Raw genomic sequence first — 108,602 nt, 5'->3', positions numbered from 1 at the left:
TGATCTCGAGTGGGAGAGAGTTCCAGAGTCAAGGGGCCACCACCGAGAAGGCCCTGTCCCTCGTCCCCACCAGACACGCCTGAGAGGCCAGTGGGACCGAGAGCAGGGCCCCTCCAGACGATCTTAACAACCTAGATGGTTCATAGGGGAGAATACGTTCGGACAGGTAAACCGGGTCGGAGCTGTTTAGGGCTTTATAGGTTAACACCAGCACTTTGAATTGTGCAGCCAGTGGAGCTGGCGCAACAGAGGAGTAGTATGCTCCCTGTACCCTGCTCGTGTTAGCATTCTGGCTGCCGCACGTTGGACTAGTTGGAGCTTCCGGGCAGTCTTGATAGGCAACCCCACGTAGAGCGCGTTGCAGTAATCTAAACGGGATGTAACCAAAGCGTGGACCACCGTGGCCAAGTCAGACTTCCCAAGGTACACTTCCATCTAATCAGTTTCAACTGTATTATGTGAGTCCACACTGCCATCTAATGCGGTTCATGCGTTTCAACTGTTTTATATGAGTCTATACTGTCATCTAATGGAAGTGTACACTGCCACCTAATGCAGTTCAACTGCACTATGAGTCCACACTGCCATCTAATGCGTTCAACTGTATTATAGGAATCTACACTGTCATCTAATGCAAGTGTATGAGGACGGGCTCGCAGGCCCCTGCTTTCAATCTGATTTGAACCGCAGCAGGGAGTTCTGCAGTTCCTGAACACTTGGATTAAATGAAGAAAAAAGGGACTGTGGCTCCAGCAGCAGCTCTAACAGCAAGGACCAGCAACAACCCTTAATAAAGAAGTATCCTTTTACTAACTTTTTCCTCTTCATAGTGATACATTGTGTCCCTTTACTAACTCAAATGGTAACTAACATGAACCTCTCCCTTCCCGAGCCGCAGATCCCTGCTGGCTCACCCGGGATGTTCTTACAGTGTCCCAAGGAGGCCGAAACTGCATTCCTCTGAACCGCGGATACGAAGACCCATGGGGCCCCCATATCCGCGGGTCAACAGATCGGCTCTACATCGGTGCCATCTTTTTCTTAGACTAATTTTAAGACTAACTGCTATCTTACTTTTTGTATAACGGACCCCTGTGCCCCAGGAAAACCATTTCTGTTCCAAAAACCTCATGTGGGGACCAGCTGGCTTCAATCCATGGCTCCACGCTGCAACGATGTTCTGCTTCCATTTTATGTGCGTCCAGAAGCCTGTTAGCCCCGGGAGAACCCCCTGAGGTCACCCCTTGGGACCCCTGGACCTCTGGCAGTCCACTCTGCCCTTCTATGAATTGGATCTGCAGTTTTTCTTTCTTTTTAATGAGTGGATTCCAACCACTAGTGCTCCCAGAGACTCTCATGGACTTTTGGGAAGTCTTATGATCTGTTACCAATTTCCAAGGAACTTTCATAAATTTTCTTCAACTCTCATGAACTTTCCAAGGATTTTTATGAACTTTTGCCAACTTTTGCCAACTTTTATCAACTTTTGACAACTTTGAGTACTTTTATCAACTTTTGGGAACCCTGAGATCCTCTTTTGTCATACCCCTATGGCTTATGGGCTCTCGTGGACCCTTTTTATCAATTTCCCCAAACTTTTAATGAACTTCTGGGGGGCTGGTATGATTTCCCTTGGGACCCCGTATGGTTTCCCCTCTCCTTATAAATTTATTGTATGTCCCCTTACCCCATTCCCATCCCTTATATGTATGAAATATAAAGGAAAAGCCACTGTTTTCATAAAACCAGCATCTCTCATGACTCTAGAAGCCCCTCCACACTGCCTGAGCTGATAATCCCCTAACAACTCAGTGGCTTTCCTTCAACTTGGTGAGATTTATTGGGAAAATTTAGGGAAAAAAATTCTGGGTGTCTTCTGTCTCGCCAGGTGTCCAGATCCTTCTTTTTCGGGTCTGGCCTGCCCCTGCCTTGGCAGGGCCTTCCAAATTCATATTCAACATCATCTACATTGCTATCTAATGCAGTTCAACTGCACCATATGAATCTACATTGCCATCTAATGCAGTTTAGTTGCATTAAACTGCACTACACTATACTACTCTGGCCTATAAGGGACCGCCTCACCCCCTACCAACCCCAGAGATCCCTCCGTTATGAGGACCAAGATCTATTGGAAATTCCCAGTGTCAAGACCTTGCGTCTAACAGCAACCAGACACAGAGCCTTTACAGCAGTGGCACCATCACTCTGGAATACTCTGCCACCTGAAGTCCGAGCGATGCGGGACTTATCAGCTTTCCGCAGGGCATGTAAGACATATCTGTTTCGACGGGCTTTTGATCTCTGATATTGCTGTTTTTAAATTGTTTTAAATTGTTTTAAAATTGTGTTCAATTTTAGCCTGTTCTTGTAAGCCGCTCTGAGCCCCAGGGGAGTGGCGGCATATAAGTTCGAATAATAAATAAATAAATAAATAATGCAATTCAACGCAGTTAAACGGCATTCTGAAACTGCATTGAATGGCAGTATAGATGGGACTCAGTTATCCTGATATGTGTGTTCAGTGGAAGGCAGGTGAGGCATAGGCTTCCATTGTTGTTGTTGTTATGTATATTTATCAACAAAAAGTGTTACACTTTTGGTTTTTTGGCAGGGGGGGGGGAGGAACCCTTTTAACTTACATATTGCAATGTGTTGATGAGGAAAATGGAAAACCTGCATATGCAAGTCAGTGGATCAATAATTGTTCACAGCAGGTTGCTGTAAGTTTTTCGGGCTGTATGGCCATGTTCAAGAAGCATTCTCTTCTGACGTTTCACCTGCATTTATGGCAGGCATCCTCAGAGATTGTGAGGCCTAGCAGTTTTCAAGGTGTGCCTTCTTATTGCCTGGGGGCATCCTTTGTTGAGAGGTGATTAGCTGTCCCTGATTGTTTCTTGTCTAGAGCTCCCCTGTCTTTATTTACTGTTATGGTTTTAGAGTTCACAAAGTTACTCGGAAGGTGTTGGTAACACAAATAACTCCAGCACATCTGTTTGTATGCAGTATTTAATTTATTCTGATCACAAAACATGAAATGTATGTCATTTATTATTATCCCTCCCTCCCTCCCTCCTTCCTTCCTTCCTTCCTTCCTTCCTTCCTTCCTTCCTTCCTTCCTTCCTCAGCCATTCTGGAGAAAAGCAAGTCTTTGAGAGGGTAGAGTGGTTAGTCACAGCTAGAGGATTTAGTATATTATTATTATTATTATTAAAGTCCCTTCTACAATGCCATATAGAATTCAGATTATCTGCTTTGAACCGGATTATATGGCAGTGTAGAAGGGGGCCTTATTATTATGAGTCTACACTGCCATATAAGCCAGTTCAAAGCAGATAATCTGGATTTTATATGGCAGCTTAGAAGGAGCCTCCATTAGAAGTGTTAAATCATGTTTATATTTCAGAGGCTCCCTCCTTTGTATTACCGGGAAGCATTGTGGGGTTAATACTCCCAAAGTTCTCCCTAATACAAGTTAGGGCCTTTCTACCCAGCCATATAACCCAGAATATCAAGGCAGATAATCCACAATATCTGCTCTGAACTGGGTTGTCTGAGTCCACACTGTCATATAATCCAGTTCAGTGTGGATTTTATACAGCTTTGTAGAAGGGCCCTTAATGAGTTTGAAATGGGAGACTTTCACAAAATATGTGAAACACCACAAATCAAATTGTAGATCATTTGACATATTTGCCCCATTATGCCAGAATTGGGTAGGAGGCAGTGGTTGCTACCCCACAGTTGTTCTCTTCCATGGACATGAGGATGTAGCCATCGTTGCCCCAGTAGGTGGACCAGGAGTTCTTGATGAGCCAATAGTTTTCTCCCAGAAGGTTTCCATATCCGACTGCTAGCACTGCATGGTCTAATTCCATACTTCTGTTTCCTAAAAGAAAAAGATATGACATACCTCAAAGTAATGTGAGAGCAAGTATGGAATGATGGGAGAATCAATATGACGAGAGAGGATCAACCACATGCGTTGTATGCAGATGATGGTGGGAATGAAGACACATTTTCATCCTAGTTCTGAGGAACATTTTGTGGCAGATTCAATACCAATCTAAACCAATCAGGTAGTCATACTGCTCCATTATCACCTGCACTTTTGCATATGGCTCTCCACATTTCAACCATTTGTTATGCCTATTTCTAGGTCCATCAGCATGATTCTGTGGTCAACTTGCACTGCAGAAGTCCCACCTGCGAGTCCAATCAAACCTGCAAATATCAAACCCACAAATGTGGAAGCCTGGCTGGAGTGTTAAACTAACAGCAGAGTTGCATTTACAATGTTACCCTATTTACTTGAATCTAACGCCAGGGGCGGCTCAACCCATTACGTAAAGTAAGCATTCGTAGTATAGTTGATTTTGCCCAGGGGCGCTCTTGAGGCGCTCTTGGGGGAAAATAGACCTTGACATATGTGAGTTGTAGTTACTGGGATGTATAGTTCACCTAAAATCAAAGAGCATTCTGAATTCCACCAATGATGGAATTGAACCAAATATGGCACACAGAACTCCCACGATGAACAGAAAATATATATCAGTGATTGGTTGGGGGGGGGGGGGAGCAAAATACTGTTTGCTTACCATTGAAAATTACCTAGGGCCACCTCTGTCTAACGCTCACCTTTTTTGACTAAATTGCCTTGCCAAAATTAGGGTGCGCATTCGATTTGTGTAATATGGTAATCTTAGAGCGGATCTAGACAACCCCTTTATTGTGGAAACTATTGGGGTGCGGAAACTATTGGGGTGTGGTTACAGTGTCCCAGGGTTATACCGGGAAGCCATTTTAAATTTCTCATAAAAGGACATTATGTGAGTCGATTGCATGATTGTAAATATGTTGTTCTGAACTTCAAAGAGTAAACTGGGTTGCTGTATGGCAATGTTCCAGAAGCATTTTCTCCCTGGGAGAATCCTTTGTTGAGAGGTGATTAGCTGACCCTGATTGCTTCTTGTCTGGAAGTTCCCCTGTTTTTGAATGTTTATCTTTATTTACTGTTATGATTTTAGAGTTTTTTTTAATACTGGTAGCCAGATTTTTGTTCATTTTCATGGTTTCTTCTTGTTCTTTACTGTTCATCTGCGTGGCATATTTTCTCTCTGGCAAGGCAGTGTGTGGGCTGATCAAACATGAACTATGCATGATTTTCATTTTGTCACTTATCTTATATTGTATTTAATAATCTGGTTTTCATGTATTTATTTGTTTGCCTTATATCTGAAAGAGCTATGGTCTAAGCAACAAATAAACTTGACTTGTGTGCATAAGACTCGGTGGTGCATCGAGTGAATACAGGTATATTTGAAATCCCGTCCCAACAAAACCAGGAACAATAACAACCAGAAAAAAATGTACAATTAGCAGATCTATTGACCACCCCCTATTGGGATACCTTTTTATATGTGAATCAATAGACCATAATGCAGACATTGGCAAACGTTGGCCCTCCAGGTGTTTTGGACTTCAGCTTCCACAATTCCTAAAAGCCTCAGACCCTTTCCTTTTCCTCCTCAGCCGCTTAAGCAGAAAAGGAAAGGGAAAAGGAAAACGAAGGAGGCTGAGGCTGTTAGGAATGGTGGGAGTTAAAGTCCAAAACACCTGGAGGGCCCAAGTGTGCCCATGTCTGCCATACTAGCTCACAAACGCACCAAAAATAACCTGTGCTATTCTTTTTGTTTCCTTTAAAGTGAAGAAATATTTGCTAGATGATGTCACAAGTACCACCTGCCAGTAGTAAATAACTGGTAGGATCATAAACCTGCAAAGGTAATGGAAAATGAATATGCAAAAATACCGTGGGACTTTTGAATTCAGACTGACAAAGTTTTGGAACACAATACATTGGACATCACGATTGTGGAAAAGAAAAAAGTTTGGATTATTGACAATAACAACAGGAAAAACTCAGCCGTTACCAGGATCTCAAAATTGAACTGCAAAGGCTCTGGCCTAAACCACTACAGGTGGTCCCAGTGGTCATCGGCACACTGGGTGCAGTGCCAAAAGATCTCAGCCAGCATTTGAAAACAATAAGCATTGACAAAATCACAATTTGTCAACTGCAAAAGACCTCCTGACTTGGATCTGTGCGCATCATTTGAAAATACATCACACAGTCCTAAACACTTGGGAAGTGTTAAACTTGTGATTTTGGATACGAAATCCAGTACATACTGTATTTTTTTGTCAATAATAGTAATAACCTATATCTGCAATACATTGGAGGAAGTGTATTGCAGATATAGCTCAAAGTTTGCAGAACTGTAAAATCTTAGTGCCAGCGAATTAGTGCTTCAGAATGCACCAGTACGCTACTGCTGTATTCCCATCCCACTACGGAGGCTTTAAACCACCAAACGAGAAATCTTAACATACCACAATTTGGTTCATAGTAGATGCCACTGGAGTAGAATGCAAAGGACTTGTGGGAGGCATCGATGTTCACAGCCACTGGGCCATGTTTGTAGAGAGCAGCCTGCAGAGCCGTGGTGTTTTCAGAAGGTACCATGACAAAACCGGAGACTCTTGCCAACAGCTCAGTTTGGTTGTAGTGACAATAGCCATTCTGGAAGGCAGAAAGCACACACTTATCCGTTCACTGCAAGAAAGCTACTTGACAGTTTGTGATATATGTTTGTAAGCATGTAACCCCACTCCGTAGGTTCATTTGCAAGGCACATTTTTAGATTAGCCCTCATATACCAGGATGGGACTTAAAATGGTTAGAATCCTCAATATATTGAGGATGAAGACTTGTTGTAACAATGATAATACTGGGTTGCTGTGAGTTTTCCGAGTTTCTGTGAGTTTGCCCACATCAGGAGAGAATGCTTCTGGAACATGGTCATACAGCCAGGAAAACTCACAGCAACCCAGTGATTCCAGCCATGAAAGCCTTTGATAACACAATGATAATACTGTAATAGAACCTCTAATTCCTCAGCAACCTTCACCCTCTTTGTTTTCTCCACACGACATACCAGGCATCTGTAAAGATGCAACTAACCAATAATTAATCTGTTATCCCAATTTTTTTTCTTTTTCCTTCCCTTGTCCCCCCATTCCCTACTTTCCTAGTAAATCTATATAAATTAAAATATAATGTTCATTTGTGGGATTAACATAACTCAAAAACCACTGGACAAATGGACACCAAATTTGGACACAATACATCTACCAGGCCAATGAGTGACCATCACTCATAAAACACAGAAAAACACAGCAGAAGAGACCTAAAAAGCCAAAAATTAAAAAATACATTACAACGCATGCGCAAAACCACATATATACACTAACATATATACAAATACACACACACACACACATATTAGCCTGAAGAAGAGAAGGCTGAGAGGAGATATGATAGCCATGTATAAATATGTGAGAGGAAGCCACAGGGAGGAGGGAGCAAGCTTGTTTTCTGCTTCCCTGGAGTCTAGGATGCAAAACAATGCCTTCAAACTACAAGAAAGGAGATTCCATCTGAACATGAGGAGGAACTTCCTGACTGTGAGAGCCGTTCAGCAGTGGAACTCTCTGCCCCGGAGTGTGGTAGAGGCTCCTTCTTTGGAAGCTTTTAAACAGAGGCTGGATGGCCATCTGTCAGGGGTGATTTGAATGCAATATTCCTGTTTCTTGGCAGGGGGTTGGACTGGATGGCCCATGAGGTCTCTTCCAACTCTTTGATTCTTTGATTCTATTTGCATATATACAGACACAAAACACATATACACAGACTGGGCCGCAGCAACATGTGGCAGGGGACAGCTAGTGTTTAATAAAAAATAGTCGGAAAAATTCAGGTGCACATTCCGTTCAATAATAATAATAATAATAATTATTATTATTATTATTATTATTATTATTATCTTTATTTGTACCCCGCTAACATCTCCCAAAGGACTCGGTGCGGCTCACAAAGGCCAAAGCCCACAATAAAACAACAGCATAACAAATACAACAATAAAACTCATAAAACAAATTAATAAACATTAAAGCAATAACAGTAAAACATCAAAAACAATACCAAAAACATCAAAAACAATATATCATGACACATTTAAAACTAGGGGCAGTGCATTAGACTCGAGGGTCTAATGCATGGCTCTGTAAACTACTGACAACTGATGAAAGCTATTATGTACATGATTGTTCTAAATATGAGCGGCTATTTCCTCACTTTCCTTCCTGATATAGGCTCCAAACTCACCTGCCCAAGGTACGGCCCATAAGACTCTGTGCTGGGAAGTCCGCCATGCTTCATAATCCATTCGTAGGCAAGCCACTCCTCACCACCATCGCAAGCGTGGTTCCCAAAGCCCCAGGAGCAATCAATCAAGACTTGCTGAGACAGTGGAGTGAGCACTCCAGTCTGCAGAGAAAGAAGGAAAGACGGGTGCCTCTGCTAGTATTAATTGTGCTGCTATATAGTGAGTCACAGTGTTGATCCATATAGCTCAAGCATGGGCCAACTTCAGCCTCCCTAGTTGTTTTGGACTTTAACTCCCACAATTCCTAACAACCTGGTGGGACAGGGACTCATGCAACCTTTCAAATGGTTTGCATGTCCCAAAGGCAAGAATTGATTGAATTTAGGACATTCTGCAGGCAAGGCTAAATACCTAAGAAATTTTCATCCATCTGATCTCTTCCTTGACTTTAAAGTTCCACATATTGTTATAACTCTGCAGATTGCCACAGGCATCGCTTTCTTCTCCCCATCCAGAATTATCTCGTAATAGGTAGAATTGGCACTTCATTTCTAATCATGAAAGAAAATACTGTTTGATGAAGATGTGGAATATTGAAAGCACTTGGGTATTGACTGTGAATGTCATGTTGCAATACCTTAGGGGGTGCGGTAATGTCTGAATCATAACAATGTGAGGGTTATTGCATCAGCCAGTGTGCCTTACTGATGACCTATCAGCAGGTGGCTATATATGTAAGGAGGATGAAAGAATCCATCTTTCTCTCTCCTCTGTGACTCAGTTTGAGTATCTGCCTGTGTTCTGTATGTGACTATCTGATTTTTCTTTCTTCCGTGTCAGGAGCGACTTGAGAAACTGCAAGTTGCTTCTGGTGTGAAAGAATTGGCCGTCTGCAAGGATGTTGCCCAGGGGATGCCTGGATGTTTTTGATGTTTTACCATCCTTGTGGGAGGCTTCTCTCATGTCCCCGCATGGGGAGCTGGAGCTGACAGAGGAACCTCATCCGCACTCTCTCTGGATTTGAACCTGTGACCTGTCGGTCTTCAGTCCTGACGGTACAAGGGTTTAACCCACTGTGCCACCAGGGGCTCCATGACTATCTGATGATTCTGATTGTTTGCAAGTACAAGGAAAGTGGTTCTGCGAATCCTGTTTGTATTAAAGATATTTTGGATGAAAACCTGAATAAGTGAGTTTACTAAACAGTGTGTAGATAAGGTTAGATGCTGGCAGCTAGACTCGATAGATGGACTGAAGCGTGTTTTTTCTGTGAAAGGACTCAGCTGTATTTTTGCTTGCTTCTGGGACACTTACTATCCAGCTTGCAGCAGTTCAGGGAGATTGTGATTTGTTAACTATACAGCACTTCACAACCAGCATCCCATGACACCTCTGTCAATGCAACTCTTCTTTTTTTGTAAATCTATGACTATGTTAATGACAGACAGTCTTCTATCATTTTTGAGGAGCTTTACTTTTGCGATATGTAGGTTCTCACCTTCAGAAAAAGTGCACCCTCCAGCGTCCCAGTTGTAGCAAAGCTCCAGCAGGACCCACACACGGCCTGGTCTTTGACTGGGGTCACAGCACCTTCATTGGGGAGCAATGGGGACAAGGTGTATAGATATGCTGGTGGGATCAGTACTCTCCAAACCAGTGGTACTCTCCAAACCTTTTTTGATCAGGGACCACTTTGACCAGGGACCACTCTCCAACATTAGTACCAAAAGGGTTACAAATCAGGTTTTGCTCAACTGGTAATTTGGGGTGCGGATTCAGAAATTTGCATTAGATAGACCACATCAGCTCTAGTTTCTGATACAAAACATATGACATGCAGTAGTCATCATCTACTTGCCCACAGAAAACCATACTTAATAATGTAGAGCTGAGTGGTCTATCCAATGTAATTTTCTGAATCAGCACCCCAAATAACCCCAGGAGCAGGCCTAAAAACAAAGACACCAAGGCACCCCTGGAAACGCTCCATGTGGCACCTGGAAGCAGGGGTGCCTTGGTGTCTTTGTTTTTAGGCCTGCTCCTGGGGTTATTTGGGGTGCTGATTCAGGGAAGGGGGCTACTGTATTTGATCTTAACTTTTTCACTGTGTGTATTTTTATTGTAACTTTCTGCTACCTTGAATCCCAATGTGGGAAAAGGGGGGGGAGTATAAATAAAATGACAACGATGATAATAATGATGATAACAATGTTCACTCGATTACTATCCTTGACCTTCCTCAAAAGGCTGCTGTGAAGATGAAATGGGAAACAGGGGAGACCTGTACACTGCCTTGAGTTCATTGGAGGAAAGGAGGTACATTAAGGTCCCTATGATATAAACAAAATAATTACCAAATATAGCACTTACCATAAAGCCTCCAATCCAGGCTGTCTGGCAAAGTGAGATCCTCATAGTGATGTGATGGGAAGGGCAGCCCCTTCCTAGGTTGCCCATTCGTTAACCTCCCCCTCCTCACTGCTATCTCTTCCATGGTTTGGTCGGCCAAGTGGTTTACTGCCAGCTTGTAGGAGAGATTGGCCCGGTTCTTGGAATGGATGTATCTAGAACCAAACAGAGGCAGGAAAGAAGACTTAAGTATCCTGGACCCAAACAGTTTACGGCTTTATAGGTAATAATCTGCACTTTGCATTTAGCCCGTAAGGGGATCGGCGGCCAGTAGAGCTGCCGTAACATGGGAGTTGTCCGCTCCCTGTACAGCACTCCAGTTAGCAACCTGGCTGCTGATCTTTGGACTATTGGAGCTTCCAAACTATCTTAAAAGGCAGACATATGCAGAGAGCATTGCAGTAGTCTAAATGGGATGTGACTAAGGCATGGAGTACTATGGCCAAGTCGAACGTCTCAAGGTACGGGCGCAGCTGGCGCACAGGTTTCAACTGCGCAAAGGCACTCATGGTCACCACTGACACCTGAGGTTACAGAGTCAGCAGCGAGTCCAGGATCACCCCCAAGTTGCAGACCTGCATCTCCAAGGGGAGTGGGACCCCATCCAACACAGGCTGTAACCATATACTCCGTTCTGCCTTCTGATTGACCAGGAGTACCTCTGTTTTGTCTGGATTTAATTTCAACTTGTTTGCCCTCATCCAGTCCATCACAGGCACTGGTTTAGGACCAGGACAGCATCCTTGGCTTTCGGTGGAAAGGAATAATAGAGTTGGGTGTCATTGGCATATATTTGCCATGAGCTCCAAAACTCTGGATGATCTCTCCCAGTGGTTTCATGTAAATGTTAAATAGCAGAGGGGGGGGGGGGGGCAGAATTGAACTCTGAGGGACCCCAAAGGCCACCAGCCAGGGAGTCGAACAGGAGCCCCCCAGCACCACCATCTGAGAACACAGATAGACATTTTACTTAATGCTCAGGCCATAGGTCTTTCACATATAGGACAGACAAATAAATTCATAAAAATCAGATCATAAAATACAATACAAAGTACAAAATAAAACACAGAAAATTGTAGATGCATTGGCTACTGTGCTCAGATTCAGCCAGATCTGCGTTTTCCTGCCATTCCTCTCTGCTATCTGCCATATCACACGTTGTGGATGAAATTGTGCTTTGGACTTCAATAGCATCTGCAATTTCCTATGTTCTAGCTAGCATATATCGCTTGGATCTGTCAGTTGACAATTTATGGACAAAATAATAATAATAATAATAATAATAATAATAATAATGACTTTATTCATACCCCGCCACCATCACCCCAAGGGGACTCGGGGCAGCTTACATGAGGCCAAGCCCAACAATACAGCAATACAATTATACACATAGGAACACAACAGTAAAATATAAAGAAAAAAATAAATAAAATACAAGAAACTATATAAATAAGCACAACAAACAATATAAAATCACAATAATTGAACACAAAAAAATTGATCACAGTGGGCAGGGCTGGTTGCAAAAATTAAAAGTTTAAAAACACTGGATGAGAGAGCAATGTAATGTATCTGGACATGGGATCCGGGGGACGAAAATAGGGTTTAATTGCACTAGCAGGTAAAATAAAGTGCTTCTGAGGGCATTTTTGCAGGGTTTGATCAGGTCAGGGATTATTGTTCATTCAGTCATTGAAGGCACACTGGAACAACCAAGTTTTCAAGCTCTTCCTAAAGACTGCCAGGGTGGGAGCTTGCCTAATTTCTCTGGGGAGCAAGTTCCAGAGCTGAGGGACCACCACAGAGAAGACTCTCTCCCTCATCTCCACAAGTTGCACTTGCAATGGGAGTGGGAGCGAGAGAAGGGCCTCTCCGGAAGATCGAAGGGATCATGTAGGTTTGTAAAAGGAAATGCAGTCACGAAATTAGGCAGGTCCCAAACCGTTCAGGGCTTTGTAGGTAAGAACCTGCACCTTGAATTGGGACCGGAAAATAAACGGCAGCCAATAGAGCGCCTTAAACAGTGAGGTTGGCCGCTCCCTATAATTCGCACCTGTTAGTAATCTGGCTGCCGCTTGTTGGACCAGTTGAAATTTCTGGGCAGTCTTCAAGGGCAGCCCCACATAGAGCGCAAAAATCTTTTCCAGGTCTACATGTGTCAACAAGACAGATCCAAGCAATATATGCTAGCTGCACCTCGACTTTAGTGTATTGTAGATGCTATTGGCTGCTGTGTCTCAGATTCAGCCATCTCTGCATTTTCCTGCCTTTCCTTTCTGCTATCTGCCATACCTTATGTTGTGGATGAAATTGCGCTTCCGGTGTGCCACCTCCTCCTCGCTTTTGTAGGTCTTTTGGAACTTTTCCTTGTAATGATGGAACAGGTGATCATGGACTCTTCCGATGTCCCCAGTGGCACCAACAAATTCCTGCATGGGATTGGCCAGGATTCTGTGCTCTGGTCCTCCCTCCGGCCAATGGGAACACTGCACACCTGCGATATGAGGAGGGGAAGTAATGGTCATTGCCAAAGGTATGTCAGCTGCAGGTTATTATGCCTCTTCAGGTCTATGGTCTCAGCCACACATGCAAAAAATTCATATCATGCATTCCGGTGCAGGTGGAATACATGATACTTGGCTGTTTTAACAACGAAAGCAATTCTTTTTGGCTCTAATGCAATTTTCAAAAACTCACTTGATACCCTGAAGTTTCCAGGAAACACAGGTTGGGTGTTTGTTGGTTGGTCGGTTAGTTGGTTATATATGTGTCCTATCTAGAACTGGGGTGTGGTGATGGAGTGATTGGGGTGGATGGTGGGTGGGATAGACTGGTGGGGGTTTCCGTATCCGCGGTTTGGAGGAGCGCAGATTTGGCAAGGAAGGCATCCCGGGCAGACCTGCAGTCTCTCACGGCCCGGAAAAGGTTAGTTTCATGTGTTTAGATAGTTTCAGGCAAGAAAGAAACACAAAGTATCAAGTTAAAAAGTTGGAATTTGATTATCCTTTATTTGGGGATTGGTTACATAGTTGGGGCTAGCAAAGGAGTGAAAGGAAAGAGCACACGGCTGTGTAGAGTCCCTGGTTGAGGCTGCTGCTGGGGCACATTTCATCAGTTTGGCCCAACTTGGCAATCAGGAACTGTGGAACTCCCTGCTGCTGGTCACACCAGCTTGAAGGCAAGGGTTTGGGATGTTCTCAATGACAGGGGGACAGTCTGGATTTTATATGGCAGTGTAGAAGGGGCCTCAGATAATCCAGTTCAAAGCAGATAATGTGGATTATATGCCTTGATATTCTGGATTATATGGCAGTGTATAAGTGCTCCCAAATTATTTTATTATCCCAGATTGTTTGGAAGTGTAGACTTATATAATCCAGTCTTCCCCCTCAACTCCTTCTGAGGCTGGAGTTACACCGCCCTATATCCCAGGATCTGATCCCAGATTACCTGCTTTGAACTGGATTATGTGAGTCTACACTGTGATATAATCCAGGTCAAATCAGATAATCTGGATTTTATATGGCAGTGCAGAAGGGCCCTCATATAATCCAGATCAACACATATATTATGGATGACTTGCCTTGATATTCAGGGTTATGTGGCTGTGTGGAAGAACCCTCAGAAACAAGGGAATTCCAGACACCAAACAATCAAGGGCCAGTAAACAACTCCAGGCAACAGAGGCCAGGCTACCTCTATGTAGATAACTTCCCTGATTGATTTTGCAGCTGTAAGGCTACTCAATGCTATTCAAGCTTGCTAATTACAACATTCAAACTTGCTTCAAACAGACAAGTCACTGCCACTGCAAACCAGAGGCGGCCCTAGGTAATTTTCAACGGTAAGTATTTTGGTGCCCCCCCCCCCCCCCCCACCAACCAATCACTGATATATATTTTCTGTTCGTCGTGGGAGTTTGTGTGCCATATTTGGTTCAATTCCATCATTGGTGGAGTTCAGAATGCTCTTTGATTGTAGGTGAACTATACATTCCAGTAACTACAACTTGCATATGTCAGGATCTATTTTCCCCCAAGAGCGCCTCAAGAGCGCCCCTGGGCAAAATCAACTATACTGCAAATGCTTACCTTGCATAATGGGTTGAGCCCTCCCTGCTGCCAACAGAACCTCTGAAGATGCCCTGAGTCACAGATGCAGGTAAAGTGTCAGGAGAGGATGCTGCTAGAACACGGCTATACAGCCTGGATAACTCACAGCAACCCAGTGATTCCAGCCATGAAATCCTTCAACAATACATCAGCCATGGGACAGCTATGGCCCTCCAGGTGTTTTGGACTACAACTCCTTACAGCCGGTGTGGGAGTTGTGGTCCAAACTACCTGGAGTGCCGAAGTTGGCCAATGCCTGCTCCAGATACTTTAAGTTCAATATCTAGTAATTCTGGGACTTGGATGCAATTGATCCCCAGGATGGGACCATACCTGGAAAGCCCTTGAAGGGAAACAGGTATCTGCACGTACCGTGAGGAAGATCGAAGATGCTAGACGGGAAGCTGCGGGAAATGCTGGTGTAGTCGATCTCATACTTGTCATAATGGGAGCTCAAGAGTGTGTTGTATCCCCACATCTCATAATGGACCGGCACAGGGTCAGTGGAAGCATTGGACACCCACAACTTGTAGGTATTTTTCTTCTTGCCCCAATAGGACACGCTCTCTAGGACTGTGCAGTGCTGTCCCTTGTAGTAATCCAGCCCTACAACCTGGGATTTGGAGTATGAGGGAACACCATTGAGTTGGTTGGTGAGATGTTGAAAAAGGAAAATCATAAATACAGTTTGTATGCAACAATGATTCGTAGGATCATGGACAAATGTCCACCATCAGACAGATCAGTAATATTCCTAATACAATCCTATTATATGGCAGCGTAGGGCCCTTCCACACAGTCATATAACCTAGAATATCAAGGCAGAAAATCCCACAACATCTGCTTTCAACAGGGTCATCTGAAGCCCCTTCCACACAACTGAATAAAATCCCACATTCTCTGTTTTGGACTGGAATATATGGCAGTGTGGACTCAGATAATCCAACTCAAAGCAGATAATCTGGATTTTATATGGCAGTGTAGATGGGGCCATGTTCAACTGGAGTTCCTTCGACACTGCTATATAAATTACACATTATCTGCTTTGAACTAGATTATGTGGCAGTGTAGATTCATATAATCCAGTTCAACGAAAATAATCTGGATTATCTGCGTTGATAATCTGGATGATATGGCAGTGTAGAAGAGGCCTGAGTTTAATGTTAACGGATAAGAATTCGTTTCAAAGGTTCAGTTATGGCAACCAGCAAAAGAAGCCACAAAAACTACAGAAATAATTTTTTGAAAATCAATGTGATTTACAAACAGAATCTCAAGATTTCTGTGCCTCGCTCAAGTGTAACTTTTATGTCAAATTGTAGCACAAAACTATGTCTGAACTGATATGATATGGGCAAACTTGAGCCCTCCAGGTATTTTGGACTTCAACTCCCACAATTCCTGACGGCTGTTAGCAGGACCGTAGCCAGGATTTCGTTTCGGGGGGGGGGGGGGCTGAATTTTTTGGGGGGGGTTGGGGGGGGCTGAGTTTCAGGGGGGGGGGCTGAGTCTGAGTGAAAGAGGGTCTAGCCTAGCAAACCTTTTGTATCATTACCCCAATACCCCCATGCATATGGGATATATTGAGTATGGTGATCAGATCATGATATGAATAAACATAACAGTTTAAATAATGCACCAGTAAGGCCTTTTCGTGAACCACCATGAGAATTTCGGGGGGGGGGGGCTGAAGCCCCTCGAGCCCCCCCCCCCACCCCGGCTACATGCCTGGCTATTAGGAATTGTGGGAGTTGAAGTCCAAAACACCCGTAGGGCCCAAGTTTGCCCATGCCTTTGATAGATGATAGGAAGAAGGAGTTGGAAGGACTCACCTTGAAGTCTGTCAAGTTGGGAAAGACACTTTGAGGCCCAACTGGTTTGTCAGATGTTCCATTGACCCGAAAACATTCTTTGAAGTTGGTCTTGTTTTCTGTAGTTTCGGGGGTCACCTTGAAGCTGGCCCCAAAAGGTTTTTCAAAAGCAAACTGATATGTCATCACTTGACCTGGAGCAAGAAGAAAAGTATTAGGCCACCAAGTATTACATTTTAAGCTAACGGGTTTATTTGGCTGCGTTTTTATGAACAGCCCACTTATAAACAACCCATTATGATACAAATGCTTAGGAGGATGGAGGATGATAAACAACAGCATCACGTGGAACCCATGGCAGTCCTGAACCAACCGTAGTTTGGTGGCAACAAAGATGAGTTTGAATTGCGAATTTTAAAATACTGTTTATATTCAATCCTATTTTCCTATTTGCATATTTGTATATTTTAAATTGTATACTGATGCTTTTATGACAAGCTGCTTTGAGTCTCCTTCAGGAGAGATAAAGCAGGATATAAATAAATATAGTAAATATAATAAATATAATTGCATATTTTAAATTGCACCGGGATTGTGGCACAGCTGGCTGAGTGTCAGCTGCATTAAGATCACTCTGACCAAAAAGGTCATGAGTTCGAAGCCAGCCCGGGTTGGAGTGGGTTTCCAACCAATTGTGTGTAGCCTGTTGTCGACCTTTGCAGTTGCATCTGTCAAGTAGGAAAATAATGTACCACCTTAAAAGTGTGGGGAGGCTAAATTAACTGATTTATGAGGCCATAAAGAAGACTCCAGCAAAGAATTCCAGCGGGGAAGCATGCGGGGAATGCGGAAGTGCTTCATCAGCGTCACAGATGGACAATGAAAGCGACAGCTCCCCTGGCAGCCAAAAAAAAAAAAAAAAGTTAAATAGCCTCTGTGTATGTTTGTATAGCAAAAATTGGCATTGAATGTTTGCCATATATGTGTACACTGTAATCCACCCTGAGTCCCCTGCGGGGTGAGAAGGGCGGAATATAAAAGCTGTAAATAAATAAAATAAAATAATTAATTAAATTGTATACTGATGCCTAGCTTGTTAAGCTGCTCCTCATAGGGCTTGTTATCAAGGGTCTGGAAAACAAGCCCTCTGTGGAGTGGCTGAAAGACCTGGGAATGTTTAGCCTGCAGAAAGGAATCTGAGAGTAGACATAATGAGGCCCATGGATCAAGATGTGATCAAGATGTGAGGGGAAGTCATAGGGAGGAAGGAGCAAGCTTGTTTTCTGCTGCCCTGGAGACTAGGACACAATGGAGCAATGACTTCAAACCAAGGAAAGAAAGGAGATTCCACAGAACTTCCTAACTGTGAGAGGGAGCTGTTCAGCAGTGGAACTCTCTCTCTGCCCCAGAGGGAGTGTGGTGGAGGGTCCTTCTTTGGAGGCTTTGAAGCAGAGGCTGGATGGCCATCTGTTGGGGGTGCTTTGAATGCAATTTTCCTGATTTTTGGCAGAATGGGGTTGGACTGGATGGTCCACCAGGTCTCTTCCAACGCTAGGATTCTATGATGCTTTTAAGTCAAGCCGCTTTGAGCCTCCTTTGGGAGAGATAAAGTGAGGTATATATAAACATAATAGCCCCCCTAGTGACTCAGTGGTTAAACCGCTGAGCTGCTGAACTTGCTGACCGGAAGGTAGGCAGTTTGAAATCAGGGAGTGGAGTGAGCTCCTGTTCTTAGGCCCAGCTTCTGCCAACCTAGCAGTTCAAAAACATGCAGATGTGAGTAGATCAAAATCAGCAGCACAAACAGCACTGCCTTTGGAGATTGCAGGACGGTGACCACATGGACAAAGGCTAAAGAAAAGATGGATGGACACCATCAATGAAGACATGCGTGCTGCCAACCTGAGACCTGAGGGTGCCCAAAACGAAACCCTGTGGAAATAACAGTCACAATGCTCACTCTATTGGGAAGATAGCTTAGAAAGAAGATGGATGGATAGGTGGATGGATGAATAAGGCTGGATGGATAAGTAAATAGATGAATGGATGGATGGAAGGAGGGATAGATAGATAGATAGATAGATAGATACTACAATTTTGAAATGGTAGGACATTGACCATATGAACAAAGGCCAAACAAAAGATGGATGGACACCATCTACGACAGCGGTTCTCAACCTGGGGGTTGCGACCCCCTGAGGGGTTGCCTGGCCATTTCAGAGGGGTCGTGAGGTTGCCTCCTTTGGCCCCGCCCCCTCCGACTCCGGAAATAGTGGCCAGGCCCCAGGACCACCCTCTTCTCGCCCCTTCAAGGCCTCTGCTGCTGGTGGAAGCCCCGAAAAGGGCGAGAGGAGTGTGGGGCAGCAGGATCAGCGAGGCTTGCACTCGCCCTTCTCCTCTGGGCTCTTGTTCCTCCTCCTCCTCTCTGTTTGGGGACCTCCAGTATTTTCTGTTGGTCATGTGGGTTCTCTGTGCCAAGTTTGGTGCAGTTCTGTAATTTGTGGAGGGTCTCAGTGGTCTGTGGAAGTCAGAGCTGAATCAGTTGAAGGTACTGCAAATCCCATCATCCATGCTCCCCCAAACGTATTGTTTTTGTGATTAATCACTATGCTTTAATTAGGTTCAATTTGTAACAATTAAAATACATCCTGCATATCAGATATTTACGTTATGATTCGTAACAGTTGTGAAATTACAGTTCTAAAATAGCAATGAAAATAATGAAAATAATTTTATGGTTGGGGGTAACCATAACATGAGGAACTGTATTTAGGGGTCACGGCTTTAGAAAGGTTGAGAACCACTGATCTACGAAGACATGCATGCTGTCAACATGAGACCTAAGGATGCCCAAAACAAAGCCCTGTGGAAACAACAGTCACAATGCTCACCTCTCCATTGGGAAAATAGCTGTAGTAGGCATAAGGCATTCAGATGGTGGAAAGACTAAATAGAAATGTCCATGAAAGACAACAGCAACACAGCGGTTAATGGGAACGATCCCTTCTTGAGAATGTTGCTACAAGCCTTAGACAATGTGCAGCTTATGGACAAATAGTCTTTACCTAGTATAAAGAAGTTTCCAGCTTCTCCAAAATAGATTTCTATATGTATGAGGGAAATAGGCAAGGCCTATCATTGGCCTATCACTAACATCTCTGCACTTGCCCTGCTTACCTTGATAATACTGGATCCGACTTCTTCCTGCAGACTCGTTGAACCATGCTTCAAAAGGCTCCACTATTTCAGCATAAGGTAGTTTGAGGATCCCTGAAAGAAGCAATTTGGTGATGGCGACTTCAAGGGAACAAAGAAAACTGCAATGCAATAAGCAGACAAACCTGAAAACCACTTCTTGGATATTGAATATTAGAAACGGAGAGATAAGTTTGAAATAGTATAATTTGTTGCATTTGGTGACTTTGTTGCATAATCAATTGGTTTCCAAAACCATGACACTTGAGCTATCAATGAACATAGTATTCCCTTTCTCCTAAGAGTGAACATTTTTTCTCAGCTGAGAAAATGTTGTCGGACTACAGTTCCCATTATCATTTGCCGTTGTCTCAGGTGATGAGAACTGGGTTGCTGTGAATTTTCCAGGCTGTCTGGCCATGTTCCAGAAGCATTCTCTCCTGACGTTTCGCCCACATCTATGGCAGGCATCCTCAGAGGTTGTGAGGTCTGTTGGAAATGAGGCAAGTGAGGTTTGTGTATCTGTGGAATGCCTGATGTCCTTGGGAAGTGAGTTCCAGAGTCGAGGGGCCACCACTGAGAAGGCCCTCTCCCAAAGCAGTTGCTCTACTCCGAATTCAAGAATGGAAAACGGAATTTTGGAGGACGGGAAAAGAGATTTAAAGATGGGCTCAAAGCGAACCTTAAAAACTCTGGCATAGACACTGAGAACTGGGAAACCCTGGCCCTTGAGCGCTCCTGCTGGAGGTCAGCTGTGACCAGCAGTGCTGTAGAATTTGAAGAGGCACGAATGGAGGGCGAAAGAGAGAAACGTGCCAAGAGGAAGGCGCATCATGCCAACCCCGACCAGGACCGCCTTCCACCTGGAAACCAATGCCTTCACTGCAGGAGCATATGCAGATCAAGAATAGGGCTCCACAGTCACCTACGGACCCACCGCCAGTACACTGATCTTGGAAGACTATCCTACTCGGACAACGAAGAATCACCTAAGTAAGTGAGTAGGTTTTTTTTGTCGTGTCAGGAGCGACTTGAGAAACTGCAAGTTGCTTCTGGTGTGAGAGAATTGGCCATCTGCAAGGACGTTGCCCAGGGGACGCCCGGATGATTTTGATGTTTTTATCATCCTTGTGGGAGGCTTCTCTCATGTCCCCGCATGAGGAGCTGGAGCTGATAGAGGGAGCTCATCCGTCTCTCCCCGGATTCGAACCTGCGACCTGTCGGTCTTCAGTCCTGCCGGCACAGGGGTTTAACCCACTGCGTCACTGGGGGCTCCAGTAAGTAAGTAATAACACTAATATAACCAAAATCCTAACTGAGAATCATGTAGCTATTCCCGTCTCCTATATCTTTGTCCCAAGAGTTCCAATTAGCGCAGTAAATGGTAAGTGCTTTACAAAACATATGGTTGATCAAAGAATCCCAAACATGATTTACTCATTTCCTACAAACCATATATTCTTGGAGAATCAAAGAAAACCATATTACCTGTAATGTGATAGACATCCCAAAACTTGTGAAGTACCTGCAGAGGGGTGTGCAGAGTGGTACAGTCCGCTACTGAAATGCCTATAGAGGAAGACAACCAAACCGGATTCAATTAGACAACTTTAATATAATGTATGTACTATGTATTGTCAAAGTCAATATACAATCTTCCCCAGAAGAAATTAGGTTGGAGGTACTCACCATTTGTTTCCAAATCTACAGAGAAAACTTTTGATAACACATAATGTAATTAGTGTAAAACGATTCGTTAGGAAATTCCCTTAATATGGGTATACGGATAATTCCAATGCTCCTCAAGCTATCTGATATGAGGAACAGGCAATGATATTTTTCAGTGTGCCAAGGACTGGCACCATATTGATGCCCACAGATACAACTGTTTCTTTTTTTTTTACATGAGACCAACAGTCAGTCCTTCAAGAATAAACACCAATCCACGTTCCACCGCTTTGAATAGCCCTGTTCTGGCTCACAATTGCGCTGTGTTGCTCTAACCAGGGAGAATCTCTGCACATTCTGTTCCAGATTCAAAGCTTTTATTGGTCTGTTGTTTGTAGCTCTGCTTAGTTATCCTGCGGCATTCTCCAACCACATTAGCCTTGAAAAAATGTGAAAAATCAACATCTATCCTGCACTTTATTTATTACTATTCCGCCCATGATCTAAAAGATAGGAAGATAGAGAGACTCACCGAGAAAACATGTCCATGTTAATAAGATCAGCATCCCCATTCCGGACATAGGCACGGGCCAGGCAAATCTCTAGTGAGAGACAATTTCAGAAAGAGCAGTTTTATTAAGTCATGGTGTGCAAACGGTTAAATGAGGGCCCTCCCAAAAGGTAGGTGTGGAAGTGGTGTAGAATGTAAGCGTGGGTCTAGAAGAGGTCTTATTGGTTGATTAAAACTCCCAACAAAGAATCACAAGAGCAGGTTACAAGGCCGTGCGTTGGCTTGTTTCTCTTTAGAAGGGGTCTTCAAACTTATAAAGTGGGCAGCCAGTTCACGGTTCTGCAGACTGTTGGGGGCCAAACTATAATTTGGAAAAAAGGAACTGATTCCTATACACACTGCACATATCTATAATGCAAATAATAATAATAATAATAATAATAATAATAATAATAAATCACCAAAGACAAAACATTATTTAAAATGAAGAATCATTTTCACCAACATGGACTTACCCATCTTACCGGTGGCACAGTGGGTTAAACCCCTGTGCCGGCAGGACTGAAGACTGACAGGTCGCAGGTTCGAATCTGTGAGAGGTGGATGATCTACGTGGGGCTGCCCTTGAAGACGGCTCGGAAACTTCAATTGGTCCAGCGGGCAGCAGCCAGGATGCTAACCGGGGCTCATTATCAAGAGAGGTCTACCCCTCTGTTTAAGGAGCTCCACTGGCTGCCATTTATTTTCCGAGCCCAATTCAAGGTGCAGGTGCTCACCTACAAAGCCCTAAACGGTTTGGGACCACCCTACCTGCGTGACCACATCTCCATCTACGAACCCACACGCTCGCTTCGATCATCTGGGGAGGCCCTGCTCGTGATCCTGCCTACGTCACAAGCGCGCTTGGCGGGGACACGGGACAGGGCTTTCTCTGTGGCGGCCCCCCGACTTTGGAACGCCCTTCCAAAAGATCTCCGACAGGCCCCTACTCTAGCCATTTTCAGAAGGAATTTAAAAACTTGGCTGTTCCGTTGTGCCTTCTCAGACTAGGAATCCCCACCCCAAGTCCTAGTAGCACCTTAGCATAACTAATCGTCGCTGCACACCGCACTTTTAATCCTACGTGCCTCCTGCCACTTCAGCACTTTTAACCCTCGTACCCCATTATGCCGGCCGAACCAGTTTTAATAATGTCTTGATGTACTGCCATTGTCGTTATTTTGCTTATTGTTTTGATTTGCCTTGTTATTGTTGTGTTATGTTTTCTACTGTATTGTGTTTGAGGCTTCGGCCTGTGTAAGCCGCATCGAGTCCTGCGGGAGATGCTAGCGGGGTACAAATAAAGTTAATTAATAATTAATAATAATAATAATAATAATAATAATAATCTCCCTCTGTCAGCTCCAGCTCCCCAAGCGGAGACATGAGAGAAGCCTTCCACAAGGATGATAAAAACATCAAATCATTCGGGCGTCCCCTGCGCAATGTCCTTGCAGACGGCCAATTCTCTCACACCAGAAGTGACTTGCAGTTTCTCAAGTTGCTCCTGACATGACAGACAAAACAACAAAAAACATCCTTGTGGGAGGCTTCTCCCATGTCCCCACATGGGGAACTGGGGCTGATAGAGGGAGCTCATCAGTGCTATCTTCAGATTCAAACCTCCGACCTGTCAGTCTTCAGTCCTGCTGGCACAAGGGTTTAACCCACTGCGCCATCGGAGGCTCCTATCTTTGGGATGGAAACATCATTATGCTGTTAAACCCCTGTGCCGGCAGGACTGAAGACTGACAGGTTGCAGGTTCGAATCCGGGGAGAGGTGGATGAGCTCCCCCTGTCAGCTCCAGCTTCCCAAGCAGGGACATGAGAGAAGCCTCCCACAAGGATGATAAAAACATCAAATCATTCAGGCGTCCCCTGGGCAACGTCCTTGCAGACGGCCAATTCTCTCACACCAGAAGTGACTTGCAGTTTCTCAAGTTGCTCCTGACATGACCAAAAAAACAAAAAAACAAAAAACATCCTTGTGGGAGGCTTCTCCCATGTCCCCGCATGGGGAACTGGGGCTGATAGAGGGAGCTCATCAGTGCTATCTTCAGATTCAAACCTCCGACCTGTCAGTCTTCAGTCCTGCTGGCACAAGAGTTTAACCCATTGCACCATTGGAGGCTCCTATCTTTGGGATGGAAACATCACTATGTTGTGCCCAGTCAATAGGAGAACAGACATCAGTGGCTCGCAACAGTTGCTGCTTGGTAAAACAGGACTTCTAACCTTATGGTGATAGTGCCATGATCTTGAATTCATAGTAGGGCTGTGCAATGAAGAAAAAAATGTTTCATAAATCATTACAAAATTAGGAGGCGCTGGCGTTTTGTTTCTAAAGTGTTTCAAAAGTATAGTTAGTAAAACTTTTGTTACTATAATGAGAAGTGGGGAAACTTCAGAGGCTCCTTTCCCCCTCATTTGACACCTATTGGGGTGAAACTGGCTACAGTGGTAGAACATATTTACCACTGTTAGACCATCAAGTTTCAGAACATTTCACTTATCCACGGATTTTTGGGGAATTTTCAAAAAAATTATAAACAACATTTTTAAAACTACAAGAGCGATCTCCTTGAATTTTCTATACAATGACACAAGATAACAGGGGATCATTCTGCCCAACTTTCAGAAATATTCATACATCTACTGATTTTAAGGATTTTTTAAAAAGGGAAGTGTGGCCCTACTTTTGGATGATGAAATACGGTTCTGGCCCAGACTACCTGTCTGAATGTATCTCCTGTTATGAACCATCATGAAGTGTAAGATCTTCAGGAGAGGCCCAGCTCTTGATCCCACCACCATCGCAAACATGGTTGGTGAGGACGAGAGACGGCCTTCTCGCCAGTGCCCCCCCCCCCCCATCTGTGGAACTCTCTCCCCAGGGACATCAGGTTGGCCACTTCCCTCCTGTTCTTTAGAAGAAAATTGAAGACTTGGCTTTGGGACCAGGCATTCAATTAGTGGACAGCGGCAATTGGAAAGAAGACTTGGATACTGCGACATTGAATTAACCCCAGACTTGGATTTGGTTTTAACTGACGTGACTAATCTATTGTTTTAATGAATTGTTTTTAATGTTTTAACGTATTTATTGACTATTTATATGATGATAGCATTTGGTCTTTTCGGTGGTGGCCCCACAATTCTGGAACCCATTCCCTAAAGACATCAGACAGGTCCCAAACTTGGCAGTCTTTAAGAGGAGCTTGAAGACGTGGTTGTTCCAGTGTGCCTTCCCGGAATAATGATCCCATAGCACTTTGTCCTCCAAAGCACTTTACATTTTTTAGATCTGCTCGTATGCCCTTCCACAAATGCCACTATCACCTTTCGTCCATGTCCCAGCATTATTTCCATTTTAACTTTACATTTGGCCTTCCCACTGTTTTTAATTGTGTGTTGTCTTATTGATAATGCTGTATATTTTATTGTCTATGTTTTTATTTTAATTGCTTGTACTGTTGTTATTTTGCTTGTATTGTTGTATTCGGGCTCGGCCTCATGTAAGCCGCACCGAGTCCCTTGGGGAGATGGTAGCAGGGTACAAATAAATTATTATTATTATTATTATTATTACAATGCTTAAGTGAGGCCGCCCTGAGTCCCCACTTGGGGGGAGAAGGGGAGGGTAAAAGTGTATGAAATAAATAAATAGTCAAGTTAATTAGGAGTGTTGTTGTGTGCCTTCAAGTAATTTCAGACTTAGGGCAAACCGAAGTCTAAAGTTCAGGGCAGGGGCCAGATAAATGACCTTGGAGGGCCGCATCCGGCCCACGGGCCTTACTTTGGGTACCCCTACTCTTTAGTATTAAAGTGAATCTTGAACCAAAATCAATATTTTATCCCTAGAGAGCAGGAGTCAAGACTGACCTGGTCAAGGAACTGAGACAGTTTTGGTTGTCTTGGTGGATGACTTCCACAGGGAACTAGCCAGGAGGAGTATATCAGTGTTGGTTCTCTGGGATCTCTTGGCAGCTTTCAATACCATCGACCACGCTATCCTTCTGGGTCGGTTCTCTGGAATGGGTCTTGGAGTCTTAGCACTGCAGTGGCTCTGCTCCTTCTTGGAGAATCATACCCAGGTGGTTATTTATTTATCGTGTCAGGAGCGAACCAAAAGAGTTGTATTGCATTAAAAACAAACAAACAAACAAACAAGACACAAAGTTTGCAGACATGGTATTCTATTAAATGTCCTTTGACCAGTAGCTGGCCACTTGGACTGCCTCTGCTGTTGCTGCAAGAAGGTCCTCCATTGTGCATGTGGCAGGGCTCAGGTTGCATTGCAGTGGGTGGTCTGTGGTTTGCTCTTCTCCACACTCGCATGTTGTGGATTCCACTTTGTAGCCCCATTTCTTAAGGTTGGTTCTGCATCTTGTGGTGCCAGAGCGCAGTCTGTTCAGTGCCTTCCAAGTCACTCAGTTTTCTGTGTGCCCAGGAGGGAGTCTCTCATTTGGTACCAGCCATTGATTGAGGTTCTGGGTTAGAGCCTGCTACTTTTGGACTCTCGCTTGCTGAGGTGTTCCAGCAAGTGTCTCTGTAGCTCTTAGAAAACTATTTCGTGATTTAAGTTGTTGGCATGCTGGCTGATAGTCAGACAGGGGGTGGGCCGGATATGTCACTGCCTTGGTCCTTTCACTACTGGTTGCTACTCCCCAGTGGATGTCAGGTGGTGCAATACCGGCTAAACAGTGTAATTTCTCCAGTGGTGTTGGGCGCAGACATCCCGGGATAATGCGGAATGTCTCATTAAGAGCCACATCCACTGTTTCAGCGTGGTGAGATGTGTTCCACACTGGGCGTGCATACTCAGCAGCAGAGTAGCATAGCACAAGGGCAGATGTCTTCACTGTGTCTGGTTGTGATCCCCAGGTTGTACCAGTCAGCTTTCGTATGATATTGTTTCTAGCGCCCACTTTTTGCTTGATATTCATGCAGTGCTTCTTGAAGGTCAGCGCACGGTCCAGGGCGATTCCCAGGTATTTGGGTGTGCTGCAATGCTCCAGTGGGATTTCTTCCCAGCATCACCCAGTTGGTGATGCTGGGGGATACCTGCTCAGACCCCTGGCCATTGTCTGTGGGGTCCCCCATGCTTTTTAACATCTTCATGAAACTGCTGGGTGAGGTCATCCAGAGTTTTGGAGTTGGGTGCCATCTGTACTTGCCACCCCATTCCAAGGAAGCTCCCTGTATTCTAGACCAGTGACTGGAAGCTGTGATGGATGAGGGTTAACTAACAAGTTGAAGCTTAATCACAACAAGACAGAGATCCTCCTGGTCAGTTGTGGGGTTGATCAGGGTATAGAGTGGCAACCTATGCTCGATAGGATTACACTCCCCCTGAGGACACAGGTCTGCAGTCTGGGGGTCCTCCTGTACTGATGGTTGACGCTTGAAGCTCAGGTGTTAGCGGTGGCTGGGAGGACCTTTGCACTAGGGCTGGGCGGTTTCGTTCGTTAATTTCGTAATTCGTTATTTTTTTAATAACGATGCGATATTGAACCATTCAGGAGCAACTAAAAATCGAAACGAATTTTTAAAATTTATTTCGTAATTGTTTCGTAATTGTTTCGAAATTGTTTCGTTATTATTTCATTATTATTTCCGTATGTCTGGTGCAAGTTTTATAGTTGTTGTTTGTTTTATCAGTGATAAAAAAATAAATTATCACACCAACAGTCAACAACAGAGGGAGAGGGAAGCTTCAGAAGTTCCCCCTGTCCCATTTGGAGGGTTTTTTAGCGTATTGCGCAATCGCGTCCGCCATTAACGAATCGATTCGTTATTGTTTCGAAATTGCTTCGTAATTTCTGAAATTTCGTAAATATCGAACTTTTTTAAAGAAAAATTTCGGAATTCTTTTAAAAAACGAAACTCAAAAACCCCCTAAAAACGAATCGAGTTTAGAAACAAATTTTTCCGTGGTTGCCCAGCCCTACTTTGCACAGTTAAAACTGGGTTGCTCTAAGTTCCAGAAGCATTCTCTCCTGACATATTTTCTTTCTCTGGCAAGGCAGTTTATGGGCTGGTCAAACATGAATTACGCATGATTTTTCATTTAGTCACATACATAGCTAGATTAATCCAGTTCAAATCAAATAATCTGGATTTTATATGGCAGTGTAGAAGGGGCCATAGACTCCTATCACTCACGGCTGAGTGTGATTGTCTTCCAAGGGTAGAGTCTTGGCGGTGGATCTGTAAGGGACTGTCGGTAGATATAGAAAAGCATAAAATAATGCAAATTTTCACGGCATCTTTCTGTTTTTTCATTTAAAGAAGGGAGATTTCCAGGGAGTTGCTGAGTAATTGTTTTTTCCTGGAAAGTGGGTGGAAGGCCAGATATGTTTGGGAACCTCTGATCTTATAAGTGCTGTTTTACATTTTCCTTGTGGGTTGAACCAGAACATCTCCAGATGGCCCTGACTCAAAATAGGCTATTGGAGTAGCTGCAACCTTGGTCAGATTCAGCACATCTCCAATGTTCTTAAACAAAAGATAGGATATTGAAAAGCTGGCTTTTGTTCAAGGTTGAAAACAATTTGTCCTTTGCTTGCTTTCATCAGTAGGTTCCTTCTGAAGCCACAACACGACCAGAAGAGACGCCAAGCCATACAACCTAATTCTATATAAACACGTAATATTAATTCAGAACAGTTTTATTTTCTTTTGTGGGGGGCTGTTACTTTTAAAATGGTCAGAATAGTCTTTTCCTTTCTCTTGATCAATGATACTTCAGTAAAATAAGGATTAAAGCCATAGCTAGAAGACCAGGAGTTATTTATTTATTTTGTTGAAGGCTTTCATGGCTGGAATCACTGGGTTGTTGTAAGGTTTTCGGGCTGTATGGCATTCAGAAGCATTCTCTCCTGATGTTTCACCTGCATCTATGGCAGGCATCATCAGAGGTTGTGAGGTCTGTTGGAAACCGGGAAAATTGGGTTTATATTATACAACTGTTAAAATATATACATACCAATTAAAATAGTATTTCAAATGGTTAAAACATATCTAACATATCAAAAGTCTAGCACCAACTTACCTTTGTAAACATTGAACCAATTGCTTTGCCGTTCTTCATATTAATCCCCAAAGGCTAAGGATGCTTGCCATAGATGCAGGCGAAACGTCAGGAGAAATGCCTCTAGAACATGGCCATATAGCCCGAAAAAACCCACAATAACTTAGCTTGCTTAAATAGTCATATCTTAATATTTTTCCTAAAGCTTAAGAGCAAGGGGGCTGTTCTGATGTCACTGGGGAGGGAGTTCCACAGCTGTGGGACCACCACTGAGAAGGCTCTGTCTCTTGTCCCCACCAACCGCACCTGTGATGTGGGTGGGACCAAGAGCAGGGCCTCCCCAGAAGATCTTAACAGTCGCACCAGATCATAAAGGGAGATGCGTTCGGAATGGTAAGCTGGACTAGATCTGTTTAGGGATTTATAGGCCAAAGCCAGCACTTTGAATTGTGCTTGGAAGCAAAGTGGCAACCAGTGGAGCGGATGTAACAGGGGTGTTGTACGTTTCCTAAACGCTGCTCCGATTAGCAATCTGTCTGCCACCCGTTGGACTATTTGAAGCTTTTGAACAGTCTTCCGAGGCAACCCTACATAGAGTGCATTGCAGTAGTCTATACGGGATGTAACCAGAATGTGGACCACCATGGCCAAGTCAGACTTCTCAAGGTATGGGTGCAACTGGCGCACGAGTTTTAAGTGTGCGAAAGCTTCCCTGGCCATCGCTGAGACCTGGGGTTCCAGGCGCAGCAATGAGTCCAGAAGAACTCCCAAGCTGCAAACCTGCACCTTTGGGGGAGTGTGACCTCATCCAGCACAGTCCATAACCCTATGCCCTGTTCGGACATGAGACTGACCAGGAGGACCTCTGTCTTGTCTGGTTCAGGATCTGAACGGTTCAGTGTCTTTCACATTACATGGAACTCTAGGGCAGCGTTTCTCAACCTTGGGGTCAGGACCAGAGGGGTCGCCAAAGACCATCAGAAAACAAAGCATTTCCTATTGGTCATGGGGGTTCTGTGTGGGAAGTTTGGCCCAATTCTATTGTCGGTGAGTTCCAGAATGCTATTTGATTGTAGGTGAACTATAAATCCCAAGAATTACAACTCCCAAATGTCAAGGTCAAATTTCCCCAAACTCCATCAGTGTTCACATCTGGGCATATTGAGTATTCGTACCAAGTTTGGACCAGATCCATCGTTGTTTGAGTCCACAGTGCTGTTTGGATGTTGTTGAACTAGAATTCCAAAACTCAAGGTCAATGCCCACCAAACCCTTCCAGTATTTTCTGTTGGACATGGGAGTTCTGTGTGCCAAGTTTGGTTCAATTTCATTTTTAGTGGAGTTCAGAATACATTTTGACTGTAGGTGGAATCTCAGCAACTACAACTCCCAAATGACAAAATCAATCCCACCCCACCAGTATTCCCATTTGGGCTTATTGGGTATTTCTGCCAAATTTGGTCCAGTGAATGAAAATACACCCTGCATATCAGATATTTACATTGCGATTCATAACAGTAGCAAAATGACAGCTGTGAAGTAGCAACAAAAATAATTTTATGGTTAGGGTCACGAAAACATGAGGAACTCTATTGAGGGGTTGCGGCATGATATTTCTTCCCCGTTATCAGTTCTGAGTTGTAAATTGGCACGTAACCTATAGAGACTTATACCATTACACATGTGCAGTTTCAACATCCTGTGATAAATCGAAGTGGGTCAGGGAAAACCTTTAATGAAGGCCCCTGTAATACCCATAACCTGCTGATTGCTCGAATCAGTGGTTCTCAACCTTCCTAATGCCTAGACCCCTAATACCGTTCCTCATGTTGTGGTGACCCCCAATCATAACATTATTTTTGTTGCTACCTCATAACTGTAACTTCACTACTGTTACAAGTCATAATGTAGATATCTGATATGCAGGATGTATTTTCATCCACTGGACCAAATTTGGCATTTGGGATTTGTAGTTGATTTTTGTAGTTGCTGGGATTTATAGTCCACCTACAATCAATGAGCATTCTGAACTCCACCAACGACGCAATGGAAACAATTTTAGCATACAGATCACCCATGACCAACAGAAAATACTAGAAGACTTTGGTGGGCGCTGACCTTGAGTTTTAGAGTTGTAGTTCACCTACAACTCCAGAGAGCAGTGTGGATTCAAACAATGATGGATCTGGACCAAATTTGGCATGAATACTCAATATGCCCAAATGTGAACACTAATGGGGTTAGAGGAAAATAGACCTTGACATTTGGGCGTTGTAGTTGCTGGGATTTATAGTTCACCTACAATCAAAGAGCTTTTGGAACCCCACCAAAAATGGAATTGGACCAAACTTCCCACACAGAACCCCCATGACCAACAGAAAACACTAGAAGGGTTTTGTGGGCATTGACCTTGAGTTTGGGAGTTGTAGTTCACCTACATCCAGAGAGCACTGTGGACTCAATGATGGATCTAGACCAAACTTGGCATGAATACTCAATATGCCGAAATGTAAACACTGGTGCAGTTTGAGGAAAATAGACCTTGACATTTGGGAGTTGTAGTGACTGGTATTTATAGTAGCAACGAAAATATGGCTCGTAGGAGCCCCTGGTGGCATAGTGGGTTAAACCACTGAGCTGCTAAGCTTGTTAACCAAAAGGTCACAGGTTCTAATCCGGGGAGCGGCGTGAGCTTCCACTGTCAGCCCCAGCTCCTGCCAACCTAGCAGTTCGAAAACATGTAAATGTGAGTAGATCAATAGGAACCGCTCTGGCGGGAAGGTAACGGCACTCCATGCAGTCATGCTGGCCACTTGACCTTGGAGGTGTCTATGGACAACACCGGCTCTTTGACTTAGAAATGGAGATGAGCACCACACCCCAGATTCGGACACGACTGGACTTAATGTCAGGGGGAAACCTTTACCTTTACCTATGAATCGTAATGTAAATATCTGATATGCAGGATGTATTTTCATTCACTGGACCAAATTTGGCACAAATACCCGATATGCCCAAATTTGAATACTGATGGGGTTGGGGGGGATTGATTCTGTCATTTGGGAGTTGTAGTTGCTGGGATTTATAGTTCATCTACAATCAAAGAGCATTCTGAACTCCACCAATGACGGAATTGAACCAAACTTGACACACAGAACTCCCATGACCAACAGAAAATACTGGAAGGGTTTGGTGGGCATTTTGGAGTTGTAGTTCACCTACCTCCAGAGAGCACTGGGGACTCAAACAGTGATGGATCTGTACTAAACTTGGCATGAATATTCAATATGCCCAAATGTGAACACTGTTGGAGTTTGGGGAAAACAGACCTTGACATTTGGGAGTTGTAGTTGTTGGGTTTTGTAGTTTACCAACAATCAAAGAGCATTATGAACTCCACCAACGACAGACTTGGGCCTAACTTCCCACACAGAACCCCCATGACCAACAGAACATATTGTGTTTTCTGATGGTCTTTGGCAACCCCTCTGACACTCCCTGGCGACCCCTCCAGGGGTCCCGACCCCCAGGTTGAGAAATGCTGGCTCAAATGAACACAAAAGGAGGGCAAGAGGGACGGACAGGAGGAACATTGCTGTTGGTTCCAATTAGTCTTTCTCCTTTACAACATGTTATCATCCGTACTGGGTGATAACATGTTGTAAACCAAGTTTTCCTCACTGCCATAAAACAAAAAATCTAATTTATAAAATAAGAGATAACTATTTTCTTACAGGGCATTGCACCAAATGACAAAGAAAACATCTCTGATGCATTTTGCAGAATTTGGAAAACATTCACATAACATGATGTAGATAAGGACCTGACCTCAGCTCTATGTTCAGTTCACTTTCTAGCCATCATCATGCAGAATAGATGATGTTATGACTATGAAATAAGATCCTGGCAGTGGGTGGTTCTGTTCTTTAGATGATATTACCTTCACTTTTGCCCTGACTTATCTTAAGCACTATCTATTTTGGAAGCAATAGACTCTTCTCTTTAGATAAACCATCTGCACTTTGCTGCATTTCACAAATATAGTCGATGTAGGAAGACAAATGGAAAATCTGCATTGTTTTTAAAGCCCTTAGAATCAAAGAGTTGGAAGAGACCTCATGGGCCATCCAGTCCAACCCCCTGCCAAGAAGCAGGAATATTGCATTCAAATCACCCCTAACAGATGGCCATCCAGCCTCTGTTTAAAAGCTTCCAAAGAAGGAGCCTCCACCACACTCCAGGGCAGAGAGTTCCACTGCTGAACTACTCTCACCGTCAGGAAGTTCTTCCTTATGTTCAGATGGAATCTCCTCTCTTGTAGTTTGAAGACATTGTTCCGCATCCTAATCTCCAAGGAAGCAGAAAACAAGCTTGCTCCCTCCTCCCTGTGGCTTCCTCTCACATATTTATACATGGCTATCATATCTCCTCTCAGCCTTCTCTTCTTCAGGCTAAACATGTCCACCTTCTTAAGCCGCTCCTCATAGGGCTTGTTCTCCAGACCCTTGATCATTTTAGTCACCCTCCTCTGGACACATTCCAGCTTGCTTAACTATCTTTTCTGGTTATCAACTGAACGCTATATCTTCAATACCGAAGTGAAGGTTGGGGTTGTGTCACATAGTTAGAAATATCTCTGATGAAGTGGTGGACAACTATAATTCTGTATATGTTTTGGACTGGAACTCTCATCATCCTTCCCAGTGGTTATGCTCGCTAAATCTGATGGGATAATAACATGAAACAAGGGAGGGTTTCAAAACAAGAAAACACCAACTGGGAATCTGATGATATCCCAAGCAGAATGCCAAAGAAATATGAAAAATGGGGCTGTGGTGATGCAATGGGTAAACCGCTGAGCTGCTAAACTTGCTGACCAGAAGGTTGGCAGTTCGAATCTGCGAGACTGGGTGAGCTTCTGCTGTTAGCCCCAGCTTCTGACAACCTAGCAGTTCGAAAACACGCAAATGTCTACCATAAACCATGTAGCTGTGGACAAGTCTATATAGGGACCTCCAAATGCAGCAGCATTTACCAGGCATGAATCAAGGAACATGAAAGACACTGCAGACTGATTCAACCAGAGAAGTCAGCCATAGCAGAGCCCCTGATGAACCAACCTGGACACAGCATATTATTTGAGAACACAGAAATGCTGGACCACTCTCACAACCACCATGACGGACTACACAGAGAAGCCATTGAAATCCACAAGAAGCAGGTGGACAATTTCAACATTTCAACAAAAAGGAGGAAACCATGAAAAAGAACAAAATCTGGCTACCAGTATTTAAAAAACTCTAAAATCCAGACAGTAAATAAAGAATAAAGAGGAGCACTCAAAAAAAGGGAAATTCCAGACAGGAAACAATCAGGAACAGATAACGCCTCTCAACAAAGGATTCCCCCAGGCAGCAACTAGCCAGGCTTTGAAGGTACAAGGCTATTCAATGCCAATCAAGGTGGCCAATTGCAACACTCACACTTGCCTCAAGCAGACAAGAGTTCTTTCTCCCACCCTGGATGTTATTCTGAAAGGGTCTTTGAGTGAAATTTGCAAATGATAAGCAAGGGGCTTTGAATAAAATTAACAGCAAAAGAGAAATATGCCCTTTCTCTGTAGAAAAGGAGCAACAGGGAAGAAAATGTTTTTTAAGAAACAAGATGTGACATGTAGAGGTCATACAAAGTTCAAGCCTATACAGGAAGTAGTTGTGTTGTGGTTAAGTTCAAAGGTTGTTGTTAAGCGCAGAGTCTGTAGGTACAAGAAGGTACTTTCCATCAAAAGGTCAAGGGAGAGGGGCTGGAAAGAGAGTACTTTCCATCACCTATTACTTGAGTATAAAAGTCAGAAGAAAAAGAGGAGGGGCGCAGCAGTCACTTGAAGGGTAGCATCTGCGTATGCTGCCAGGCTGTCCGTCTTCTTCATGAAGAAACTAAAATAAACCTTGTTTTTTGATCTGTTTTGGGACTGTCTCCTTCCTTACGTGTTCCTGTGATGTGGACCTGTTGTTGTTCATTCGTTCAGTCGTCTCCGACTCTTCGTGACCTCATGGACCAGCCCATGCCAGAGCTCCCTGTCGGCCGTCACCACCCCCAGCTCCTTCAAGGTCAGTCCAGTGACTTCAAGGATGCCATCCATCCATCTTGCCCTTGGTCGGCCCCTCTTCCTTTTACCTTCCACTTTCCCCAGCATAATTGTCTTCTCTAGGCTTTGCTGTCTCCTCATGATGTGGCCAAAGTACCTAAGAAGACCCAATTTAGGGTCTCTAACAATTCCACAAATATATAAAACCGGGTAGGCTGGTATGCCACTTGATACAGCTCCTATCCAGATGTAGCATCCTCACAGTTATCTCTGTGTTGGGTAAATGTACTCTAGGGGTGATATATATACATACTGCACGTTGTATAGCCATACACGTGCAGTATGTAGGTTCTGGCTTTGAAGATAGTTCGTAAATTCCAGTTGCCTTCAAATAACACTGCCAAGAAGCCTGGGATTCATCAGAGGCAACAACTTTCACTAATACTGAGAGAATTCACAGACTGCTTTATTTGTGAACACATTCCAAAATGCCAAAGTTTATCTTTAAAGGAATGTATAGCTTACTAGGATCGAACATATCTGCTCCCATCCTAACCCGCCTAAAGACTGAAGTTGTGTTCTGGCTCTTCTCAATGTCTTTCCAAGACACTGGTGAAACCAGGCACTCTGTAACATCCCATCCCATTGATGGGGCCCTCTGGGATAGGATAACTATTCTCTATCAACAGGCATATGATATTTGTAGTCTCCACAATAATGTTATTTTGATGCATATATTTTATGTATTTGATCTTATTCCAACCTAGAATAATACAACATCAATCCACGTGCTGCAGAAGGCAGCACTTCTCAGAACTGCACACATTCTATGAAAATACCTCTAATATCCCAGACGGTTGGGAAGAGCCCAATATTCAGAGACGAATCCCAGACACTTGGACCTCATGTGCATGTGTGCTGGGTTGTTATTTACATGTCAAATATAATAATAATAATAATAATAATAATAATAATAATATAGTATAGTATCATTGTAAGATAGTATAATATAGAATAATATTGTAATAATAATTGTAACATAGTATAATATAATAATCTATATATATAAAATGCACTGTGCATAATGAGTACCTTAAAAACAAAAGAACCAATGAACGAAATCACACCAAATTTGGCAACAAAACGTCTCATAGAATCATAGAATCAAAGAGTTGGAAGAGACCTCATGGGCCATCCAGTCCAACCCCCTGCCAAGAAGCAGGAACATTGCATTCAAATCACCCCTGACAAATGGCCATCCAGCCTCTGCTTAAAAGCTTCCAAAGAAGGAGCCTCCACCACACCTCTCACTACACAAGGAGTGACCATCACTCACAAAATTATGATTTTGTCATTTGGGAGTTGTAGTTGCTGGGATTTATTGTTCACCTACAATCAAAGAGCATTCTTTACTCCATCAATGATGGAATTGAACCAAACTTGGCACACAGAACTCCCATGACCAACAGAAAATACTGGAAGGGTTTGGTGGGCATTGATCTTGAGTTTGGAAGTTGTAGGTTCACCTACATCCAGAGAGCACTGTGGACTCAAACAATGATGGATCTGGACCAAACTTGGCACAAGCACTCATTACACCCAAATATACACAGATGGAGTTTGGGGAAAATAGACCTTGACATTTGGGAGTTGTAGTCACTGGGATTCACAGTTCACCTACAATCAAAGAGCATTCTGAACCCCACGAACGACAGAATCGGAGCAAACTTCCCACACAGAACCCCCATAACCAACAGAAAATACTTAAGGCCATCCAGTCCAAATCCCTTCATCAGGGCAAGAAAACATGATCAAAGTCCTCCTGATAAAGAGCCATCCAGCCATAGGGATAGATAGATAGATAGATACATAGATAGATATGATTCTCACACACACAGCTATAGTATCATAGATTTGAAAGGGACCCTTAAAGAAGGACAATGATATCTTGCATGTTCCAGGGTGGGCAAACTAGACACTTTCCACATCAACACTGACAAAGAAACAACAAGAAACACTGTTTACCCACAAGCATAAAGACAATATATATATTAGAAACCAACACTTTCTCTTTAATTTATTTTCCAGATCAACAGACTGGGCCACAGCAATGCATGGCAGGGGATAGCTAGTATAGTATAAAGATCAAACTGCAAAGACTCTGGCACAAGTCAGTCAAGATGATCCCAGTGGTGATCGGCACACTGGGTGCAGTGCCTAAAGACCTTGGCCTGCACTTAAACACAATCAGCACAAACAAAATTACCATCTGTCAGCTGCAAAGGCCACCCTACTGGGATCTGCACGCATTATTTGCCAATACATCACATAGTCCTAGACACTTGGGAATTGACCAATGTGTGATCCAATACAACAGCCAGCATAGTGATCTTGTTTGCTGTGTACCAATCTTGTTGTGTTTCAAATAACAGTAATATAGTATAATAATAATAATAATAATAATAATAATAATAATAATCTAATAATAATAATAATAATAATAATAATAACAACTCTAATCTCCTATGCACTTGGAAAGAGCCAGATATTCAGAGGCAAATCCCAGACACTTGGACCTAATGAGCATGTGTTCTGGGTTGTTATGTACATGTAAATAATAATAATAAGAATTCTTATTATTTATTTATTTATTATTATTTATTATTTGCACTTGTTAACCGCCACTCTCAGCCCGAGGGCGACTCGTGGCGGTGTACAGAACATAGAACATAGAAAGACAACAGTTTACAGTAGATTAAGACCATAACACAACATCTTACTAATACACAACTAATTAAACTAAAAATCCGCTTCGTCTTGTTTGGGGTCATAGTCAATCTCATAGTCATAGTCCATTCCGGTGGTCATTCCAAAAACATAGCACTTAGTTGAAGGCCTTTTCGAAGAGCCAGGTTTTCAGGCCCTTGCGGAAGGCCATGAGGGAAGGCGCCTGTCTGATTTCAGCAGGGAGGGAGTTCCATAGCCGGGGGGCCACCACCGAGAAGGCCCGCTCTCTTGTCCCCGCCCTCCCCAGATCCCAGTAGGGTGGCCTTTGCAGCTGACAGATGGTAATTTTGTTTGTGCTGATTGTGTTTAAGTGCAGGCCAAGGTCTTTAGGCACTGCACCCAGTGTGCCGATCACCACTGGGATCATCTTGACTGACTTGTGCCAGAGTCTTTGCAGTTTGATCTTTATTTGAAACACATTCTTGCCCTCCCCTCCTCACAGCTTGAGGTGAGTTACGGCATTGTAAAAAACACATTCACCTAAAAACATTATTTAAAATAAGCATATTAAAACATAACCGCTTTGAGTCCCCCTAAAGGGTGCGAAAAGCGGTATAGAAATACTGTAAACAAATAAATAAATTTGTGAAGAACAGCAAAAACATCATTTAAATCAAACAAACTCGGGACATAGAACAGAATCATAGAACCATAGAGTTTGAAGAAACCTCGTGGACCATCCAGTCCAACCCCATTCTGCCAAGAAGCAGGAAAATCGCATTCAAAGCATCCCCACCAGATGGCCATGCAGCCTCTGGTTAAAAGCTTCCAAAGAAGGAGCCTCCACCACACTCAGAAGCAAAGAGAGAGTTCCACTGCTGAACAGCTCTCACCGTCAGGAAGTTCTTCCTAATGTTCAGGAGGAATCTCCTTTCTTTCCCATAGTTTGACGCCATTATTCCATTGCGTCCTAGTCTCCAGGGCAGCAGAAAACAAGCTTGCTCCCTCCTCCCTAGGACTGCCTCTCACCTCTTGGTCCATGGCTCTCATCATGTTCCCCCCCTCCCCGCCCCAGCCTTCTCTTCTTCAGGCTAAACTTGCTGAGCTCTTTCAGCCACTCTGTCCTCATAGGGCTTGTTCTCCAGACCCTTGATCATTTTAGTCGACCTCCTCTGGACACATTCCAGCTTAGAATCAACATCTCCCTTCAATTGTGGTGTCCAGGATTGTACACAGTGTGATTCCAGGTAAACTGGTCTGACCAAGGCAGAAGAAAGGGAGACCATGACTTCCCTGGATCTAGGCACTAGATTCCTATTGATCCAAGCCAAAATCCCAATGGCTTTTTTTGCTGCCAAATGACATTCCTGGCTCATGTTCCCCATCCTCCCCACGAGGACGCCCAAGATTTTCCCCCCATGTCCTGCTCTCGAGCCAGGAATCGTCCCCCATTCTGTCTCTTTGCATTTCTTTTTTTTTCCTATCTAAATGGAGCATCTTGCATTTGTCCCTCTTGAACTTCATTGTGTTCGTTTTGGCCTATCATCCCTCTAATCTGTTAAGATGGTTTTGAATTCTGTTCCTGTCTTCTGGAGTATTGGCTCTCCCTCCCAATGTGGTCGCGTCTGCAAACTTGATGATCCTGCCTTCTCACCCTTCATCTAAGTCAGTGTTTCTCAACCTTCCTAATGCTGTGACCCTTTAATCCACTTCCTCATGTTGTGGTGACCCCCAACCATAACATTATTTTCATTGCTACTTCATAACTGTAATTTTGCTACTGTTATGAATCGTAATGTAAATATCTGACGTGCAGGATGTATTTTCATCCACTGGACCCAATTTGGCACAAATGATATGCCCAAATTTCAATACTGGTGGAGTTGGTGGGATTGATTTTGTCATTTGGGAATTATAGTTGCTGAGATTTATAGTTAAACTACAATCAAAGGGCATTCTGAACTCCGCCAACTATGGAACTGAACCAAATTTGGCACACAAAACTCCTATGACCAAGAGAAAATATTGGAAGGGTTTGGTGGGCATTGATTTCAGTTTTAGAGTTGTAGTTCACCTACCTCCGAGAGCACTGTGGACTCAAACATTAATGGATCTGGACAGTCATGTAGCGGGGGGGGGGGGGGGGGGAGGCCTTGGGGGGCTTCAGCCCCCCCCCCCGAAATTCTCATGGTGGTCTGCGAAAAGGCCTTACTGGTACATTATTTAAACTGCTATGTTTATTCATATCATGATCTGATCACCATGCTCAATATATCTCATATGCCTGGGGGTATTGGGGTAACAATACAAACGGTTTTCTAGGGTAGACCCTCTTTCACGCAGACTCAGCCCCTCCTGAATCAAACTCAGCCCCCCCCCCCCAAAAAAAAATCAAAATCCTGGCTACGGGCCTGGATCTGGACCAAACTTGGCATGAATACTCAGTATGCCCAAAGTTTGGGAAAATAGACCTTGACATTTGGGAGTTGAAGTTGCTGGGATTTATAGTTAATCTACAATCAAAGAGCATTCTGAATCCAGCCCATAAGGGATCTGTACTAAACTCGACATGCTACCTACATGGCCAACATTGATTACTAGTGGGGTCGGGGAGGGGCTGTTTTTGAATTCTGGTAGTTGTAGTTCACCAACACCAAAAAGAAAGAGAAGGACAGGCAGAGAGATATTCTGCCTTCTCTGCCAAAAGGGTTCCTAAGACCATCAGAAATATGTGTTTTCTGATGGTCTTTGGCCACCCCCCTGAAACCCTCTCACTGATCTAAGTCATTAATAAAGATGTTGAACTCAAACAATGATGGATCTAGACCTAACTTGGCACAAATCCTCAATATGTCCAAATGTGAACACTAGTGGAATTTGGGGGAAAACAGACCTTGACATTTAGGAGCTGTGGTTCCTGAAATTTATAGTTCACCTGCAATCATAGAGCATTTGAACCCCACCAACGATAGAATTGGGCCAAACTTCCCACACAGAACCCCCATATCCAATAGAAAATACTGTGTTTTCTGATGGTCTTTATCGACCCCTGTGACACCCCCCTCGTGGCTCCCCCAGGGGTCCCAACCCCCAGGTTGAGAGACACTGATCTAAAAGAAGTGCTTTCTCTGCTAAGAGGGTTGTCAGGGTCAAGACAGATGTGAAATGAATATTATTCTCTTTTCTAGGTTGACAGACCCCTAGTCTGAGATTAATACATGGAATGGAAAGCTTGCATTTCCCCAGATGTTCTTGGAATGTGCTAGAAACAATATCATACGAAAGCTGACTGGCACCACCTGGGGATCACAACCAGATACAGTGAAGACATCTGCCCTTGCGCTGTGCTACTCTGCTGCTGAGTATGCATGCCCAGTGTGGAACACATCTCACCACACTAAAACAGTGGATGTGGCTCGTAATGAGACATGCTGCATTATCACGGGGTGTCTGCGCCCTACACCACTGGAGAAATTACACTGCTTATCCGTAATTACACCACCTGACATCTGCCGGGAAGTAGCAACCAATAGTGAAAAGACCAAGGCAGAGACATCTCCAGCTCATCCCCTGTTTGGGTATCAGCCAGCACGTCAATGACTTAAATCTAGAAATAGTTTTCTAAGATCTACAGAGGCACTCACTGGAACACCTCAGCAAGCAAGAGTCCAAAAGTGGCAGGCTCAAACCCAGAACCTCAACCAATGGCTGACACTAAATGAGAGACTCCCCCCTGGGCACACAAAGGACTGGGAGACTTGGAAGGCGTTGAACAGACTGCGCTCTGGCACCACGAGATGCAGAGCCAACCTTCAGAAATGGGGCTACAAAATGGAATCCTCGACATGCGAGTGTGGAGAGGAGCAAACCACTGACCACCTGCTGCAATGCAACCTGAGCCCTGCCACATGCACAAGGGAGGACCTTCTTGCAGCAACACCAGAAGCACTCCAAGTGGCCAGATACTGGTCAAAGGACATTTAATCAACTACCAAACTCACAAAATCTGTATTTTGTCTGTTTGTTTGCTTTGTTCTGTTAGAAATGTAATATAATTTGACTGGTTGTCCTGACACGACAAATAAATAAATAAATAACCCAGCAGATCTCAACAGCTGGGCCAGTAATTGGAGACAATAGGAACTCACTTGCAGGTCTTCAATATACTGTGCCTGTGCTGTCCATATCAAAACCTGTGTTGCAGTGGCACACCGTCCCTTCCGTTTCAGAAGAAGGAAAACTCTGCATCGCCATGTTAAGCTTTCACTGCTAGTAAAAGCCAAAGAGCTTTAGCTCAGAACTTTCTCCTACTTCAAGCCATGCATATTTTAAATGCCTGTAACATCTAAACAAGCTGTGTGTGGTGTGTGGGGGTTAATCCACCAAAAGGTCAACTGAAAATGGGCTATAGCATCTTGCTCCTGCTCCCTTCCCATTCCAACCAGGCAAGACGAAAGCGCTGTACTGCCCCCCAAATCTGGTGATTTTCATTGGATGGACAAATCCCTTTTTACCTACATTGTGCTGCTGTTATTCTTAAGTTCCTCTCAAGTTGGTTCAGGAGGTGAGGCTTGGCACCTTCGATGGTGGATAATGGGGCCTCTGAGATGGATGCTCATGACCCTTGCCTTATGTTCTTCTCTTGCAGGTAAATAAGGATTTTTGATTTTTTCCCTCCATTTGGATGGAAGAAGAATAGAAATTCTGTTGTTTGCAAATTTTGTTGTTTATACACCACTAAGGCAGCAAAATAACATCAATTCATCCTATGAATTGTCTACTGCTTTGTTTATTTTAGCTAGTTCTTTACCTTTTTAAAAAAAAAAATATAGGGGGGGGGGGGTAGAAAAGGAAGACCTACATTAGGATTCTAAGTTGGTGTCTTGTTCAAAAAAGGCACTTGTTTTCTTTCGAGATATTTTTTTTGTCATGTCAGGAGTGAATCCTCGTGTGAGAGAATTGGCTGTCTGCAAGGACGTTGCCCAGGGGACGCCTGGATGATTTGATGTTTTTATCATCCTTGTGGGAGGCTTCTCTCATGTCCCCACATGAGGAGCTGGAGCTCGTAGAGGGAGCTCATCCGCCTCTCCCCGGATTCGAACCTGCGACCTGTCAGTCTTCAGTCCTGCTGGCACAGGGGTTTAACCCACTGCGCCACCGGGGGCTCCTTCTTTCGAGATGTATTTATGTTTACTAGGGATGTCCACATCAAAATTTGAGTCTATTGATTTGGGTATGAACTGGGACATTGGTTTCTATAGTCCAGTGTTTCTCAACCTGGGGGTCGCGAAGGGGTGTCAGAGGGGTCACCAAAGACCATCAGAAAACACAGTATTTTCTGTTGGTCATGGGGGTTCTGTGTGGGAAGTTTGGCCCAATTCTATCATTGGTGGGGTTCAGAATGCCCCTTGATTGTAGGTGAACTATAAATCCCAGTATCTACAACTCTCAAATGTCAAAGTCTATTTTCCCCAAACCCCATCAGTGTTCACATTTGGGCATATTGAGTATCCATGGTCCAGATCCCTCATTGTTTGAGCCCACAGTGCTCTCTAGATGTAGGCGAACTGCAACTCCCAAACTCAAGGCCAATGCCCACCAAACCGTTCCAGTATTTTCTGTTGATCATGGGAGTTCTCTGTGCCAACTTTGGTTCAATTCCATTGTTGGTGGGGTTCAGAATGCTCTTTGTTTACATGTTAACTATAAATCCCAGCAACTACAACTCCCAAATGACAAAATCAATCCCCCCTGCCAACCCCACCAGTATTCAAATTTGTGCATACCGTGTATTTGTGCCAAATTTGCTCCAGTGAATGAAAATACATCCTGCAGATCATTATTTACATGGTGATTCATAATGTTAGGGTTATGGTTGGGGGTCACCATAACATGAGGAACTGTATTAAGGGGTCGCGGCATTAGGAAGGTCTATCACAAATGTTAATCAGCTTAGCAATGTTAGGATGATTGTGTTTTTTTTAAAAAAAAAAATATATTGTTATGAATTGTCACTCTGCTTATTTTGCATACATTTAAGAATACACTGAAGAATTCCACAGGCTGTATGTACTCTTTGTGCATTATAGCAGTTGGTCCTGCTCTGAGTATTTTCCCCCAGGTGCATCAATATTATTGAAAAGGCAACCCCGTCCTCTACAGTATATATATAAAAACGTAATGTCTGTTTGTGGGATTAACATAACTCAAAAACCACTGGACGAATTGACACAAAATTTGGGCACAAGACATCTACTAACCCAAGGAGTGACCATCACTCAAAAAATGATTTTGTCATTTGGGAGTTGTAGTTGCTGGGATTTATAGTTCATCTACAATCAAAGAGCATTCTGAATTCCACCAAGGATGGAATTGAACCAAATCTGGCACACAGAACTCCCATGACCAACAGAAAACACCAGAACAGTGTTTCTCAACCTGGGGGTCGGGACCCCTGGAGGAGTTGCAAGGGGGTGTCAGAGGGGTCACCAAAGACCCCCAGAAAACACAGTATTTTCTGTTGGTCATGGAAGTTCTGTGTGGGAAGTTTGGCCCAATTCAATAGTTGGTAGGGTTCAGAATGCTCTTTGATTATAGGTGAACTGTAAATCCCAGCAACTACAACTACCAAATGTCAAGGTCTATTTTCCCCTAACTCCACCAGTGTTCACATTTGGGCATATTGAGAATTCATGCCAAGGTTGGTCCAGATCCATCATTGTTTGAGTCCACAGTGCTCTCTGGATGTAGGCGAACTACAACTTCCAAAACTCAAGGTTCAAAGCAGAAAATGTGGGGTTTTATACAACTGTGTGGAAAGGGCCTAAGACACATATAGCTTGTTTGAATCTATCCTGGTATTATTGACAAAATGCTGTTCCTAAGGCCCGATCTATACTGTGATATAATCCTGTTTCTGAATTCAGAATATCTGCTTTGAACTGGATTGTATGGTAGTGTAGGCTCATATAATCTAGTTCAAAGCAGATGATCTAGATTCAGGAACTGGATTATATGACAGTGTCAGACTTGGTGGTCTGGTTACATCCCAAATAGATTACTGCAACGCACTCTACGTGGGGTTGCCTTTGAAGACTGCTTGGAAGCTTCAACTAGTTCAAAGAGTCAGCTGGAGTAGCAAACAGAGAGCATACAACCCCTCTGCTACGCCAGCTACACTGGCTGCCGATCTGCTACTGAGCACAATTCAAAGTGATGGTCTTAACCTTTAAAGCCCTAAATGGTTCCGGCCCAGTCCGAACGTATCTCCAATTATGAACCATCACGAAGTTTAAGATCAGCTAAAGAGGCCCTGCTCTCAAACCCACCACCATCGCAAACGTGACTGGTGGGGATGAGAAACAGGGCCTTCTCAGTGGTGGCCCCTCACCTGTGGAACTCTCCCCAGTGACATCAGATTGGCTACCTCCCTCCTGTCCTTTAGAAAGAAATTCAAAACCTGTTTATGGGACCAAGCGTTTGAACGATAGAGGCAGCAATCGAGAATAAGACTCAGGTGATATGAAGGACAATGAACTGCCACGGATTTTGATTTGAAACCTGCATGATTTTAAACACATGCTTTATTAATGTAATGTTTAAATTAATGGTTTTAAATGTATTTTTTATGAATGTGGTTGGCACTGAATGAGTGCATGTTGTGAAGCCGCCCTGAGTCATCCTCCCCCCTTCCCCGGGGTGGTGGTGGTGGTGAGAAGAAAGGGGTACAAATGTGCGAAATAAATAGATAAAATAAACCCAGTCTGAGTCCATTAGAAGGAATCACCATACTTTGGCGCCTAATTTTGGTTACAAGAGCAAAAGTATTATAGTTGTTTGTTTGAACTTCCTCATTTCTCAGGCAGGAGAGTTTGAACGTGTGTCTCTTCCTTTTCAGAACCAGAAAGTGATGTTTCATGGAAGCTTCCTGAGTTTGGAGATGTTTATCATGTCGCAGGTAAACCTGGAAGATTGCGGTTTGGGGAACAGGAGTTTCCACTATTAGCAGAGCTGAAAAGTTTTATTCTTGAACCACAACCTGGAACAGTTCCTTTTTGGATTACAATTGGTTGTGATAGTTGTGCGACTTAGTAATCCACCCCCACCCTTGGCCCGTGCTTTAACGTTGCAATCAGGACCAAATATACACAACTCCAATCTTGATATGTGTGCTATGGTTTAGGATTCATGTGAAGCATTTGCCTGGAAAATAGTCTTGGCAGACAAATGGAAACATGAGGTTTAATTTAAGGTGTAACAGAAGTGTGCTGGTATGTCTGTACCAGGAGCTCCAACTTTATTTTCTTTCTATTAAGTGTTTGCATGCAGGGATTTTGCAAAAAGGTGGCTTCCTTTGGTTTGCAGTCATAGGGCAAGCCACTTGTCTATCATTGTTAAGTTTGGATCCGCCCCTTCTCCCAGGGAGATGGGAAGGGAAGAGGGAGCCATTTTTAGTTAGTCTTAGTGAGGAAAGCAAAGTTAGAGGATGTGGACAAGCTTCATCTGCACAAAAGCTTAATTTCTTAAGACCATCCAGGTAAACTGAAGTCCAGGAAATTCCAGGGCCATTCCGGAGGGAAAACAGCTCTACAGACCCAGAAAACTCCAGCTGGAGAATCTGCAAGCCTTTACTGGTAGGTCTACTTGGTACTCAAGACGCAGTTTGAATCTGGTAGTAGGACCCATATCAGTAAGGATTAGATTATAGTTAGCCTGGAAGAGGTTAAAAAAGGGTTTTCCTCTAAAGTAAAGGAACAGTTAATGAAGACAGTTGCCTGTCCCTCGTGGACAAGATTAAGGAAGCCACCAGTTAATTCAAAGCCTTGAAGCATTTGTTTGACCTATTAAAGATTTGAGAAATATCTGTTGGATTTGTTCAATAATAAAGGACTTTGTTACATCATTAAAGACTCTAAAGACTATCTCTACAGGAAAATCCTTAAAGGCCTCTTTCGAGGCACCCCTGGCTTCCCGCTGGGCACAAGGCGCACATCCTATTTCAAAAGTCAATTATTACAGGCCCAGAGCATGACAGAACAAGAAGCATGCAATTTTGAATTGTATTATGCATCAATATTTCTCAAAGTAGTCATTCAGAGTATGGAATACAATTTTCCAAATGCAAACACAGTAATATTTTACCTGAAAAAGTAGGGTTGTGCATTCGGGGTAAACCTTGACCCGTTTTGTGTCTCGGCTTTCAGTGCGGGCCCAGATCCATTTTTTGGGAGCCTCCCAAAATTGGGATAGCAGATATCTTTTTCATTCTGGGGTACCAAAAGATCCGTATTCTATCAGCCCATGATGGGAGGAGGGGCTTCCCAGGCTCACCTTCCCATCATTTTAGGACAGCGGTTCTCAACCTGAGGGTCGCGACCCAAAGGTGGGTAGTTTGGCCATTTTCTGGGGGTCGCCAAGGTGCCTTGGTTGGCCCCGCCCCCTCAAAAATGGCTGCCTACCCCCTGAGCCAGCCAATTGGCACTTCTGGCAGGCTCCTCCTCCTGCTCTTCCCACAGACCTCTGGGTAGTCAGGAGGAGGAGCTTTGGAGGCAAAGGCATGGGGGAAGAAAACTCACCCTTGGTTCTGGCCTGCAAGGTGAGTAAACTACTTACTGCCATCCTCAATGCCTGGCCATCCGTGGAGACTTTTCCCCAAGCCTCTGTTTTCTGTTGATTATGGAAGTGCTCTGTGCCAAGTTTGAGTCCATTCCATGGTTGCATGAGTTCAGAATGCTCTTTGATGGCAGAGGAACTATATATCCCAGCAACTCCAAAATGCCAAGGTCTATATTCCCCAGGCCTCTCCAGTATTTTCTCTTGATTATGGGAGTGCTCTGTGCCAAGTTTGAGTCCATTTCATGGTTGCTTGAGTTCAGAATGCCAAGGTCTATATTCCCCAGGCCTCTCCAGTATTTTCTCTTGATTATGGGAGCGCTCTGTGCCAAGTTTGAGTCCATTCTCGGGTTAAGGAGGTCCCTGCAAAAACTTAGCCAATATTGTACTGAAAATGCCCTCATTATAAATAAAGAAAAATCCAAAATAATGGTTTTTGGTAAGAAAGCTAAGGCTTCCAACTGGCACCTTGACGGGCACAAAGTGGAGCAACTGAGGACATTTAAATACTTAGGTCTTCATTTTGCGGCATCAGGGGCATGGACCCAACAGCTAAAATTAAGTATTGCAAAAGCTGTTAATGCTGCACAGGCAATTCATAAATTATGCAACCACAATTACCCGGGCTCTCTGCGCCCCTTTCTGAAGGTTCTTAAGGCAAAGGTGTTCCCCATCGCCTTGTATGGAGCTGAAATATGGGGTGAGCAAGACCCTTTACTGGTAGAGAGATTCCAACTGCGCCACCTGAAAATTGGCTTAGGTGTGGAGAGATCATCCCTGTCAGCTGCAGTGAGAGCAGAGACGGGAGTATCCCCAATCTCCACCACAATTCTGAAGAGGCAGATCAATTGGTGGTACAAAATACGACAAATGCAACCACACAGACTCCCAGCCCTATGCCTTCTAGAACAAGAAAACCACAAAGAGTGGTCATCTTAGCTTAGCAGATTTGGCCACACAGTTAGCAGGTTAGGTTTCGCCCCCCACGAGTTAACAAATTTTGGGGCAAATGTATGCTCAATTGTATACCAAAGAGCTCTCGACATTGCTGCACAAAATGATCTAATGAACATAGCGCAAGCTAGAGCCACTCCATACCTGGCCAAATTTAAATGTAATGTGGGCATGGAACCTTACCTCTCTTTTATACTTCCACTCTATCTTAGAAAAGTTTTTACCCGGGCTAGATTTGAGCAGCTCGACATTAAGTCCAAGTTGGGACGACATCAGAATATCCCCTACACGATGAGAACCTGTGGGTGCCGTGAGGTAGATGCAGAAGTGGAGGACTCAGAACATTTTTTCTTAAAATGTCCCTACTACAACAGGATCCAGTCTTACTACCTAGAGCCTCTGCTGGAGAATCATACTTATTCAGAAAATAAGGAGAAATTGTGCATCCTTCTTCAGGGTTCAGATAAAAACTCTATTTTAAAATTGACCCTTTTAACCCAAAAAGCGCTGGCCATCTGTGAGAAGATGGAAGCATGGAGAAGATGGAAGATGGAGGCGACCTTGCTGCCATCAACAAAACTCAAACTTAAAAACTTAATATGGACACGCCACTAGTTTTACCTACCCATGCCCCCCACCCTCACCCTATTTTAAGGAATTAATCAAGTTTTAATCTTTTAGCCTCTTTGTCTTGTAGTTGCTCAATTATTTGGGAGTGGGTCGACAGGCCAGTAGGCCATGATGCCTTGTGTTCATATGTGGTTTTACTGTATGTGTATGTTTTGTATGTTTTGCATGTTTTGATATGGTCAAAATTGACTAATCAATAAAGAATTGTTGTTGCTGCTGAGTCCATTCCATGGTTGCATGAGTTCAGAATGCTCTTTGATGGCAGGGGAACTATTCCTCCCAACAACTCTCAAATGTTAGGAAAATAACCCTAAAAATCTCCATTAATTTCTGTTGGTTATGTGAGTTCTGTATGCCAAGCTCGTTCAATTCCATTTTGTTGGAGTTCAGAATGCTCTTTGATGGCAGAGAAACTATAAATACCAGCAACTGCAACTCCCAAGTGTCAAGATCCATTTCCCCCAAACTCTACCATTGTTCAAATTTGGGCATATTGAGTATTCATGCCAAGTTTGGTCCAGATCCATAGTCATTTGGGTTCACTGTGCTTTCTGGATGTAGGTAAACTACCTCTCCCGTAAATCACTGTCAATTCTTCTCAAACTCCTCCTGTATTTTCTGTTGTTCATGGGAGTTCTGTTTGCCAAGTTTGGTCCAGGCCTGTAATTCGTGGGGGATCTCAGTGGTCTGTGGAAGTCAGAGCTGAATTGGTTGAAGGTACTGAAAATCCCATAATCTATTGTCCATATTCCCCCAAACATATTTTTTTGTGATTAATTACTATGCTTTAATTATGTTCAGTTTGTAACAATGAAAATGCATATTAGATATTTGCATTAGAATTCATAAGACTAGCAAAATTATTTATGAAGTAGCAACGAAAATATAGTTCGGGTCACCACAACATGAGGAATTTTATTTAGGGGTCACGGCATTAGAAAGGTTGAGAACCACTGTTTTAGGCTTTTAAGCTGTTTCTACTCTAGAGGAGAGGTGCTCAGCTGCTGGTAGGGTCACACTTTAAGGAGGCTTCTTACCTGTCTGTCTACTTTAGGAGGTGCTTGGTTGCAGGCAGGTATGCACACTTTCTGGGCCTGCACGCCACACACACACCTTTTCCAAGGAAAGTTCTGTTTCTCTACTGTAGAGGAGGCGCTCGACTGCAGGCAGGCGCACATGCTTTCTGGGCCTGCACACCATACACACACTCTTTCCAAGGCAAGGAGGCTGCTCACAAAAAGCAGTCGAGGAGCCAGGATAGGCTCCCGCTTGCTTTCATGTCGAGCTGATTTTCGTACCAGAAGGGGGCTTCCTATTACGTGTTCCCGAAGGTAACAAGAGTAACGAAAGAACAAATGTAACATAGGAAAATGGTTCTGCGCGCAACCCTACTGTAAAGTAAAAGGAGGAAATAATTTTCCAGCAATAATCAAGATTTATCCATACTGTCACTCCCCTGTGTTTTCTTGTTAGAGTCATAAAATTGTTGTGTTGCACAATCATAAGCATAATTTATTCCAACCTCCTGTTAGGTAGAAATACAAGTAAAACACTCCTGAAAGCTGTCCATTCAAATTCTCTGTAAAGACATATGAAGAAGAGTCCCTCACCCTCTGATGTAGTCTGCTCCACTTTCTTTTCCTTTTAATTTGAACTGGTAGATTGTGTCCTATTCTCCAGAGCAGCAAAAAAACCAAGCTTAATCCATCTTCTGCATGCCATCCTTCTAGATCAGGGGTCCCCAAACTACGGCCCGCGGGCCACTTCCGGCCCGCCAAGGGCCCTTATCCGGCCCACGGAGGAGGAGCACCCCCCCCCACAGTGCCCCTCCCTTGGCTGTCTCACGATATCCATCAGGCCCAATGGACAGCGTGAGCCAGCCAAGAGAGGTTGCTCCGCGTAGTCTACTCGCGCGTAAAGCACCTCACGAGGTGCTTTACTCGCAAGTAGGCTGCGCGGACCTGCTCCCCCTGGGCAGGCTCACGCTATCCATCAGGCCCGATGGACAGCATGAGCCAGCCAAGGGAGGCTGCCCCGGCGCTCCATGCAGTCATGCTGGCCATATGACCTTGGAGGTGTCTATGGACAACGCCGGCTCTTCGACTTAGAAATGCAGATGAGCACCACACCCCAGAGTCAGACACGACTGGACTTCATGTCAGAGGAAAACCTTTAACCAGGAAAATTGTGGAAGATCCAGGGTGGGAGAAAGAACTCTTGTCTGTTGGAGGTAGGTATGAATGTTTCAATTGGTCACCTTGATTACCATTTCATAGCCTGACAGATTTTAGGGAGAATCCTTTGTTGAGAGGTGATTAGCTGGCCCTGATTGTTTCTTGTCTGGAGTTCACCTGTGTTTGAGTGTTGATCTTTATTTACAGTTATAATTTTAGAGTTTTTTTAATACTGGTAGCCAGATTTTGTTCAGACTAGAAATAAGAAGATTTCCCATTCTCTGCTCCTGGAATTACTGCCTAAAGAGGGCTAGAAAGAACCCCCTCTAAGGGCCCTTCCACACAGCAAAATAAGATATGTGCAATGTGCATAGGGATTTTTTAATTGATTTTTTTTAAAAAACCTATACTCCGGCCCTCCAACGGTCTGAGGGACAGTGAACTGGCCCCCGGTTTAAAAAGTTTGAGGACCCCTGTTCTAGATCAATGTTTCTCAACCTTCCTAATGCTGCGACCCCTTAATACAGTTCCTCATGTTGTGGTGACCCCCAACCATAACATTATTTTTGTTGATCCTTCATAACTGTAATTTTGCTCCTGTTATGTAAAAATCTGATATGAGGATGTGTTTTCATTCACTGGACCAAATTTGGCACTAATACCCAATACGCCCAAATTTGAATACTAGTGGGTTTGGGGGGGGGGGGGGATTGATTTTGTCATTTGGTTGTTGTAGTTGCTGGGGTGAATAGTTCACCTACAATCAAAGAGCATTCTGAACTCCACCAATGATGGAATTGAACTAAACTGGGCACACAGATCTCCCATCACCGACGGAAAATACTGCAAGACTTTGGTGGGTATTGACCTTGAGTTTTGGAGTTGTAGTTCACCTACATCCAGAGACCACTGTGGATGCAAAGAACGATTGATCTGGACCAAACTTGGCACAAGCACTCAATATGCCCAAATGTGAATACTGGTGGAATTTGGGGAAAACAAACTTGACGTTTGGGAGTTGTAGATGCTGGGATTTATAGTTCACCTGCAATCAAAGAGTATCCTGAATCTCACCAACAATATAATTGGGCCAGACTTCTTACTTAGAACCCCCATGACCAACAGAAAATACTGTGTTTTCTGATGGTCTTTGGCGACCCCTCTGCCACCCCTTCACAACCCCTCCGTGGGTCCCTATCCCCAGGTTGAGAAACTCTGTTCTAGATATTTAAAGGTGGTTATCGTATCACTTTTCAGCCTTCTCTTTTCCAAGCTCAACACACTTTGTTCTTTTCAAGCTCAACACAGAGGATTCAGAGGATTTAGTTTCCAGATGTTATGCAGAGGCGGCCCTAGGTAATTTTCAATGGTAAGCAAACAGTATTTTGCCCCCCCCCCCCCAACCAATCACTGATATATATTTTCTGTTCGTTGTGGGAGTTCTGTGAGCCATATTTGGTTCAATTCCATAATTGGTGGAAATAGACCTTGACATTTGGTAGTTGTAGTTGCTGGGATTTATAGTTCACCTATAATCAAAGAGCATTCTGAACCCTACCAACGATTGAATTGGGCCAAACTTCCCACACAGAACTTCCATGACCACAGAAAATACTGTGTTTTCTGGTGGTGTTTGGTGACCCCTCTGACACCCCCTTGCAACCCCTCCAGGGGTCCTGACCCCCAGGTTGAGAAACACTGTTCTAGTGTTTTCTGTTGGTCACGGGAGTCCTGTATGTCACATTTGGTTCAATTTCATCCTTGGTGGAGTTCAGAATGCTCTTTGATTGTAGATGAAGTATACATCCCAGTAACTACAACTCACATACATCAAGGTCTATTTTCCCCCAAGAGCGCCTCAAGAGCGCCCCTGGGCAAAATCAACTATACTGCAAATGCTTACTTTGTGTAATGGGTTGAGCCGCCCCTGATGTTATGCCATCTTGGTGGCTTACCTCTGGATACATTCCAACTTGCCAATATCCTTCTTAAAATGTGGTTAATTTTTGTTTAATTTCTGTAACAACCTCATTCTGAAGTTCAGGGTTTTTTTTAACTTTCTCCTTAAACTTACTGAAATCGGCTTCTTAAAATCCAAAGTGAATATCCAACTTTGTTTCTCTTATCCTTTCCCTTGCATAACGGATCAGAAGAGGCCACAATTGCTCCTGCCCATGGTTTTCATATATCAGTTCTTTTGTTCAATTGCTTAAGTTCAAGTTCAAAATAATTGGTTTCATTGCTGCCTCCTGCTTGTTTTGGATAATAAAATAGTCATGAGGGGAAGTAAGGAATTTGCTGGGCTATACATTCTGTGCAGAATTTGAGTTTAAAAAATTACCCTAGTGATTGAAGTCCCCTATATCTCTCCTGTTTGAATATTTGGCAACATTTAATCTTGAATCTCAGTTGTGGGTATATAATAGACCTATGCTATGATGACCCACTTGTCTTCCTTCCCTTTAGTTTTTACTCATCAGTCTCTACAAAGCTGCACCTATCCCTGATTTTCATTTCTATTTCTTGTCCTTCTTGCCCTTTCCTTTTGATCTATATATTTGGAAAACCTTAACCCTGTAGTAACCATGGCATATAATAATAATAATAATAATAATAATAATAATAATAATACACTTTATTTATATTCTGCTTTATATCCCCGGAGGGACTCAGAGTGGATTATAATATACACAGGCTTTCCCCTTTTTCCATCTCCGGCATTTGGAAGTGAGAATCAACTCCAGTTATGGGGAGGTGCTCTTGTTCCATTTTTTCATGCCGAGGAACCTGTTGTCTATAGACTTCTTTGATCGTGTTGTATCTGCATGGGGCACCCTTTTACCTTCCTGACAAAGTGGTACCTATTGATCTACTCGCATTTGCATGCTTTTGAACTGCTAGGTTGGCAGAAGCTAGGGTTGACAGTTGGGAGCGCAGCCTGGCTCTCAGCTTCGAACTACCAACATTCCGGTCAGCAGATTTTCTGCAGCTAGAGGTTTAACCCGCTGTGCTACAGTGGCCCCAGACTACTACTGAATTACTACTTTCTAATGAGACTCATAATATTGGGTTAAAGGATTGGATATTGTTGAACAAAGAAGACTTTTTAAATATAGAAGGAAATGACTTAAGAGTAGGATGGCATGCTTATTTATGGTACGAAAGGGAAAAGAAAGAAAAGAGTTTTGGTAACCACTTTGTGAGAGTATCCCTATTAAGAGTATGGCAAAAATATAAAAGACATTTTTATTCTAAAACACCTTTAGGGGGCTCTCCTATGGAGGCAAATCAGCGAAGACTTTTAGGATGGAGAAAATGGCCAACCTACAAAGATTTGTTAAATAAAGATACAAACAATGTTAAGACTTATGAGGAATTAAAACAAAAATTTTCCAATATTAGTTGGTTACATTATATGCAAATTAAAGAATATTACAATCAAGATAAAAAAATTTGGCTTCTCTTGGGAGGAAACAGTGTGGGATAAAATTTTAAAACTAGAAAAGAAAGTAATATCGAATATTTATAACATACTAGCTGTGCCCTGCCACTCGTTGCTGTGGCCTATAGTAAAACTTATCAAAGTTGAGGTAGATATCTGGACTATTATGAAAGAGAGGTCCCTACCTATTCCTTCCCCCTTTTCCTCCCCCTTTCTCTCCTTTCTCTCTTCTCTACCTCTTTCTTTCTTTCCTTCTTTCACTACTTGGTTTCATCCTTCTCTCTTTCCTTCATTCCCTCCCCCTTTCTTCCTTTGCCTTTCTTCCCTCCCTGTTTGCTTCCTTCTTTCACTTTTTATTTCCTTTTATTTCACCACCATCATAACAATAACAATAAAGCAATTCATTGCCTCCGGGACCTGACACCTCTCCCATTCCCCCTAAAAGGGTCTCATAGGAACAATAGCATAATAATAATAGAAATAACAACCTTTACCCACCACGTGTTGCTGTGGCCAACCTTCCCTCTTTCTCTCCTTCTTTCCTTCCTTCCTTCCTTCCTTCCCTCCCTCCCTCCCTCCCTCCCTCCCACCTTTCCTTCTCCTCTTCCTTCTCTATCTCTTTCCTTCCTTCCCCCTTTTTCTTTCTCTTCTGGTCTCTTTTCTTCCTTCTCTCTTTCCTTCTTTCCTTCCCTCCCTCTTTCTCTACATCTTCCCCCTTCCTTCACTCCCTCTTTCCTTCCTTCATTCCCTTTTTTCTTTCCTTCTCTCCTTCCTTCCTTCTCCCTTTTTCTTTCCCTCCCTCTGTCTCTCATTTCTTCCTTCTCTACCTCTTTCCTTCCTTCCCCCTTTTTCTTTCTCTTCTGCGGCTGGGCGCCAATGCGCATGCTCAGTTGTTTTGCCGTTTTGTGAGTGTGTTGTTGTGTTGTTTTTCATTTTGAGTAGATATGTTTGTACCTTGTGGGTTGCGTTATGGGCATGGGGATTTTGGTTAAGTTTCATTGGGGTTTTTTGGAGTTTTGTTGTTTTGCCGTTTTGTGAGTGTGTTGTTGTGTTGTTTTTCATTTTGAGTAGATATGTTTTCACCTTGTGGGTTGTGTTATGGGCATGGGAATTTTGGTTAAGTTTCGTTGGGGTTTTTTTGAGTTTTGCTGTCCCGTTGAACCAACCTAACAGATTTATATATATAGATTACTTACCTGGCTGACTGAAAAAAAACAGGTTAAAAACTGTATGATAAAGTGGGCTCAAAATTTAAGAAGACCAATTCAAATGAGGGAGTGGGAACAGATGTGGAACAAAAAATTAAAATATACATACGCAATGGATTTAAAAGAAAATTGGATAAAAATGTTCCACAGATGGTACACCACACCGAAACAATTGGCTAAAATGTATAAAACAGTTTCTGATAAGTGTTGGAAATGCCTGGAACAGGTTGGCTCCTTCTACCATATGTGGTGGACTTGCAAAGAAGCAGTAAAGTTTTGGAGGGTAATTAATGAAGAGACACAAAAGATTTTTAAAAAGAACATTCATAAGAAAACCGGAGAATTATTTGTTAGGTTTTACAGATATAGATCTACAACTGACGGAACAAGAGGATAAACTTTTTACATATATGACGACTGCCGCTAGAATTGTTTTTGCTAGAGAATGGAAGAAAGACTCAGTACCACCCGCACAGGAATGGGTGGAAAAAATCAGGGAAATAAAGGACATGGATGAATTGACTTTTTTGTTGAAGAAAAATACAGGTATGATACTAAGAAGAACGAATTGGGATAATCTCCATGAATATCTGGACAATTTGGGAAAATAAGAAACAAGAGAGACAATTTCTTTTTGAACTTATTTTATATTTTTGAATAATAAGAAGATATGATCCAAGAAGATGGAATGGAAGTCATTTTTTTTCTTTTTTTGTGTTTTTGGTGTTTTTTGTGTATTTTTGTAGATTTTTTTAGGGATTATTTGGGATTTTAGTATACGTTTTTGTTTCTTCTTTTTTCTCTTTTTTTCTTCATTTCCTCACTTTCCTATACTTTATTGTTCTCACTCTTTCGTTGTAATCTATATAAAATTAATAAAATTCTAATTTAAAAAATATTGGGTTACAGCAATGTGAAATTATGGGTGTCTTTCTTGTGTTAAGTGTTTGAGTTTATCTTGTTTATTTCTCATGCTGTTGGTTTTTGTTAGCTTCTTTTTCATTCCAGTTGTAACAAACATTTGAGTTTTATAGCTTGTATAAAAGGTAGAGAAAACGTATACATTTATAGATTATAATAGAGAGATGTAATGTGATAGAATTTATAAGCTTGAGGGAAATGAAATGCTAGAGTTTGGAAAAATTGCTTATTGGAAATTGAAGCTAAGATTTTCAGATTTTCTCAGACGGCGTGGACACTGCCTCTACTAGGTGGGAGATTCTGGGGGCAAGAGTCTAAACATGTAACTTTTTGCATTAAAAATATGATGTCTTCAGTGCATAGGAATAATGTTTTTTTCAAGTTAGAGCCCGGTCGCCCGACAGTCTGTGTAGCAGCCATTTGCTTAAGAAGTTCGAGAACCCCTGGCTTATATAAAAAGTCTTAACCAGTATTTTCATTCTTTAGGAACTATTCAACTGCCCTTTGCTGAGATTGAGGAGCCCTTTGAAGCCTGGTACAACCTGACTGCGAAGAAGAGCTGCATTCAGTACTACCATGGTAAGGAAGATGGGAATTCCATCCTTTAAGGCATATCATCCTCATGGGACTTGTTTCTAGAGCAAAAGAAGAGGTCAATTGTGGAGTTCCCTCCTTTTAGGACACTTCTGCCTCTTTCCAACCATGGAGGGCTGTTCATGATGGCCGGAAGTAGTTTAACTTGTGTGATGACCTCCGTGCCTCTCCATGCTTGAAAAGAGGCTGAAGTGTCCTCCCAGGTGGAAATGTCTTAATGTGATACTGAAGTCAATTTCTGGAGTTCCCTCCTTTCAGGACACTTCTGCCTCTTTCCAACCACAGAAGGCTATGCATGACGGCCGGAAGTAGTTCAACTCATGTGATGAGCTCTGTGCCTCTCCGCTTGAAAAGAGGCTGAAGTGTCCTATGACTGGGAAATTTCTCAATGTGATGAGGTTATCTTGGAATCCAGGACTTACTTTCCTGAACAGAAAATGAAGGCCTTCCTTATTTTTTCTTTCCTCTCAAACTGTCCTTTGCACATTCTGTGATCCAGGACAAGTTGTCACCTATCAGATGGAGACTGATGGCCCATGGGGTGCTAATTATAAGATCACTCCAGAAACCACAGAAACAGAAGTGAATGTCCGGACGTGCTTCCAAATCAACGGCACTGTAGAAAGTCCTGTTGCGCCTCAAAGTGTGTTCCCTAACATGGATGGATTTAGGGTGAGTCTTTTACCTACAGAATTCCTCCAAAAACTCATGGCGTTTAAGAGAGATATTTGTGCTGGTACGGCTGTACCAGGAGCTCCAATTTTGTTTGCTTTGTATTAAATGTTTGCTTGCAGGCCAAGGTTTCAGGGACTCTGCAGAAAGATGGCTTCCTTTGGTTACAGTCATAGGGCATCATCGTTAAGTTTTGGTCCCACCCCTTGTTCAGGGCAATTGGGAAGGGAAGGGAGCCATTTTTAGTTAGTCTCAGTAAGGAAAGCTAATGTACAGGACGTGTGCAAGCTTCCCCTGTACAAAAGCTTCAACCCATAAGACTTTCCAGGGGAGAACAATCTTAAGAGCATCCAAAGATCTCCAGAGATTTCCAGGGAAACAGCTCTAAAGCCTTGAGGAATCTCGGAGGGAAAACAGTTTGGAAGACCACAAAACTCCAGCTGGAGAATCTACTAGCCTTACTGGTAGGTCCACTCAGTGTTCGAGATGCAGATCGACCCGGTAGCAGAGCCCACATCAATAAGGATTAAATTACAGCAGCCTGGGAGAAGTTAAAAAGGGATTTTCTTTAAAGTAAAAGAAACAGATACTGAAGACAATTGCCTGTCCTTTGAGGACAAGATTAGGAAGCCACCAGTTGCATAAAAGCCTGGAAGCATTTGTTTAACTTTATTGAAGACAAGAAAAGTTTTTGTTTGATTGTTCATTAATAAAGGACTTTGTTATTCTTCACAAGCCATTTAAAGACTATTTGTGGTGGAAAATCCCTGAGAGCTTCTCTTCGGGGGGGGGGGCCTGGCTTCCCGCTGGGCTCAAGTTGCACGTCCTGATTTAAAGACAATTCTTTACAGGCCCAGCCCACGACAGAACAATATTTTAAAATTTATTATTAACCACTCATATCCCCACAGTAAGTATTAAGAAGATAGATCAAGTCACTTTGAAACCTTCATACCCTGGCTTTATACGGTTACCCCTGTAACTATACAAAAGGAACTAAAATGTGAGACACTTGCACTGCTTAATAAGAAGAAGGAAGGAAAGAAGAAGTTCCCTAATGCTTCCTCTTCATCCTGGAAAGAAGTGACGAGTGGAGTGCCATCAGCAGGGTTCCATCCTGGGCCCGGTCCTGTTCAGGATCTTGATTAATAACTTAGAAGAAGGGTTGGAAGGCATGATCATCAAGTTTTCAGATAGGACCAAATTGGGAGGGAGAGCCAATACAGAAGACAGGAGCAGAATTCAAAACGATCTTCACAGATTAGAGATATGATGGGCCAAAACTAACAAAATGAAGTTCAACAATGACAAATGCAAGATACTCCACTTAGGGAGAAAAAAAAATGAAATGCAAAGATACAGAATGGGGGACACATGGCTCGACAGCAGTATGTGTGAAAAAGATCTTGGAGTCCTCGTGAACAACAAGTTAAACCTGAGCCAACAATGTGATGCAACAGCAAAAAAAAAACCAGTGGGATTTTGGCCTGCATCAAGAGGAGCCTAGTGCCTAGATCCAGGATAGTCATGCTCCCCCTCTATTCTGCCTTGGTCAGACCACTTTACCTGAAGCCAGAGTTTCTTTAAAGCAGTAAAAGTATGTGCTTCCTTAGAGGCTCCAGAAAGTTCAATTGTTGTTTCTAAACACAGATTGAGAAAACATTTGGTACTGTTGGTGATTGTGTCCAGAATACAGAAGTTAAAGGCCATTTCTGGGCACCGCAATTGAAGGGAGATGTTGACTCTAAGCTGGAATGTGTCCAGAGGAGGGTGACTTAAAGGATCAAGGGTATGGAGAACAGGCCTTATGAGGAGCGGCTAAAAGAGCTGGGCATGTTTAGCCTGTAGAAGAGAAGGCGGAAAGGAGACATGATGAGGGCCATGGATCAAAAGGTGAGGGGAAGTCCTACGGAGGAGGGAGCAAGCTTGTTTTCTGCTGCCCTGGAGACTAAGATGCAATGGAATAATAGCTTCAAACTACAGGAAAGAAAGGATATTCCACCTTAACATGAGGAAGAACTTCCTAACTGTGAGAGGGAGCTGTTCAGCAGTGGAACTCTATCTCTCTCTGCCCCGGAGTGTGGTGGAGGCTCCTTCTTTGGAGGCTTTTAAACGAAGGCTGGATGGCCATCTGTCAGGGGTATTTTGAAGGTGACTTTCCAGCTTCTTGACAGAAAGGGGTTGGACTAGATGGCCCACCAGGTCTCTTCCGATTCTAGGATTCTATGATTCTATGAAAGGGGGGGGGGGGATAGAAGGAATGTAGTAGCACCCTTAAATCAAACTGATTTTTCTTTTAGCATAAGCTTTCATTGTGGTTTTACTGAGAAAAAGTGAAGTTGTCTCCTTCTTAAGTTATCATTTCATTCCTGGGAAAATAAATATATTATACGTAATAATTTGTTGTTTGTAACTTGTTACTTCCAGGCTCTTTCGATATAGAGCGCTTGTGCATTGTAGCATTAATGCAGTTTGACCCCACTTTTTAATGATCATGGCTCAGTGCTATGGAATCACAGGACATGCAGTTCTGCAAGGTCTTTAGCCTTATCTGCCAGATAGTTGGTTTCTCACCAAACTACAAATCCAGGATTCCAGAGCACTGAACCATGGAAGTTAAAGTGGGATCACACTGCATTAATTTAACAATGTAAATAAACCCATAAGTCAACATCATCTGGGAAGCCCTGGGCCTAGAGCACGCTACCTGGACCAGTAGTACCAGCTGTGACCAGTAGTGCTGCAGAATTTGAAGAGGTACAAATGGAGGGCGAAAAGGAGAAACATGTCAAGAGGAAAGCGTGTCAAGCCAACCCTCATCGGGAAAGCCTTCAGTCTGGAAACCGATGTCCTCACTGTGGGAAAACAAGCGGATCAAGAATAGGGCTCCACAGCTACGGACCCATCGCCAAGACACTACAATTGGAGGACCATCATTCTTGGACTACAAGGGATCACCTAACATAACAGCAACAGAACAACAACATCATCTACGGAGTCATGTTGGGAAGGTTTCTTCAGAGGCTGAACTACTTCAGCACGTTTTATTAAACTTCACATTGATTTGGCAATATTTGACTCACCTTTCCAGCTGGCCTTTGCTTAATAATTGTGTTTTCCCTTTCCTCTTCAACCCTTCCAGCCTGTCCGGAAGGAAAACTACAAAGGCCTGGACTGTAGCGTGTGGCAGAATGTGACCTATTGGGGCACCAAGAAAAACATCTACACCCTGTGGGTCTCCAATTCTGAAAATGGGTCAGTCCCTGTGCGCTATGAGATGAGAGGCCTCAACAACCTTATGGGATCTCATTACGACAAATACAACATTGATTATCATGGATTCTCCCACAGCTTCTTGCCCAGCGCGCTGGACCTGCCGAAAGGTATGACTCTTGTATCCTCTGAACTGCATTGCTCTCTATAGTTGTGGTAGAGGCTTGTGCCAGCGAGTCCCTTCAAGGTATGGGGGTAACTGTGTGGGACGTTTGGCCTAATTTGATTGTTGGTGGGGTTCAGAATGCTCTTTGATTGTAGGTGAACTACAAAACCCAAAAACAACAACTCCCAAAGGTCAAGGTCTATTTTCCCCAAACTCTGCCAATTTTCACATTTGGGCATATTGAGTATTCATGCCAAGTTTAGTCCAGATCCATCACTGTTTGAGTCCCCAGTGATCTCTGAATGTAAGTGAACTACAACTCCAAAACTCAATGCCCACCAAACCCTTCCAGTATTTTCTGTCGGTCATGGGAGTTCTGTGTGCCAAGTTTGGTTCAATTCTGTCATTGGTGGAGTTCAGAATGCTCTTTGATTGTAGATGAACTATAAATCCCAGCAACTACAACTCCCAAATGACAGAACCAATCCCCCCCAAGCCCACCAGTATTCCAATTTGGGCATGTACAGAAGTAATTGATACTATGTATATGTTTAACTGTTAGAATATGTTTGTGTGGTAACAGTAGCTAAAGCTAGAGTTAACTGGTAGTATCCACATTGAGGTTGCCAAGGAGACCAGGCAGGAGAGTGAGAAGTGGGCGGAGCCAAGCAAGAAAATGTTATCTGCATCTTTGAAAAGAAGCAGTTCAGTTCGGAGTTAGCAGTCGGAGTTAGCAGTCGAGAGAGGAGAGTGGAGAGTGGAGAAGCAGTGTGTGTGAATAGCCAGAAGTTTCTTCAGTCTAGGAAGGCTGAAGGGAGAAACCTAAATAGTTTCTTTAGTCAGAGAGGACTAAGGGAAGTTTGTTTAGATCACTAGTTAGGGAAGAACTAGAGATCTAGGATTTGATCAAGAAAAGATCAAATTGAAAGGCTATTCACATTAGGAAACATTGTTTATTAAAGTGCTTCACCTCAGTAAAAGTCAATCACAAGTTGTGTCATCTAGAAGAGTGAACTGTATTGCAAACCAAGTTACAGTCAAAGTTCTATAAGTTATTCCAAGTTATTTAACAGCCTGCAACCATATGCTTTGTACAAAATAAACTTATTAACTTTTGTTGAAGACCGTGTCATCTCCATTAATCTGTGTCTGGGGAGCCAGTTCTCATCGGCGATACCTCACGTTGGTGGCAGTTACCTTAATTTACAAGTAATAATTGGCCTCCCCTATAACAAATTCTTATCAACAATTGAGGCCTGAGATAAATTACATCCATAAACATCCACACCTGTATAATTGGTGGCAGAATTTAAGAACAGACAGTACAATTGGTGTCAGAGGGTGGGTTCTTTAAAGTTAAAAACCCTATACCCTGTCTGTTGTTGGAATAGCACCTTCGCAATTGGCACAATTGTACAACTGGTGCATGCAGACTTCGCAGGCATATCAGGTATTGTGCCAAATTTGGCCAAATCAAATTCTGAAAGACTTGTTCTCATCTCATTTAACTACAGAAGTGAAATGCAAGACACCACCTGGGCAAAGAGATGAGCACCTCATCCTGGCCAACCCAATGCAAGATTTTGTCTCAAAAGGAGTGGACAGGGGCCATGGGCTCTTCCACCATTATAGGAAGAAGTACAAGAAGACGTATATTTCGGAGCAGGAAATTGAACAGAGAGCAAACACCTTCATCCACAATATGAGGTATGGGGAAACAGACTATGGTGGTGCTTGCGTGTGATCTTGACCTCTGAGGTTAAATTTTTTTTAAAAAAAATGGAATGAGAGACCTAAAAATAAGAAGGAATGCTATAAAAGAAAGGTTGCCATCACAGAGCTTTGGAAAACCTACTTTTGGTAAACTGAAATTCTCCTGACTCCCACCAGTCAGCATACAGGATCTTTGGAGTTTTGCTCTCAAAAAATAGATTTACTGATATCTCCATCTAGCAGATTAAGGTTTTATTATTTCGCTCCACATTATTTCTTACATTGGCTTCCAAATAATAATAATCTCATCATAATCATCTTTATATTCTGCTGTATCTCCCCGAGGGGACTCAGAGCAGATTACAGAATACATACATGGAAAACATTCAATGCCATTATACAATTGACAACAAAGACAGACAGTACACCGACAGAGGTAAAGGCTTACCCCTTTTCATCTCCGGCATCTGGAGGCTGTGCTCAACTCTGGCTGTGGGGAGGTGCTCTTGTTCCATTTTCCATGTCGAGGAGCCTGTTGTCTGTTGACGCCTTCTTGATCGAATTGCCAGCATGTCTGCATGGGCACCTTTTACCTCCCCACCAAAGCAGTACTGATTGGAGGACATCCAACCCCAAATTGGGAAAGAAGTCGTCCAGGAATACCTGGCCGCTCTTAATGAGTTCAAGTCCCCAGGGCCAGATCAACTACACCCAAGAGTACTGAAGGAACTAGCGGAAGTCATTTCGGAACCATTGGCAACCATCTTTGAGAGTTCTTGGAGAACGGGAGAAGTTCCAGCAGATTGGAGGAGGGCCAATGTGGTCCCAATCTTCAAGAAGGGAAAAAAGGACGACCCAAACAACTACCGTCCGGTCAGCCTCACGTCGATACCGGGCAAGATTCTGGAAAAGATTGTTAAGGAAGCGGTCTGCAAACACTTAGAAACAAATGCAGTCATCGCTAATAGTCAACATGGATTTATCAAAAACAAGTCATGCCAGACTAATCTGATCTCTTTCTTCGATAGAGCTACAAGCTGGGTAGATGCGGGGAATGCCGTGGATGTAGCGTACCTGGATTTCAGTAAGGCCTTCGACAAGGTCCCCCATGACCTTCTGGCAAGGAAACTAGACCAATGTGGGCTAGGCAAAACTACGGTGAGGTGGATCTGTAATTGGTTAAGTGGACGAACACAGAGAGTGCTCACTAATGCTTCCTCTTCATCTTGGAAAGAAGTGACAAGTGGAGTGCCGCAGGGTTCCGTCCTGGGCCTGGTCCTGTTCAACATCTTTATTAATGACTTAGATGAAGGGCTAGAAGGCATGATCATCAAGTTTGCAGATGACACCAAATTGGGAGGGATAGCCAATAGTCCAGAGGACAGGAGCAGAATTCAAAACAATCTTGACAGATTAGAGAGATGGGCCAAAACTAACAAAATGAAGTTCAACAGTGACAAATGCAAGATACTCCACTTTGACAGAAAAAATGAAATGCAAAGATACAGAATGGGGGACGCCTGGCTCGAGAGCAGTACGTGTGAAAAAGATCTTGGAGTCCTTGTGGACAACAAGTTAAACATGAGCCAACAATGTGATGTGGCAGCAAAAAAAGCCAATGGGATTTTGGCCTGCATCAATAGGAGCATAGTGTCTAGATCTAAGGAAGTAATGCTACCCCTCTATTCTGCTTTGGTTAGACCACATCTGGAATACTGTGTCCAATTCTGGGCACCACAATTCAAGAGAGATATTGACAAGCTGGAATGTGTCCAGAGGAGGGCGACTAAAATGATCAAGGGTCTGGAGAACAAGCCCTATGAGGAGCGGCTTAGGGAACTGGGCATGTTTAGCCTGAAGAAGAGAAGGCTGAGAGGGGATATGATAGCCATGTATAAATATGTGAGAGGAAGCCACAGGGAGGAGGGAGCAAGCTTGTTTTCTGCTTCCTTGGAGACTAGGACGCGGAACAATGGCTTCAAACTACAAGAGAGGAGATTCCATCTGAACATTAGGAAGAACTTCCTGACTGTGAGAGCCGTTCAGCAGTGGAACTCTCTGCCCCGGAGTGTGGTGGAGGCTCCTTCTTTGGAAGCTTTTAAGCAGAGGCTGGATGGCCATTTGTCAGGGGTGATTTGAATGCAATATTCCTGCTTCTTGGCAGGGGGTTGGACTGGATGGCCCATGAGGTCTCTTCCAACTCTTTGATTCTATGATTCTATGATCTACTCACAATTTATTTTGTTTTCGAACTGCTAGGTTGTCAGAAGCTAGGGCTTACAGCAGGAGCTCACCCCAGTTGGCACGTTTTTTCTGCAGCTGGCAGTTTAACCTGCTGTGTTACTGTGGCCCCATTAGCCTGGAAGCTGCACCCAGGATTAAGCCTCCCAAGTGCTTTCATGGATCTTCCCAGAGACTCTAGAGAACTGTTTCTGTGGGATGGAGAGCTTTGATGTGAAGGAAGTTCACACAGAAGTAATTGTCTAGCCTGCTTTGAAACAACTTGTATTTTTTTCAGATGTTTAACTTCTGCTCCCTCCAACCCTTGTTAGTAATTAGAGTTTCTGTCCACCATCTGGATCTCCATAAATTGTTTCAGAGTTAGTCCTTCACAGAAGTCCACTTTCCAAATTTCCGTGGATTATGTCACCCACTAATGACTGAAGATGAGAGTGCCCCAAAACATACATAAAACACCTTTCCTTTATTCATTTTGTGAAAAAATGTGGCCAGATCATCTCCAAACTGAAATAAAAAGGTCACCAATGAAAAGTGATGTAAATCAGCTTCATATTAAGGAATTATTGTATTTATTTATAAAAATCGTATTCCTCTATTCTTCTAAGGCAGGGGTTCTCAACCTGTGGGTCCCCAGATGTTTTGGCCTTCAAGTCCCAGAAATCCTAATAGCTGGTAAACAGGCTGGGATTTCTAGGAGTTGTAGGCCAAAACACCTGGGGACCCACAGGTTGAGAACCACTGTTCTAAGGAGTTCCATGGCTGGCGACCAAACATGCTTTGATATGTTTCCCCCTTTTTATGCTCACAACAATCCTATGAAATAGACGGTATCCATATCTGTCAGCTCCTAAAGTTTGACAGCAGCAGGATTTTCTCTCTACCCTTCATTGCATCCTTCCTCCATTTAGGTTTGTCCACTCCAAGAATCGAGCCAACCTGTCCTTCAAACTGACACTGAATCACTTGGCTGATCACACCCCAGAAGAACTGGCTGCAATGAAAGGGTTGCTGGAAGACAAGACACCCAACGATGGAGAGTCTTTCCCCTTGGAGCTGTATTCTGGCATTATCCTTCCTGAAAGCCTTGACTGGAGACTGTACGGTAAGTTGCCCATCATTGTCCTCTATGTCCTTTCTATGCATTTGCAAAGTTAAAGCTTGTGCGCCAGCTGCGCCCGTACCTTGGGAGGTCTGACTTGGCCATGGTAGTCCACGCTCTGGTTACATCCCGTCTAGACTACTGCAACGCTCTCTACGTGGGGTTGCCTTTGAAGACTGCTTGGAAGCTTCAATTGGTTCAACGTTCGGCAGCCATGATACTAACAGGAGCAGTGCTCAGGGAGCATATAACTCCTCTGTTGCGCCAGCTCCACTGGCTGCCAATTTGCTACCGGGCACAATTCAAAGTGCTGGCGTTGGCCTATAAAGCCCTAAACGGTTCTGGCCCAAGTTACCTATCTGAACGCATCTCCGCCTACGAACCCACTAGGACTTTAAGATCTTCTGGGGAGGCCCTGCTCTCGATCCCGCCAGCAACTCAGGCACGGTTGGCGGGGACGAGGGACAGGGCCTTCTCAGTGGTGACCCCTCGGTTGTGGAACGCCCTCCCCACAGACATTAGATCGGCTCCCTCATTAATGGCATTTCGGAAGAAAGTAAAAACCTGGCTATTTGAACAGGCCTTTGAATAAGAAGTGCAATGAATTACAATGAATCATAGGAAATCGGAATAACGGATGACGAACTTGGATTGTGATTTCAGTTATGAGACGCTAATGAGTCACTTATTGATGTTGATTGATGTTTACTGAGGTTAATTGCTTAGTGTATTATTGCCTTAATTGTTTTTATATGGTCTTTATGTTGTTAGCATTGAATTTTTGCTGCTGTTTGTTTGTTGTTAACCGCTCTGAGTCGCCTAAGGGCTGAGAAGAGCGGTATACAAATAAAGTAAGTAAGTAAATAAATAAATAAATATGCCCACTCAAACTGTTATGGACACGATCCAAGCAAGTTGGCATTACCTTCACAGCTCACCATGGTTTTGTGCATGCTTGTACTTATATACTGATGTATCTTTGACCTTAAACACCACATCTGTTTGGTAAAAACAGCAAGCAGTTTATTGAAGAATATATGTAGGCAAAGCAGTAAAATTAGCAAAAATTGTAAAGTTCCAAAACATAGAATAGTCCATAAGCTTCAAGGGAAATCAAGATCCATAGGTATATAAAATCCATGAAACACGGCAGCAGGAAAAATCCAGTACATAAATATGGTGCTTGTACATGAAACTAAGAGCACTAAAAAGCAAGACCGGCACGAAATTCCAATGTTGACCCGACTGAGGCAACTTTTCCCCATGAATCAATATAAAAGTTTTCCAGATCCCAAAACTGAAAGTATTGACCTTACAATTGCTTTTTATCTGTCTTTTCTTGTAAACAAGCTGATCATCTTTGCCTGTGAACACTCAGCCTCTGTTTACAAAAACCTTGCTATCTTGACTCTCATTAACTTCTGCACCTGACAAATCATCTTCAGACAGTTGCTCTGAGAAAGACTGTGAAAGACCTCTCCGAAGAATGTGGCCTTTTGAATCTTTCTGAGTCAGCTTGGGCCTCTCATCTGAGCTTAACGCAGGCCCAGACAAACCCTCATTCCCACTGCCAACAGATCCAGACCCACCATCAGGAACATCATCCTCATTCCCATCTTGAACATCAGACACAACCACGGGCTGATCAGGCTGACATACAACATTCTCAGAACTTGATGAGATCTCAAAAAGTAACTTTGGAAAACCTGAAATTAATTCTTCTACCTCTACTTCTGTCAATCCCATATAAAGATTACCTTTACATATGTTTATATTTAATTCTGTTTTCATGTTTGCATGTGTGTATATTTTAAATTGCATGCTAATGTTTTTTGTTAAGCTGCTTTGAGTTTCCTTCGGGAGAGATAAAGCGGGATATAAATAAATATACCATAATAATAATAATAATAACAACAACAACAATATGCACCATCTAATGTAATGCCCATTAGATGGTGTGCATTACCAAAGAAAAAAAGTTTGTTGTCAAATGTAATGTGGAAAAAGGTTATTCATGATGTATTTGTTTTTCCAAAGATACAGGTGCTATTTGTAATGATGTTGGGATGGTAAATGTGACGAAATGAAAATCATGTGTAGTTCATGTTTCATCAGCCCACATACTGCCTTGACAGGAAAGAAAATATGGCACGCAGATTAACAGTAAAGAACAAGTAGTTTACTCTTCGTAGTTCAGAACAACATATTTGCGATCATGTGATCAGTGGCATCAACTCACATAATGTCCTTTTATGAGAGATTTAAAATTGTCTTTTTTTGTCCATGTGGAATATCTCCCTGCAGTAGCTCATGAAGCAAGAACACACTCCAAACTCTGTCACTCTCTTCTTCTCTCTTCTCTCTGAACACCTGCATAGCTCAAGCCTGAAAAACATAACAGTATCCAAAAGTCCCAGGCTCGGCAAAGCATAGCATGACCAATCAGCTTCATGCATCTTATTTTACAATTCACACACACACATTAACTGATTTCTTACATGCTCCAACAGTAAAGAGGTCCGGCCTTTGTAGCTCTGTCTCTTGCTTAAAGGCTGAAAGAGAGTGGAGAATACCACTTTGGCCCATTGTTCTTCTTGCTTTGTCCATGAGTATAGCTCAAAATGGCCCTTTGCACTAATTTCCTCCACATCTTCCCACAGGTGCAGTGACACCAGTCAAGGATCAGGCCATGTGTGGTTCCTGCTGGAGCTTTGCTGCCACGGGGACTTTGGAAGGAGCCCTTTTCCTCCAAGTAAGCAAAACTGTGCGAAAAATCATGATGGCGATTTCAAAGACTGTATAGCAGGGGTCCTCAAACTTTTTAAACAGAGGGCCAGGTCACGGTCCCTCAAACTGTTGGAGGGACGGATTATAATTTGAAAAAAGCATGAATTCCTATGGACACTGCACATATCTTATTTGTCGTGCTAAAAACAATACAATAATTAAAATGAACAATTTTAACAAATATAAACTTATTAGTATTTCAATGGGAAGTGTGGGCCTGTTTTTGGCTGATGAGATAGGGTTGTTGTTGTTGTTGTTGTTGTTGTTGTGTGCTTTTAAGTCATTTGAGACTTAGGTTGACCCTGAGCGAGGGCTGGGTAAATGACCTTGGAGGGCCGCATCCGGCCCCCGGGCCTTAGTTTGAGGACCCCTGCTGTATAGTGTAGGTATGGCATGGTAGGCTGTTAGGAATTGTGAAAGTTGAAGTCCAAAACACCTAGAAAGCTGAAGTTTGCCCATGCCTGATGTATACATTTTTAACTAACCATATTCACTATGTTTAACTATCATGTCTAGGCTTGGGCCCGAATCCGTTCGTCTGAAAGTGATTTGTAATTTTCGGTGGTCCATTTTATGCAATCCCCCAAAAACAGAATGGGGAGGTGGGAACCGAAAAGCTGGGTAAAATGGATCAAGAGAACCGGATTTATCAGCTACTAGAGAGGATGGAGTTAAGTTTCTATTATATCTGATGCAGGGTTCTGCCACAGAAGATCTTGCAGCATCTTTTCTCCCTCCCCAGCAGCGAAATGTCCCATTTCTTTTGGGAAAGTTCCCTAGGCTCCTCCTCTAGAGAGGGCTCTGCAGCTCTGCTGGGAACTCGCTTTCCCAGGAGCACTTGCATGGGGCGGGTATTGAAAAGTCTATTGGAGCATGATGGGAGTTGAAGTTTTTTTCTCTCTCTGTTTCTCAGCCAGTAAAAGGTCTGTTGGCTGAGAATGGACACAAATAGCAACTACAATTCCCAATACCCTCTCTTGCGGTTTGTCTTATTTTTAAAAATGTTATGGTTAAAACTTAAAATAATTCTACAAAATCAGTAGATTGGTGAATTGTTCTGAAACTTGGCAGGCCTGCAGCTGTAAATGGGGTCTAAAGCTGAGGTAGGTTTTTTGCAGATAGGCCTCAAAATGACTGAGTTTCCCACTGTAGCCAGTGGGCCAAATCTTTGCCAAATGAAAACGGCAACACTCCTCTCGAGACTTTTGACTGACTTGGGACCCTCTCCCCCAAATAGTGAAAATTGCTCAAAATAGTTTTGCTCATTCCATACTGGACTCCCTAAAAAGCTGCAAGTTGTCCCCTGCAGTGGAAATTTGCACAAATATGAACCTGAAAGCACTGCAATGCCATTGGTTTTGTACTATGGTGGATGTGGCAGGGAGGGTGAATGATTCTCACTTTGATTCAGGGTGCTTCCAGACAGCGCTAAAACCCACGTTTTAAATCTAAGACAAAAAATCCCAGGATCTGAAAGCAGGTTTGCACACAGACCTAATAGTCCTGGGATTTCTTGTCAGGATTATTGAGGTATGCATGTGTGTTTTTCAATGTGTTTCTATGTAATTCAAGATGGATTAAAATGTGTTTCAAGATGGATTCTATTATGTTTAGTTGTGTATTAGAAATACTGTGAGAAGCAGAGAGAAAAGTAACCTTGACAGAAGTGAGATAAAAATGTTCTCTGGATGTGGGAAGAAGAAGGAGTATCCGGTTACAGCCAGAGGTCTGATAAGCAGATGTTCTGAAACTGTTTGTGCTGTGCTTTGTAGTTCCTGATGATTGCCCACTAAGAATGGACATGTGTAGATGTGCTTAGTAAACTTTGTGTTATTTTGAAACTGTAAGACTGCAGAGTCCTGATTTTTGGAGTCCTGTGTCTGTTGATCTAGCAACCTCTTCCGCTGCGCATATTTCCCCCAAAATTTCTCTGACATTTCTTCCCCCACTGTCCTCACAGGCTTCCTCTGTAACAGAACAAGATGGAGAGCAGTTGGGGGACATCCACTGGAAGTTAAAAAAAAAAACCAATTGATTCCATTATGTGCTGGACTGTATGTGCCCACACGCAAATATATTAATATAAATACAAGCAGATTTGCATGTGCGCATATGAGGTCCAGCACATAACAGAGGGAACTAAATTAAATAAGTCCGTTTGAGAGCTCTCTTCCCCAAATTATTAATTCAAGCACTATTTACGATTTTATTTTTTATTTCATGTCAAAAGCATTGCATAAAATAGTTTTTCTAAAACTGATGAAATAGTTTATCTAAAACTGATAAAATAAAGGGATCACAAGCTGCTAGATAGTTTTAGACCAAAAACGGGCAACAGTGACTGCATTGCCTGTAGCTTTAAACAATTCTTCCTCTATGCATGAGGCTCAGCATTGTGAGCAAGTATATAGGTGCAGAGTTGTTTGTTCTGCTCCACAGTTGCACAAGGTAGAAGATTCTCCTAAGTCAGTGGATCTCTACCTGTAGGTCCCCAGGTGTTTTGGCCGACAACTTCTAGAAATCCCAGCCAGTTTACCAGCTGTTAGGATTTCTGGGAGTTGAAGGCCAAAACATTTGGGGGCCTACAGGTTGAGAACTATTGTTCAAGGTAGTGCCATTTTGCCAGGTTGTCTTTTAATCTGCCCACTTCGCTTCTGAGTTCAGGACTTCTTGGTTTTCTCCTGGAGGAAAGCCCTCATTTTGCACAATTGAGACTTGTGCGCCAACTGCAACCGTACCTCGCAAAGGCTGATCTGGCCGGGGTGGTCCATGCCTTGGTCACCTCTAGATTGGACTACTGTAATGCGCTCTACGTGGGGCTGCCCTTGAAAACGGCTCGGAAATTCCAACTGGTCCAACGGGCAGCAGCCAAGATGTTAACTGGGGCCCCTTACAGAGAGAGGTCAACCCTCCTGTTCAATTTATTTATTTATTTATTTATTTATTTGGTACACTTGTATACCGCTAATATCTCAGCCTGTACGGCGACTCATTGCGGTTTACAGCATATTTAAAAACTACAATATTCCAATTTAATATAAAATTACACTATAAAATACATACATATACATACATAGTATTGGGCCACCAATACAGACCAGAACATCTCATAATTAAAGTCACAATCCAATTCGTCGTCCGAGATTGCTAATCCATGATCAAAACATCATCAGTCAAGTTAGCCAAAAACTTGCTGGAACATCCAAGTTTTAAGTTTTTTCCGAAATGCCATTAGCGAGGTGGCTGATCTTATTTCAGTAGGGAGGGCATTCCAAAGCCGGGGGGCCACCACAGAAAAGGCCCTATCTCTCGTACCCACGAGCCGCACCTGTGAAGCAGGTGGGATAGAGAGAAGGGCCTCTCCTGAAGATCTTAGGGTCCTGGTGGGCTGATAGGGCGAGATGCGTTCGGATAGGTATGTAGGGCCAGAACCGTTTAGGGCTTTAAAGGTCAAAGCCAGCACTTTGAATTGGGCTCGGTAGCTAATCGGCAGCCAGTGGAGCTGGTACAGCAGAGGAGTTGTATGCTCCCTGCGCCCTGCTCCTGTTAATATCATGGCTGCCGCCCGTTGGACTAGTTGGAGCTTCCGGGCCGTCTTCAAAGGCAACCCCACGTAGAGAGCATTGCAGTAGTCAAGGCGGGATGTAACCAGAGCGTGGACTACCATGGCCAAGTCAGACTTCCCAAGGTACGGTCGCAGTTGGCGCACGAGTCTTAACTGTGCGAATGCTCCCCTGGTCACCGCCGAAACCTGGGGATCCAGGCTCAGCGATGAGTCCAGGATCACACCCAAACTGCGAACCTGTGTCTTCAGGGGGAGTGCGACCCCGTCTAACACAGGCTGTAACCCTATACCCTGTTCGGCCCTACGACTGACCAGGAGTACCTCTGTCTTGTCTGGATTCAATTTCAATTTGTTCGCCCCCATCCAGACCGTCACAGCAGCCAAGCACCGGTTCAGGACTTCGACAGCCTCCTTAGTAGCAGGTGGGAAGGAGTGACAGAGCTGGACATCATCTGCGTACAGATGACACCGTACCCCGAAACTCCGGATGATCTCGCCCAGCGGCTTCATGTAGATGTTGAACAACATGGGGGACAGTATTGAGCCCTGAGGAACCCCACAAAACAACGGTTGTGGGGTAGAACAGGAGTCCCCCAGTAACACCTTCTGAGACCGACCCTCGAGAAATGACCGGAGCCACTGCAGAGCAGTACCTCCGAGACCCATTCCTGCGAGGCGTCCCAGAAGGATACCGTGGTCGACGGTATCGAAGGCCGCTGAGAGGTCGAGTAGCACCAACAGGGACACACTCCCCCTGTCGAGCTCCCGACGGAGATCATCAACTAAGGCGACCAAGGCTGTCTCAGTACCATGTCCCGGCCTAAAGCCAGACTGTGCCGGATCTAGATAATCCGTGTCTACCAAGAATGCCTGGAGTTGTGAGGCCACCACACGTTCCATGACTTTGCCCAAAAAGGGAAGATTGGAAACAGGCCGATAGTTTACCAATTGAGTGGGGTCCAGTGATGGTTTCTTCAACAGCGGTTTTATCACAGCTTGCTTTAAGCTGGCTGGAAAGATGCCTTCCCGAAGGGAGGCATTAACCACCACCTTAACCCACTCGGCCAATCCCCCTCTGGCCTCCTTTAGAAGCCAGGATGGGCAGGGGTCTAGGATGCATGTGGTAGCTCTCATTCCTCCAAGCACCTTGTCCACATCCTCGGTTTGAACCAATTGAAAAGAATCCATCAAAATTGGACAAGCAGATGCTCGTGTTACATCCTCAGAGACTGCCGTTAATATGGTGTCCAGTCCAGAGCGGATCAAAGCGACTTTGTCTGCAAAGAACCGAGCAAAAGCTTCACAGCGAACTGCTGAGTCATCAGGGCACCCATCCTGAATGGAGGGTTTTAATAGGCCTCTGACAACTCGGAACAGTTCGGCCGGACGGTTCTTTGCAGACGCAATAGTGGCCGCAAAGAAAGTTTTCTTTGCGGCCCTTATTGCCGCGGCATATGACCTTAAAAAGGACCAAGGAGCTCCACTGGCTGCCATTTATTTTCCGAGCCCAATTTAAGGTGCAGGTGCTTACCTACAAAGCCCTAAACGGTTTGGGACCATCCTACCTGTGTGACCGCATCTCCGTTTATGAACCCACGCGCACTCTTCGTTCATTTGGGGAGGCCCTGCTCGTGATTCCGCCTGTGTTGCAGGCGCGTTTGGTGGGGACGCGAGACAGGGCCTTTTCTGTGGTGGCCCCCCGACTCTGGAACACCCTCCCCAAAGATCTTAGACAGGCCCCTACATTGGCAGTCTTCAGAAAGAACTTGAAGACCTGGCTGTTCCGATGTGCCTTTCCAGAATAGGAAAACTCCAATAACAAGTCCCAGAAGCACTTTATTAGAATTAAGATTGCTGCACATTGCACACTGCACTTACCCTATAATCCTTACATATCACCTGTCACATCAGCACTTTTAATTCTGTACCCATTATTCTGACCCGGCCCAGTTTTATTGTGTCTTGGTGTATTTATTGCTTGTTGTTTAATATTGCTTTAATTGTTTTTAATTTGCTTTAGGTTTTGTATTGTTATGTTGTGTTTTGAGGCCTTGGCCTATGTAAGCCGCATCGAGTCCTTCGGGAGATGATAGCGGGGTACAAATAAATTTAATAATAATAATAATAATAATAATAATAATAATTGGGATTCCTTGAATCATCTGCCCAGAGGGACATTCTTGCTGTTGCTGGGAATACATTAAGAGGAGTGGTTGTTCCCATGAAACTTTCCCTTGAGTTGAGTCTACTGGGAGGAGGCTGGTAGCCATGCAGTGGATGGCTTTCACAATGTTCAACTTTATTTCTCTCTCAAGTAGCAGCAACTTCCCGTTGCACATCTGGGGTGGGGGGCAATGCCAGCTAGCTTATAGAGTATCAACAGGTATAGGTTTAAGACATCCTGTGATTATTCTACATGTCTCATTTAATGCTATATTCACTTGCTTTGTGAGGGCTTAATCACTTTAAGATTATTTTACACTTTAAGATTATAAAGTGTAAAATAAAGAGGTTCAGAGAGTTCTAATTGCTTTCCATTTGTGCTTCTCTTGAACCGCCTGTGTGTCCATTTGACAGCCCAATCAACAGATCAGCTGTTTTGGGCTTTTTAAAAGTGCACGTGCACTGGAGCAGTCTACACAGGAGGGAGGGAAGGAAAACACGTATGTTGAATGACTGCAGGAATATACAGTGATGCCAATATGCACATTTTCTGGCCAGAATGGGGATATAAGCACAACTTTTTAAATACGTGTTTTTTGTCCATTGATGCAAATCAGTGTGGATTTACTGGCCGCTTCATTTAGCCCCCCCCCCCCCCCCCAACCACCCCACCCAGTAACTTCTGTGTTTTGGGTCTCTGTAGAAGGGCTCTCAGTTGCTCATTCTTGCTTTAAGCCAGCCTTTGCACTCTCTCTCTTCAACTGTGCAGACAGGAAAGCTGACGGCCTTGTCGCAGCAAGCCCTAATGGACTGCTCCTGGGGCTTTGGGAATTTTGGCTGTGATGGTGGCCTTGCATGGCGGGCCTTCAAATGGGCCAAAGAGCATGGCGGTGTACCAAGCACTGAGTCCTATGGGCCATACAGTGGTCAGGTAAGCACAGCACCTACTAGGGCAGTGGTTCTCAACCTTCCTAATGCTGCGACCCCTTAATACCGTTCCGTTATGGTGACCACCAACCATAAAATTATTTTCTTTGTTACTTCATAAATGTAATTTTCCTACTGTTATGAATCTTAATGTAAATATCCGATATGTAGGATGTATTTTCATTCACTGGACCAAATTTGGCACAAATACCAAATATGCCCAAATTTGGATACTAGTGGGGTTGGGGAAGAGACTGGTTTTATCATTTGAGAGTTGTACTTGCTGGGATTTATAGTTCATCTACAATCAAAGAGCATTCTGATCTCCACCAATGATGGAACTGAACCAATCTTGGCACACAGGACTCCCATGACCAACATAAAACACTAGCAGGGTTTGGTGGGCATGGATCTTGAGTTTGGGAGTTGTAGTTCACCTACATCTGTGGACTCAAACAATGATGGTTCAGAACCAAATTTGGCACAAATGTGAACACTAGTGGGGTTTGGGGGAAATAGACCTTGGCATTTAGGAGTTGTAGTTGCTGGGATTTATAGTTCACCTACAATCAAAAAGCATTCTGAACCCCACCAACAATAGAATTGGACCTAACTTTCCACACGTAACCCAGATGACCAAGAGAAAATACTGTTTTTTCTTATGGTCTTTGGCGAACCCTCGGACACCCTCTCGCGACCCCCCCAGGGGTTGAGAAACACTGTACTAGGGCAACATTAAAACTATTGTAGTCTAAGTATTCTTGGCTCCATCTTTCAGTGGCACAGTAATACAGGTCTGTAGATTAACAACTCAGTCCTATATGTGTCTACTGAGGAACGGGCTGAGTTTAGTGGGGTCTATTCCTTAGTAAAAGACTGGGCATATTTCGACCTGGCAATGATCATTGTCCTGTTTTCTACTGAGTGGATCCCAAACCTCTAATTTCATTGGAACTTAGGTCTATTTAACTATCTTTGGATTGAAGCCCTTGATTGGATTGAAGCCCTTGACCATTTTCTGATGAGGCCTTGGGAAGTCATCTGTAGCTACAGATAAACTTCAAATGCCTTCATTTTTCTTCTCTCTCAGAATGGATACTGCCACTACAATCAATCTGAATTTCTAGGTAATGTGTCAGGATATGTCAGCATCCCATACGGCAATATCATGGCTTTGAAACAAGCTGTCGTCAAGAATGGACCCATAGCAGTCAGCATTCATGCTTCTCCCAAGTCATTCATGTTTTATGCCAATGGAGTCTATTACGACTCTGAGTGTGGTAAGTCCCTCGGTTTACTGTTACTTATGTGACAAATGTCCTCTCCCTTATATTGTTAGAGTAATTATGTGCCTAAGTGAGCTTGTAGAATAACGATGAGAAAATGTGGCTATCTCTATCTTTTGATGTTACCATTTAATCCCTTACCATTGACATTACCTACCATGGCTGATGGGACTTGTAAGACAAAAACACACAGATGGTCCCAGTTACCCACCCCTGCTATGGAGACAGCCTTCCACAACTTGATGCCCCCCAGATATGCTGAACTATATCTTCCATCTTTCCCAGCTAGTATGTCCACAAAATGGCTGGAATTTACTATGATGGTTAAGAATATTTTATTTATTTATTTGTCGTGCCAGGGCAACCAGTCAATTATATTACATTTCTAACAGAACAATGCAAACAAACAGACAAAATACAAAATTTGTGAGTTTGGTAGTTGATTAAATGTCCTTTGACCAGTATCTGGCCACTTGGAGTGCTTCTGGTGTTGCTGCAAGGAGGTCCTCCATTGTGCATGTGACGGGGCTCAGGTTGCATTGCAGCAGGTGGTCAGTGGTTTGCTCTTCTCTGCACTCGCATGTCGAGGATTCCACTTTGTAGCCCCATTTCTGAAGGTTGGCTCTGCATCTCGTGGTGCCAGAGCGCAGTCTGTTCAACGCCTTCCAAGTTGCCCAGTCCTCTGTGTGCCCAGGGGGGAGTCTCTCATTTGGTATCAGCCATTGGTTGAGGTTCTGGGTTTGAGCCTTCCACTTTTGGACTCTCGCTTGCTGAGGTGTTCCAGCGAGTGTCTCTGTAGATCTTAGAAAACTATTTCTAGATTTAAGTCGTTGACATGCTGACTGATACCCAAACAAGGGATGAGCTGGAGTTGTCTCTGCCTTGGTCCTTTCACTATTGGTTGCTACTTCCTGGCGGATGTCAGGTGGTGCAATACTGGCTAAGCAGTGCAATTTCTCCAGTGGTGTAGTGCGCAGACATCCCGTGATAAAGCGGCATGTCTCATTAAGAGCCACATCCACTGTTTTAGTGTGGTGAGATATGATCCACACTGGGCATGCATACTCAGCAGCAGAGTAGCACAGCGCAATGGCAGATGTCTTCACTGTATCTGGTTGTGATCCCCAGGTTGTGCCGGTCAGCTTTCATATGATATTGTTTCTAGCACCCACATTTTGCTTGATGTTCAGGCAGTGCTTCTTGTAGGTAAGAGCACGGTCCAGAGTGACTCCCAGGCATTTGGGTGCGCTGCAATGCTCCAGTGGCATTCATTCCCAGGTGATCTTCAGAGCTCGGGATGCTTCTCTGTTCTTGAGATGAAAGGCACATGTCTGTGTTTTGGATGGGTTGGGGATCAGCTGGTTTTCCCTGTAATAGGCAGTAAGAGCACCTAGAGCTTCGGAAAGCTTCTGTTCTACCATCTCAAAGCTTCCTGCTGGAGCAGTAATGGCACAATCATCAGCATAGATGAAACTCTCTGTCCCTTCTGGTTAAGAATGAATAATCTAGAAACACATCATATTCATGATCCCTATGTATTAGGGGCGTACATTTTTTGTTAGTCCTCGTAAGTCATATCAAATTTGTTAAATTCATACTTACAAAGCACTATCTGACACATGGGCGTGGACTGCATCTAAAACTTAAGAATTGAAACTTACCCAATACTTTTTTGTTTGCATTTTGTAATATTTCAGATGCCTCCCAAAGACAGTTTCATGTTCAGTGCAAGCAAGCAAAGCAAAGCCAAAAAGGCTGCATTTTCTCTTTAGATTAATGGCCTCTCGCCATGAGGAGGGAAGCAGCAGGGAGAAAGCAGAGTTCACTGGGAAAGAGTCTGAGAGAGCACAGGATTCTGGGAAATGTAGTTTGGGAAGGAAAGGAGAGAATGCTAAAGACCCTGCCCTGAACTACATTTCCCAGAATCCTGCTTAGCATTGGAAAGCCCCAGTCAGGAGAGGGAAGAGGTGTGCCCCTCTGTCGCAGTAGCCAGCCAGAGTTCCAATGAATGGTTGAATCTGCAAAGAGGAGGATGGGCTGATACTTTTAGTAAGTAAATCTCAGTGCTGGGCTGAGAAGAAATCCCTGCTTGGAAGTTTGATTGGTTAATATGAGAGACATTTAATGGGATAGCTGTTGTGACTTTTAAAATAATGTTTTTGTCAAAATTTTAAAAGAAATCCCTAAAATCAGCAGATATATGAATATTTCTGAAAGTTGGGCAGAACGATCCCCTGTTATCTTCTGTCATTGTATGGAAAATTCAAGGAGTTCTTGTAGTTTTAAAACTGTTGTTTATAAAATTTTTGAAAATTCCCCAAAAATCCATGGATAAGTGAAATGTTCTGAAACTTGATGGTCTAACAGTGGTAAATATGTTCCACCACTGTAGCAAGTTTCACCCCAATAGCTGTCAAATGAGGGGGAAGTTCCCCCACTTCTTGTTATAGTAACAAATGTTTCACTAACTATACTTTCGAAACACTTTAGAAACAAAACGCCAGCGCCCCCTAATTTTGTAATGACTTATGAAACATTTTTTTTCTTGATTGCACAGCCCTACTATGAATTCAAGATCATGGCACTATCACCATAAGGTTAGAAGTCCTGTTTAACCAGGCAGCAGCTATTGCGAGCCACTGATGTCTGTTCTCCTGTTGACTGGGCACAGCATAGTGATGTTTCCATCCCAAAGATAGGAGCCCCCGATGGTGCAATGGGTTAAACCCTTGTGCCGGCAGGACCGACAGGTCGGAGGTTCTAATCTGGAGACAGTGTTGATGAGCTCCCTCTATCAGCTCCAGTTCCCCATGCGGGGACATGAGAGAAGCCTCCCACAATGATGTTTTTTTTTTTTTTTGGTCATGTCAGGAGCAACTTGAGAAACTGCAAGTCGCTTCTGGTGTGAGAGAATTGGCCGTCTGCAGGGGACACCTGGATGTTTTGATGTTTTTACCATCCTTGAGGGAGGCTTCTCTCATGTCCCCACATGAGGAGCTGGAACTGATAGAGGGAGCTCATCCTCACTCTCCCTGGATTCGAACCTGTGACCTGTCGGTCTTCAGTCCTGCCGGCAGAGGGGTTTAACCTACTGTGCCACCGAGGGCTCCACAAGGATGGTAAAACATCAAAACATCCTGGCGTCCCCTGGGCAATGTTCTTGCAGAAGGCCAATTCTCTCACACCAGAAGAGACTTGTAGTTTCTCAAGTCGCTCCTGACACTGAAGAAAAAATCCCAAAGATCTCCAGTGCAATGATCAGAAGCAGGATCCATGTCACAATTTCTCCTTGCACTAGAAATGAATGGTGGGTAAGGTGAAAACAATAGTATTCTGTGCCCTAACAGACATATGAAAAGACCTGCATTGCTGGCAACAGCTGATGCCTGGTAAAGCAAAGGCAAACCATGTGCAGGAAGGAATGGGAACTGAATTGAATAATGATCTGAAAGGCTAGAATAATGTACTGCTTCCATCTAGTGGTAAAATGGAAGCAAAGCACAAAGGCAGCCCAGCGTAAGAAATAAATGGTCTAAAGCAGGGGTCTTCAGACTTTTTAAACAGAGGGCCAGCTCACAGTCTCTCAAACTGCTGGAGGGCCGGATTATAATTTGAAAAAAATGTAATTTGAATTCCTATGCACACTGCACATATCTTATTTGTAATGCAAGAAACACTTTAAAATGTTGTTGTTGATTCGTTCAGTCATTTCCGACTTTTGGTGACCTCATGGACCAGCCCACGCCAGAGCTCCCTGTCGGACATCACCACCCCCAGCTCCTTCAAGGTCAATCCAGACACTATTTAGCTAAGCCCCTTCTACACTGTCATATCATCCAGATTATCACACCAGATAATCTACATTATCTGCTTTGGATGATGTGAGTCTACACTCCCATATAATCCAGTTCAATGCAGTTGTTTATTCGTTCAGTCGCTTCCGACTCTTCGTTACCTCCTGGACCAGCCCACCCCAGAGCTCCCTGTTGGTCGTGGCCACCCCCAACTCCTTCAAGGTCAAGCCTGTCCCTTCAAGGATACCATCCATCCATCTTGCCCCTCTTCCTTTTTCCTTCCATTTTCTCCAGCATCATTCTCTTCTCCAAGCTTTCTTGTCTTCTCATTATGCAGCCAAAATACTTCATCTTTGCCTAAAATATCCTTCCCTCCAGTGAGCTTTATTTCCTGGAGTATGGACTGGTTGGATCTTCTCACAGTCCAAGATACTCACTGGTTTTTATATGGCAGTGTAGAAGGGCAGGCCTATAGCTGGGGGTGGAGGGGTGGGGTGGGGGGTTCAACCCCCCGGGGTGAGGTTTCACCCCCCCCCCGAAAACTTTCAGGTAAAAAAAAAACTGGTTTACTCATGAATTTTAACTGGTTAACCAAAACCCCATTCTAAGTCTATGAGATGCAAAAAATTAAGAGTCCCTCCAGAACTGCAAGCACTATCTCAAACAAATATCGCCAATTTATTCACACTGTCATTACTTGCAGCAATAGCCGATGTAGCGAAGCAACCAAGTTGGGGGGGGGGGTGTTGAATGCTCTCATTAAGGAGACCAGACTTGGTGGAGGTAGTTGACAGGGGCGGAGCTGCAGACTGTTGAAGGCTGCTCTGCCCCCTGCTGTGCTCTTTGCTTCAGCGTGCACTAGGAGGCAGGTTTCAACCCCCCCCCCCCCCCAAATTTTCAACCCTCCCTGAAATTTTCAACCCCCCCCTCGAATTTTTTTTCTGGCTACGGCCGTGTAGAAGGGGCCTTAGAGAACGTATTCTCAAAGCAGGTTGTCCCATTGCCTTCTTCTGAAATATATCTTTCAGCATCTGGCCTTTGTTGATGGTTTCCCAATAATACAGACTTTGGACCAAGGGTCCTCAAGCTAAGGCCCAGGGCCCGGATACGGCCCTCCAAGGTCATTTACCTGGCCCACACTCAGGGTCAACCTAAGTCTGAAATGACTTAAAAGCACACAACAACAACAACAACAATCCTATCTCACCAGCCAAAAAATAGGCTCACATTTCCCATTGAAATACTAATAAATTTATATTTGTTAAAATTGTTCTTCATTTTAAGTGTTGTATTCTTTTGAACTGTGGTGTTGGAGGAATGTTCTGAGAGTGCCTTGGACTGCCAGAAGATCCAACCAGTCCATACTTCAGGATATAAAGGCCGATTGCTCATTGGAGGGAAGGATAGTAGAGGCAAAGATGAAGTACTTTGACCACATCATGAGAAGAAAGGAAAGCTTAGAGAAGACAATGATGCTGGGGAAAATGGAAGGAAAAAGGAAAAGGGGCCGACCAAGGGCAAGATGGATGGATGGCATCCTTGAAGTGACTCGATTGACCTTGAAGGAGCTGGGGGTGGTGACGGCCGACAGGGAGCTCTGGTGTGGGCTGGTCCATGAGGTCACGAAAAGTCGGAAACGACTGAACGAATCAACAACATTTTAAAGTGTTTCTTGCACTACAAATAAGATATGTGCAGTGTGCATAGGAATTAAAATTACATATTTTTTTTCAAATTATAATCCGGCCCTCCAGCAGTTCGAGGGATTGTGAGCTGGCCCTCTGTTTAAAGTCTAAAGACCCCTGCTTTAGACCATTTATTTCTTACGCTGGGCTGCCTTTGTGCTTTGCTTCTGTGTTGCCACTAGATGGTAATAGTGTATCATCCTAGCCTTTCAGATCATTGGGTTGTTGTAGGTTTTTTTCGGGCTGTATGGCCATGGTCTAGAGGCATTATCTCCTGACGTTTCGCCTGCACTTTGGCAAGCATCCTCAGAGGTAGTGATTATTCAGTTCAGTTCCCATTCCTTCCTGCATGTGGTTTGCCTTTGAATTCCAGCCAGATTTAGTTTATTTACCCTATTTAGTATTTTCTCCATCAAACAAAGCACTTTATGTACTTTTGAAGGATATTGGATGCTCTCCAAAAGAGTGTGTTTGAAACTCCTGATAGAAAAAAATAATATCAACCAGTTATTTACTTGACAACTTTCTCCCTGGGCCACTGTTCCTTCAGGTATTGAACTGGCTAACCTCCTGATCTCCTTATCTGGACACTGTAACTTGGGCAAGGGATACATTCTGCAAAACAGCTGATTTATCTAATCCCATGTTGTGATGTATTTGTGTTTGTTTTTTAATTAGAAGGTGGAAAGGGAACTTTAGTAGGTTTAGCTCTCTTTTGTATTTTGACCATCCTTTAGAAAAGAGATTAGCAGCTTGTGGCCCTCCAGATATTGCTGCTCTGCAACTCCCAACAGTTCCAGCACCATTATTATTATTATTATTATTATTATTATTATTATTATTATTATTTGAAACACAACAAGATGAGTCCACATCAGACACTCTTCTGGCTGCTGTATTGGATCACAAGTCGGACACTTCCCAAGTGTCTAGGACTGTGTGATGTATCGGCGAATAATGCATACAGATCCCAGTAAGGTGGCCTTTTGCAGCTGGCAGATGGTAATTTTGTCAGTGCCAATTGTATTTAAGTGCAGGCCAAGGTCTTTAGGTACTGCACCCAGTGTGCCAATCAGTGTGCAGGATTATTATTATTATTATTATTATTATTATTGTTATTATTATTATTATTATTATTAAAGAGGACAATTTTCACAAAAACAATTTTGACTGGATTTACACTATCCTATATCCCAGGGGGCCCCCCGGTGGCGTAGTGGGTTAAAGCACTGAGCTGCTGAGCTTGTTGACCAAAAGGTCGCAGGTTCGATTCCAGGGAGCGGCGTGAGCTTCCGCTGTCAGCCCTAGCTTCTGCCAACCTAGCAGTTCGAAAACATGCAAATGTGAGTAGATCAATAGGTACCGCTCCAGGAAGGTAACGGCGCTCCATGCGGTCATGCTGGCCACATGACCTTGGAGGTGTCTATGGACAACGCTGGCTCTTCGGCTTAGAAATGGAGATGAGCACCACACCCCAGAGTCAGACATGACTGGACTTAATGTCAGGGGACCACCTTTACCTTTTATATCCCAGGTTTTTGATTCCAGATTATCTGCTTTGGACTGGATTATATGAGGCCCCTTCTACACTGCCATATAAAATCCGGATTATCTGCTTTGAACCTGATTATCTGGAAGTGTAGACTCATATAATCCAGTTCAAAGCAGATCATGTAGATTATCTGATTAGATAATCTGGATTATATGGCAGTGTAGAAGGGGCCTTAGTCTACACTTCCAGATAATCTGGGATCAGGTCCTGGGATATAGGGCATCTACCATATAATCCAACCTAGCAGTTCAAAAACATGCAAATGTGAGTAGATCAACAGGTACCGCTCCGGTGGGAAGGTAACGGCGCTCCATGCAGTCATGCCGACCACATGACCTTGGAGGTGTCTATGGACAACGCCGGCTCTTCGGCTTAGAAATGGAGATGAGCACCACACCCCAGAGTCAGATATGACTGGACTTAATGTCAGGGGACAACCTTTACCTTTACCATATAATCCAGATTATCAAAGCAGGTAATTGAGATTATCTACTCTGAACTGGATGATCGAGGCCCCATTTACACTGCTATATAAAATCCACATTATCTGCTTTGAACTTGATTTTTTAAATGCCAGGGGTGACTTGAGAAACTGCAAATTTCCTCTGGTGTGAGAGAATTGGATTTGAACTGGATAATTTGAGTCTACACTGCGTTATCTGGATTAATTGAATTATGTGGCAGTGTAGATCCATTTTTAGACCTCTTCTACACAGCAATGTAATCTAGATTATCAAATCAGATATTCCAGTTCAAAGCAGATAACCTGGATTTTATATGGCCGTGTAGAAAGAGCTTTAGTATTTTTAAGGCCCCTTCTACACTGACATATAATTGAGATAATCCAGATTATCTGCTTTGAACTTTTAATGTTTATTGTTTTGTTTTATGAGTTTATTTATTGTTGTATTTGTTATGCTGTTGTTTTATTGATGTGTTGGGCCTGGGCCTCTTGTAAGCCACACTGAGTCCTTCGGGAGATGTTAGCGGGGTATAAATAAAGGTTTATTATTATTTATTATATTTATATATATTTATTATATTTATATATATTTATTATATTATTATTATTTATTATAACTGTATTATATGAGTCTACACTGACATATAATCTGGATTTTATATGGCGGTGTAGGGCCCTTCCACACAGCTGTATAACCCAGAACATCAAGGCAAATCATCCACAATATCAGCTCTGAACTGGATTATCTGAGTCCACACTGCCATATAATCCAGTTCAATGTGGATTTTATGCAATTGTGTGGAAGGGGTGAAAAAGGAGCCTAAGGATCTGCAAAAAAATGAATTGTGAGCCAGGCAATCTGCAAGAAATTCATTTCTTAAATCTCTTTTTTTGCAACAGGCAATAGCACCACCTTGAACCACGGAGTGCTGGTTGTGGGCTATGGGGTCCTGCAAGGGCAGCCCTACTGGCTGATCAAGAACTCTTGGTCCACCTTCTGGGGAAATGACGGCTACATTCTCCTATCAATGAAGGACAACAACTGCGGGGTGGCCAATGCTGCCTTGTACCCTATTTTAGAGTAAGATTGCTTACTAAGCATTGTTGTTGTTGTTGTTCATTCGTTCAGTCGTCTCCGACTCTTCGTGACCTCATGGACCAGCCCACGCCAGAGCTCCCTGTCGGCCGTCACCACCCCCAGCTCCCTCAAGGTCAGTCCAGTCACTTCAAGGATGCCATCCATCCATCTTGCCCTTGGTCGGCCCCTCTTCCTTTTTCCTTCCACTTTCCCCAGCATAATTGTCTTCTCTAGGCTTTCCTGTCTCCTCATGATGTGGCCAAAGTATTTCAATTTTGTCTCTAGTATCTTTCCCTCCAGTGAGCAGTCGGGCTTTATTTCCTGGAGGATGGACTGGTTGGATCTTCTCGCAGTCCAAGGCACTCTCAGAACTTTCCTCCAACACCACAGCTCAAAAGCATCAATCTTCCTTCGCTCAGCCTTCCCTAAGGTCCAGCTCTCACATCCGTAGGTTACTACAGGGAATATCATGGCTTTGACTAGGCGGATCTTTGTTGTCAGTGTGATGTCTCTACTCTTTACTATTTTGTCGAGACTGGACATTGCTCTCCTCCCAAGAAGTAAGCGTCTTCTGATTTCCTGGCCACAGTCTGCATCTGCAGTAATCTTTGCACCTAGAAATACAAAGTCTGTCACGGCCTCCACAGTTTCTCCCTCTATTTTCCAGTTGTCAATCATTCTTGTTGCCATAATCTTGGTTTTTTTGACGTTTAGCTGCAATCCGGCTTTTACTAAGCATACCTGTGCATAAAACTCCAGGTGGAGTCCAAAAGGCCGATTGACTTCTAATATAGAATCCACATTATCTGCTTTGCGCTGGATTATACGAGTCTACACTGCCATATAATCCAGCTCAAAGCAAACAGTCTGGATTTTATATGGCAGTGTAGAAGGGGCTTTAAGTCATTTTAAATCATTGCTTTCATTCCACATTTTTTTCTTAACCATTTAACATTAAGAACAATCCCACAATTCTAATTATAATATTTCAGACATTTACTTTCCAATATTTGCATGTTAAAGTACAATTAGAGTGATAAATGCAGGAGCTGATTGAAATTTTGGGGACTTTTTTTTCCAATTTTGGGTCTTACCACGGTGTATTATTGTTGTGAGGGGAAAATGAATGCTATCTGGTTTTTATTTTTGCCTGAACTTTCATGGATATAAATCTCCTTTGGATGCAGTGCAGAGTGCTAATAATAACCAATCAATGAATGCCAATCTATATAAATAAAAATGTAATGTTCGTTTGTGGGATTAACAGAACTCGAAAACCAGTGGGCCAATGGACACCAAATTTGGACAGCATACACCTAACAACCCAATGAGTGACCATCATGCAAATAAATAAATAAATATGATTTTGTCATTTGGGAGTTGTAGTTGCAGGGACTTATAGTTAACCTACAATTAAAGAGCATTCCGAACTCTACCGATGATGGAATTGAATCAAATGTGGCACACAAAACTCCCATGACCAAAAGAAAACACTAGAAGGGTTTGCTGGGCATTGACCTTGAGTTTGGGAGTCGTAGTTCACCTACACCCAGAGAGCACTGTGGACTCAAACAATGATGGACCACATCATCTTGACCACACTTGGCATGAATATTCCATTCCATATGCCCAAATATGAACACAGATGGAGTTGGGGGGGAAATAGACCTTGACACTTGGGAGTTGTAGTTGAGCCAGGCATATAGTATAGAGATAAAAACCCTGAGCATTTATTATTACTCTGTATTGCATCTGAAGACGGAGGTTTATATCTAAGGCCCCTTCTACACTGCCATATAATCAAGATTATCAAATCAGATAATCCACATTATCTGCTTCGAACTGGATTATATGAGACTACACTGCCAGATAATCCAGTTCAAAGCAGATAATCTGGATTTTATTGGGCAGTGTAGAAGGAACCAAGGGGCCCTTCTACACTGCCATATAATCCAGATTATCAAATCAGATAATCCTCATCTGTTTTGGACTGGATTATCTGAGTCTACACTGCCAAATAATCCAGTTCAAAGCAAATAATCCAGTTTAAAGCAGATAATTTTGATCATGCAAAAAATTGTGAAAACCCATTAATCTTAAAGGCATCACCCCACCCCCCACTCCCCACTCCCCGCTTTTTCTTTTTTTTTATGCTCTAAGAAACTATAGGTCCACGGGAAATTCTAGCATTTTAGGGTAGAACCATGGTGGACAAAATGTGGCTGTTTAGATATTGCTGGGCTATAACTCCCAGCATTCCTTATCATTGACTATGTGGCTATTAAGGGTTGCAGTCCCACACGGTATGAAGTCTTACCTCTTGCCCACCCTAATCTGGAAAGATCATGAATCACGTAAAATGAAAGACCTCTCTCTGCCTGAGTCAAAGGGTGGGGATGATGGCAGGTTAAATAGGTCAATAGCTTGACGTGATATAAAGCAGCTTGCTATGTCTGTCACAGCTTTCGTTGCATTTTGATTGAATGTATTTGGAATTGCATGTTTTGGAATAAAGAACAAGACCTTTATGGTTACGTTGAATTATTAAATTCCTGCAGTCTACGTAGTATCATTTACTGGGTGGCTATGCTTTAGAGTTTGGTGTGGTGCAAAATAGCAATACCTATGTCATACATTTGGTGGTTCAACAGAGGATCATTGTTGTATATCATTAAGGCCCCATTTATACTACCTTATAATCCAGTTTCTTAATCCAGATTATCTATTTTGGATTATATGGCAGTATAATCCATCTGAAAGCAGATTATTTCGGATATAGAAAGTGCATTTTATGGCAATGTAGATCCATCCTAAATCTTTCCTTGCAAATTGTACTCCACTCTAAATCTTCTATATCCTCGTCTAGATGGCAAGGCGGACATATTCGGCATATTCCAGGCCAACTTCATTATTTGTACATGTTCTTTCAAAGTTTGCAATACTTGTTTGATCTTGTTTGGAAAGGTATGCACTCATTATCATTTTCCACAGATCAGGATGGAGAATCTGATAGGGCATTTCTCTCTTCCCTCTTTATTATTATTATTATTATTATTATTATTATTATTGAAGCAGCACACGTATTTAGGGGGCCCTGCCTGAGCAGAGGCCGCCGAAGACCCAAAAGGAGGGTTCGCTACGCCTGGTGAAACAATAAGCAACAATAAAAGTTTTCCTATTCCCAATAAATCTCACCACCAAGGCCACCGAAGTTTTTTTTTTCTATTCCAGCTGGAAAGGATGATGACCACAGTAATCTGCAAAGGAGCTGGCATAAATCCTGAGCAGGGAATTACACAATATATACAGTTTTTCCCATTCAAATTTCCTGCACCCGCCCCCTGAGCTTGTTTGCTTTGATTGGCTGTGACGTCAGTGAGCTGGGAGGAGCAGTTTCCCAGGATCAGCAGGCTCCTTGGACATCCACAAAATGGTGGCAGAGAGGCAACATCTTTGGAAAAAACAGCTGGACTCCAGGTTGGGGTTTCAGAGGCAAAAAAGGTTATTCCCGGGGCGGAAGGGGCAGCAGAGTGAAACCGATATAGTCATTAGTCTTAGAATTCTCCCAGGAGAAGAGTGACACCATTTTTGAGGCGGTCCATGGACTCGCGGATACGGGGGCCCGAGGGGTTTCCGTATCCGTGGTTTAAGGGAACGCAGTTTCGGCCTTCCCGGGATGCAAAAATCGCATCCCAGGAGGGCCGGCAGCCATCTGCAGCCCGGGAGAAGAAAGGTTTATTGAAAGAGAAGTTTTGAGGCAGTAAATGACACAAGTAACACTATGGAGAGGGAAAGGTTACAATTAATTGGTACTTTTTATTGGGGGGATTAGTTACAATGTTAGGAAGGGGGGAAAGCAAAGAAATGAGAAGGCTTCTAAGTTGCAGCTGCTGCTGTGGCCACGTTCATGCGGTTGGCCCAAGCGGGGCAATGGAGGACTGAGGAACTCCCTGCTGCGAGTCAGATCAACTTGAAGGCAGGGAGTTCCAGGTTCGGCCTCACTTCCACAGTCATATAACTCAGAATATTAAAACAAATAATCCACAATATCTGCTTTGAACGGTGGCCCCATCCACACTGCCATATAACCCAAATTATCAAAACAGATAATCCAAATTATCTGCTTTGCACTGGATTATATGAGTCCACACTGCCATATAATCCAGTTCAAAGCAGATAATCTGGATTTTATATGGCAGTGTAGAAGGGGCCTGGGTTATCTGACTCCACACTGCCATATAACCCAGTTCAAAACAGATAATGTGACATTTTATACAGCTGTGTGGAAGAGGCCTTGGTCTACACTGCCATATAATCCAGTTCAAAGCAGATAATGTGTGATTTTATACAGCTGTGTGGAAGGGGCCTAAGGGCCCTTCCACACAGCCATATAACCCAGAATATCAAGGCAGATCACCCACAATATCTGCTTTGAACTGGGTTATCTGAGTACACATTGCCATATAATCTAGTTCAATGTGGATTTTTTTACAGTTGTGGAAAGGGCCTTAAACTGCTTGTTTAGCTTTCAACCCAGCTTTACATTCTGTTTGTACTAGGTATGGGTACGTATGGTTCTAAATGATTCTAAATTACTTACAAAAATAAAGTGTTGCTGAAGTTCTGGTGGTGAAAATTTCAGACCTCTAACAAATTTTCAAAATTTCATTAGTATTTCGTTATTGGTTATTTTTATGACAGAACCAATTAGGAACTGCCATTTATAATGAAATTTTGAAAGTTTTGTTAGAGTTCTGAAATTTTCACCACCAAAACAAGCAACACTTGAGAATCAAAACGCTAGTGCCCCTTAGTTTTGTAAGTACTTTAGAACCATTTAGAACCATGCCTACCCATGCCTAGTATGTACCTATGTGAATGTGGTCAAGCTAATTTGCACTTGAGAAAAGTTTCCCAATCATCCCAATGCAAAGTGCCGTTTGTGCTCTTTTCCCATACTGGTTTGTGGAAAATATATGCCACTTTTCAGCTAGGAGAAAAGGCAGGGAGATGCTGGTGCGGGTGGCTAGTCCCAGCATTCCTGTGCAAAAAGAGATGGGAACCAGAATAATTGCAAACTCTTGCTCATGAAGCCGTTGGGAGAGATCATCCAGAGTTTCAGCATGCGGTGTCATCTGTACGCAGATGATGTCCATCTCTGTTACTCCTTCCCACCTGCTACTAAGGCGGCTGTTCAAGTCCTGAACCGGTGCTTGGCCGCTGTAATGGACTGGATGAGGGCTAACAGATTGAAACTAAATCCAGACAAGACAGAGGTACTCCTGGTCAGTCGAAAGGCAGAACAGGGTATAGGGTTACAACCTGTGCTTAACGGGGTTACACTCCCCCTGAAGGTGCAGGTTCGCAGTTTGGGAGTGATCCTAGACTCATTGCTGAGCCTGGAACCCCAGATCTTGGCGGTGGTCCGGGGAGCTTTTGCACAATTAAAACTTGTGCACCAGCTGCGCCCGTACCTTGGGAAGTCTGACTTGGCCACGGTGGTCCATGCTCTGGTTACATCCCGTATAGACTACTGCAACGCTCTCTACGTGGGGTTGCCTCTGAAGACTACCCGGAAGCTACAACTAGTCCAACGTGCGGCAGCCAGATTACTAACAGGAGCGGGCTACAGGGAGCATACTACTGTTCTGTTGTGCCAGCTCCACTGGCTGCCAATTGGCTTCTGAGCACAATTCAAAGTGCTGGTGTTGACCTATAAAGCCCCAAACGACTCCGGCCCAGTTTACCTCTCCGAACAGTTTTTCCCCTACGAACCATCAAGGTTGTTAAGATCTTCTGGAGGGGCCCTGCTCTCGGTCCCACCACCTTCAAAATCGCGTCTGGTGGGGACGAGAGACAGGGCCTTCTCTGTGGTGGCCCCTCGGCTGTGGAACTCTCTCCCGATAGAGATCAAATCTGCCCCCTCCCTCCTGATTTTCAGAAAGATGGTAAAAACTTGGCTCTGGAACTTAGCATTCTCAGATTGATGATCGAATCAATAACTGTTGACCACAAGGCGGATGGTGGTGAATTTGTGATTTACCTCGACGAATTGGCTTGATCTGTATTTTAATGTGTTTTAATGTATTAATGTACTATGATGTTGTTATGCTTTAGTTTATTTGTATACTGATTCTCTGTTGTTAGCCGGCCTGGGTCCCTCCTCGGAGGTCGAGAAGACCAGGTTATAAAAGCTCTAAATAAGTAAATAATAAATAAATAAATTGCTCCTGAATTGGCAATTATCCAATATAACAAGCAGGAGTGGGTCAGCTATAGCTATAGGGATAAACATGGCCCTTGGTCCAGGCACCTGCAGTAAGTCATTAATGTAGACTTCAGACAAGGACAATTGTCTAAAGAAGGTAGGTAAGTGTGAAGGCCAGGAGAGGCCGCAGCCACATTCCAGCCTGAGGCACAGGATGAAATAGTGCTCCGCTCTCTTCAGTCTATGGAAGCTGCCCGGGACAACTGGTGAACTTTTCCTCTCTTCCAATAATGGGACCACTCCCTTCTCCCATCACATGTGAAAACAGTGGACCAGTTTAGGTGATGCAGCACAGGTTACATGGAACAACACAACTTATTTCTCCAGTGGAAATGAATGGCTGGAGGCTCAGGAGACACATCTGGCAGTGTGTATCATCTGAGATAGTTTCCTCTCTGCCTAATAGTAGGATCATCCCTATAAAAAGGAGTATCAGAGAGAAAGAAGTGGGCAAGCAAGGTGGCTGTAGATAAGATTCAAGGTGAATAGGTGGTTAACAATGAACCTGTCATTGTTATACAATATGGCATTCCTGTCATTGTAGGATGCAATTTGCATATGTACATGATTACAGCCGACTGTGTTCTAGCAGTGACTTAATGAAGCATCTGAAAAGTATTTTGTTTTTGTATTGACTTTGTAATACCCGCCTCCATTAGGGTGCAGCTAGAGAGTGTTCTTTTGGGAGTGGATGAGGCACTTTCAAGGAAATTGGGAGAGAAACTGTGTATCTTTATGACTCCCATTTTTAATTCCCTTCCTGCAATTATCCATGCCAAATTTGTGGGGGAAAGAAAAGCAAGGGAACCAGAAGGAAACAAAAGTTGTTTTCACTGGGCTTGGCTCTGCTAAAGCTTGAAGCAAGATTCATTTGGACATAGGCTGTAATCCTCTACCCATTTCCTTAGACTACATTCAATGAGATCTAGCATTGTTTCCATCTGCATAAGTTATACCGAGGGCAATAATTTTTAACTGAGATTGTGCATTGTCTACACAGGGTGTAACATGCTACACACACAGATCTGTTCCTTTTCCTAGTGGCTCCCAGCTTTTGTGCAGCCTTCTCCAATTTCTTTCTTCCCATGGGATCAAAGCCTACACATTTGACCCTCATAACAGTATTGTGAAGTAGGCTTAAAGAGAGTAACTGTGCTACACGTTACATAGGGGATTTCATGGATGATGGGTGTTACAATCTGGATTTTCTCAGGCCCCATCTACACCGCCATATAAAATCCAGATTATCTGCTTTGAACTAGATTATACAGCAGTGTAGACTCCTATAATCCGGTTCAGAGCAGATAATGTGTATTATCTGGTTTGGTAATCTGGATTTTTACACACACACACACATAATATATAGTATATACATAAAATATTTATAATATTATAATGTAATGCAATATAATACTACTACTAATATATTATAATTATATATTTATATTACAATAGCTGTACCTGCCACGCGTTGCTGTTGCCAACTTTCCCTCCCTCTTTCTCCCTTTCTTTCTTTCCTTCCTTCCTTCCTTCCCTCCCTCTTTTCCTTTCCCTTCTTTCTTCCTTCTCTACCTGTTTCTTTCCTCGCTTTCTTTGCTCTTTGGTTCCATCCTTCCTTGTCTCTTTCCTTCCTTCCCTCCCTCCTTCTTTCTCTCTTTTGTTCCTTCTCTCCTTTCTTCCCTCTCTCTTTCCTTTCTTCTTTCACTTTTTTATTTCCTTCCTTCTCTCCTTCTTTTCCTCTTTCTCTCCCTCCTTCTCTTCCTCCTTTCTGTGTATATTGTTTTGTGTGTGTATATATGCATATATGTGTGTATATATTTGTGTATATGTGTATATATGTGTGTTTGTGTATATATGTGGTTTTGCACATGCGTTGTAATGTATTTTTTGGTTTTTGGCTTTTATAGTCTCTTCCGCTGTGTTTTTCAGTGTTTTTATGAGTGCTGGTCACTCGTTGACCTGGTAGGTGTATTGTGTCCAAATTTGGTGTCAATTCATCCAGTGGTTTTTGAGTTATGTTAATGCCACAAACGAACATTACATTTTTATTTATATAGTTGTAATATTACTAATAATATAACAATATAATGGTATAGTACAATCTAGTAATATTTAATACTGATATTGTACTATGCTAATAACATAATATATTGTATGTATATATACCTTGTAAGCCGCTCTGAGTCCCCTTCAGGGTGAGAAGGGCGGCATATAAATTCAGTAAATAAATAAATAAATAAATAAATAAATGATATGGCAGTGTAGAGGGGACCTAGGTATTCAGGCCTGTGAAGCCTCTGAGAATGAGGATGGGGATTTTCTGTTGGAGCCTGGTGTTTCTGTGGGGGAAAGCGAACATGGTTTTGAAAAGGATGGGAATATTTTGGGTAGATCTATTGTTGGGAAAACAGGCAGTGATTCTCATGAGAATCGATTAGAGATTGACTCTGAAAGGAATGTGGGGGAGACAGGAGGGTTACTGATAACCCAACGTTTACAGATCAGAAGGGATAGTGTGAAACAGAGACAAATGTGTTGTTCTCAGAGGCTGAAACATAAACAAAGGGAGCCCGGGTGTGAGGGAGAGTGATGTCATGGGCAAGAGAGAATATTCTTAAGGAATTGGAGTCAAAGTTTGGTGAGTAGATTAATGTTGGATTTTCATGTGTCAAGTTGCCTGTCTTGGGAGTTCCGAGTTAGGAGTTCTGTTCTTGAGTCTGTATCTAGTTTCTTGTTTAAGTTCCATGCCTCTTGTTTGGATTACAAATCTTGTTTCAAGTTTCAAGTCTCTGGGATTATAGTCAAGTTCAAGTATCAGGTCTCTGGATTATGGCCATGTTCATGTTTTCAAGTTTTTGGATCTAATTCCAGTTTAAGTGCAACAAACCTTGAATTCCAGTTTCTTGTGTTTGCCTCCAGTGATGTTTGGAATTCATATTTATAGTTGATCAATTGCTTTTTGTTAAGCTCCTGGAAATCTAGCTCCTGGTTGTAACTTTGAAATTGCTTTTGCACACTGGATTTTCCTGGTACTTTAGTGAATGCTTGTTTGTTGTTCATTCGTTCAGTCGTTTCCGACTTTTCGTGACCTCATGGACCAGCCCACGCCAGAGCTCCCTGTCGGCCGTCACCACCCCCTGCTCCTTCAAGGTCAATTCAGTCACTTCAAGGATACCATCCATCCATCCATGCATCTTGCCCTCGTTTGGCCCCTCTTCCTTTTTCCTTCCATTTTCCCCAGCATCATTATCTTCTCTAAGCTTTCCTTTCTTCTCATGATGTGACCAAAGTACTTCATCTTTGCCTCTACCATCTTTCCCTCCAACGAGCAGTCGGGCTTTATTTCCTGAAGTATGGACTGGTTGGATCTTCTGGCAGTCCAAGGCATTCTCTGAACTTTCCTCCAACACCACAGTTCAAAAGCATTTATCTTCCTTTGCTCAGCCTTCCCTAACGTCCAGCTCTCACATCCGTAGGTAACTACGGGGAATACCATTGCTTTAACTATGTGGATCTTTGTTGCCAGTGTGATGTCTCTATTCTTCAATATTTTATTGAGATTGGTCATTGCTCTCCTCCCAAAAAGTGTCTTCTGATTTCCTGGCTGCAGTCTGCATCTGCAGTAATCTTTGCACCTAGAAATATAAGGTCTACGTTTTCCCAGTTATCAATCATTCTTGTTGCCATAATTTTGGTTTTTTTATGTTTAGTTGCAACCCAGCTTTTGCGCTTTCTTCTTTCACCTTGATTAGAAGGCTCTTCAGCTCCTCCTCGCTTTCAGCCATCAAAGTGGTGTCATCTGCATATCTAAGGTTGTTAATGTGTCTTCCAGCAATTTTTACCCCAGCCTTGCATTCGCCAAGCCCTGCGCATCGCATGATGTGTTCTGCATACAAGTTGAATAGGTTGGGTGAGAGGATACAACCCTGCCGCAAGCTTAGTCTGCTTATTTTGAACACTATTTTGAAATTGTTTTTAAATTAGATACTCATATATATATATATATATATATAGATATATATTCTTAGAATACATCAATAGATCAATACCTTCAATAATCTTACATTCCATACTCAATTCATTACATCAACTATAAGTGTATATATATCTTGTATACTTCTTATTTCACCTTTTTGCCCCCTTCTTTTTTTAATAAACTTATTGTTGTTGATTATTATTATTATTATTATTATTAACTTTATTTATACCCCGCAAAATCTCCCGTAGGACTCAATGCGGCTTACAAAGGCCAAGGCCACCAACAATCAACAATATACAATACACAATAAACTCATAAGCAAATAATAAAACATCAAGCAAAACAATAAAACAGTAAGATAATGACACCGTGACACAATTAAAACCAAAGGCTGGGCCAAATGTAATGGACAAAATTTAAAATGCTGAACTTGACAGGTAATATGTAGAGGTATATGGAGGTAGGTGCAATGTGCAGATAATCCTGAGTCTCTAGCAAAGTGCAATTGGGACTTAAAGCCAGGAGTTTCCTATTCTGGAAAGGCACACTGGAACAGCCAGGTCTTCAGGCTCTTCCTAAAGACAGCCAACGTTGGGGCTTGTCTGATGTCCTTGGGGAGAGAGTTCCAGAGTCGGGGGGCCACCACCGAGAAGGCCCTGTCCCTCGTTCCCACCAAACGCGCCTGCGACGCAGGTGGGATCGTGAGCAGGGCCTCTCCAGATGATAGAAGGGAGCGTGCGGTTTCGTAAACAGAGATGCGGTCACGCAGGTAGGCATTGTGTTGTGTTGTTTGGGTGAAAAAGGAATCAAGCATGTGTCTGGGCTACAACACTAGGTTGTGAGAGGTCCCTGAAAATGGAAGCACTTAGGTTCCCTTGTTATCTGCAGTCACAGGCTGTAACATGCCTGTAACATGCATGCCTCCACTGCACTTTTCTGCAGCTCTTTTCTCCTTGCCTCCATGCTTGCTCTGAATCAAGAGCACACTGGACCACTGCCTCTCAGCCAAGAGAATCCTTGGCGGCTTACTGTTTATTATAGTTACAGCTTATCTACTTACAGATCAGGCAGGAAATCAGTGGTAGAGAGAAAGGACAACTGCATGGCCGCCGCATTTAACAGACTCCTTATCTTCAGTTACTACACACGGAAATGACATTACTTGATTGGGGATGTCATCCTGGTCTGAGCTCTCTAGGCACTGAGTGACCTTAATCCTTTGATTACCTACTGTTACTAGCCTTGTTGAGGGACTCAGAGTGACAGAGGTTGTCCATGGGTCGTTCCATACAGCCATATAACCCAGAATATCAATATACGTAATCCACAATATCTGCTTTGAACTGGGTCAATATAATCCATATAATCCAGGTCAATGTGGATTTTATACAGCTGTGTGGAAGGGGCCCATGAGAGCAGGGGCTGAAGAGGACACTTGGAGAGGCACAAGGACATTTGGAGACGCACAGGTTCTCCTTTGTCAAGCTCATCTTGGCTACAGTCCAATCCCCAGGCTTGCCAAAAAGGGAGTATTAGCAATTGGTTTAACTGCAGGAAGAAGCCCGGAGCAGAACAACTTGTGGGCGGGAAGCCTTCCAGATTGCCTGATCTAGTACAAGATTGGCTCAGATGGAGGAGAAGACAGAAGCAGTCAATCCTCCTGCAATGCTAATGAATAGGTTGTGCCCCAGCTATCTTCTACATCACATTGGTGACTCAGGGGAGGAAAAAAAGCATCAAGCAAAGCAGATTATTGGAACAGGATATATTTTAGTGAACTTTCTTATGAAGCTAACTTTTCTATTCCCTGCAACCATTACAACTACAAGAACCACCTTCACTCAGGCCAGTGTATCTGATAGCAGATCTTTCCAAAGTTACTTTGGATTACAACTCCAAATTTTGGGATATGTCTCCCGGTCGCCAGGCCTTTGTTTGTTGGTATCACCCGGGTGAGTTACGGGGTATTTACATATAATTTAATGGCAGAAATAATAATAAAAAAACCTTATGGTCCCAGAAAGGTAGCATTAAATATATGGAAAAAATTGACAGCCGAAATGAATGCCAGAAACATCTAGAGCAGTGGTCCTCAACCTTCCTAATGCCTTAATACGCTTCCTCATGTTATGGTGACCCCCAACCATAAAATTAGTTTCATTGCTGTTATGAATAATAATGTAAATATGATATGCAGGATGGATTTTCATACACTGGACCAAATTTGGCACAAAGACCCAATACACCCAAATTTAAATACTGGTGGGATTGGGGGAAGGATATTGATTTTGTCCTGTGGGAGTTGTAGTTGTTGGGATTTATAGTTAACCTACAATCAAAGAGCATTCTGAACTCCACCAATGATAGAATTGAACCAAACTTGGCACACAGAACTCCCATGTCCAACAGAAAATACTGGAAGGGTTTGGTGGGCATTGAGTTTTGGGAGTTGTAGTTCACCTACATCCAGAGAGCACTGTGGACTCAAACAATGGTGGATCTGGACCAAATTTGGCACGAATTCTCAATATGCCCAAATGTAAACACTAGTGGGGTTTGGGGAAAATAGACCTTGACATTTGGGAGTTGTAGTTGCTGGGATTTATAGTTCACCTGCAATCAAAGAGCATTCTGAACCCTGCCAATGATTGCATTGGGCCAAACTTCCCACACAGAACCTCCATGACCAACAGAAAATAGTGTGTTGTCTTGTGGTCTTTGGTGACCCCTCTGACGCCCCTTCGCGACCCCTCCAGGGGTCCCGACCCCCAGGTTGAGAAACACTGATCTAGAGTGTCTATACAAGAAAAGGACTGCCCAAAAGTGGTGGAAAGGAATGAGGAATCAAGGTTTATACAGAATTAAAGATGTGTATGATATGAATGGCCAATTAATACCCTTGGATAGAATAATGGAAAACACTGGAAATAGAAATTGGCTAGAAGTATTGGGACTACATAATAAACTTAAGCAAGGGAGATATGGAAGGTAAATAGAGGAAGAAGATAAGATGGAAGAGATTTTTTTTTTTTTAAAAAAACAGAAATTAGAGAAAGGATTGGCAGTACTAATATACTGTCTGGAACTGCAGCTTTCTGGAGAAGAAATTACTTCGCAAACAGAGTGGGAAGGCTTTATTTCTAAAAGCATACAGTGTGGTACAAAACAAAATTCCAACTGACAGTTTATTTCCCTCACAGCACCTATCCCTCACCCTGCCCTCCCATTGCTCCCGTTTCCATGTAAATCCTTTCGTCATGACATATACCAACTGATGGTCAAGGATGGTGAATATATGATTTATTTATTTACAGCATTTATATTCCCCGCTTCTCACCCTGAAGGGGACTTAGAGTGGATCACAGAACACATATATGGCAAACTTTCAATGCCATTACACACTGACAAGACAGAAAACTGTACATAGATAGAGATCTATATAGGTTTTCCCATCTTTGCCGTCTTGGAGGCTGTGCTCGGTTCCAGCCATGGGAAATTGCTGTCACTCCATCTTCCCTGCCAAAGAGCTTTGTACATAAACTTCCTCCTTGATTGAATCGCTGGTATTTTTCTGGCATCTCCTTATGGGTGCCTTAATACCTCCCACTTTTTAAAGTGGTACCTATTTATCTACTTACGTTTGCTTTTGAATTGCTAGGTAAGCAGAAGCTGGGCTAACGGCCAGGAGCTCACCTGATCCAGGCTTCAAACTGTCAACCTTTCGGTTGGCTAGATTTACTGCAGCTGGTGATTAACCTGCTGTGCTAAATTTATTATTTATTATTATTATTTAAAAGTTTTGTATACCGGCCTTCTCACCTCTCTTGAGGGACTCAGACCGGTTTCCAACCATAATATCACATACAATCAATAAAACATCATAATACATATTACAGTAAAACATTAAAACAGCAATTACAATCAATAACTATAATGGTCAGTCGTCACACTAAAATCGTTGGTCATCATCCTCCATCCATATCTCAGGGTGTTGGCTCACTCATCGAATGCCTGTCTCCATAACCAAGTCTTCACCTGTTTCACCTGTTTCCTAAATTCCTAAATCCTAGCCCAATGATTTAGCCCCTTTCCACACAGCTGAATAAAATCCCACATTTTCTGCTTTGAACTGGAATATATGGCAGTGTGGACTCAGATAACCCAGTTCAAAGCAAATATTGTGGAATTTTCTGGCTTGATATTCTGGGTTATATGGCTGTGTGGTAGGGCCCAAAGACAATACAAACTAAATGGCAGAAAGAAGGGTCACAGACAAGTCAAACGATAGAGAACCTAATGAAGGGGATCAAAAAATTAAAATGGAAAAATATAAAGAATTGGAAATAAAGTCTTTATTAAAATGGTAAAAGACCCCAGCCAAACTCTCATGTATGATAAAAGAGATAAGTTCAATGTGTTGGCATTGTGGTACAAGCAAAGGTTGGTATCACCATATGTGGTGGGAATGCTCAAAATTCAAAAGTTTTTTGGGAAAAATAATATAAAATGGGGAAAAAATTTAAAATACCACTGAAAATGAATGTAGAACTTATGTTAATGAGAGTGTTAGGGAATAACCGGGTTATCCAGAAAGTAAGGTTACAAAGTGTTTAAAAAAATAAGAAACAAAGAATGAATATATTTTAATCAAACTTACATGGATTGTAGCATAGGGATTACATTATTTTTCTACATAATCACCATTAAGTTTAACACATTTTGTCATCTGTGGGACAAGTTTTTGATGCCTATGTCATAGAAGTTTCCTTTCACCTTTTTCAGCCAGTTTGTCATTTCGATTATCACCTCATCATCATCCTAAAAGTGTTTTCCACCCAAGTGTTCCTTCAATTTAGTAAACAGATGATAGTAACTGGGTGCGAGATTGGGGCTGTGAGAGGGGTGTCTTCAAACATCCCAATCAAACAAAGTCAACAATGCTTGTTTAGCATGAGCAGTATGCAGACAGAAGCACATTGTCATGAAGGAGACCGATTCCCGCCGTCAGCATCCCACCACGTTTGTTTTGGATGGCTCTGCGAAGTTTCTTCATGGTCTCACAATATATTCCATACCCATTTTATGTATGTATGTATGTATGTATGTATTTACAGTATTTACATACTGCTTTTCTCACCCTGGGGGAACTCAAAGTGGTTTACAAAAGATAATGGCAACATTCAATGCCTTACATACATAAACCAAATCATAAATCAAACAGCATATGACTAAACATAAAATACAATAGGACAAATTCATCATAAGATAATAGAACATTTAAACATGAAGTTTAAAAATTAAAAACACCTAATAAAAACATTAAAATCACATTATCCAAACTCATAGACCGAGCCATTCAAGATGTTGATTACACGTGTGCTGTCGCACGCTGGGCCTGTGCATAAAACTGTAGACAGGACATAAATTCTGCGTGCCCAACGGGACGCCGGGGCTGCCTCAGATTAAAGGCTTTTGGATTTCCTTAAAACAGAGTCTCTAGATTGCTTAAAAGTTCAACAAAGTTCTTTATTAATGAAAACAAACAGGTACTTCAAGGCTTTCTTAATAGTCTATTGGCTCTCTCAATCTTGTTCACTGGGAACAGGCACTATCTTCATAAACTGTAATTTAACTAATGGGGAAATCTTTAACTTCTAATCTGGGCAGTTTGTCTTTGCCTCTGTTGGTGTGGAGCCCCTGCACCCGGTACCAACTGCATCTGGCTTCTACGAGTGACCCTTACCAAACAGAGCTTTGTAGACTTCCAAGGGAAAAGGAGTTCAGGTTTCGGTGATGGCTGGCTGAAGTCCCTCAGCAAAGGAGCTGTAAGGCTGCAAAATCCTCAGCCAAGCTGTGGGGCCTTTTCTCTCCGGCTAAGCTGTAGGCTGTATATCTCCCCGGCTAAGCTGTAGAAGATGAAGCTTTCTACAGGAGCTCTTGGTATTATGTCCTGCATGGAAAGCTTCTCTGTGTGGACTGAACCCAAAAAGGCTCCTATTCCCTCCAAAAACCCAAAAAGGGGGCGGGACCAGGGAACCTAACTATAATTGACAGGTGGCTTGCCCTATGATTGCAGCCAAAAGAAGCCACCTATCTGCAGAGTCCCTGAAATTTAGGACTACAACAAACATTAAATGCAAAGCAAACAAAATTGGAGCTCCTGGTACAGCTGTACCTGCACAACACGTATTCCATATTTACTTCTTGTACTGCGTTACTTTACTAGTCAAAAGCTTGGTTTCATTTTGTTACATGCTGTCTTGACATTATGGCCTCTCCATTAACTGAAACGATTTTGCAATTAATCACAGCAGCGTTCATGCCCTTAGCATTGAGGTAGTGTATTACAGTGCTAAGAACTTCGCAGTTGGAGTGAAACGGACTGAGGATGCTCATCTCTAACCTTCACCACAACACCAGTCAATGAGCTACTGGCGACTGGCATTGCTCGCTCACTTCCGCTGGTTTCCTGCTACATGGCAGTGATACTAACTTGATATACTCGCCACAGAATAAAACGCCTTGCAGTGTATATTGTTCAACAAAGACTAGCTGATCCACCCCTCCAGAAGACTGTTGGTGAATTTCTCACCTCAAAAGCGGAGCTTTTTTTGAGCCTTTTTCCATAATATGAACCCAACCGCCTGACGAAGGCTCTTGTGAGTCGAAACCGGTTGCAGGTTGGAGTCAACTCATACTACTGGAGTCTACTCATATGCAATAAAGAACAGGACATTTACTCACGCGATGACTTTGCTTTATACTTCAAGAAAAGAACTAGTTGTTTCTACTCAATGTGAATGTGGCAGTCCAGTTTTTTGATATGTGTATTTGTAATATATACATTGAATTAATTTAGCTACTTTCACATTACCACAATCAGTGGATTTTGGTCTCCACAGTTTTAGGGGAACCCATTTTTCTTTTTAGTGATACCAACTTCCCCCGAAAAAAATTCCGAGAGCTACGTGCCTTGTAACCTTACTTTTCGGATGACCCTCATACAAAAGAATAACTGTTTAAAATGATGATAATATCCAGAGAATGGAAGAATGAAAAATAAAAGGACTATGGAAAATTGGAATATTTATGATCAGGTATTTCGCACAACTAAGACTCGTGCGCCAACTGCGACTGTACCTCGCGAAGGCTGATCTGGCCGGGGTGGTCCATGCCTTGGTCACCTCTAGGTTGGATTACTGTAATGCACTCTACGTGGGGCTGCCCTTGAAAATGGCTCGGAAATTCCAACTTGTCCAACGAGCAGCGGCCAGGATGTTAACTGGTGCTCCCTACAGAGAGAGGTCAACCCTCCTGTTCAAGGAACTCCACTGGCTGCCGTTTATCTTCCGAGCCCAATTTAAGGTGCAGGTGCTTACCTACAAAGCCCTGAACGATTTGGGACCAGCCTACCTGCGTGACCGCATCTCCATCTACGAACCCACACGTTCATTACGCTCATCTGGAGAGGCCCTGCTCGTGATCCCGCCTCCGTCGCAAGCACGTTTGGTGGGGACACGGGACAGGGCCTTTTCCGTGGTGGCCCCCCCCGTCTCTGGAACTCTCTCCCCAAAGATCTTAAACAGGCCCCTACATTGGCAGTCTTCAGAAAGAATTTGAAGACCTGGCTGTTCCGATGTGCCTTTCCCGATTAGGAAATCTCCAATACCAAGTCCCAGAAGCACTTTATTAGAATTACGACTGCCGCACACTGCACACTGCACACTGCACTTGCCCTATAATATCACCTGTCACATCAGCACTTTTTAATCCTGTACCCTCTACTCTGGCCTGGCCCAGTTTTATCTTGTTGATGTATTGTTTATTGCTTGTGGTTTTGTTGTTTTAATACTGCTTTAATTGTTTTTAATTTGCTTTAAGTGTATTGTTGTGTTGTGTTTTGAGGCCTTGGCCTTTGTAAGCCGCATCGAGTCCTTCGGGAGATGCTAGCGAGGTACAAATAAAGTGTAATAATAATAATAATAATAATAATAATAATAAGGTCCAATCCAAAATCATCACATTTATAATTTGGAAGGATACACAGGAGGATGAAACAGAAGAAATTAAAAACAAATGGAAGACATTGTAGAATGGATAGAAAGAGGTGAAGCCAATGTAAATATTGTACAGAAATTAAGGAAATGTTAAAGATAAAGATAGAGGGTAAATATGTGGTCAGAGGGAAGGGTGATGGAGGATGGGGATGAGGGGATTAACAATAAAAATGTCATCAAAGAGGTGCAGACAAAAGAAATGTTCCATGAAAATGAAGTGTGTATAAGTATGAGCACTAGCGGAAACTAAGTGTAAGCAAGATGTTGTCATGTGGCAATAATAAAATATTGTGGAGGGAAAAAGATATCACTCAGGCAGCAATTGTCACTGTCAGTGCCCACAATTTACTTTTCCCACTTGCAAATGAAGGCCAGTGATATAGATCCTGGTTTTGAGGTTAGCTGATTCCTGGAACCAAAGGCTCCAGCCTGCCAATCTCGGCAACATCAAACAGCTGACTATGACAATGATGGCACCATCCACTTCCTTCTTTCCAAGTCTTCATGTACTTTCTCCTCCCTTGCCTCAAGCACAGGTTCCCATGAGGTGACGGTAAGAAGAATGGCACCATGCCTTGCATGTTGTAATCACTATAATGCTTTTGTTTCATGATGCCCGGCCCCTGGATTGCAATGCTCAGTGCAACAAAGCATGACATAGGAACATCCCTGGGAATTACTGGCACGTGTTTAGACTTCTCTTTGGTGGCAGAATTAGGCCTACCTCTTGTCACAGAACCACAAATAGAATAGTTTTCTTCAACCTAGTACCACAACTCCCATAATTCCCAAACGTGGGAAGCCTGGAACAGAGCGTCATCAGGTCCCAAGCATTTTAGGGAATACAGGGGCCTTTTAGGGAATACAGTGTTCCCTCACTTATCGCGGGTGTTACATTCCAGGACCACCCGCGAAAAGTGAAAATCCGCGAAGTAGGGATGTGTGTGTGTGTGTGTGTGTGTGTGTGTGTGTGTATATATATATATATATATATATATATATATATATAATCATAGAATCATAGAATCAAAGAGTTGGAAGAGACCTCATGGGCCATCCAGTCCAACCCCCTGCCAAGAAGCAGGAATATTGCATTCAAATCACCCCTGACAAATGGCCATCCAGCCTCTGCTTAAAAGCTTCCAAAGAAGGAGCCTCCACCACACTCCGGGGCAGAGAGTTCCACTGCTGAACGGCTCTCACAGTCAGGAAGTTCTTCCTAATGTTCAGATGGAATCTCTTCTCTTGTAGTTTGAAGCCATTGTTCCGCGTCCTAGTCTCCAAGGAAGCAGAAAACAAGCTTGCTCCCTCCTCCCTGTGGCTTCCTCTCACATATTTATATATATATATAGCATTCCGAGGGTGTATTATTTTATTAATACACAACATAATAAAATAAAGTTCTGGTTCAAAAAGTAACTTTGCAGAGTTCTCTGGATATTAGATAGGGATGCCAGGATGAAATTTGGAGAGTGCTCCTGTACCTTTAATGTTTAGTTAGAAGAGGAAATTTCAGCAACGGTTGCTTGTTACCTGGCTAAGTTTCCCACTCTCATGCTCTCAGGTTATTGTGAAGGCACAAGGGAAAGCCAATTGGGCTGTTTTGAGTTAATGGGAAGAAAGGTGCAGAATATAACTAATCATTAATACATCAATTTTGCTCAGTGGACATCACTGTTAATGAACTGGTGCCAAATTATCTTATCTGCCTGAGCTTACTTGCAGCTTCCTTCAACTTCTAATTCCAAAACAGGGTAAAATGCCATTATAATACAGCCAAGTACCCAGAGGTGGCCCTAGGTAATTTTCAATGGTAAGGAAACAGTATTTTGGCGCCCCTCCCCCCCCCAACCAATTATTGATATATATTTTCTGTTCGTCGTGGGAGTACTGTGTGCCATATTTGGTTCAATTCCATCATTGGTGGAGTTCAGAATGCTCTTTGATTGTAGGTGAACTATACATCCCAGTAACTACAACTCGCATATGTCAAGGTCTATTTTCCCCCAAGAGCACCTCAAGAGTGACCCCGGGCACAATCAACTATACTGCAAATGCTTACTTTGTGTAATAGGTTGCTGAGGCTTCCCCCGGACTGCTAGGGCTGTTGTGAGCCGAGGGGGAGCTCCTCAAGTGGTGGTCGAGGGGCATTTACAGAGGCGCCTCTGCGCCCCTGGCAAAAAAAAAGTGTACTGCGACCGCTTACTTTGCGTAATGGATGAGCCGCCCCTGCAAGTACCCAATGTCAGCCAAATCTTTCCCAAGCTCCCTGGATAGTTTTGACCTCTCCAATAGCATAGGAGTGCATTATATTCCAGTTACTTAGCAACTAAAGGTTGTAGTTATCCAACTGCTTGGTGGGCACAGAAGTCATCAGTTTGCAAGGCTTGTAGTTGCTAGGCAGCAGTGATCCACTTTCTCCAATGGAGTCAACACATCAGCTCACTCAAGGCCAAAAAATGCATTATATTGGTGTGTGATCAAATATCACTTGTAAATGCACAACTTTTAAAGTGTCTGTATATGCAGTGGGCATGATGGACTGGAATATGGACTCAAGGTACATCTGCAATATGAACCAAAACTGAAATATCTTCACACTCCATCACCCTTTGGGGAACCACATAATTCTATTCCTGCTACTGTTAGAGACCCTAAATTGGGTCTTTTTAGGTCCACGTCGCAGGAGCATGGAAGGAAGGAGACAGTCCCAATGAAAGATCAAAATAAACAAGGTTTTATTTTAGTTTCTTCATGAAGAAGACGGACAGCCGGGTAGCATGCGAAGATGCTATCCTTCAAGTGACTGCCGTGCTCTTCCCTTGAAATCTGCAAACTTTATAGCCCATTACAAACAAAAAGCATAGGGAAAACACCTTTTGTGAATAATAATTTTGACCTTTTGATGGAAAGTACCTTCTTGTACATGCGGCCTCTGCGCTTCAAAAAAACAACCTTTGAAGTTAACCACAAGCATCCTGTGTAAGAAGTATCTTGTTTCTTAAAAACATTTTCTTCCATATTGCTCTTTTTAAGTCAGAGAAAGGGTATTTCTCTCTTTTGCTGTTAATTTCATTCAAAGCCCCTTATTTAGTATTTGCAAATTTTGCTCAAAGACCCTTTCACTACGAATCGTTTCCCGCAAGGAATTGCAGCTGGAGGAGAGTGCCAATCCTTCACACAGCCCAGTGCACAAAATTACAATTCTCAGGGTTTCAGTTGATCACGGCATGCCTTTAAAACCACCATAGATCTGCGATGTCACGTTTGCCTGTCTTCCCTGCCCAAACCACTGAAATAGTTCCGGGCAAGTCCAGTTAATCTTAACCATGAGCTTGGTAAACTGCTTGAGCAAATGTAAATGAGAGTTGTGTGAGCCTTTTGACAATAACCTTCCCCAGTAGTTGTTTTCAATGGCAATATATGTTGTGTTACGCAGCCGGTGCCTGGAGTTAATTACACCAGAAACCTACCAGCCCTTTTAATAAGTACATTTTGAAACCTAATTGTTTAGAAGAGACCTATTTTTTTTAAGATGAGCTTGCAGGTTTGGATGGTTCCTTTCCCTCAACATTTATGCTGTGCTGTGATTTTGAGATTGTTTGGCAATGTTTCTTGATCATCTCAGTCGTTCTTTAGGAAATGGTTTCTTCACTTGCTTTTGTTCAGACTTGTTTGGTTGTTGAGAGATGAAGTTCCTTCTCTTCAACAGGAATGCTATTGTTTTATTCTAGAGAGTAGAAAAGTAATACTCCTTGAGAGCATCTGGTAGTTAGAATCATAGAGTTAGAAGAGACTTCGTGGGCCATCCAGTCCAACTCCCTTTGGCCAAGAAGCAGGAAAATTGTATTCAATGGCCACCCAGCCTCTGTTTATAAGCCTCCTAAGAAGGAGCCTCCACCACGCTCTGGGGCAGAGAGTTCCACTGCTGAACAGGTCTCTCATATGGTGAGGAAGTTCTTCCTAATGTTCAGGTGGAATCTCCTTTCCTGGAGTTTGAAACCATTGTTCCATTGCCTCCTAGTCTCCAGGGCAGCAGAAAACAAGCTTGCTCCCTCCTCCCTATGACTTCCTCTTACATATTTATACCTGGCCCTCATCATGTCTCCTCTCAGCCTTCTCTTCTGCAGGCTAAACATGCCCAACTCTTGAAGCCGCTCCTCATAGGGCTTGTTCTCCATGCCCTTGGTCCTTTGAGTTTATTTATTTATTATTTATTTACGACATTTATATGCCACCCTTTTCACCCCGAAGGAGACTCAGAGCGGCTTACAATATTTATTTATTTATTTATTTGCTTTATTTTTATACCGCTCTTCTCAGCCTTTATTATTAGCATAGTACAATATCAGTATTATATATTACTATACTAGCTTGGGTACCCGGCGCTGCCCGGGTTATTAGAAAAAGTGGGTAATGGCGGTTCTGTATGCCAAGTTTGGTCTTTACTGGTCATTGGATAACAGCTGCATTGTTTTCAGGAAGTGAGTGAAGGAACTTGAAGTCCCATCATCCATGGTCCACCCTCCTCCAAACAG

The 108,602-nt window shown here is 43.2% G+C and overlaps 2 protein-coding genes across 2 annotated transcripts; one reads left to right on the top strand and one right to left on the bottom strand.

Annotated features, from left to right (window-relative positions):
• Positions 1-3,218: 3,218 nt before the first annotated feature.
• Positions 3,219-42,120, bottom strand: LOC132780581 (digestive cysteine proteinase 2-like). The gene is made up of 12 exons (XM_067460558.1): positions 41,970-42,120; positions 21,956-22,025; positions 21,244-21,324; positions 19,738-19,830; positions 16,582-16,754; positions 15,122-15,362; positions 12,930-13,131; positions 10,599-10,792; positions 9,727-9,818; positions 8,228-8,389; positions 6,394-6,583; positions 3,219-3,889 (listed from the first exon to the last, which is right to left on the bottom strand). Exons 2-12 carry the CDS (start codon positions 22,002-22,004, stop codon positions 3,702-3,704), a joined length of 1,665 nt encoding a protein of 554 aa, XP_067316659.1. The 5' UTR covers positions 22,005-22,025; positions 41,970-42,120; the 3' UTR covers positions 3,219-3,701.
• Positions 42,121-42,240: 120 nt separating this feature from the next.
• On the top strand, positions 42,241-85,986 carry LOC132780582 (digestive cysteine proteinase 1-like). Its single transcript, XM_060784308.2, has 11 exons — positions 42,241-42,469; positions 45,719-45,778; positions 57,249-57,341; positions 57,856-58,028; positions 61,171-61,411; positions 62,922-63,114; positions 66,270-66,463; positions 69,121-69,212; positions 75,745-75,906; positions 76,993-77,182; positions 85,583-85,986. The coding sequence occupies exons 1-11, from the start codon at positions 42,316-42,318 to the stop codon at positions 85,765-85,767; spliced, it is 1,737 nt and encodes a 578-aa protein (XP_060640291.2). The 5' UTR covers positions 42,241-42,315; the 3' UTR covers positions 85,768-85,986.
• The last annotated feature ends 22,616 nt before the right edge of the window (positions 85,987-108,602 follow it).

The sequence above is a fragment of the Anolis sagrei genome, chromosome X (genome assembly GCF_037176765.1).
Source record: "Anolis sagrei isolate rAnoSag1 chromosome X, rAnoSag1.mat, whole genome shotgun sequence".
NCBI lineage: Eukaryota > Metazoa > Chordata > Lepidosauria > Squamata > Dactyloidae > Anolis > Anolis sagrei.
The sequence above is the reverse complement of the archived record's forward strand: the minus strand, read 5'-3'. Positions and strand labels throughout refer to the sequence as shown.

Coding starts and splice junctions, on each gene's coding strand:
- LOC132780582 (XM_060784308.2), top strand. CDS start 42,316: ATGGACAAATCCCTTTTTACCTACATTGTGCTGCTGTTATTCTTAAGT. Junction 58,029..61,170: donor CTAACATGGATGGATTTAGG/GTGAGTCTTTTA, acceptor CAACCCTTCCAG/CCTGTCCGGAAGGAAAACTA. Junction 69,213..75,744: donor AAGGAGCCCTTTTCCTCCAA/GTAAGCAAAACT, acceptor TCAACTGTGCAG/ACAGGAAAGCTGACGGCCTT.
- LOC132780581 (XM_067460558.1), bottom strand. CDS start 22,004: ATGTCCGGAATGGGGATGCTGATCTTATTAACATGGACATGTTTTCTC. Junction 21,325..21,955: donor AACATGGACATGTTTTCTCG/GTGAGTCTCTCT, acceptor CTTCCTCTATAG/GCATTTCAGTAGCGGACTGT. Junction 3,890..6,393: donor CTACTATGAACCAAATTGTG/GTATGTTAAGAT, acceptor TTTTTCTTTTAG/GAAACAGAAGTATGGAATTA.